The sequence below is a fragment of the Ranitomeya variabilis genome, chromosome 3 (genome assembly GCF_051348905.1).
Source record: "Ranitomeya variabilis isolate aRanVar5 chromosome 3, aRanVar5.hap1, whole genome shotgun sequence".
In the NCBI taxonomy this organism is placed as follows: Eukaryota; Metazoa; Chordata; class Amphibia; order Anura; family Dendrobatidae; genus Ranitomeya; species Ranitomeya variabilis.
The window spans coordinates 575757434-575901612 of NC_135234.1; the positions used below are offsets into that span (position 1 = coordinate 575757434).

General features: G+C 44.9%; 2 protein-coding genes across 4 annotated transcripts; one reads left to right on the top strand and one right to left on the bottom strand.

Moving 5' to 3' along the window:
* Positions 1-1756: 1756 nt before the first annotated feature.
* BORA (BORA aurora kinase A activator) lies at positions 1757-64583 on the bottom strand. 3 transcript variants are annotated; one of them, XR_013223968.1, is made up of 13 exons: positions 64142-64583; positions 62691-62877; positions 45144-45250; positions 35437-35482; positions 35240-35321; positions 19069-19134; positions 18445-18501; positions 15163-15392; positions 14026-14179; positions 12329-12903; positions 9620-9747; positions 5035-5194; positions 1757-4946 (listed from the first exon to the last, which is right to left on the bottom strand). XR_013223968.1 is itself a non-coding variant. In XM_077297255.1 (13 exons), the coding sequence occupies exons 2-13, from the start codon at positions 62835-62837 to the stop codon at positions 4894-4896; spliced, it is 1809 nt and encodes a 602-aa protein (XP_077153370.1). In that variant the 5' UTR covers positions 62838-62877; positions 64252-64581; the 3' UTR covers positions 1757-4893. The 3 variants fall into 3 exon arrangements, 2 of the variants coding, with proteins under 2 accessions (XP_077153370.1, XP_077153369.1); XM_077297255.1 differs by having other exon boundaries at positions 9620-9751; positions 64252-64581; XM_077297254.1 differs by having other exon boundaries at positions 9620-9751; positions 64142-64580.
* Positions 64584-64587: 4 nt separating this feature from the next.
* Positions 64588-73497, top strand: MZT1 (mitotic spindle organizing protein 1). Its single transcript, XM_077297256.1, has 3 exons — positions 64588-64636; positions 67890-68035; positions 73223-73497. Exons 1-3 carry the CDS (start codon positions 64588-64590, stop codon positions 73244-73246), a joined length of 219 nt encoding a protein of 72 aa, XP_077153371.1. The 3' UTR covers positions 73247-73497.
* The last annotated feature ends 70682 nt before the right edge of the window (positions 73498-144179 follow it).

A 144179-nucleotide genomic window follows, 5' to 3' on the forward strand; every position in this document is an offset into this window, starting at 1 on the left:
AAGTTTGATAAAATCACTATTTTACCAGCAGGAGTATATCACTAGCGGATTAATAAACCTGCTCATATGCAGTGCTCAGTATTCATGAGCTCCCTGTAACCCCATCTCAGACAATTGGTAGATCTGCGGCAGATTTTTTTTTAATCGAAATTGCAGCAAGTAGCCCAGTAAGTGATATTGCTAGTATCATGCAACTCTCAGATGGAAGAACAAAAACCTGATTCCCTTTAAAAGTATAATGAACATTTTCTTAGTGCTTAAAAACCAAAATATTACAGCTTACTCATTACCAAAACTCTGCTGATGTCCCATTAGTAGCACCAATTCTCTCTCCAGTTAAAAGGGTATTCCCATCTCCAAGATCCTATTCCCAATTTGTAGTCGGCGCAATAATATTAGCAAATATCTCCAATTAGAAATTGATAAGCCATGTTGCTTACCCTACGTGCGGGCATTGTAGCAGCTTAGGAGTCCATGGTTACGACCATTCATCTAGTGAAAGTTGTTAGTGGTCGTAGCCATGGATACCTAAGCTACTGCAATGCCCTGCACATGGGATAAGCAACATAGCTTATCAGAAGAACTATACTACATTTCTTATTGGAGGTATTTGCTATTATTACTACACCTACGCCATATTGGGATAGGATTTTGTAGATGAAAATACCTCTTTAATGTCATAGACACTAAAAGCCATCTGCTGAACGATCATTAGGCCCAACGCTCGAAATACCGGTATATAAAAAGACTTGACCGAATGCTACTTAGATCTCAGAGAGCTGCTGCCATCTGCTGCTAGTTAGATTCCCCGTCCCCGTAAACATGGTCTATTGGATGACACTGCTGATTTTAGTCCAATTTACATGGGGTCCTTTAGACACAGGAAACTTCTCCCTGTGTTAGGGGGACTGGTTGGCATTCTTCACTAGCAAGAGTCAGGGTCAGTTTACATGGAGCGACCAGCAGCAGATATGACCACCAATCATTTAAATACCATAGACTGGCATTATTATCAGCAGTGCGAATTTTGTTTGCCCAGGGCGATACACCACTGAGAATGATTTTTTTTTTGGTTCTGCACCAATGATCATTTCACCTGAGGAACGAGCATTTTGCTTGTTCAGTGGGCAGGCAGCAGCCTGTTTACCTGGCAAGATAATCTTACACTGTAAATAGCTCTTTAGCTTCTTTCGAACACTGCCAATTCCAAAACTCGTGGGGCTGGGTCAGCTTGTGAAACAAGTCACTATCCCCTGGCTCCCCCTTTACACAACCTGTACAGTTTCGTTGAAACCCCAAATAGCCCCAATGACATAATATTACATCATGAGACTTACAGGGGGTTGTAGATTCAAGTCCAGTGCCGGCGATAAAGGCGCCTAGTCTGTCGGACCCTGCAGCCAATCAGTGGCCACCTCACTCACTTCCTTTAGACAGAACGGATAATTGGAGGAAGTTAGACAGCAGCAGCAACTCACTTCTTCTGGAAAAGCGTTTCGTCTGAAGGAAGCGAGAGTGATCCAGCCGCCGAGTGGTTGTAGGCCTTGCTGGAAATGCACAAATCGTAAATATAGACTTATTTTACATGGAGAAAAATGGTGACTGAGCAGGGCTTGTCCAAGTAGTACGCGGAAAATTGCAAAACTGCACGCAATTAAAACTATCAGACAATCTCCATTTATAAAGAAGAGTGAGAACACAAAATGTAAAAATATACATCTAGGAATAAAAAGCAGCAATAAAGAAAAGTAACAACTGACAATAAAAATAACATTTATTATTGATAACCAGACATGGTTTACAGTGATGCCTAAAACAATATGTACAAAGTTAAGACAAAAACCCCCACCCTTGAAGGAAGCAGCAAGATAAATTTATACAATGATTTTTCTATAAAATTTCAGAACATGTAAATTCATTTTCTGGGACATTAACTGGAAAAAAAAAATAAGATGAAAAATATAGAAGGTTGAATAATATGTCACTGGTGAACCAAAAAATACAAAAACACCCGTAGAAAAAAAGGAATGGGCATGAGAATTGTCGTTGTCCCAGAAAACGCCTTGCGTATAAAACAATCAATGATCACTGATCTCACTTTGCACACAATAGTCCAGCAGCATTTACACCCACAATTTTACTTGTTTGGGCAGCAATACATAATGTACAGTTCTTTCAAGTATCTTTATTACACTGCAGATGTGTGTGAACCTCTGTCCGACCACAATATAGGAGGCTGTCGCGTTCAGGCCAGGAGACCCGCGGACAGTCCGCGCTCGGTCACAGTTTCACGAACGTCTGAAGGAGCCCTTAGTCTTAGACCCAGAATCAGGAACATTTCCAACAGCCAGTAAGCACAGCATTACAATTTGTATAAAATGTGGTCAGAAATGACGTCCCATTAGAAGTCCTGATATGGGATTAAAAACATTACACATTTTCCGTGTTCAAGACATGGTGGATTTAAAACGGGATCACTAGATGCCCAGTGAGTAGTGACTCCTCAGATGCTACACTTTACCTCCTTGGCACTAAAGGGTGAACCAAGACCAGACATCAATATTGAAAGGGTTGCATGTTATTTTCCTAAATGCGTCAACTGACACCAAAGTGCCAGTGATCTTCCCAGCAGCCCCCACACCTCAGCTTCCACTATTCCATAGTAGAGTGCCAAGAACCGTTCTAATTCATCAGGTTTAATGGGTTTTTTGCCAATAATCGACTGAAATCAATACTGTGTTACTCCAGTGCCAATACCTGTTGATCACTGATGATCTGTTTAGTTTCCTGCAGTGCAATCAGTGGCCCCAGAGCGAAGCCAACATGTGCAGCACCAGGCCACCGAGATGACGTATGACCGGCCATTGGCACAGGAGATAACGCGTCAGAAAAGCACAGCATCGCTACTGCAGTGTCTGCGGACTGCACTCCTGAGTGGAGGTCACTTATTACCATTCCTACTGGTTCCAGTGATGGTCTACAATGGACTGCACTCGTGAGTGGAGGTTACTTATTACCATTCCTACTGGTTCCAGTGATGGTCTACAATGGACTGCACTCGTGAGTGGAGGTCACTTATTACCATTCCTACTGGTTCCAGTGATGGTCTACAATGGACCAGTACATGAATTGGAAAATGTGCAAACTAGTGATCGCTGGTCAGTCTAGTACTACAGAGAGCAGCTCTATAAGGAAGGCCATCCTCTGTCCCAGCACCTATATGTATGCAGCCAACATATGCTGGAGAAACGCCATCCTACGGCCAGGATCTTTTACAGCACATAGATCTGCAGTCAGCAGATTTCACAATCCAATCTGCATACATTATTACATTGATCTTAGACCTGATGAAACTGGTGTACTTCCATTCTGACATGGACTTTCAATAGCTGTATAGTACATTTGCAAACTTTTCCTGGCTTCCATTTAAATGAGCATTTTAGAAATGCAGCTCTAGCTTTCAGGATTACATCGCCATTATACGTGGATTTTTACAGTACAAGTCATTCGGTCGATGTAATGTATGCATGTAGTACGGTGAAATCTGGTGACAGATTCCCTTTAAAAGGAATAAGTCATTTATTCTTCATTAATCTGCCCTAATAATCTATGTAATGATGTGCGAGTGTATTAACAATACTTATTCTTCCCAGTCCTCTTTGATTTCCAGTGCCACTCTGGTCCTCTTTTGGCCCATAGAACCTGAAATCAGACCCTCCATGTCACACAGGGGTTTGGGTGTGGACTGAAGTCACCTTCTTAATCTATGTAGTCTTGTTTTGACACTCAGAGTAACCTTGGGAAAGTGGTAAAACTGCACATAGTCATTGTGCGAGCCTGGAAAGCTGCAGAGCGGTCATGGTAAGCTGAGAAGGGAGTGATCGGAAAGTACGCCAATACACTTACACATCATTACATGGATCAGGAGGGATTGGGAAATACACATTTGGATGAGACTTCATTAAAATGGTTGGCTATGCATTAAATTGTCACTTTGTGGGAGGTCACAGTGTGTCCATTTACATTACAAGCAGTGGGCATTGAATCTAGACATGGCTCTCAGTATACACAGAAGGAATGAGCAAGGGTTAATTTCCACAGAAGCTGCACATCAGTTTTTAATAACAGGTAACAGTATGTCAGCCTGATGGGTATTTCTAATGAACCACAAAGCTAAGTACATGCAATTATGGGCATGGTTTACAGGGGGGTACACATCAATCATTCTGAAATGTGCCGACTGAGCAATTCCTGCCCCATGCCGCCTACTAGGTGGCAGGAGAAAGTAGCGTCTAGTGGTCTTTAGGTATAACTGTAAATGCTGGCACTAGAACAAGCCCACGTACAATACTGTAAACTAGTGGCTGGGGTGCACACAGGAACCCTGCAATGCAGCATTAAAGTATAACTAACACTATAGCAATGTATTCTGCATGACGGAGGCTGTATAAAAGGTGCTGATCGGTGGGGGGCAGGGTTTTGAGACCCTCACCGATCAGTCTAAAGTCAACAACAAAGTCAGCAGCCTCATAAATCTATGGGTCCACAGACAGCGGAGAATGAATGTACTGACACAGTGACTATTGAGCCCATAGACTGCGCTGTGTGTCGCTCCTGCAGGAGATGTGGCCATCACAATGGTATTTTGTCTGATCGGGGAGGACTCAGCACCCGGACCCATCCATTAGCAGTGCCTGTCATATTAATACTTTCATATAGTGTCACCTAAACTTTAACCGCATTACCCAACTCTAGGGCTTTAACCAATAAAAGCAGAAATAAAAGGAGGCATTGCTTTAATAAATAGGGCATTAAGTTAGTGGTTACAAACCACCTCTTCACATTTAGGAGGTTAAATGGTCGCAGAATCCGGAACATAAACCACTGGAATTGCTAATGTGATAGAGACTTCTCATCCATGGTCTGCTGTGGACTCTGGAGATGTCCTAAAGACCAAGCAAGAAGAAACAACAACAATGAGTGGGATTGTACTTGTGCATCACTCCATGTCATGCTGTTGTAGTCTAGACATACCATTCCTATTTAACCTGTTATATTGCCGGTCACTGCTAAGCTTCCAAGTCCCAGAGTGAAGCGCAGGATGCGTTTTGTGAGTTTTATGAAAAGGACGCTCACGTTCTGGAGACTCTGGTTCTAGCAGCCTATGTCCTTTAACATCCAATGCCAAAAAGTCCTTTGAAAAAAAAAAATAATATAATAAACAGAAAGTTCCAGAACTCTAATCAAAGAGCATTATGCAGTATATAATGACTAACAGAGCTAGGTAGCAAAGAATCTCAATTTACACATCATGCCTGTGAATGACAGCTTGGAGAGAAAGCTAAATCATTTTTCACTGTTCAGGAGGCTGACTCGCTAAGCTCCTGCTAAGCAGCTCATTCTCCAGTGGTTCTCAGCCTGGACGGTCGCATCTGGGCACAATCCAGGTTGAAAACTATTTATCCCCTAGACATGGATTAAGGCGTGGGACAGAGACAGGTGAGGGACATTGTTGCTTTTATATTTTTGTTTTATTACAGGAGATGAGGGCTTCGGTGGCATTAGGTGAATATAATGGTGTTTGTTATCTACAATATAATTGTCTAAGGGTCACTTCCGTCTTTCTGTCTGTCCTTCTGTCTGTCTGTCACGGAAATCCCAAGTCGCTGATTGGTTGCGGCAAAACAGCCACGACCAATCAGCGACGGGCACAGCCCGGGGGCAAAATGGCCACTCCTTACACCCCGCAGTCAGTGCCCGCTTCATACTCCCCTCCAGTCAGCGCTCACACAGGGTTAATGGCAGCGTTAACGGACCGCGTTATGCCGCGGTGTAACGCACTCCGTTAACGCTGCTATTAACCCTGTGTGACCAACTTTTTACTATTGCCTATACAGCATCAATAGTAAAAAGATCTAATGTTAAAATAATTTAAAAAAAATAAAAAAATAGTTATATACTCACCCTCTGTCGGCCCCCCGATCCAGCCGAGGCCTTTCCCGCTCCTTGAGGCGCTCCGGTGACCGCTCCATGCATTGAGATCCCGCGAGAGGATGACGTAGCGGTCTCGCGAGACCGCTACGTCATCATCTCGCGAGACCGCAATGCACTCTTGGGAACGGAGCGTGTGAGGAGCATCGGTAAACGCTTCGCCTGGATCCGGGGGCCAACGGAAGGTGGGTATATAACAAATTTTTATTTTAATTATTTTTTTTTTTAACAGGGATGTGATGCCCACATTGCTATATACTACGTGGGCTGTGCTATACACTACGTGGCCTGTGCTATACACTACGTGGCCTGTGCTATACACTACGTGGCCTGTGCTATACACTACGTGGCCTGTGCTATACACTACGTGGCCTGTGCTATACACTACGTGGCCTGTGCTATACACTACGTGGCCTGTGCTATAACTACGTGGCCTGTGTTATACACTGCGTGTGCTAGCTGTTATATACTACATGGCTGAGTTATATACTATGTGGGCTGTTATACACTCCGTGGGCTGTTATACCCTCCATAGGCTGTGCTATATACTCCGTGGCTGTGCTATATACTATGTGGCTGGCCGCGAACAATCAGCGACAGGCGCAGTCCGGCCGCGAATTGGCGTGGGATTTGAACCACGCTTCGCTAATTGGTCGTGGTTGGCCGAATCCTGTGTATTCAATGTATTATTCTAAAATCTTCATAAATAAACTACATACATATTCTAGAATACTCGATCCGTTAGAATCGGGGTACCATCTAGTTTTACATAAAAATGGAAAAGTGTGTTTTGTTTTATTTCTAATAAAGGACTTTATACTTGCTGTATCTTTATTTACCATATAACTATAATCTACAAGACACCTCTCCATTACTAAAATGTGGGCTTGATGTCACCAGACAATACAAATATGAACCCCACTTGCCACCGCTACAGGGCAAGTGGGAAGAGCCTGGCCAAGTGCCAGAATTGTCACATCTTTAAAAAAAAAAAAAAAAAAAAAGCATGGGGGACCACTCTATTCTTGATAACCAGCCTTGCTAAAGCAGACAGCTGAGGGTTGCAGACCCCAGCTGTGGGTTTTGCCTGGCTGGTTATCAAACATACAGGGGAACCGGCACTGGATTTTTAATGTATTTATTGCGCAGGTGGCGAGTGTACTCCCATCAGCAGCTCCTGCTGTCTGTTATTAGCGGCAGCAGGTGTAGGCTGATGGGAGTAAATCCCATCAGCTGTTGCCTGCTGTCATTTTCACTTGAATATAACTCATCATTCTCCCTTGCTCACGCTGATCACTGGCAGAACAGGGGAAAATGATGAGAGCAGTCGTCAGCATCTGGGAACAGCGCTTACTGTACCGCTGCTTCTCAGGCGCCAGGACGTGTCCCACAAATGGCATCCCCCCTAGTATGTCATCTGCGTGTGGGACGTTTTATGGCCCGTGCTGCCGGTAAAAAACGGACATGTCTAGATGTGGGACATGGTCTGTGTGAACACAGACACGTGCACAGCAACGTAGATTTCAATGTGCCTACGTGTGCACGAGTCTCCGGTACATGTGAAAACTGTCATCACACGTACTGGAGACACGGACATGTGAAAGAGGCCTAAGAGTGATCGATACCCTTCAAAAGGGGGTGTCCTATCAATAATGGTTAAAAATGCTTGTTCAAACAACTTTGTAATTATAGCCTTAGTAGAAATCCTCTAAGTTCGAGGACAGAAGGATTTATAATTTTATAGTTTAATGCTCGTTGTCTAGATTAAATGACGACTGTTTCAGTGTAGCAGAAATGGTCAAGCATACACAATGCTTACAACCTCTTTTTTAGTAGAGCTTGTAAACACTGATCTATTATGGCCGCATCACTGTAGCACATGTTCTTGTCAACTCTAGTGGACCAGTGGCATAACCATGTTGCTGGTCTGAAGTGTAAGTCTTCAGCAGCAATACATTCCTGGCAAATAGGAAGTTGGGTGGAAGGGGAGTGGTGGACTGTCAAAGATAACATTTTGTCTTTTCATAAAAAAAAAAAAAAAAAATTAATTTGACTCTGCCTTAAAAAAAGCATCAAGTCTTCTATGTACACTAACCACAGATCTGTGGATGTAGGCTGGTGCACATCGGTTCTGTCTCTTCAGGTCATCACAGACTGAATCCAGTGCTCTCTGAGGCCAGATCATCAGTTCCGGAACTTTTTTTTTTTTTTCTTCTTTACAGTGAAGATAGTTCTTAATGGTAATGGCTGTTTATTTATGGTTATGTTGAAGAATACTCGTACATTTGGAGCCAGTCATACAAATCCTTGATGGTATTATGTGATTAAAGTATCTGCATGTATCTCTCAGCATTGAGGACACCAGTAACCACATTTCCAAAAATACATGCTGAAATACAGCCCTAAACAAGCAAGGACCCTCCACCATGCTTCATTGTTACCTGTAGATACAGATTTTGGTTTCACTTTCCAGTCCTTTGGCAAATTGCCTTCTGTTACAGCCAAATATTTCACATTTTGATTCAGTCTAGAGCACCTGCTGCCATTGTTCTGCACCTCAGTTCCTATATTTTCATATACCATTTTCATAGTTTAGTTGCTTGGCCTTGTTTCTATGACATAGGTATGACTACTTGGCCTCAATTCTCCCATGACACCAATTCTAGACACTTTGTGAAGAATAGATGAGTGTTGCTGGGACTCCCCATTTGCTGTCAGTTCTAAGCTGATGGCTGTACTAGACATCTTCCAATTTTGAAAGAAAGCAAACATGATGTGTCAACTGCAATGTCCTTGGCTGACCATTGTATCTACGCAAATTGCCTCTTCTGAGAAAAAGAGGACTTAACTCTATAGCGCCACCTGTTGGAAGTAGCGATCCTACAAGTCACAATCAACCCTCTAACGAGTCGTGCAATATGACTTAGGATAAAAGCCAAATCAGTATCTCATTGTATCTACGGCGCTGTCCGTTTGTTGGTGCCCACAAAGCTGAGCTATACAGGTAGATACTTATCCATCAAGCAATACCATCAGGGAGGCATTTGATTGGCTCCAAATTTATTCAGCAGCAGAACAAAGAACCCAATCATACAATGTCATTAAGAACCATCTTTAGTGTAAAGAAGAACAAGGAGTCCTAAGAGGGATGTTATGGTCCCCCACAGAGCCCAGATCTCAACATTGTCTGTATTATATGAAGACAGAAGGATTTGCAGAAGCCTACATCCACAGAAGATCTGTGGTTGGTTCTCCAAGATGTTTGGAACAACCTCCCTGCCGAGTTCCTTCAAAAACAGTATTCAAGTATTTCTGGATGAATTGATGCTTTAATATTGTTTTGAAGGCAAAGGTTGTTCACGCCAAATAGATTTCTCCTCTGTCCATCACTTTATTGTTATCAATTACCAAAATTCAAAACTATTAATACTTCTATTTTTGCAAAAGTTTTAGGTAGGAGAAAAAAAATGCTGCAAAGTACTGTAGATGTCTTACTCCATTTACGTTCACTAGATCTGTGTAAAATGCTTGTTGTCAACAGTTCAGTTGTGGTCTGCAAGGATAGACTCAAAAGTCCTGCTGGTGCCCACCTAATGAACGCAATGACTTTAAATATTGACATGCCTACCTTTGTTTTCAGAAGCCGTGACCCATTCTGATTTTCATATACCTGTGTATCAATTTCTTTGTAGACTCCATCTGTGCTAATACCATCCATGATACTGGATCCACATGTCTGTGTTGTGTAACCACTGTCTACCTTTATGTTAACACATAAAAGAGTAGTAAGAATACAGGTTAAAAATCAATATACATTGCTTCTCACAGTAAATCACAGATCTGCCTAACTACACAGTGACATCTCACTACCGAGGATTCTCAGAGCGGATGATGAACTGGTTTCCTATATCCTTAATGAAATATATCTGGACTTTGCACCACTACTCATCTAATAACACCAAAGAACAAGCAGCGGGTGTTATGGGAAAGTGTCGGCATCCAAATATGCACCATCAATATCCATAGTCTAACCAAAACCTGAGACAAAATGAACATACTTATTTACTTTCAGAAGGGTGTGAGTAAAAGCTATTTAAGTATACTGTGGAATGCAAAAGTTTGGGCACCGCTGATCAAAATGACTGTTATTGTAAAACAGTTAAGCAAGTTGAAGATGAAACGATCTCTAAAAGGCCCCAAGTTAAAAATGACATTTCCTTTATATTTTAGCCCCCCCAACCACCAAAAAAGGTCTTTTACATTTTAAAAATGACAAAACGGAAAATGTTCCCATAAAAAAGTTTGGGCACCTTACATTAGTACCAAGTAGCAACCCCTTTTGAAATGATCACAGCTTGTACATGCCTTTTGTAGCCAGACAAGAGTGTTTTAATTCTTGTTTGAGGGATTTTCATTCATTCAGCCTTGTAAAATTCTTCCAGTTCTGTGAGATTCCTGGGTCATCTTGCATGCACTGCTATTTTGAGGTTTAGCCACAGATTTTCAATCATGTTCAGCTCAGGGGACTGTGAGGGCCATTGCAAAACTTTCAGCTTGTGTGTTTTGAGGTAGTCTATTGTGGATTTTGACATGTATTTAGGATCATTATCCATTTGTAGAAGCCAACCTCTTTTCACCTTCAGCTTTTTTTTACAGATGGTGTTATGTTTGCATCAAGAATTTGTTGAAATTTCATTGAATTCATTCTTCCCCGCTACCCGTGAAATGTTCCCCGTGCCATTGGCTGCAACACAACCCCAAAGCATGTTTGATCCACCCCAATGATGAATGATTGGTGAGATTCTTTACCTGTAATTGTGCCTTTTTTTTTTTTTTTATATACACATACCTTTGATCATTGTGGCAAAAAAGAGTTCTATTTTAACCTCATCGGTCCACAGGACTTGTTTCCAAAATGCATCTGGCTTGCTTGGATGTTCTTTTGCATACTTCTCTCCTGCATCTTCGTCATAAAATTCAGAGTCACGTTTTGTCCTAATGACTCTTCCATGAAGGCCATATTTGTGCAGGTGTCTCTGAACAGGAGAACAGTCTACCACAACTCCAGAGTCTGCTACATCTTTCTGAAGGTCTTTTGCAGTTAAGCGGGTGTTATGATTTACTTCTCTAGCAATCCTAGGAGCAGCTCTCACTGAAATTTAGCTTAGTCTTGCAGACATTATCTTGACCTCCACTGTTCCGGTTAACTGCCATTTCTTATTTACATTTAGAAATAAGGAAAGATCAACTTGAAAACTCTTTGCCATCTTCTTATAGCCTTCTCCTGCTTTGTGGCCCTCCACCATTTTCATATTGCTAGGCAGCTGCTTAGAAGACCCAATGGCTGCTCTGTTTTTGGCACAAGGTTAGAGGAGGCTGGGTTTTTATATAGCTGGGAAATTTGCATCACCAGACCTTTACTAAAGATTACAGTGAACAAGCCATAACCCCAACAGGCTAATTAAGGTCTGAAACCTTGGTCAATGTTATCTGAGCACACAAATCTTTAAGGGTGACCAAAATTTGCATTGGCCCATTTTCCTTTTTGTAATTTTTAAAATGTAAAAGATGACAATATTTTTTGCTGTTGCCTAAAATACAAAGGAAATGTGTCATCTTCCCTTTAGGCCTTTTAGAGATCACATTATTTTCAACTTGCTTAACTGTTCACAACAGTAATTTTGACCAGGGGTGCCCAAAATTACATGCCACTGTAGCTTCCCATTTGCTGTATGTCCATGTTTGGGACCTGCTCGGCCCTTATTCACATTGGCGTCATGGTAAGGTTTTAAGATTAGAGGTTAGCACCATCCTGACTTGAGCACACCTTAACGCTGGTGGGATGGCCTGACTTTTTTTTTTCTTCTTCATCAAAATCCGTGTTTATGAAATACCCTGTAACTTACATGCTCTTTTGCTTTTCTTCACAGCAGGGTATATGCTCATTTTGTCTGTCTTATGTTTTGACCGTTCCATGGCCAGTGTGAACATACTCCTATTTTGCGTGCATACCAACTTATACTCCAGTTCATTTATTCCCATTTAGTTCCATAGTCTAACAAACTTGAACTGTGGAACAAAAAGTTGCATCTGACCAAAGTCCTCAAGCACTAATAAAATATATATACGATGATTACCCATTGGCAGCTTAATTTTTTTTTTGCATTGAGATATAAAAGGTACGGTTTGCGATTAAAGAAGAAAAAAAAATTGTTTTAACGCAAAGCCAGAAGCGGCGACATTCTATGCTGATCGGGGCAAGAATTGTATTACAGAGAACCCCAGGCAGGGTCGTTAGACATATTAGCAGACATGTCCTGTGCATGGAGATCATTACCTGAATGCTGCTGTTGTCACAAGGGATCACACTACTCTCGGCTAAAGGAGACATGCACATGTGAGACATCTCTACACTAAACGTGTTCCCAGTCATGAAACTGGTCACTGGAGTGTTATCATTCCCAGCGGCGTCCTTAACCCAAATCTGATCGTCTTCACTCTCCGCAGGATCCCCCATTTCCACCGTATCATTGTCCTTCAGTTCATGGGAAGCTTGCTCTGTCGCCTGCTGTGTGCATGGCTTAGGAGAGATGCCATCTGCGGGGTGCGTGATGTGAGCGTCCGGAGAGAACGTGTCCATGTTATGGAGCTGTAACACAATACTGCCTCCCGGTAAGGACAGGCTTGCAGGGGGAGAGTTCTCCTTCTCCTCGTCTAAACGTTCAATGGTGAGGGGGATCTGAAAGAGAGAAGTCCGATACTGCGCGCTGTCCCTGCAGGACGTCGCTTTAACCTGAAACACATTCTTGATGGGAGAGCAGCCTTCAATTAAAGGACTTGCCGCGCACGAGTTACCCATGGACTGGGAAGCAGAGAGAGTCTCTGGTGAAGGGAAAGACAGCTTCTTCTGTTCTGCAAGTACAGATTTACAGGTTATTGGCCAGTGCCCAGGAAAGAACACCCACAGGACAAAATATGCTGAGACAGTCATTTTCTGCTGCGCTGAATGAGCATGTTATTACTGGAGTGTAAAACGACAGGTTTTAGGTCTTTAAAAGGGAATTGGTTACCAGGTTTTTGCTACACCATCTAAATCAACATTACGAAGGGACAGAGACCTTGATTTCAGTGATGTATCATTTACTGAGCTGCTTATTTCATAAAATCAGCTTTCTCAGCTGCAGATCTAGCGGTTTTCTGAATGCTGAGCCCTGTACAACCCCTACCACACCACTGACTGGCTGCTTTTTTTCTGTATATTATGTATAGGCACAAAGCTGTACACCAGTAGTTGGGTGGGGGTTACAGAGATTATCTCCTGCTGATAAAACCAGGATTTTATAAAAACCTACAGCAAGCAGCTCTGTAAGTGACACATCACTGGATTTAGGGTCCCTTTCTCTATATCATACTGTTCTCATTAGGCAGCACAAAACTGGTGATAAATTTCAATTATTTGTGTTAAAGTAGCAGCATTAAGCTTTTAAAAAATCTGCAGAGGTAAAATAGTCCAGGGCTACAAAGATGAAGTGTAAGATGTGTCATTTTATTCACATGAAGCACATTTGCCGCATAAAAGGTCTACAACTGCTCCACTCATGTGGGTGGTTTGTAGGAACCCATACACAGGCTGCAGAAACATCTCCACTTTGAGCTCCAGAAATGTCTGCAATCCACCTGCAGCATGCAGATATACCCAGTTGTAAGAGTATACACAGCTGGTTTTTGCATGGGCGACGATTCGGAAACTTCCACGTATCAGGGTTTTAGGATGAAAACGTTCACCAGGAATTGTGAGCACTTTACATGGGAAATCTTTTTGGACATTCATTACAATCCACAGGACAGTGGATAAGTGTCTGATCACTGGAGGGAACAGTATCGCCCATGAAACTAAAGACTACTTTAACATGGCCAAGTTCTTCAGCAGGAAGTAAAACATTCACTACATACTGTATTACACTGACACATTTAGAAAACGCTAAGTTATTGAAAGCGTTCTGAGCCAAACATTTATTGCACAGCAGAGCTCACCTGCCATTGGGGTCTTTCCCAGAACAGAGGATATGGGGGAGAACGCTGGTGACATCTCTCGCTCAGGCGATTTTTCAAAGAACGTAGGACTTGCTATACTCCCCAGGCTGTATGCTCTTCGGCCCCCCTGGATTGGGCTTGAAGAAAACTGACCCTTTTATGAAGTAGAGAAAATCTGAGTGCACTGAACTGGTTTACAACAATTAGAAGTATCACAATTTCTGTTCTATTAATGCCCAGTCTGAGAAAAGCGCAGCCCAGTTATCACCAAATCCTGAGGACAAGTTATTACCAAGTCTTGACCCTGAAAAAACAAGTCTCGAACTCAAGCAGCTGATCTAGTAATATTCCAAATAAATTTCAGCCATTTCCGCCCTAGCCAGGGTTCACCTTCCTGATCAGGGCAGACATTAAAACTCAGACATGTGTCACTTAGTGGTAAGAACTCTGGAAAGCTTCTTCTAATCCTAGCGATTCTCGGACTGGATTTCATGACACATTGTTCTTTATCGTAGTGATAAATTTAGGTCAATATAACGTGGGTTTTTTTTTTTTTTTATAATAAAGGCTAAAGAAACATTTTAGTGATTTACAAAAAGGTTCATAAAAGAAAAAAGGACCCCACTATAATGAGGCAGAAGGAGTCACTTTGGACTATGTCTGTCCTCACTTCCAACAAAGTCCAGTCTTTAGGCATGCATGTAACTGGCCGACCACACCTTTGTGCATGCCTAATAAGACAGGACAGATATTAGAGTCCTATGTGGCTATAGCTGCTGCCTCATTATAGTGACTGGTTCTGTCGGAGGTTCATCAGATCCAGCCGACAGTGACTAGAGGGTCAGCCAGGAATGATGCTCGCACTATCGTTTGCTGGACCCAGTATGTCCATTGACAGGAAAGGGTCAGAAGCTTCATTGCTCTATACAGGACGTTGTGCCCACATACAAAGCAATACATTGAGGCTTGCTCTCCTCACTTCAGATGCCATCTGAGTTCATGTGTAACCAAAAGACATCACAAGCCAGGATGTCCAGCCTATCAAAAACAAAACAACACAGCAAGAGGCCTTCTAACAGTGACTAATATTAGAGTGATACAAAATCTTAAGATTTATGAATTTTAAAAGATCAATACCGAACCAGGTGTCTGCATGGGACTTCTACAGCGGACAGGAGACAGATCGATCGAGCAGAGAACACCCAGAGAGGCTGGAGGGGCTTCATATGACCCTGGTGCAGGCGAGCTTGGTGATGAACACACCGATCGGTTGCACTGTCCATCCAAAAATAATTTTCTCCGAAGTGATGAGGAGCTTAAGTTTTCCTGGGACTGATCTGCATTTTCTTCTGACCGAAAATATTCACCTTTAACAAAGTTAAAACAGTTGATCCAAAATAAAGCATTACACCATTAACTCATGTACACAATCCCCAAAACAAACAAACAAACAAAATACCATGGCGAGAGTTTAACATGCAACGAACGGCCGACTAGCTGAGAAAAATTATGTATAGTAATAAAATAAACTAGGGCCCAAGAGCGTCCTATAAGCTGCTGGCAGATTTACCGGCCATCGCACAGGACCAGTAGATGAGGAAACACGAGGAGAAATATAGATGATGCTGCCGCGCTAATATATTCGCAGACAGTAAAGGGCAATTACAAATATGGAGAATACACAAATGAGTTAAAGGGTTTGTCGGGTTCAAATCCATAAGTCTGGTTTATGACCACAAACCACATCAATGGAGAGCTTAAGGCTATGTGCACACGCTGCGGATCTGCAGCTGTTTTCCATGCGTTGTACAGTACCATGTAAACGTATGAAAAACAAAATCCGCAGTGCACATGCTGCAGAAAAAAAACGTGCGGAAATGAAGCAGTGTTTTTGCCGCAGCATGTCAATTCTTTGTGCGGATTCCGCAGCAGTGTACACCTGCTCCATAATAGGAATCGGCAGGAGTAAAACCGCAGGTGGAATCTGCACAAAAACCGCATTAAAACCGTTGTAAATCCGCAGTGCGGTTTACCTGCAAATTTTTAAAAAATAGTGCGGAAAAATCCGCACACCAATCCGCAACGTGTGCACATAACCTAACGTTCATGTGATCATAAATCAGCTGAGAGTAGCTGTGTAGAAGAGTTACAAACTATCAGCATGGGCTCATTGACAGATTCTTTATTCATTCTGCAATCTGCAAAAGAAAAAGGCAACAAAGATGCTATAGAAGGTAAAAGGTGAAAAATTCTTATTGAAACCCAAAATACCTGGATTTCAGTAAAAAAAAAAAAAAAAAAAAAATAGCCGGTGGTGTCGATATTCCTTAACCCCTTTACCCCCGAAGGTGGTCTGCAGCTTAATGACTGGGCCAATTTCTACAATTCTGACCACTGTCACTTTATGAGGTTATAACTCTGGAATGCTTCAACGGATCCCACTGATTCTCAGATTATTTTTTTCATGACTTATTGTGCTTCATGATGGTGGTAAAATGTATTCGGTATGACTTGCGATTATTTGTGGAAAAAAAACGGAAGCTTGGCGAAAATTTTGAAAATTTTGCAATTTTCTAACTATGAATTTTCATGCCCTTAAATCACAGAGATATGTCACACAAAATACTTAATAAGTAACATTTCCCACATGTCTACTTTACATCAGCACAATTTTGGAACCACAATTTTTGTTTTGTTAGGACATTATAAAGGTTAAAAGTTGACCAGCGATTTTTGATTTTTCCAATAATTTTTTTTTTTTTTTTTTTTTTTTTAAGGGACCACATCACATTTGAAGTCCCTTTGAGGGGTGTATATGTTAGAAGATACCCAAAAGTAACACTATTCTAAAAACTGCACCCCTCAATGTGCTCAAACCACATTCAAAAAGGTTATTAAAGCTCCATAGGAATTTAAAAAAATAAAATAAAAAAAAAACAACATTTTACTTTGTTCCACAAAAAATTGACTTCAGAACCATTTTTTTTTTTATTTTGACAAGGGTAATAGGAAAAATTGCTCAACAAATTTGGGGGTCCATTTTTTTCTCCTGAGTACGCAGATACCCCATATGAGGGAGAAAACCACTGTTTGGGCGCACGGCAGAGATCGGAAGGGAAGGAGCGCCATTTGACTTTTTGAATGCAAAATTTGATGTAACAATTGGCTGATTCCATGTCGCGTTTGCAGAGCCTCTGATGGGTGTAAACAGTGAAAATCCCCCACAAGTGACACCATTTTGGAAACTAGACCCCTTAAGGGGACTGATCTAGATGTGTGGTGAGCACATTGGACCCTCAGGTGCTTCACAGAAGTTTATAACGTTGAGTCTTTAAAAGAAAAATAAATAAAACTTTTACCCACGAATATGTTTTGAGCACGTAAGGGTAAGGCTACTTTCACACTAGCGTCGGGAACAACCCGTCGCTGCGCGTCGGGCCGACGTTCCCGACGCTAGTGTGTTCTCCGCCGCACAACGGGGGCAGCGGATGCATATTTTCCACGCATCCGCTGCCCCATTGTGAGGTGCGGGGATGTGCGGGGAGGTGGGGGCGGAGTTCCGACTGCGCATGCGCAGTCGGAAAAAGCGGACCGTCGGGAGCAAAAAACGTTACATGTAGCGTTTTGTTTTCCCGACGGACCGCTACCATACGCCCAAACGCCGCCAAACGCATTCACCGTTTGGAAATGCGTCGCAAATGCGTCGCAAATGCGTCGCTAATGTTACTCTATGACGAAACAACGTATCCAGCAAAAACTTTTGCTGGATGCGGCGTTTCGCAAAAACGACGCATTTGCGACGTATTGCAGTTAACGCTAGTGTGAAAGTAGCCTAACAGGAGAAGTTGCAGCATACAATTTGTTGTGCAATTTCTCCTGAGTACGCCAATACCCATTATGAGGGAGAAAACTGTTTGTGTGCACGGCTGGGCGAAGAAGGGAAGGAGCGCCATTTGACTTTTTCAATGTTAAATTTCCTGGAATCATTAGCGGACGCCATGTCCCATTTCGGGAGCCCCTATTGTGCCTAAGCAGTGGAAACCCCTCCACAGGTGACAATTTTGGAAACGACCCGGGGTTTCCGATCCAAAGGCAGAGGGGCTGTCAGCCCTCTGCCGGAATGCAGCAATCAGGTTCGATCGCAGCATTTTGGGGATTAAAGTGCTAGAAGCCGTGCGTGGATGATCCTGGTACTTAGTGCCAGCATCAGCTGACACCTGCGCGGTGATCGCCCATACACCACCCGTGTGCCATCGCATGGACGTAACAATCTGTCCGTGGTCAAATAGGCCTAGGGGACATGGATGGATTATTACGTCTGATGTCAGAAAGGGGTTAAATTAAAGCCCATGCTTTAAACCCATTTTTAAAAACCTTAAAAGCCTCTTTAAGAAAACAATTTATTTACGATTTACCTACCTAATACTTTTTCAATATTGAAGTTGACCGGTAATGATAACTGTGTTTGACAAGCAACTGCATAAAAATACAAAAAACGAGATGGAGTAACAATATATAAAATGTGGTATGTTGTAAACAAATACTTACAAAAAGCACTGCTATGATCCACGAACGCCAACTACAGGCTGGCTTTCACAGGACAATCGTAATGACAAGCACGGGGGTCTCAGCCTGTCATGGCAACCCATCGACACCCTGCAATCACGTCTCACGGGGGTCTCAGCCTGTCATGGCAACCCATCGACACCCTGCAATCACGTCTCACGGGGGTCTCAGCCTATCATGGCAACCCATCGACACCCTGCAATCATGTCTCACGGGGGTGCTGATGGGAGTGTGGAATGACGAGCCCACTTCTGACGTGAGTGTTAAATGGCGATGTTAAAGGCACATGATGGCTGATTAAATCAGCATCATGTGCAGGGAAAGTGCATGCTTAATGTGCGAGTCTGTGTCAAAGGCAGGGTCATGGTTTTTGACAACAAACGTCATGAAGTGGTTAATATAGGATTATCGTGAGAAAAAAAAAAAAAAAACCACGACAAGACGTTTACATAAAACACATTTCTGAATCTGATTTACCTGTACTTTTACCAACATTGGCAGCTTGCTCTCTTGCAAGAGGCGATTCGTTATTAGGATCAACACCTACAAAAATAAATCATTCCAAACATTACAATTAGCTGATAGGAGAGGAAGCAAATATAGTCCGCAATCATACACTTAGGGTACATTTCCACTGGCGAGAGACAAATCGGTCCGTAATCTGGACCGAAAAAACGGATGTAACGTATGCGATTGTCATGCGAGTGTCATGCGAGTGCAATGCGATTTTTAATCGCATCATCCGTATGACATCCGTATTACTGTCCGATTTTTACGCACCAGTGTCCTTTGAAAAGCCGGCAATTCAGCGCCGTGTACAGTAAAATCACACTGACAGGTTAGAATAGAGTAGATATATGCACATAGAATGTGTATATATACATATATACATGTCAGTGAGACACCTATATATGTATATTTATATTTAATGCAGCGCTAGATAGCATAAAAGCCGCTAATTCAATTGCCGGCTTTTCATTACTCCTGCCTAAACCCGACAGGATATGAGACATGGTTTACATACAGTAAACCATCTCATATCCCCCTTTTTTTTTGCATATTCCACACTACTAATGTTAGTAGTGTGTATGTGCAAAATTTCAGCGCTGTAGCTGCTCAAATAAAGGGTTAAATGGCGGAAAAAATTGGCGTGGGCTCCCGCGCAATTTTCTCCGCCAGAGTGGTAAAGCCAGTGACTGAGGGCAGATATTAATAGCCAGGAGAGGGTCCATGGTTATTGGCCCCCCGTGGCTAAAAACATCTGCCCCCAGCCACCCCAGAAAAGGCACATCTGGAAGATGCGCCAATTCTGGCACTTGGCCACTCTCTTCCCACTCCCTGTAGCGGTGGGATATGGGGTAATGAAGGGTTAATGCCACCTTGCTATTGTAAGGTGACATTAAGCCGGATTAATAATGGAGAGGCGTCAATTATGACACCTATCCATTATTAATCCAATTGTCTGAAAGGGTTAAAAAACACACACACACACACACACGATTAAAAAGTATTTTAATGAAAGAAACAAACAGGTTGTTTTAATAATTTATTGCTCTCTCAATCCATCAGCAACACCCTCGCTTGGCAAAATAATAAACACACAAGATACATACCTTCTGATGTCCGATCACGTCCCACGCGGTAATCCATCTGAAGGGGTTAACTAATATTACAGGCACGAGCTGCGATAAACCACTCGCTCATGCCTGTAATCCCCGGGTGCTGAAAGGAAAGCTGGATCTGTACTTACATTGAGTCGCGGTGATGCGCCCCTGCTGGATTTTCTCATGAACTGCAGCCTGGGAACTTTTTCCCACGCTCCAGGTCATATGAGGACATCCACCAGGGGGCGCATCACCGCGACTGAAGGAAATGTAGGTCAATGACCTACATTTCCTTCATTCTCCGGGGAATTACAAGCACGAGCACAGCTGCCTTTGCAGGGCTCCTGCTTGTAAATTATTTTAACCCCTTCAGATGGATTACTTCGTGGGACGTGACGGTTCAACAGAGGGTATGTATTTTGTGCGTTTATTATTTTGCCAAGCGAGGGCCTGCAAATGGATTGAGAGAGCAATAAATTATTAAAACAACCGCTGTGTTTATTTCATTAAAATACTTTTAAATCGTGTGTGTGTGTTTTTTAACCCTTTCAAACAATTGGATTAATAATGGATAGGTGTCATAATTGACGCCTCTCCATTATTAATCTGGCTTAATGTCACCTTACAATAGCAAGGTGGCATTAACCCTTCATTACCCCATAGCCCACCGCTACAGGGAGTGGGAAGAGAGTGGCCAAGTGCCAGAATAGGCGCATCTTCCAGATGTGCCTTTTCTGGGGTGGCTGGGGGCAGATGTTTTTAGCCACGGGGGGGCCAATAACCATGGACCCTCTCTAGGCTATTAATATCTGCCCCCAGTCACTGGCTTTACCACTCTGGCGGAGAAAATTGCGCGGGAGCCCACGCCAATTTTTTCCGCCATTTAACCCTTTATTTCAGCAGCTACAGCGCTGAAATTTTGCACATACACACTACTAACATTAGTAGTGTGGAATATCCAAAAAAAAGGGGATATGAGATGGTTTACTGTATGTAAACCATGTCTCATATCATGTCGGGTTTGTGAAGGAGAAGGAAAAAGCCGGCAATTGAATTAGCGGCTTTTAAGCTATCTAGCGCTGCATTAAATATAAATATACATATATAGGTGTCTCACTGACATATATATGTATATATACACATTCTATGTGTATATATCTAGTCTATTCTAACCTGTCAGTGTGATTTAACTGTACACCGCGCTAAATTGCCGGCTTTTCAAAGGACACCGGTGCGTAAAAATCGGACAGAACTCGAATGGTGCGAGTGCTGTGCGATTTTTTTCTCGCACCCATTGACTTGCATTGGCGAGTCTCGTCCGAGACTTGCAGCAAATCGCAGCAGGCTGCGATTTTTTTCTCAGTCCGATTTCGGCTGAGAAAAAAAGCGCAAATGAAAAGACACCTATTGAATAACATTGGTCCGAGTGCAATCCGATTTTTTATCGGATTGCACTCGTCCGTTTTCCTCGCCAGTGGAAATGAGCCCTTAAAGGGAATTTGTCAGCAGGTTTTGCTCCCTCATCTGAGAGCAGCCTGGTGTAGGCAAAGAAGCTGAAACCAACCATGTACCAGTCAGTCCATAGACAGTGAGCTGCTTATCACAGGAGGGGGCAATGTTAATCTCTTAGGCTATGTGCACACGTCAGGATTTCTTGCAGAAATTCCCTGAACAAAACCAGACATTTTCTGCAAGAAATCCGCATCCGTTTTTTTTGCGGATTTTTTGCATTTTTTTCCGAAGATTTCCCAATGCAATAATATAGTGGGAAATCCGCAAAATTAATGAACATGCTGCGTTTTTTTACCACGATGCGTTTTGTTCGTGGAAGAAAAACGTCAACATATGCACAAAAATTGCGGAATGCATAAATGGTGGGATGCATGTGTATGCATTTTTTAAGGGTTTTTATTGCATTTTTATAGCGAAAAACCCAAAAAATCCTGAACGTGTGCATACAGCCTTAGTGATACATACTTCACAGTCAGTAAACAGCAGCACTGTGACATCCCTGAATTCTGTGTTTCAGCCTCTATCTTCTGCTGTCTTCAGATTACATAGCAAAAACCTGCTGACAGATTCCCTTTAACAGAGGCAAACCAAGTTATACAAAAAACCCTGATGAAAATAAAACAAAGTTAACATTACATAATCATAATACATAAAATTACTTGAAGTAGGTGACTGACAATATTTGTCCAAACAGATTATTTTTTTTTTTTTCATTTAAAAGGAGTTTTCCAGTCTAAACAAGTTTGTGTAGTGCGGTTTAGCTCCAGCGATTAAGTGATCTGCACAGCTGTGGGAATGGAACAACTAGCTGCACAATCACTTCCTTCAGTAGAACATTGCACATGACGACTGTACATCACATACCGGAGGTCACGTAACAACCACTCAGACTGGCAACAGAGCAGGAAACTGACAGGGAGCATAACATATACGGTCAGGATTCGGCAGTCTGGGAGACGCACTACACAAACGTATGTTATACTAAAGGAATACACAGTGCCTTGCAAAAGTATTCGGCCCCCTGGAACTCTTCAACCTTTTCCCACATATCATGCTTTAAACATAAAGATACCAAATGTACATTTTTGGTGAAGAATCAACAAGTGGAACAATTGTGAAGTTGAATGAAATTTATTGGTCATTTTACATTTTTTTGGAAATTCAAAAACTGAAAAGTGGGGCGTGCAATATTATTCGGCCCCTTTACTTTCAGTGCAGCAAACTCACTCCAGAAGTTCATTGTGGATCTCTGAATGATCCAATGTTGTCCTAAATGCCTAATGATGATAAATATAATCCACCTGTGTGTAGTCAAGTCTCCGTATAAATGCACCTGCTCAGTGATAGTCTCAGAGTTCTGTTTGAAGCACAGAGAGCATCATGAAGACCAAGGAACACAACAGGCAGGTCCGTGATACTGTTGTGGAGAAGTTTAAAGCCGGATTTGGATACAAAATGATTTCCAAAACTTTAAACATCCCAAGGAGCACTGTGCAAGTGATCATATTGAAATGGAAGGAGTATCATACCACTGCAAATCTACCAAGACCTGGCCATCCCTCTAAACTTTCATCTCAAACAAGGAGAAGATCAGAGATGCAGCCAAGAGGCCCATGATCACTCTGGATGAACTGCAGAGATCTAAAGCCGAGGTGGGAAAGTCTGTCCATAGGACATCAATCAGTCGTACACTGCACAAATCTGGCCTTTATGGAAGAGTGGCAAGAAGAAAGCCATTTCTCAAAGATATCCATAAAAAAATGTCATTTAAAGTGTGCAACAAGCCACCTGGGAGACACACCAAACATGTGGAAGGAGGTGCTCTCGTCAGATGAAACCAAAATCAAACTTTTTGGCAACGATGCCAAACGATATGTTTGGCGTAAAAGCAACACAGCTCCTCACCCTGAACACACCATCCCCACTGTCAAACATGGTGGTGGCAGCATCATGGTTTGGGCCTGCTTTTCTTCAGCAGGGACAGGGAAGATGGTTAAAATTGATGGAAGATGGATGGAGCCAAATACAGGACCATTCTTGAAGAAAACCTGTTGGAGTCTGCAAAAGACCTGAGACTGGGACGGAGATTTGTCTTCCAACAAGACAATGAACCCCAACACAAAGAAAAATCTACAATGGAATGGTTCACAAATAAATGTATCCAGGTGTTAGAATGGCCAAGTCAAAGTCCTGACCTCAATCCAATTGAGAATCTGTGGAAAGAGCTGAAAACTGCTGTTCACAAACGATCTCCATCAAACCTCCCTGAGCTCGAGCTGTTTGCCGAGGAAGAATGGGCAAGAATTTCAGTCTCTCGGTGTACAAAACTGATAGAGACATACCCCAAGTGACTTGCAGCTGTAATCGCAGCAAAAGGTGGCGCAATAAAGTATTAAGTTAAAGGGGACGAATAATATTGCACGCCCCACTTTTCAGTTTTTGAATTTCCACAAAAATTTAAAATAACCAATAAATGTTCAACTTCACAATTGTCTTCCACTTGTTGTTGATTCTTCAGCAAAAATTTACATTTAGTATCTTTATGTTTGAAGCATGATATGTGGGAAAACGTTGTAAAGTTCCAGGGAGCCGAATACTTTCGCAAGGCACTGTACAACCTCAAAGACCCAGAAAAAAAAATTAAAAAGGTCCAGTGAAAAGAAGTTCTTTCTATGGATGATAACTTTGGATAAGAGCTTATCTGAATAACCATAGCGCTTCCCGAATAGCTGCCACTGGAATCCGGATGCCTGGATCGCTCCTGATAATCTGCTGTTCCCAGCTGCATGTGTCGTGGCTGTGTGACAGTCACAACAAACAGGCTCTCCATACATACGTTGTGATTATCACACAGCCACGACACATGCAGCTGCGAACAGCTGATTATCGGGAGCGCTCCAGGTACCCGATGCAGCTATTCGGGAAGCGCTATAGCTATTCAGATATGCACTTATCCGAAGCTATTTGATCATTCCTAGTTATTACCTATCCAGAAGATAGGTGACAATCTACCGACTGGTGGGATTAGGACCCCCCACCCTCCTTCTAGTGATTGGGGCTTACAGTTGGGAATGCCGCTATTTAGCACCTATCCTGTGAATAGACGATAAGAGGATGCTTAGTAGTCTCCATAAAATCTCTCTGTAGCCTTCACTGGAGGACACAGGAAGACATGGGAAATCTGCATCCACATGGAAGGTGACACAAAGAATACATCTTAAAGGGGTTGGCCGGTTTACAATGACAAGTCTGCAATCACTGTGTGCACTGCAAGGATTTGCCAGTGTGCGTGCTGGGAATGGCAATCAAGTATACAGTAAGCATATTCGTGGTCAGAACCAGTCTAGTGGGCGCAGCCTCACAATACATACTTGACCGCCAGGAACGGCGCAGACACTGGCAAATCCTCGCAGCACACACAGTGAGTGCGGACTTGTCCTTTAAGACAAAAGTTAGATGCTCCCCAACAGAATACACCTGGTCTTCTGACACCCAGCTGTCAGTGAAAAAGCAGTAGAAAAGTGTTGTGTCCCACAATGAAGGTTATGAGAAAGTTTTTATGGTGACTACCAAAATTCCTCTTTTCGCAGAGGCTCCATTAGGGGACACAGGAAATAAGTGAGGTCTTAAAACAGTCTCTGTTTTGACAAAACTAATATTTCAGAAGATGGCTCACAGAAAAAAGGACACAAACTCAAAAAACATCACAGAAAAAGAAATGGCGTTGCTACCAACACTAAGTCTGATTACAAATGGAGTAGCAGGATGTAGTACACCGCTTGCGAGGCCCTACACCAAGTAGGAGGACCCTTGACGTGGGATGCGAGCATGCGGATTTTGGCCAAAAAATATGCAATGTAATATATTTTCTACATTATTTTTCACCTTTTTATTGCACATTTTTCTATTTTTTATGAAGGATACAGCTAGGCCCGTTATTGTTGGTAGGGGGTACTGGGGTGTCTGTTCTTGTGGGGGTGCACTTATATGGTGCTGGGCAACTTGCCTGATCTAATAGTATGGGCGTCATCAATAGGCTGTAAGCCAAATACTGTGCATCACACATACCTGTGTGACTGGCACCATATGCAGGCCTCATCTGTGTGCGTTTTTAATATTTGGTAGCCACCCCCTCCATGAATTGATAGGATTGCGAGTGGCTCTTTTCATCTGTATTTTGCACCTGTGCTGCCACCACCTTTATTGTGGTGATCTACTGCATCCTGCTATTGCATTTGTAATCTGACCTGGAGGTGGCAAGCACCTTTTTTCTGTAATATTGCAGAATAGCAGTCCCTCAGGTTACCACTGATGCTCGCAGTAGCCTTTTGCCACGACTTGTGTTAACCGACGCAAAGGCAAGAGCTTTGCAAATATGTGAACAGCATAGAGATGTACTGCCAGGAGACTTCTACCACTTGGGTGGAGTGAGCCATACCCTGGCTTAGCCCGATCTTCTGCAAAGGCATACCAGGAGGACAAACAAGGCATCCAAATATCTGAATGGAGCCATGGGAGACTGTAGAGCTGCACAGAACGGACCACATGAAATAGTGTAAGAACCTCTTAGGGTACTGTCACACAGTGCAATTTTGATCGCTACGACTGTACGATCCGTGACGTTCCAGCGATATCGTTACGATATCGCAGTGTCTGACACGCAGCAGCGATCAGGGACCCTGCTGAGAATCGTACGTCGTAGCACATCGTTTGAAACTTTCTTTCGTCGCTGGATCTCCCGCTGTCATCGCTGGATCGTTGTGTGTGACAGCGATCCAGCGATGCGTTCGCTGGTAACCAGGGTAAACATCGGGTTACTAAGCGCAGGGCCGCGCTTAGTAACCCGATGTTTACCGTGGTTACCAGCGTAAAAGTAAAAAAAAAAAAACCGTACATACTCACCATCTGATGTCTGTCAGGTCCCTTGCAGTCTGCTTCCCTCTCTGACTGAGTGCAGCCATACAGTGAGAGCAGAGCGCAGCGGTGACGTCACCGCTGTGATCTGCTCTCACTTTCCGGCCGGCGCTCACAGTCAGAGCGGGAAGCAGACTGCAAGCAGGGTGGATTGATTTAAATCACGCCGATTTAAATCATGATTTAAATCACAATTTAAATCAAAAGATTTTTTTCTATTTAAATCGGATCGATTTAAATCATGATTTTAATCATGATTTAAATCACTGATTTAAATCAAAAGGTGTTTTTTTTAATATAAATCACGATTAAAATGAGAAGTGAGAGCAGTGCGCATGTGCGCCCATAGTTACACGGACGAAACTAGGGGCAACGATCTAACGCCAGGGTGAGGGGGGGACCCCAAAGTAAGTAAAAATCTTTTTTGTTCTACTATATGGCAATAGGTAGGTGTTTAAAAGCAGCATGTCTTAATTGTATAAACTATTAATAGCCTCCACATTTTGTTCATACTGCCCCTTTAATTCCACACTTCTAGCTTGGTTTCACTTTTGGTTTAGTTTCTTTTTCCATTCAGTTGACATGCCCAAACTTGTTGGATAGTCAGCAGTACTTGGCTGTAGTAACAATCAAACTTCATAAGTGATCTGTGTGAGCCATGGCAGGTCGTAAGAGAGACCCTATTTGGGTTCATTTTGTTGAGATGCCAGCAGCAGATCTTGGAAAGAAAGGTGCAAGAGCAAAGTGCAAATACTGTCAAAAGGATATCCAAGGACTTGTTTGCCGTTTGAAATCACATTATGAAAACTGCAACCAGAAGGGAAATGAAGATGTTGATAGTGAAGTGTTTCTTTGGTCATCTTCATCACCGCACTTCTCATGATGTTGCCTCATTCACGCCACCAGGCCTTGCATCTCTTTGTTGCATCGTTTGCATTTTGCACGCATGCCTGCCTTACCGATAGGCGAAGGAGCTTCATTAAAATATTCCCAAACTGGGTCTCCTTTACGGCCTGCTGCCATTATAAGGAAAGAATGTAATAAACCTCAGATCGTACACACAAACAGATCCAGACTTGTCTGTCTGTGGCTATGCTGCAGTATTGTGCTCAAAGTTTCACTTTCATTTTTTTGTCTGCTTGCCCTTCCTCCTCAAAACACTTAGATTCACATTCTTCTTGTGTTGTGCAGATCTATTCCACTCCAAACAATCAGAAACATATTGTCTAACTTCTTGGACTTGGCACTGAAGGGGTTGATTCTGTATTCATAGGTTTGTAGAACAATAGGATTAAGGTCTTTTTCTCAACTCTGTTCATGTTGTAACATTTTTGCCATGAAGAAGAGGCTGGGACCTCTGCGGAGTCAAATTCAGTTTTGAGAACTGCGTAAGTAAAGCGAGCGTCTGTGATAATATAGGAGAGAAACTGCCCACTAATCCTACAGAAACCTCTGGAAGAGCATGGCATTGTGAATGTTACACATATACAGCCTTTATTCTACTGAGTTAAACAACTCAGCTTTATCTCATGATGGAAGAACCTTTGGATGGTAAAATATTTTCCTCAAAAAGCAGTTTATTGAAAAAAATCCGATTTAAATCAAAAAAATCCGATTTAAATCAAAAAAATCCGATTTTTTTGATTTTTTTTTAAAAAACATTGATTTTTATCCACCCTGACTGCAAGGGACCTGACAGACATCAGATGGCGAGTATGTACGGTTTGTTTTTTTTTACTTTTACGCTGGTAACCACGGTAAACATCGGGTTACTAAGCGCGGCCCTGCGCTTAGTAACCCGATGTTTACCCTGGTTACCCGGGGACTTCGGCATCGCTCCAGCGCCGTGATTGCAAAGTGTGACCGCAGTCTACGACGCTGGAGCGATACTCATACGACGCTGCGACGTCACGGATCGTGCCGTCGTAGCGACGAAAATTGCACGGTGTGACAGTACCCTTAACGAAAAGAGAGGATAAGCGCCTGAGATACAAGGTGGCCCGACCCCAGGATGCATGAGATTGTCAATAACAGTATCTGATAAGAAATGACTAAAGGACTCTTACTGGCTGTAGAAGCCTAAAAGAGTGTGACGCACCAGCATCTCTCACTGCAAGGTACAAAAAGACTAGCTGAGTAAGGCAGTCACCTCTGCTTCTCCAAGGGAAAAGTTCCCTGCTAAAAGTAGGAATCACAACCAAAATGGTTCCATCCTCCAAAATGGAGCCCAAGAAAGCTGGAGCAAGGCTACCTGGAATACTAAGGGTATGTGCACACGTTGCGGATTTGGCTGCGGATCCGCAGCAGTTTTCCATGCGTTGTACAGTACCATGTAAACCTATGGAAAACCAAATCTGCAGTGCACATGCTGCGGAAAATTCCACGCGGGAACGCAGTGGTTTATTTTCCACAGCAGGTCAATTCATTGTGCGGATTCTGCAGCGCTTTACACCTATTCTATAATAGGAATCAGCAGGTGTAAAAACGCAGGCGAAATCTGCACAAAATCCACAGGTAAAACTCATTCTACAGAATACGCGGTGAACAATCTACAACGGAATCCGCAACGTGTGCACATACCCTAAGGCTATGTGCACACGTAGAATGGTCCACTGCGGATTTTTCTGCAGCGGATTTGATAAATCCGCAGGGCAAAAACACTGCGTTTTCCCTGCGGATTTCCCGCGGTTTTTATGCAGATTCCACTGCGGTTTACACCTGCGGTTTTCTATTATGGAGCAGGTGTAAAACCGCTGCGATTCCGCACAAAGTATTGACATGCTGAGGAATGTACCCCGCAGCGTTTCCGCGCATTTTTTCCGCAGCATGTGCATTGTGGATTGCGTTTCCCATAGGTTTACATTGTACTGTACAACACATGGGAAACTGCTGCGGAACGCAGCAAAATCCACAGCGTGTGCACATAGCCTTAAAGTTTATGCCAAGCTGAGCCGTCTCTTCCAGAGGATAAAAATCCGGTTGGAAGTTAGACAAGTGCACCAAAAGTGCTGCAATTTCACCAAACTAATAGGTTTCGTAGGTCTGACTCATTCAAGGAAGAAAGGTCTCAGTAAGCTGTACTTTTTCAACAAGGACGAATTTAGAGAACAGTCTGGTCAGAATGCGCAAAACGACCTACAAAGGGTTCTGGTCTGACTCGTCCAGGACAGTGGTCAGGGTACCGACTAGATTGTGTGCGTCGTTAGTGCTAATAAAAGCCTCACTTGTTGTATTGACTCACTATGAAGGAACACCTGCCCTGGGAGGTGGTCACAGTTCCACCAAAATCGATTACAAGTCACCTCCTGCTGAGGAGTCTCAGCTCCATGGTAGGATACACTCAAGGGAGAGATCAGAGTAGTCTGGTCCGTTAGCATCAGAAACTACCTGGTTTATATTCGCAATAGGCCCTGCTGAGGGAGAGGGAGAGGGAGAGAGAGACAGAGACAGAGAGAGAGAGACCAAAATACAGTCAGGTTCATTTGGTGATAAACCTGGCTGGAAAGTCTCTGCTTGTAGATCGGAAATACCCTGGTAAGAGGACTGTGAACCGTGTGGTTTGCTTGTGTGATATGACCCAACAGAGAAGACACTGCTTAAAAGGAAACTGTCAACAGGATTGTGCACAGTAACCGTCTGTATCAGGTCAGCACCGTTATACTGATGAAATCCGGCTTGTGGTTGTTGTTTATTCTTTTATTTTCAGTTAATGAGATTCTCATGCTCTGGGGATGGGGGGGGTTTATGTGGCGCTCTAATTATATATTCACCAGTATGGCTTCTGATAGGTCACTGATCCCTCACTGACCCGTAGGTTTATATCATGAATATTATATAACTTGGGGGGGGGGGAAAGAAACCTTCTGCAGGCAGGCGCCAGCACTGCAGCATGATCACATATGTCATGTTTATAATTAATTTCTTTGCTGTTCTCCAGATATTCCTAAAAAAAAAAAAAAAGTTTGAAAATGGCTATGCCTGTGCAGTAGTAGCTATCAGTGATCCCATAGCTGCTACAGGCACAGGCGCCGTTTTCAAACTTTTTTTTTTTTTAAACAACTTTTTTTTTTAGGAATATAGAACAGCAAAGAAATTATAGACATTACATTTGAGGAGGAAAGATTTTCTTTTTCTCTAACAAGATGGCACAGCGGGCGCCTGCGCAATAAGAGCTATTAGATCACCAAGAGCTGCTACTGCACACACATGGCCGCGCCATTTTCAAACAGATTTTTTTTTTTTTTTTTTTTAAAGGGAACCTGTCACCCCCCCCCCCCCCCAAGCATTTGAAACTAAAAGAGCCACCTTGTGCAGCAGTAATGCTGCATTCTGACAAGGTGGCTCTTTTAGTCATTGGTGCTGTAACTGCAGAAATAATCCGTTTTGTAATTTGTCCCAAATACCTTTCTTCAGTCCCGGAGGCAGGCCTTTCCCCCCCTGCTGCAGACGCCACACAGCCGTCACTCAAATCTTCTTGGCGCCGCCTCCTCACCGCTGTTTTGAAATGATGCGGCGCCTGCGCTCTTATCCCCTGCCTGGTGCAGGCGCAGTGAGCGCTGGCCGTCTGTCCTCATATGCAGTCCAGCTGACTGTGCCTGCGCGGCCGCCCTGCCTGTGAATCCCAGCCCCGCAATGTGAATAAATCAGAAGTCACTGCAGGGCTGGGAATCACAAGCAGGGCGGCCGTGCAGGCGCAGTCAGCTGGGCTGCATGTGAGGAAACACGGGCAGCGCTCACTGCGCCTGCACCAGGCAGGGGATAAGAACGCAGGCGCCGGCTATTTTCAAAACAGCGGTGAAGAGGCGGCGCCCGGCGCCAAGATGATACGAGCGACAGCTGTGTGGCGTCTGCAGCAGGGGGGGAAAGGCCTGCCTCCAGGACTGAAGAGAAAGGTATTTGGGACAAATTACAAAACGGATTATTTCTGCAGTTACAGCACCAATGACTAAAAGAGCCACCTTGTCAGAATGCAGCATTACTGCTGCACAAGGTGGCTCTTTTAGTTTCAAACGCCTGGGGGGGGGTGACAGGTTCCCTTTAAAGAATCAGGAGAACAGCACAGAAATTAATTAGAAACACATTACATAGTTGGAGCGCCCCCACGTTAAGGGCAATGGGGTACTCGGTACTAGGTCTATCTCTCTCTCAATTCAGGGGATGTCACGGTGGCTGACTCGGTCCGTGGTCCTTTTGAGGGGCGTCCAATTAAAGGTGTAAAGTTTGTCTGGTGTTCGTGACGCCACCTGTGGTATTCGGTCAGGGTGACCGACGCTGCTAGGGGTCCGCTGGGGTGATGGAGTGGCAGCTAGATGGTATACCTTCCCACAGGTGAAGTATGTCCCCAGGGCTTCCCAGAAGTGTAGGTGGTGATGGTGGACGTTGTAAGGCGCAATGAATAACGAGGACACAAAGGTTGCAGTCTCTTTACCTTTTACTGAAGACTTCAGCGTCCACAGTCCAGAGTTCCGTTCACAGGGCAGGCAGAATCCGGCCGGTCCGAAGGCACATCCAGAGTCCCCTTATCCAGGTGGAAATCAGTAGCCTTCCTACTAGCGCCTGTGTGTTGTAGTCCCTCCCTGCTGAGCACCACAGGATAGTCCTCACAACTTTCGTGGATGTTTCTGATGTTCTCTCTCTCTGTCCCCCAGATGGTATGGCTAGGACAACCCGTATGACTGGGATAGCCTGGGGCTTGTTTATAGGGACCCTAGAGACGCCCCGACCCCCACAATTTGCCACCGTGTCTTCTTAGGTATTAAGGTCGGGCAGCCAACTTGGAATTGACTGTCCTGCCGGTCTCTGAAGTAATGCATAGAGTCAATTACTCCCTTGGTGTTCCGGCCACCGGCTACGCGCCTCGGAAGGAGGCTGACGATCTTGGGGCAGAACTCCTCCCGGTATTATCTCCTTGTGCTGTGACTTCGTTTCTCACTCTCCACAATACAATTCCTTTCTTGTCCTTTCTTAGGATGCTGCCGCACGTGGGGCAGGCGCAGCTCCGTGTCTTTCTGTCTCGCTAGGCCTCTGTCAGGATCCCACCCCTGACAGGGACCCTCTGTCTGCAGCTCAGATGTTCCTCCTTTCCCCTTGTCTGCCTGACAGGTGCTCCTGGGTCAAACCCAGGCAGCTTCTGACTCACTTCCTATCCAACCCACCAGTTTTACCCGTATGTGAGGAGTGCCCTAATAGATAGAAGCAAGGCTCCCCCCTGGTGGACTGGAGTGTGAAGTGTAGTGTGTGATTTGTTATACCTGGCAAGGTGAACTCCTTTAGTACCATCAGACGTAATATCACTCCCCCTGGCGGAAGAGCGACATTACTGCAACGACCAGGACTCTGGGGCGCTGCATATGCAATCATGCTGCAGCGCAAGCGCCACCGCTGGCCCCTGCCTGCAAAAGGGCAAGACATATAATATTCATTATATAAACTAGGGGGCAGGTCTGTGAGGGATCAGTAACCTGTCTGCATTATGAATACCTAATCAAGGTACCACATGAAGACACTCACAGGCCACCCTGGAGTATGAGCATATCATTAACTCAAAACTGAAAATAAAGATTAAACAACAACCACAAGACGGATTTCATCAACCAAGGATTTTTTTTATATGTATAACGACGCCGACCTGACCGTGTCTGTAGGTTACTGTGCACAATCCTGCTAACAGGTTCCCTTTAAAGGTTGAACCTCACTCTGATTCCAAGTACAGTCAGATTTGCTTGCCAAGTTATGTTCTACTGAGAGACCTCTGCTTAATAGTTCGACCCCACTGGGAGAGTACACCGAGTGTTCTGTCAAATTGAGGAAGGAACTTAAAAAGGTCCAACCCCTTAGTGACGGAGCCAATTTGCAGCTTAATGACTGGGCCAATTTTTACAATTCTGACCACGGTCACTTTATGAGGTAATAACTCTGGAACGCTTTAACGGATCCTGCTGATTCGGAGATTGTTTTTTCGTGACATATACTTCATGTTAGTGGTAAAATTTCTTCAATATGACTTGCGTTTATTTATGAAAAATAATAAACACAGAAATGGCGAAAATTTGTAAAATTTAGCAATTTTCAAACTTTGAATTTTTATGCCATTAAATCAGAGAGATGTCACAAAAAATTCTTAATAAATTACATTTCCCATATATCAGCACAATTTTGGAAACAAATTTTTTTTTTTTGTTAGGAAGTTATAAGGCTCTGTGCACACGATTATTTGGGTGCAGAATTTTCCGCATCTCCTGGTAGAAAACGCAGGTTAAGATTTGATGCGGTTTTTATGTGGATTTTGTGCGTTTTTGCTGCGGATTTCATGCGTTTTTTACCCCTGCGGATTTCTATAATGGAAGGGTGCAGAAACGCCGCAGAGCCGCACAAAAGAAGTGACATGCTACTTCTTTTAATCAGCTGCATTTTCCATGTGGAATTTTCCGCACCATTAGCACAGCATTTTTTTTCCTATTGATTTATAATGTATGGTAAATCACTTTGCGGATGTGCAGCGTTTCTGCGCGGAAAAAAACGCTGTGGACCCGCAGTAAATCCACAGCCTAAGGCTATGTGCACACGTAGGGAGGGTTCTCTGCCGGTTCTTCCGCAGCGGATTTGATAAATCTGCAGGGCAAAACCGCTGCGGTTATCCCTGCAGATTTATCGCGGTTTGTTTTGTGGTTTCCGCTGCGGATTTACTCCTACTATTGATGCTGCATATGCAGCAATATGCAGCATCAATAGTAATGTTAAAAATAATTAAAAAATGGTTATACTCACCCTCTGATGTCCCGATCTCCTCGGCGCTGCACACGGTGGTCCGATTCCAAAGATGCTGTGCCGAGAAGGACCTTCGTGACGTCACGGTCATGTGACAGCGACGTCACCGCAGGTCCTGCTCGCACAGCAACCCTGCGACCGGACGGCCGCGTGCAGCGCTGAGAGGTGAGCATATCATTATTTTCTATTTTTTTTTTTTTTTTTTTTATACACAAATATGGTTCCCAGGGCTCTCCTCCACCCCGGGTACCATCTGCACATGATCCGCTTACTTCCCGCATCGTGGGCACAGCCCCATGCGGGAAGTAAGCGGATCAATGCTTTCCTATGTGTGCAGAATTGCCGCGATTCCGCACAAAGAAGTGACATGCTGCGGAATGTAAACCGCTGCGTTTCTGCGCGGTTTTTCCCGCAGCATCTGCACAGCGGATTGCAGTTTCCATAGGTTTACATTGAACTGTAAACGCAAGGGAAACTTCTGCAGCATCAAAATCGCAACGTGTGCACATAGCCTAAGAGTTAAAAGTTGAGAAAATAAAGAAGTTAGTTTCTGCCGGGGAAAAAAAATAAATAAACAAAAATAAATAAAAAAAAATGGACACAGGCCTGCGTTTCAGACTTGTTTTTGCCTGCCTCCCACATGACACTAAGCTAAACTTAATAGCTGGGTATTGGAGGAGAGGACATACATACATTATATATATATTTTCTTAGGTGTCAGCAGACCTCCCATGGTTTCACACGTCTCCCAATAACGTCCAAGGAAGGTCCTTTGTGCACAAACCCCTTGTAGCAATTCCACGGCTTGTAAAGCAGAGCACCATAATCCACATCACTTATAAGAAACTTACATTTGGTTGAATGAAATTGAGCAGCTTGCTTCCCTTCATGTTGTGTCCACGGTGATGGAACAATTGTCCTTTTTGTAAAAAACTAAATCCATAAAACAAAATGGTCAGTAGCAGCAATATCACCGGTGTAACACTCCTGCTCCCATGTTCTGTATGCAGATCACTGGATGTTGGGCATCTGAATGCACATTACTTACTTCTTCTATGGCCTTTTGTCTTCTATCTTCTATCTCTTTATCCAACCTAAGTAAGAAATAAAAGGGGCCATGAAGTCAGAATAGTATGTGTACCACAGGCTTCTCAAATTCTGTAAGGCGAACCACAGCAGGATACAAGTTTTAAAAATCGTACAAATATTTTCTCCTGCCTTTATGATAGGAATGTACCATGTTTCTATAAGGCTACCGATTCCTGACCCTGTGCCCATCTAGCATGTCAGACTGTCACCAAGGTCGGGTCCAAACAGGCTTATGAAAAATAATACACCTTTTAGTCCGGACAAAAAATAAATAAATTCATCCATGTCTGCTTTTGACATCTGTTTTACACATCAACCATTTAAAAGAAAAAAAAAAAACAAAACAAATCTAGAAACTAGACAAAGCAGCTCATCTCCGCTGCCCCATTATTTTACATTAGTCTGTAATGGCTTTTCACAAGGGAGCACATGGATCAAAAACGTGGCCTATATGTGAAATTCCTGCCCCTGTAAATGTGGCCACTGCAGACCTCCGTGTGTAGGGATCGGGACACAGACAGCGAGATGCCCATTCACAGCACAAGATGCACACTATATGGACAGACGCTTTAGGACACAATTGGTGCATTCACATTTTTCTTTCAGTCCCATTGCCACAGGAGTATAAAATCCAGCCCCTGCCAGGCAGACGGCCTCTGCTAACACTGGTCATATAGCGCTCACTGAGCGGACTACTAGGATGCCACCACTGTAACACGTAGGTTAATGACATGTCATTCCTGTGAAATAGTCCACAATCAACTGCGAGTGGTAGTATTGAAAAGTGGAAGAGTTTAGGAACCAAAGCAAGGAAGCAAAGTGGACGACCACGTAAGGTTAGTGTGTGGTCACAGATCGCAGAGTCACATAGTTCACAGAAGTTGCCAACGCTCTGCTGGCTCAATTACTAAACTAAGAAGAACCCAAGCAGTCATAGATCCAAAAAAACGTCAACAACTTTATTAAATATATATAAAAAATTGTATACAGCCAAAACGGATATGTGGGGCTAAAAGATGGCATGAGATGTAGCCAGCATCAATGGTTGCCCAAGGTGGGGTGTCCCCCTGGATACAAGGTGTACAAATGTTTAAACACTCAGTAAATAGATATGTATTGCCATGTGGCAAGAGTACAAAACAAGTCATTCATATGCCATAATCAAAATCACATAATACCTTGTGATGGAACAGACTCCAGGAGTCACCCGCCCACCCCGACGCGTGTTCCGGTAATAGTACCTTCCTCAAGGGGCTTCATCTCATGCCATCTTTTAGCCCCATATATCCATTTTGTCTGTATACAATTTTTTATATATATTTAATAAAGGTTTTGAATTTTTTTGGATCTATGACTGCTTGGGTTCTTAGTTTAATTATGCGGTTTGTAGTTGTCCTAATCATATCCATGTATGGTGGTGGGCTAATATAACTAATATAGTGGAATTGGAGATTTTCTGTTCCCACCACCTATAATGTTCATCAGAATATGGTTACATGGCTCAATTACTGCACAGCTCCAAACATCCTCTTAGAACATTTTACCGTATTTTTCGGATTATGACACTTTTTCCCACCCAAAACTTGGGGGGGGGGAATGGGGGTGCGTCTTATAATGTGGATATACCCTACCAGGATCGATGCTGCAGGCCGCAGGCTGGGATGAGGGGGTGTTCGGCAGTGATGTGGGTTGGGGGGGGGGGGGGGGGGGTCTGCTGGCATTTTGTAAAAGGCCAGAGCCCCCGCAGTTCCATGGTTTCCTGTGCGGTGGACTCCGGGAAAATGTCACCAAGATCTCACTGGACACCCCAGCAGCACCACCAGACATCGGACCACCCTCTCATCCCAGCCTGCAGCATCACCCCACTCCTGTCGCCTCCAGCAGCGACCCTGGTACCCCACTTCACCGCAGCCACCACCCCCGGTAAGCAATAAGACTCATGGATTATAAGAAGCACCACCATTTTCTAAAAAAAATTCCTATTTTTCTCCTCAAAATTTGGGGGTGCGTCTTTTAATCCGAAAAATACAGTATTTTTCTTTTCAGTCAGCCTTACAGCCAGTGTTATGGGACTGTGGACAGGACTGTATGGGTGGCACAGTTTTTTGGAAGGTCAATTCAGCTGTAACTGTTAATTGGATTGATGTAAAAAAAAAAAAAAAATACAACTTGTGGGCACTATACAAGCCATTAGTAAGGAGAGCCTGTGGGGAAGGTCGGCCACAATACAGTTTTGTGGTAATGACTAGAGCTGAGTAATAGAATTCACTGGACCCGAGGCCATGTCTGGTAGCTGCAGCAGCTGGACCCAGAACACTGCAAACTTCTTAGAAACTGCAGGCATCTTGGGTGTCTCTTCTAATTAGGTTGCCCCTGAGACATCATGACAAATCCTTGCAACATGATGTTGTGCATTATCATGCTGCAACATGAGATAATGATCTTGGATGAATGTCACAACAATGGGCCTCAGGATCTAGTCACGGTATCTCTGTGTATTCAAAATGGCATCAATAAAACGCACCTGTGTTCATTGTCCATAATAAACGCCTGCCCATACCACAACCCCACCACCACCACGGGTCACTCAATTCGCAACACTGAAATCAGCCAACTGTTCATCCCCCCACACCATACACGCAGTCTGCCAGCTGCCCTGTACAGCCATTCATCCGTGAAGAGAACACCTCTCCAATGTACCAGACATCATAGAATGTGAGCATTTGCACACTCAGATTAGTTTCAATGACGAACTGCAGTCAGGTAGAGACCCCGATGAGGATGACAAACCTGCAGATGAAGCTTCCCTGAGATGGTTTCTAACATATTTGGTTATGTAAACTAATTGTTGCAGCGGCTCTCTGGGTGGATGGTCTCAGACGATCTTGGAGGTGAAGATGCTGGATGTTGAGGTCCTGGGCTGGTGTGGTTACCCATTGTCTGTGCTTGTGAGTCCGGATGGATGTACTGCCAAATTCTCTGAAATGCCTTCGAACATGGCTTATGAGAAATGAACATTCAATTTACGGGCAATAGCTTTGGTGGACATTCCACCAAAGGCAAATGCACACTCCCTCAAAACTTGCGACATCTGTGGCATTCTGCTGTGTGATAAAACTGCACATTTTAGAGTGGTCTTTTATTGTGGCCAGGCTAAAGGTACCTTCACACTGAACAACTTAACAACGATATCGCTAGCGATCCGTGACGTTGCAGCGTCCTGGATAGCGATATCGTTGTTTGACACGCAGCAGCGATCAGGATCCTGCTGTGACATCGTTGGTCGGAGCTAGAAGGCCAGCACCTTATTTCGTCGCTGGATCACCCGCTGACATCGCTGAGTCGGCGTGTGTGACGCTGATTCAGTGATGTCTTTACTGGTAACCAGGGTAAACATTGGGTTACTAAGCGCAGGGCCGCGCTTAGTAACCTGATATTTACCCTGGTTACCATTGTAAATGTAAAAAAAAAAAAAAAACACTACATACTTACATTCCGGTGTCTGTCGGGTCCCCTGGCGTCCGCTTTCCTGCACTGTGTCAGCGCCGGCCGGCCGTAAAGCAGGGGCACAGCGGTGACGTCACCGCTCTGCTTTAGGGCCGGCGCTTACACGGTGCAGGGAAGCAGAACGCCGGTGGACGCGACAGACACCGGAATGTAAGTATGTAGTGTTTGGTTTTTTTTACATTTACACTGGTAACCGGGGTAAACATCGGGTTACTAAGCGCGGCCCTGCGCTTAGTAACCCGATGTTTACCCTGGTTACCCAGGGACTTCGGCATCGTTGGTCGCTGGAGAGCGGTCTGTGTGACAGCTCTCCAGCGACCACACAATGACGAAACAGCGACGCTGCAGCGATCGGCATCGTTGTCTATATCGCTGCAGCGTCGCTTAGTGTGACGGTACCTTTAGACACACCTGTGCAAAATCAGGTGTCTGATCAGCATCTTGATATGCCACAAATGTGAGGTGGATGGATTATCTCGGCAAAGGACAAGTGCTCACTAACCCAGATTTCAGCAAAGTTGTGAAGAATATTTGAGAGAAAAAGGGCATAGAAAAAGTCTTGGATATTTGAGATAAGCTCTTGAAAGGTGGGAGCAATAACAAAAGTGTTGTGTTTATGTTTTTGTTCAGTGTATATTCACAGTTTAAATCACTCTTATTTCCCCCATGAATATGGAAATTCCAATGGTAGAAGAGTGAGATTCTATAAGGTGCTGTCAGCTGGTATTATCAGAATGTGTAGAGCTTGATTCTTTTCTCAAATTGTCTTCTTTGTTAGTTGCAAAAAGTAAGACAAAAACATCCAATGAAATATAAGGTATTACAAGTTCTAAAACTAAGGTGCTTTTGACTTTGAGCCAAAGTTTTCATCAGTAAATAGCTTTATACCTGATAAAGACTTTAGTTCAAAGTAGAAAACGCATTCATTTTAGCAATTTTCATACCTTATATTTTAATGGATGCAGTAGTTTTTCTTTATGCAAATAAGCCAATTTGAGAAAAGACTGAAGCTCCAGCCATTCTGATAATATCAGCTGACAGCGCCTGATAGAACCTCATATTTCTACTTTTGGAATTCATCTGCTATACGCACGGTACACCTTTCCATGGAAATTCAGATAAAGAAGCAAGCAGCAGCCAACTAATACAGAATTGTGTTATGCTTTTTTGCACAGCTAACAAGATAACCACAGAAATATACATCATTCTCTTTTAACCCATCAGGCTTTCAGTAGGCAGCGCCTCACCTATCCTTATCCTTTTTATATTGCATATTGCATTGTCACTCTGAATATCTGCCCTAAGCAGCAAATGAGCAGTCACACCGGTGATGCATTGACATTACCAAGGATTTATGACGTTCTTCAGGATATGATCTTTTGCCATGTAGGAATATGGAGCATACAGGTGGTTAAGGTAAATACTTTCAGGTAATAATAGTCTGGAGTTGTCAGTTTCTGACTGATCGTATTTTTAAAAAGGGTAAAACTATTGCTTATCCTGATCATACATGCTTAATCATGACACAAGTGGCCTCTCATAAAATTAGGAGTGGACCATCAAAGGACATGGCTTACGTAAAAGGACGGGGCACAATTTTAATTTAGGCACTCTGTATTAATTTCCAATCCTAGATCAGTCTCCTATCTTAATTTCAGACCCTAACGTAGGCCTCTATATTACCATCAAACTTCAGATGCCTTTATTATTTTCAGATCCCAGACCAGTAATATATAATCCAAGATCATACCTCCCAAATATATATAGACCTATCAATACTGATATCAGACCTTCGTTATATCCTTTTTTTTTTTTTAAATCAGATACATTTTTATTTAACCAAATTCAAGGTACAAGGCAATAAAACAAAAATCGCAATGAGAACAACATTAACAATGGTCATTAGTTTCAGAACTTCCCTTCCTCCTCCCCATCCCCCCATTACATACACGAGCAGCGAATAATGCATGGTATAACCTAAGTTCAGGGCCATCTCTCCACCCAAGGTGTCCATAGTGTCTCAAACGTTCTTATACTTTTTCTCTTAACATAATGTTTTTTCCATATTCACAATAGAGTCAGACGGTCTGAGAAATTCCCTCAACGTTGGCGGATCTTCATTTATCCAGTATCTGGCGATTATTTTCCGCGCAATATATAATAATCTAGCTATTGCCACCTTATATTTATTATGTACCCAGCCCTCCTCCACACATCCCAGTGTACACACCACAGGATCCCTCTCAATCCTACAACCATACGCTCCTCCTATGGCATTAAGCACCGCTGTCCAATATGGGTTCAGATTTGGACACTGCCATAACATATGAAGAATTCCAGCCCCCTCCACCGGCACCGAGGACACTCAGAGGTCTGTCTCAGACCCGCCCTATACAGCCGATCAGGAGTCCTATATACTCTATGGAGTACATATATCTGCGAGAGTCTGCCCGGCTCACTCAGCAATAATCGGGGTATACCATAACATACCTCCCAACCTTTGTAGATGGGAAAGAGGGACAAAGTTTGCGTCGCGCAACGCGGCAAATTTTAGGCCACGCCTCTGACCACACCCATTCATAATTAGTCACACCCATATCCACGTCCCAACCACACCCATTTAGCACTGCTGATCACTCTGTTTTATATACAATAATTATAAACAAAAAAAATAAGGCCACACAGTGCTCCATACGGTATAATGACCCCACATGATGCTCCATACGGTATAATGGCCACACAGTGCTCCATAGTGTATAATGGCCACACATGATGCTCCATAGTGTATAATGGCCACACATGATGCTCCATAGTGTATAATGGCTGCACATGATGCTCAATACTGTATAATGGCCACACATGATGCTCCATAGTGTATAATGGCCACACATGATGCTCAATGTATAATGGTCACACAGTGCTCCATACTGTGTAATGATCCCACATGATGTTCAATACTGCATAATGGCCACACATGATGCTCCATACTGTATAATGACCACACATGATGCTCCATCTATCTATCTATATATATATATATAATTGTCTAAGGGTTTTTCCGTCTGTCTGTCTGTCCAGTTTATTCATTCGCTGATTGGTCGAGGCCGCCTGGGTCTCGACCAATCAGCAACGGGCACAGTATTGCCGTAGAAATCCCGCGTCTCTGATTGGTCGAGGCCGCCAGGCCTCGACCAATCAGCGACGGGCACAGCATGGCGACGATGATGTCATAATGGAAATCCCGCGTCTCTGATTGGTCGAGGCTGCCAGGCCTCGACCAATCAGCGACGGGCACAGTATCGACGTAGATGTCATAATGGTTGCCATGGCGACGATGATGTCAAAAAGGTTGCCTCGACCAATCAGCGACGGGCACAGTCGGAATCATCATTGTCCATATACTACGGGGACATGCATATTCTAGAATACCCGATGCGTTAGAATCAGGCCACAATCTAGTACTGTATAATGGCCATTGGCCTGCACATGATGCTTCATACTGTATAACGACCACACGATGCTCAATACTGTATAATGGCCACACAGTTCTCCATACTGTACAATGATCCCACATGATCCCCCTCACTCCTGTATGCATGGCTCATCTCCCTCCCATCCCATATACATGGCTCATATCCCCCCCCCTCCTGTATGCATGGCTCATATTTCCCCTCCTGTATGCATGGCTCATATTCCCCCCCCTGAATGCATGGCTCATATTCCCCCCCCCCCCCCGAATGCATGGCTCATATTCCCCTCCCCCCCTGTATGCATGGCTCATATTCCCCTCCCCCCCTGTATGCATGGCTCATATTCCCCTCCCCCCCTGTATGCATGGCTCATATTCCCCTCCCCCCGTATGCATGGCTCATTCCCCTCCCCCTGTATGCATGGCTCATATTCCCCCCCCCCTGTATGCATGGCTCATATTTCTCCCCCCCCCCTGTATGCATGGCTTATATTCCCCCCCCCCCTGTATGCATGGCTCATATTTCCCCCCCCCCCCCTGTATGCATGGCTCATATTCCCCCACGAATGCATGGCTCATATTCCCCCCCCCTGAATGCAAGGCTCATATTCCCCCCCTGTATGCATGGCTCATATTCCCCCCTGGATGCATGGCTTATCTCTCCACCCCCCCGCTCCTGCTCCCATCTAGCATGGCGCGCCGGCTTATGTCCTCCTTCATCCCCCCGTCCCTCATACTCACCTGTCTCACATCGCGCAGCCGCGCCGACATCCCCCTCGCTCTGTCCCGACTCCCGGCGCAGCGCCTTCTTCCTGCGTGAGCGGTCACGTGATACCGCTCATTAAGGTCATGAATATGCGCATATTCATGACCTTAATGAGCGATACCACGTGACCGCTCACGCAGGACGAGCTGTGTACGCCGAGACCAGGCATCGCTGGAGCAAGGTGAGGTATCGTCTTCAAGCAGGGAGGGCCGGCGGGGGGCGGGATCAGAGCGTTCCGTGCTGGACAGCGGGGCGAAGCAACAAAACCGGGACAGTCCCGCACAATGAGGGACGGTTGGGAGCTATGCCATAATTATCACTTCCCATTTATCTTTCTCTATCCTACCCAATTCCTCCTCCCATTTCCCCTGTGCTCTAATAGGACAATTATTTATAAAAGTATGCATTAGATCCTTATAAATGCCCGACACTACCCTTTTGTTCCCCCCTCTGCGCAGACATAATCAATATATCCTTGTGACTCTCCATATTCATCGTCTTGTTCTGCGTAACATAAGCATGCCAAAACTGCCCATATTAAAATCTGCAGACCTCCAGTAGCCCATAATCCCCCTGCAACTTTCCTAAGGGCCCCAGTCCCTGCGCGTCCTGCACCTAAACCATGTACTGTATTCCCAGTCTCATCCAATTTTTAAATTCTCCCATTTTAACAAATTCCGGTAGAGTCTCGTTTTGCCATATCGGGGAAAAAATTGTCAAATGCTCAAAACCCCTAATCTTTTTAATTGCCTCCCAGACTATGTATCAGCGCTAAAGTAGGATACACCAAACCCATCTTCCTGACACTTCCAGCCTCCAACCCCTGAACCAAGGGATCCCTCCCCAGCACCCGGACCAAGACCCTTTGCATTAAACCAGCCCCAGACACATCCCTCCACTCCCTCATCTGTTGGCCCTGAGCAGCTAAAAAATAAATCCAAGGGTTCGGAAGCGCCAGACCTTCGTTATATTCATTACACAGCCTGCAATGACCCTACTGCCTCCTCACCAATACTGAAGCTACCGCCTCACCAACACCGGAGTTGCTGCAACCCCCCAACCTACTGTCTCCATCCCCACCATCCTGTAGAAGGTAAGCCCGCAAGGGCAGGGTCGTCACCCCTCTGTATCAGGCTGTAATTGCTAGTTTGCTTACTGTAAGTGATATCTGTAATTTGTATGTAACCCCTTCTCATGTACAGCACCATGGTATCAATGGTGCTATATAAATAATAATAATAAATAATAATAAAGGTTGAGGAGCCTACTAACCAAAAAGAACAGCTACGATGCCGGCAGGTAGAGGGAAATTTGCAGTGTTCTGGATACGGCTGCTGCCAGGTACATTTTACTCAACTCTAGTTACTGTATGAGCAGTGGAGATTTTAGAGGTTATTGGTCTGGTGTAATAGATGTTCCTCATGCCTAAACTGCTGCCAACTCCCACCGAGGGCACTGGCTTGATGGGTACGATATACACAATTAAGGTGAATATAAGTGGGCATATTCTCATCTCAGTAAGTGATGTTATGTCGCTATGATATACCATGGCCTAACTCCTTAACCACATATGATGGAAACATACGTCATATGTCGTGTCCCTGCCTTTGATGCAGGCTCTCAAGCCGAGCCCACATATTTGGTATCGGTGCACTCATAAAAGTCTGAGCTATCAAAATATACAATAAATTAATCCAATCGGTAAATGGCGTCACAAAAAAGAAAAGCAAAATGCTAGAATTAGGGTTTTTTTGGCAGCCGCAACATTGCAAAAAAAAAGGCAATCAAAACATCGTATCTACCCCAAAATGGTATCTGGAAAGTGACACGTACAAATGTCCTATAATCTGCCAATGAGCATTTCTATGTTGTTACATTTCCTTAGAACTTTTATTTTTAAGGTAGAAAGAATAAAGGAACTTACTTGGCATGGCTTAAATACAAAGCTTGCCGATGAATGTCCTCAGGGTCAATGTCAACAGGGTTTATTGCAGCAAGCTGATCGATTGACCACCTGAACTGACGCGGAGTCTAGAAATAAAACAAATATACGATTCAATGAGTTGTAACGCTGAATTCCCCACCAAGAAAACCTCTCTCTATAATCTTGTAGGGCACTTAGACATTTATCAGACCTCCTCTCTGATGTCAGCAGCTTGGGCAGTCTTTTCTCATTAAAGGAGATCCTACAGGAATATATTTCAAGTGAGGAAATACTTGCCCTTAAAGAGATTTTCCCGTGAACAAAGTACATTTTAAATCAATAAGTTAAAGTTTAAAGCATAAGTGCATATACGGTGACACAGCAGCTGCTCGGTTTTGTCCCTGTTTGTTTTATCACAGTAGCGAGTATTTCTGCATTGTCATCAGCCCTCGGAGCTCATCATAAATCAAGTCAGTGACACAAGAGCTCATATGTTACTGACTTGATTTATGATGAGCTCACGTGACTGGTGACACATCAGAAACACTCACTCCTGTGATAAAACAAATAGGCAGTGAACCGTTTCCTCACACAAACAAGTACTTGAGAGTCCCTGCCATGTTACCAGTATATGCACTTATGCTTCCTTCCTTGACCATGATTTGTGTATGAATGACCATAAGCTGCAGATGCTCTGCATGGTCAGACATAGCAAATAAGACCGTACACAGTAGGGGCACATTTATAAGACTATACTGTATCAGCACAGGAATATATATTTTTTAAACACATCCAATTGTGGAATCTAATATATAATTGCCTGGAATACTACTTCCTGCAATTTGTGCCAACTTCCGTGGCTTTGTCCGGAGCTAATGTCCGGAGCTAAGTGACGTCACCAGTGTCCTACACCCAGGCAGAGCACAGGGGCCCCAGGCAGAGCACAGTGGGCCCAGGCAGAGCACAGTGGGCCCAGGCAGAGCACAGGGGCCCCAGGCAGAGCACAGGGGCCCCAGGCAGCATATGGGGCCCCAGGCAGAGCACAGGGGCCCCAAGCAGCATATGGGGCCCCAGGCAGAGCACAGGGGCCCCAGGCAGCATATGGGGCCCCAGGCAGAGCACAGGGGCCCCAGGCAGCATATGGGGCCCCAGGCAGAGCACAGTGGCCCCAGGCAGAGCACACACCAAATCGGAGGCCGAGGGGCCCCGCCCACCAAATCGGAGGCCGAGGGACCCCGCCCACCAAATCGGAGGCCGAGGGACCCCGCCCACCAAATCGGAGGCCGAGGGACCCCGCCCACCAAATCGGAGGCCGAGGGGCCCCGCCCACCAAATCGGAGGCCGAGGGTCCCCGCCCACCAAATCGGAGGCCGAGGGTCCCCGCCCACCACATCGGAGGCCGAGCGGCCCCGCCCACCACATCGGAGGCCGAGGGTCCTGGCCCCGCCCACCACATCGGAGGCCGAGGGTCCCCGCCCACCACATCGGAGGCCGAGGGTCCCCGCCCACCACATCGGAGGCCGAGGGTCCCCGCCCACCACATCGGAGGCCGAGGGTCCCCGCCCACCACATCGGAGGCCGAGGGTCCCCGCCCACCACATCGGAGGCCGAGGGTCCCCGCCCACCACATCGGAGGCCGAGGGTCCCCGCCCACCACATCGGAGGCCGAGGGTCCCCGCCCACCACATCGGAGGCCGATGGTCCCCGCCCACCAAATCGGAGGCCGAGGGTCCCCGCCCACCAAATCGGAGGCCGAGGGTCCCCGCCCACCAAATCGGAGGCCGAGGGTCCCCGCCCACCAAATCGGAGGCCGAGAGTCCCCGCCCACCAAATCGGAGGCCGAGGGGCCCCGCCAACCAAATCGGAGGCTGAGGGGCTTCGCCAACCAAATCGGAGGCCGAGGAGCCCCGCCCACCAAATCGAAGGCCGAGCGGCCCCGCCCACCAAATCGAAGGCCGAGCGGCCCCGCCCACCAAATCGGAGGCCGAGGGTCCCCGCCCACCAAATCGGAGGCCGGTCCCCGCCCACCAAATCGGAGGCCGGTCCCCGCCCACCAAATCAGAGGCCGAGAGTCCCCACCCACCAAATCGGAGGATGAGGGGCCCCACCAACCAAATCGGAGGCCGAGGAGCCCCGCCCACCAAAAGTAAGTGCGGCCCCAAAAGTAAGTGCGCCCCCGGGTGCAAAAGTAAGTGCGCCCCCGGGTGCAAAAGTAAGTGCGCCCCCGGGTGCAAAAGTAAGTGCGCCCCCGGGTGCAAAAGTAAGTGCGCCCCCGGGTGCAAAAGTAAGTGCGCCCCCGGGTGCAAAAGTAAGTGCGCCCCCGGGTGCAAAAGTAAGTGCGCCCCCGGGTGCGAAAGTAAGCGCGCCCCCGGCCCCGTGTGCAAAAGTAAGCGCGCCCCCCAGTCCCGTGTGTGAAAAGTGCTGCTGTAAAGCTGGTAGCGCTGTTCAAGCACCATGTATTTCCTTCAGGAAATGCCCATCTAATATATAATTGCCTAGAATACTACTTCCTGCAATTTGTGCCAGCTTCCGTGGCTTTGTCCGGAGCTAATGTCCGGAGCTAATGTCCGGAGCTAATGTCCGGAGCTAATGTCCGGAGCTAAGTGACGTCACCAGTGTCCTACACCCAGGCAGAGCACAGGGGCCCCAGGCAGCATATGGGGCCCCAGGCAGAGCACAGTGGCCCCAGGCAGAGCACAGGGGCCCCAGGCAGCATATGGGGCCCCAGGCAGAGCACAGGGGCCCCAGGCAGCCTATGGGGCCCCAGGCAGAGCACAGGGGCCCCAGGCAGCCTATGGGGCCCCAGGCAGAGCACAGGGGCCCCAGGCAGCATATGGGGCCCCAGGCAGAGCACAGGGGCCCCAGGCAGCATATGGGGCCCCAGGCAGAGCACAGGGGCCCCAGGCAGAGCACAGGGGCCCCAGGCAGAGCACAGGGGCCCCAGGCAGAGCACAGGGGCCCCAGGCAGCATATGGGGCCCCAGGCAGAGCACAGTGGTCCCAGGCAGTTTATGGGGTCCCAGGCAGAGCACAGTGGCCCCAGGCAGAACATGGGGCCCCAGGCAGAGCACAGTGGCCCCAGGCAGAGCACAGGGGCCCCAGGCAGAGCACAGGGGCCCCAGGCAGAGCACAGGGGCCCCAGGCAGCATATGGGGCCCCAGGCAGAGCACAGTGGCCCCAGGCAGAGCACAGTGGTCCCAGGCAGAGCACAGGGGCCCCAGGCAGCATATGGGGCCCCAGGCAGCATATGGGGCCCCAGGCAGAGCACAGGGGCCCCAGGCAGAGCACAGGGGCCCCAGGCAGCATATGGGGCCCCAGGCAGAGCACAGGGGCCCCAGGCAGAGCACAGGGGCCCCAGGCAGAGCACAGGGGCCCCAGGCAGAGCACAGGGGTCCCAGGCAGAGCACAGGGGTCCCAGGCAGAGCACAGGGGTCCCAGGCAGAGCACAGGGGCCCCAGGCAGAGCACAGGGGCCCCAGGCAGAGCACAGGGGCCCCAGGCAGAGCACAGGGGCCCCAGGCAGAGCACAGGGGCCCCAGGCAGAGCACAGGGGCCCCAGGCAGAGCACAGGGGCCCCAGGCAGAGCACAGGGGCCCCAGGCAGAGCACAGGGGCCCCATGCAGCATATGGGGCCCCAGGCAGAGCACAGCGATATTTTGGACCACTGTGCGGTGTTTCAGACCCCCTGTGTGATGTCTGGGGCCCTGTTCTTAAGTATATTAAAGATTAAAGTAATGTATATTAAAGTATATTATAGATCAAATTTGACACGTTTATGAGCACCATTGAGTGATATACTCAAGAATGACATAATTTTTCAACATTTTATGGTTTCAAACTGTAAACACTCAAGAGTTTTTTTTACTTCAACCAGAAAACCTTAACGGTTCATAAAAAACTTGACTGTTCAGGATATGATAAAAGTCATAGTATTCTGAATCTTTAACTTATAAAGATACCTTTACATGGGGTGATTATTGGTTCCAGAGAGGCTTTCGGCCGATAATCGTACACATGGCTGGTGACAGGACAATACAATATAAACGTTCAAAGGTAAACACTGATAACATTAAAATCTAATATATAATTGCCTAGAATACTACTTCCGGCAATTTGTGCCAACTTCCGTGGCTTTGTCCGGAGATAATGTCCGGAGATAAGTGACGTCACCAGCGTCCTACACCCGCTCAGGGTGGACAAAGATATATGCCTTCGTGGTGCGCGGCACTTTTCTGATTGGTTGCCGCCTGCCGCGAGCGACCAATCAGAAATGTGCCGTACTGTCAAGAATTGTCAAGAGCTGGTGAGTGCAGCCATTTTTTGTTCTTTCTTACTATTATTTATTAATTGTATTATTCTTACATTTGAATAAATAAAGTATATATGGATTCTAGACTCCCGATTCTTTAGAATCGGGCTGCCATCTAGTTTATTATAATTGCCCAATCTATTGGTTAAAATGTACTCTGTTGGTGGGACAAGCCATTTACATAAGTATTCTTACAATTGAAAGTCATCCTTGTAGGACCTCAAGCAATATAATAGAGCTCTGCTCTATTCTTTAACTCTGGGAATGCCACATAAAATGGAGTACAGTGCTCAGAATTCACATCCGCTCAGTTCAAAAGGGTCTTTGCTGAGCTCTGCTCTAGGAATCGCTGGGGGTGCCAGCAGTCGGACCCACAGCAATCAGTAAGAGGATACAGATAGAGTATAACTTACATTTGTAGTAATAGCCCCCTTAGGGTATAAACAAACAACTTCAAGAAAACGCCGGTTGTGAATTTCCTGAAAAGTCTTTGCTGGCATCTGTTCTGTCCATTTTGATAGTAGTTTAGTCTAGTATGGAGAAAGGCTCCATAGAGAAAGCTCAAACGTAGCTGTTCTTGCTAAATAAAGGATTGTTAAGTACCTTTTCCACTATCTTAGATGTGTTGCCTCCTTTTTATATCTTTCATAGGAAGCTGTCGGTTTCCTTGGGGGAGAATTGCATTTATTTAGGCAGTGATGCAGTTTTGCCTGGATATATACATATTTTTTTATTAAATAATCTAAGTGTAAAAAAATAAAAAATAACAAAATAAGTGTTTGCCCCCTTCCTGATTTCCTATTCTTTTGCAGGTTTGCCCACTTAAATGTTTCAGATCACCAGACAAGTGAAAATATTAGACAAAGATGAGACAAGTAAACAAAGTGCAGTGTTTAAAGGGAACCTGTCACCCCCAAAATGGAAGGTGAGCTAAGCCCATCAGCATCAGGGGCTTATCTACAGCATTCTGGAATGCTGTAGATAAGCCCCCGATGTCACCTGAAGGTAAGAAAAAGAGGTTAATTATACTCACCCAGGGGCGGTCCCGGTGCAGTCCGGTCCGATGGCGTCGCGGTCCGGGGCCTCCTATCTTCATCAGATGACGTCCTCTTGTCTTCACTCTGCGGCTCCGGCTCAGGCATACTTTGTCTACCCTATTGAGGGCAGAGCAAAGTACTGCAGTGCGCAGGCGGTGGGCCTCTTTGACCTTTCCCGGCGCCTGCGCACTGCAGTACTTTGCTCTGCCCTCAACAGGGTAGACAAAGTACACCTGCGCCGGAGCCGCGGCAGGAAGAAAAGAGGATGACATCGCATGAAGATGGGAGGCGCTAGACCCAGACCGGAGCCCATCGGACTGAACCGGGACCGCCCCTGGGTGAGTATAATATAACCTCTTTCTCTCATCTTTTAGGATACATCGGGGGCTTATCTACAGCATTCCAGAATGCTGTAGATAAGCCCCTGATGCCGGTAGGCTTAGCTCACCTTCCATTTTGGGGGTGACAGGTTCCCTTTAAATGAAGGTCCTTTATTATTAAGAAAGAAATCCAAACCTACTGGGGTCTGTGTGACAAAGAGATAGACCCTCCACCCCCTTAAAACAAATTAACTGTGGTCTTTGGGAAGAAGTGTTGAAATTCCCTAGCCACACCCAGGTCTGATTACTGACACACCTGTTCTCAATCACTTAAATAGGACCTGCTTGACAAAGTGAAGTAGACCAAAAGTTTCTCATCATGCTGCGATCCAAAGAAATACTGGATCAAATGAGATACAAAGTGATTGAGATCTATCAGTCTGGAAAAGGTTATAAAACCATTTCTAAAACTTTGGGACTCCAGTGAATCACAGTGAGAGCCATTATCCACAAATGGTAACAACATGGAACAGTGGAGAACCTTCCTAGGAGTGGCCGGCCTACCAAAGTTACCCCAAGAGAGCAGTGACGACTCATCCAAGAGGTCACAAAAGACCCCTCAACAATATTCAAAGAACTGCATGCCTCACTTGCCTCTGTTAAAGTCAGTGTTCATCACCACCATAGGAAATAGACTAGGCGCAAAAATGGCCTGATTGGCAGAGCTCTAAGGCAAAAACCACTGCTAAGCAATAAGAACATAAGGGCTCCTCTCAGTTTTGCCAGAAAACATCTTGATGATCCAAGACTTTTGAAAGAATACTCTTTGGAATGATGAGACAAAAGTTGAACTTTTTGGAAGGTGTATGTCCAATTACATCTGGCATAGAAGTAAGTAACACAGCATCTCAGAAAAGGAACATCATACCAATAGTAAAATATGATGGTGGTAGTATATTGGTGTGGGGCTGTTTTGTAGCTTCAGTACCTGGAAAACTTGCTGTGGTAGATGGAACCCTGAATTCTGCCGTCTATGAAAAAATCCTGAAGTAGAATGTCCGGCCACCTGTTTGTGACCTCAAGCTGAAGCACACTTGGGTAGATATGAGTGAATTTGATCAGGTCAGGGCTTATTTGGCAAGCGGTATGTGTCACGGCTGTGTGACAGTCACGACAAACAGGCTCTACATGCATGTGTTGCTACTATAACACAGCCGCGACACATGCAGCTAAAAGCCAAAGCTATCCAGGAAGCAGGGTTCCCTCTGCAGCTTATTCGCTCATCTCTACACTTGGGTTATGCACCAGGACAATGATACAAAACACATCAGCAAGTTCACCTCTGAATGGTTTAAAGGGAATCAGTCACCAAAAAATTGGCCTATAAGCTAAGGCCACCGGCATCAGGGGCTTATCTACAGCATTCTGTAATGCTGTAGATAAGCCCCCGATGTAACCTGAAAGATAAGAAAAACAGGTTATATTATACTCACCCAGGGGCGGTCCCGGTTCAGTCCGATGGGCTCCGGTCCGGGTCCAGCGCCTCCCATCTTCATGCGATGTCATCCTCTTTTCTTCCTGCCGCGGCTCCGGCTCCGGCGTACTTTGTCTACCCTGTTGAGGGCTGAGTAAAGTACTGCAGTGCGCAGGCGCCGGGAAAGGTCAAAGAGGCCCAGCGCCTGCACACTGCAGTACTTTGCTCTGCCCTCAATAGGGTAGACAAAGTATGCCTGAGCCGGAGCCGCAGAGTGAAGACAAGAGGACGTCATCTGATGAAGATAGGAGGCCCCGGACCGCGACGCCATCGGACCGGACTGCACCGGGACCGCCCCTGGGTGAGTATAATTAACCTCTTTATCTTACCTTTCAGGTGACATCGGGGGCTTATCTACAACATTACAGAATGCTGTAGATAAGCCCCTGATGCCTGTGGCTTTAGCTTATAGGCCAGTTTTGGGGTGACAGATTCCCTTTAACCCCTTAAGCCCCGATGGTGGTTTGCACGTTAATGACAGGGCCAATTTTTAAAATTCTGACCACTGTCTCTTTATGAGGCTATAACTCTGGAACGCTTCAACGGATCTTGGCGATTCTGACATTGTTTTCTCGTGACATATTGTACTTCATGATAGTGGTAAAATTCATTCGATATAACTTGCGTTTATTTGTGGAAAAAAATGGAAATTTGGCGAAAATTTAGAAAATTTCGCAATTTTCCAACTTTGAATTTTTATGCCCTTAAATCAGAGATACGTCACGCAAAATACTTAATAAGTAACATTTCCCACATGTCTACTTTACATCAGAACAATTTTGGAACCAAAATTTTTTTTTTGTTAGGGAGTTATAAGCGTTAAAAGTTGACCAGCAATTTCTCATTTTTACAACACCATTTTTTTTTTTTTAGGGACCACATCTCATTTGAAGTCATTTTGAGGGGTCAATATGATAGAAAACACCCAAGTGTGACACCATTCTAAAAACTGCACCCCTCAAGGTGCTCAAAACCACATTCAAGAAGTTTATTAAGGCTAGGTTCACATTGCGTTAATGTGTGCACGCTAACGGACAGCGTTGCACGGCGAAAATGTCGCAATTAACGCCGTGCAACGGGTCCGTAGCGCACCCATTGACAGCAATGTGAAGTTTCCCTGTAGCGCATCGCTGGCGCGTGCCTTTTTCGGCTCGCGCTAGCGATGTGCCGTTCTTCTGTGGCGCGCCTCGGACGCTGCTTGCAGCGTCCGCGGCGCGCCCGAGGTCCGTTCCCCGCTCTCGCAGATCGGGGATCTGCGAGAGCGGGGACGTTAACGCGACCCCTAAAAAAACATTGCGTTAGGGCAATCCGTTTAGCGCTAGCGGATTGCGCTAACGCAATGTGAACCTAGCCTAACCCTTCAGGTGTTTCACAGGAATTTTTGGAATGTTTAAATAAAAATGAACATTTAACTTTTTTTCACACAAAATTTATTTCAGCTCCAATTTGTTTTATTTTACCAAGGGTAACAGGAGAAAATGGACCCGAACAGTTGTTGTACAATTTGTTCTGAGTATGCTGATACCCCATATGTGGGGGTAAACCACTGTTTTGGCGCACGGCAGAGCTCGGAAGGGAAGGAGCGCCTTTTGACTTTTCAATGCAAAATTGACTGGAATTGAGATGGGACACCATGTCGCGTTTGGAGAGCCCCTGATGTGCGTAAACATTGAAACCCCCCACACGTGACACCATTTTGGAAAGTACACCCTTTAAGGAACTTATCTAGATGTGTGGTGAGCACTTTGACCCACCAAGTGCTTCACAGAAGTTTATAATGCAGAGCCGTAAAAATAAAAAATCAGATTTTTTCACAAAAATTATCTTTTCGCCCCCAATTTTTTATTTTCCCAAGGGTAAGAGAAGAAATTGGACCCCAAAAATTGTTGTGCAATTTGTCCTGAGTACGCTGATACCCCATATGTGGGGGTAAACGACTGTTTGGGCGCATGGCAGAGCTCGGAAGGGAAGGAGCGCCGTTTGACTTTTCAATGCAAAATTGACTGGAATTGAGATGGGACACCATGTCGCGTTTGGAGAGCCCCTGATGTGCCTAAACATTAAAACCCCCAAGTGACACCATTTTGGAAAGTAGACCCCCTAAACAACTTATCTAGATGTGCTTTGAGAGCTTTGAACCCCCAAGTGTTTCACTACAGTTTATAACGCAGAGCCGTGAAAATAAAATTTTTTTTTTTTTTCTTCTTCACAAAAATGATTTATTAGCCCACAGTTTTGTATTTTCCTAAGGGTAACAGGAGAAATTGGACTCCAAAAGTTGTTTTCCAATTTGTCCTGAGTACGCTGATACCCCGTATGTGGGAGGGAACCACTGTTTGGGCACATGGCAGAGCTCGGAAGGGAAGGAGCGCCATTTGGAATGCAGACTTAGATGGATTGGTCTGCAGGCGTCACGTTGCATTTGCTGAGCCCCTAATGTACCTAAACCTGAAAAAAAAACCACAAGTGACCCCATATTGGAAACTAGACCTCCCAATGAACTTATCTAGATATGTTGTGAGAACTTTGAAACCCCAAGCGTTTCACTACAGTTTACAACGCAGAGCCGTGAAAATAAAAAAATATTTTTTTCCCCCCCACAAAAATTATTTTCAGCCCCCCAAATTTTTATTTTCCCAAGGATAACAAGAGAACTTGGACACCAAAAGTTGTTGTCCAATTTGTCCCGAGTACGCTGATACCCCATATGTTGGGGTACACCCCTGTTTGGGCGCACGGGAGAGCTCGGAAGGGAAGGAGCACTTTTACTTTTTCAACGCAGAATTGGCTGGAACTGAGATCGGACGCCATGTCGCGTTTGGAGAGCCCCTGATGTGCCTAAACAGTGGAAACCCCCCAATTGTAACTGAGACCCTAATCCAAACACACTCCTAACCCTAATCCCAATGGTAACCTTAACCACACCCCTAACCCTAATCCCATCTGTAAATGTAATCCAAACCCTAACTTTAGCTCCAACCCTAGCCCTAATGGGAAAATAGAAATAAATACATTTTTTTAATTTTATTATTTTTCCCTAACTAAGGGGGTGATGAAGGGGGGTTTGATTTACTTTTATAGCGTTTTTTTATCTCGGATTTTTATGATTGGCAGCTGTCACACACTAAAAGACGCTTTTTATAGCAAAAAAGTTTTTGCGTCTCCACATTTTGAGACCTATAATTTTTCCATATTTTGGTCCACAGAGTCATGTGAGGTCTTGTTTTTTTGCGGGACGAGTTGACATTTTTATTGGTAACATTTTCGGGCACATGACATTTTTTGATCGCTTTTTATTCTGATTTTTGTGAGGCAGAATGACCAAAAACCAGCTATTCATGAATCTCTTTTGGGGGAGGCGTTTATACCGTTCCATGTTTGGTAAAATTGATAAAGCAGTTTTATTCGTCGGGTCAGTACGATTACAGCGATATCTCATTTATATCATTTTTTTTATGTTTTGGCGCTTTTATACGATAAAAGCTATTTTCTAGAAAAAAAAATAATTATTTTGGCATCGTTTTATTCTGAGGACTATAACTTTATTTTTTTGCTTGGGGGGGGGGCGCAATACAGATCGCTGATCTGACAGTTTGCACAGCACTCTGTCAGATCAGCGATCTGACTGACAGCGCTGCAGGCTTACCGGCGCCTGCACTGGACCCGGAAGTAATCCCTGCAGGACCCGGATGCAGCCCCGCGGCCATTTTGGATCTGGGGCCTGCAGGGATAGGAGGTAAGAGACGCTCGGAGCAACGCGATCACATCGCGTTGCTCCGGGGGTCTCAGGGAAGCACGCAGGGAGCCCCCTCCCTGCGCGATGCTTCCCTATACCGCTGGAACACTGCGATCATGTTTGATCGCAGTGTGCCGGGGGTTAATGTGCCGGTGGCGGTCCGTGACCGCTCCTGGCACATAGTGCCGGATGTCAGCTGCGATAGTCAGCTAACACCCGGCCGCGATCGGCCGCGCTCCCCCTGTGAGCGCGGCCGATCGCATATGACGTACTATCCCGTCACTGGGAATTAAGTCCCAGGTCACCTCGACGGGATAGTACGTCATATGGGATTAAGGGGTTAAGAAAAAGATTAAGCCTTTGGAGTGGCCTAGTCAAAGTCCTAACCTTAATCCAATTGAGATGCTCTGACATGACCTTAGAAAGGCGGTTCATGCTCGGAAACCCTCCAATGTGGCTGAATTCTGCAAAGATGAGTGGGATAAATTTCCTCCCGAGCAATGTAAAAGACTCATTGCCAGTTATCGCAAATGCTTGATTGCAGTTCTGGCTGTCAAGGGTGGCTCAACCAGTTATTAGGTTGGGGGGGGGGGGGGGGGGGCAATCATTTTTTCACACAGGGCCCTGTAGGTTTGGATCTATTTTTCCCTTAATAAAGACCTTCATTTAAAAACTGCATTTTGTGTTTACTTGTTATCTTTGTCTAATATTTAAAATTTGTTTGGTGATCTAAAACATTTAAAAGGGGTATTCCCATATCCAAGAACCTATTCCAATAAATAGTAGGTATAACAGTATTAGCAAATACCTCCAACTAGAAATGTAGTATAGTGTTTCTGATTCACCATGTCCCTTTCCTCATGTACAGGCATTGAAGAACTTAGATATCCATGGTTACAACCGCTCGCAACTAGGTAACTGTCACTATATGAGTGGTCGTAACCATGGATACCTAAGGTCTTGCAATGCCTGCACATAAGGAAAGAGACATAGCGAATCAGAATTACTATATTACATTTCTAATTGGAGATATTTGCTATTATTATTATTACACCTACTACATATTGGGATAGAATCTTGGAGATGGGAATACCCCTTTAAGTGTGACAAACATGCAAAAGAATAGGGAATCAGGAAGGGGCAAACACCGCTACCTATATATGTAAACCGGCCGCCACCTATGAACATCTGTATATAGGTGGTGGTTAACAAGAGGAAGTAGATAAAATGGTCAGGCCCTTTCTTCTAGCCTCTTCACAGCATTCAAAGCCTGAACCCGAAGTGTGGACTGTACCTAATTTGGTTCATGAGAAGTGAGAGTGCTATGAACATCAGTGACAGCTGAGTGGTCTCGCTGACATGTCGGACCGCCGGATGTCTCCAAGAGACTTGCTGTATGCCTGCGCGCCGATAGTTTGTGTGGTGCTTGCATTTCAGTCCTGCCCAATTCATTCTTAATTCGTTAACAATATATATACTGTTTAGAGGAGCGTGCTCTCATTGTGACAAACTTAATGGAAAACAATCCTTAAAGAGGTTCCAGTGAGTTTATTTTCCAAATATTCTTATAAGCATTTTGAAACTTTTACAATGCATTTTCATTAGATTACAATATTTTTCATAGATGAGGGAAGTATGGGAGGGAAGGGGAAGGGAGGGATGGGGAAAGGAAACAGGAAGAGGAAAGATAAAATAGGTATGTATGTGACCATTTTAGAGACAGATGTCAATTACTTAATGTCCATACCTAAAAGAAAAAGCAGACAAACAAACATGTACACGTAAATTTAGCCAAAATGACGGTAGGTTACTATCAGAATCTAAAGTATCTGAAGAAATATCAGAGGCTTACGGTACGCTATATATGAACGTTATGCTAAAGTATGTAGGTCTGCCTTGCCTGGGGTCACCCTTAAGTGATCCCAGACTTTACTACTGGGAGAATATTAAAAATCTAGCATTAATGGGTTAAAAGTTCGGCTCAATCAAGAGAATGCTATAGAAGTGGAAATAAATTCTAGCTGCCCTAACCTATGGTTATAAAATATTAAGTAAGCTTTTTCGTACATTTCTTCGGTTAGGTGAACGTACCGGCTTTGTGTGGAAGAAACTTCAGGAGAGGCCTTTGATATTCTTAATCCAGTGCATTCAAGAAAGTCATTTTCTTCCTCTTGAGAAGAAATATAAAAGAAGTCAATCGCATATTTGACTTGGAGAGTCGAGGATCTAGTCCAGATGTAGGGAATCCCAGCCCGCCGGAGCTCAAGTGTGAACCGGGAGAGAGCTTTCCTTTTTTTTTTTAGTGTGTCTTTTGATAAGTCTTTAAAGAAGACCAAACCGCTGTATGGGGATGCAAGGAATTTTGAGTCACTTCATAATCCGAAGAGTGCGTTTTTTATCCAGTTTGGGCAGAATGAAACGATAACATCCCTGGCTATATTCTGTGGTACGGAGGGCGGTCTACGTACCCTGAAAGCTTTTTTGATCAGACAGTTCTCACCTATATTAGGGAAAAAATGAGTAACCATTGAAAAGATGTATGCTTTTAGTTGATGAGTCTGAACTGACTCAGGGATCCCCTTGATTTTTACGTTGTTCTTTCTCCTGAAATCTTCATAGTCAAGTAAGCTGGTTCTGAGATAAGCTATATCCTTTTTAATCTTGTCTAGTGATTCAGAAATTGATGGTAGAATTTGAACAGCACTAATATCGAGGTCTTTTTTAAAGGCAATTGTTGAATCAGGATCAGAAGTGGAATCAACAGACTCCGGAAGAGGTTGAGTGAGTGACATTGACCATTTTTGATAAAAAGTCTCTAAAAAGTTTTTTTTAATAAAGGCTTCTGAAGCTATCGTATTGTTAATTTCCTTTTGTTCCGAGAATTGTGTCTCAAGACTTATCAGAAAATCATTTTCGTCTTCTCCAAAGACATGCTTTCCCAAGTGTTTAACGGAGGTTAAAAGGGCTGTAAGTATGTTAACCATGAACCCCACTGTAGGGTGGTTATTGAATGCAGGGATATTGTCAATCAATGGTAGATTAGAAGATGATGACCATCCTTGGTTAAGCTTTCCGATTGGTTTAGAATTTACGTGTATGGCCGCCATCTTTGTGGAAGAATAAGTGGATAGGGATGAATCAAAAAGTTCACTTTCCCCAGATTCAGACAAGTCTGCGTCTTCAAAGAATTCTTCTGAATGTATGCTTTCCAGACTATTTAATGAGGCAAGAGAACCGTCTGAACAGTCCATCGGGACTTCATTATCACTATCACCAACAGGGGTGTTTCGGTTGCTGTTTTCATGGAACAAATTCATCTGCTCCAAGAGAGCCCTGAGCTCCTGCTTTTGAATGTCTAAGTTTTAAACTGAAGCTTTCAGATTAAAGGGACTCTGTCACCTGAATTAGGGGCGGGGTTTTCGGGTGTTTGATTCACCCTTTCCTTACCCGCTGGCTGCAATATTGGATTGAAGTTCATTCTCTGTCCTCCGTAGTACATGCCTGCACAAGGCAATATTGCCTTACGCAGGCGTGTACTATGGAGGACTGAGAATTAACTTCAATTCCATATTGCAGCCAGCGGGTAAGGAAAGGGTGAATCAAACACCCGAAAACCCCGCCCCTATGGCTAAAGATTGTTCCCTCCAAATTCAGGTGACAGTGTCCCTTTAATCTTTAGTGTGACTCGGAGGACTATTCAAATTTATCCCTCCAAGTCCCTCATCTTTGTACTCTCTGGTTGCATGAAGAGGGGGGACTATGTTAAAGTTACATTGTGAAGCTTGTATGACAGGGTTGGGAGAGACAGGTGGAGAGGCTCCCTTATTCACCAGATCATATTCAATATATAAATAAATATATAAATCAGGAGTAGGTAAAATGCAGACAGATTGTTCCTGGTGTACTGGTCCTTTAAATACCGCTTTTCCCCTGGCTTCCCCAGTGTTAGAATGGTTAATGTGGAAATGCTTATCACAATCAGAAGCAATATGGGGGATCACATTGGAGAGCACAGGATTGCTTACCAGTATTGAAGGCTGCTTGTTCTGCTTGGCTGCTTCACTGGTTAGCAGTGTTTTTTGTCCTCCTTCACTCTTCTCTGTTGTCCCTTGAGGTCTGTTCTCAGCCTGCTGTAAATGGATTCTCCCAGGCAGGTACTACATAGCAAAGGAGCTCTCCTGCCCTGCCTCTGTCTCCTCCTGCAGGGCTGAGGACTGTTTGGCTGCGTTGATGTATTGCAGAGACTTTTGTCCTCCTTCACTTTTAATAGTGATCATATGTGCTCCTTCCTTATTTTGAGGTGTATGGAGCTTCCCAGGCTGATGCTGCTTCAGCGGTGAGCTTTCCTACACCTCCGCTGTATCTCTTTGTACCCGGCTCCCCTCCTCCACATGCGGTCTTGGCACAAAGACCTGTGCTTCGTACCTCAGTCCTCTGTGCTCCGGTCCGGCTGGGGATGATGCGTCGGGCTTCAGCTTCGGTTTTACCGCCGGATCCTCCTTGGTTTCTCCTCGTCCTCTCCAGGCGCCGGAAATTGCCGCCACCTTTATGGTCCTCGCTGTGACACCGCCGACTGCTCCAGGGGCTTTACGACTAGGCTCATTGCTGGGGTAAATCACATGTACCGGCTGAATTTTTGCAGGGACAAGCTTCGTTGGAAGTTGGCAATGTGCCAGCCATCGGGGTGCAGGCCTGGTCCGACTTCCTCCATGAGCTGCTAGGCCTCCACTGTGTCTCGTGGCTCTCCCCCGTCCCAAAGGGGTATTTTTCCACTCAGGATCAGTTTTTTTGTTCTGGTAAGCCAGTCCAGGCATGTTTTAGCCGCTTTAGGGGTCAATATTTCCACTTTGGTATGCTTTAAAATGCTTTTTTTGATGGGAAATGCAGGAGCTCCTAAAAAGTAGAACCACTTCCGTCCCTCTGCAAGCCACGCCCCCAGTGAGTTTCTAAATAAGTCTGGAGGTCGAAATCAGCCATCCACAGCGCGTATTTTGTTATTGGTGAATAAGCTGGAACGCACAGGAACATTACTGGATATGCATGATGGAGGACGTCCAAAAACGTCTGAGAAAACATTTCAAGACGTAAAACAGCGACTTCTGGCATCTCCACGTAAATCGTTGCCCAAGCTTTCCCAGGAGACAGGCTTGTCGTATTCCACATGACAGACTAATTTCCTAGAGACTGTGGCCACCAAGATTAATAACGAAAGAGAAAATCCAGCTCACCATAGTCGATATCCCTGGAGGCTCAGAGCACGGAAACGCTGTGTCAAAGCGTGGAGAGAGCAAAATTGAAAAAAGGATCCAGCTCAACGAGGTAGTGAAAAACAATGTCTTGGTACTTTATTCACTTTATTCCTCTATTTTGATATGAAGTGAATAAAGTACCAAGACATTGTTTTTCACTACCTCGTTGAGCTGGATCCTTTTTTCAATTTGGCCACCAAGATTGCCTGATTTAACAATGTCGGGTTTTTTCCTTTGGGGCCACCTGAAAGGTCAAATGGATCTGTTGCTGACCGTCACACACAGGAATCCAGCGACGGATCCCGTTTTTCCCCTCTGAGCATGCCAGTCAGTCTCTCTCTCCTCCCCGGACATTTAATTCCCGGAATTTGTGGACAACGCATCCGTCATTACACTGGATGCGTCACACACGGTTTTCCCTATTTTCGTGACTTCCGTCGATACGTCATTTTGCTGCACAATGACGTACAGCACAAAATGCAAGTGTGAAAGGGGAGGGGGAAGGAGAGACATATCCTTCCGAGCATGCTCAGAGGGGAAAAACGTAATACGTCGCTGGATTCCTGTGTGTGACGATCAGCGTCCATAGGCTTCCATTATAGCCGACGACGGGCAGTGCAGGATGCGTCGCTGATCGATTTCCCGATGTGCAGAAAAACGTTCCTATAAACGTTTTCCCCGCACGACGGACCGCTATTTTCCGACGGATCCAGTGCACGACGGATGAAACGGATGGCCATCCGTCGCTAATACTATGGGAAAATGCAGGAGCCTGCATTCTCAAAAATCGACGGATTGTGACGGAAGCTGAAAAACGCAAGTGTGAAAGTGCCTTATCTTGCGGAGACTGAGCGTAGATTTCACCCGTACAATGTGTTGGGCGCGGTGATTCCGCACTGTTCTGTGATCACATGTGGAATCACCTGCGTTCAAAAGCCGGCAGCGCTATGGACGGAGCGGACATGTGCTGCATCCGAAGCGCTGCCTAAGGGCTCATTTCCACATGCGAGGCACACATCCGTATCTCGCATGTGGAAACCAAGCTGTGGAGCCGGCACTCCAGAGCGGAGCGTGCGGCTCCATGTGTTCCTATGTGGCCGCACGCTCCGCTCCCAAGTGCCGGCACCAGAGCTTGGTTTCTACATGCGAGACACGGACGTGTTTCTCGCAAATGGAAACAAGCCCTTATACTGAATGTGTGGACATACCCTTAGCCCCATCTACTCTGAAGAGGTCATACACCCGCACTCCTGCCGGATACAGGCAGTGCGCTACCTACAGCAGTGTACCCGATGTGTGCCGGGCTCGGCCCCAGGAGCCCACTCCCCACACGATGGGCCCTATTCCTGCCGCACATCACTTACCGCAGAAGACTTCCTCGGCTTGAACACTGTCGGGCTGGACACAAAGGGCTCATGTAGGCTGCAGTAGTCGTTCGGACTCTCAAAGGGATTCAGGATTTGGACGCGACCTGGAGTCTCTGGGGTTAACTGAGCGTGCACATCACCCATTGCAAGGAAAAACAATGGTATGAAGAACAATAATGGAAACCTACAAGAAAAAACAGAGCAGTGTGACCACACGTGGTAGAGCAGCACATAGACAGCGGAGTTCTTAGGTGCCACCTCACTAGGCGCCCGCCCCGGGTCCCCCCTCATTACAGGCGCCCGCCCCAGAAGCCCCTCGTTACAGGCGCCCGCCCCGGACCCCCCTCATTGCAGGCGCCCGCCCCGGACCCCCCCTCCTCATTACAGGCGCCCGCCCCGGACACCCCCCCCCCCTCATTACAGGCGCCTGCCCCGGACACCCCCCCCCCCTCATTACAGGCGCCTGCCCCGGACCCCCTCATTACAGGCACCCGCCCCAGGTCCCCCCTCATTACAGGCGCCCGCCCCGGGTCCCCCCTCATTACAGGCGCCCGCCCCGGGTCCCCCCTCATTACAGGCGCCCGCCCCAGACGCCCCTCATTACAGGCGCCCGCCCCGGACCCCCCTCATTGCAGGCGCCCGCCCCGGACCCCCCCTCCTCATTACAGGCGCCCGCCCCGGACACCCCCCCCCTCATTACAGGCGCCCGCCCCGGACACCCCCCCCCTCATTACAGGCGCCCGCCCCGGACACCCCCCCCCTCATTACAGGCGCCCGCCCCGGACCCCCCTCATTACAGGCGCCCGCCCCGGACCCCCCTCATTACAGGCGCCCGCCCCGGACCCCCCTCATTACAGGCGCCCGCCCCGGACCCCCCTCATTACAGGCGCCCGCCCCGGACCCCCCTCATTACAGGCGCCCGCCCCGGACCCCCCTCATTACAGGCGCCCGCCCCGGACACCCCCCCCCCTCATTACAGGCGCCCGCCCCGGACACCCCCCCCCCTCATTACAGGCGCCCGCCCCGGACACCCCCCCCCCTCATTACAGGCGCCCGCCCCGGACCCACCTCATTACAGGCGCCCGCCCCGGGTCCCCCCTCATTACAGGCGCCCGCCCCGGACCCCCCCCTCATTACAGGCACCTGCCCCGGACCCCCCTCATTACAGGCGCCTGCCCCGGGCCCCCCCTCATTACAGGCGCCCGCCCCGGACGCCCCTCATTACAAGTGCCAACTCCTACATTTTCTGAGAACAATCAGGTTATTAGAAATGCTAGAATTGCCATACAAATTCGTGCTAGGGAACTACAAGTCTCAGCACCACTGGTAGGACCAGCACGCTTACATCCATGGGTTTAGCTTCCCCCACACAGGGACTTCATACCCCTGGACGCTCTGCACAGTCTCATAGGACTAAACACCGTCCGGTAACACCGCACATAACGCACCGTCTTGGCGGAGACCTCCAGCGCCGTTTCCTCGTCCCTCCCGCTCCTGACCCCGCCGTGTCCACACCGCTGTTGCACACAACTCCGGCTCAAATTCTTTACAACACTACCTTTCCTACAGCCAATCAAAATCCCGGAGGTGAAGTATCGCCCAATCACAGCGCGCAGAAGAGGTGGAGTCATCAAGGTAACTGGGTTGACCAGTGAGCTGAGTTCCGCCGAACAAATTCGAAAATAACCCCGCCCCCTGTCGCCATAGGAACTCTACAGCTGAGAACGGTTCTTCCTTCCGGGGAAGTTCTCTGAGAAAATGACAGGGGTAGAGTCGTAACTCCGCCCCTTGTGGGCGGTCCCTGAGCCGTAGCTAGTTCACGTTCTACTGGTCAACCCCAACGTCTGTCCGTGACATCAGTGACTGCTGCACTTCCGGCTGCTGAGCGGCAGCAATGGCGAGCGCTCCTGTCAGTGTCAGCGCTATGAGGGAGACCATGGACGGTGGGTGGCGCCTTATGTGATATGTGTCTTCTATTTAGGACTCTCCCTCCAATTCCGGGACCTAGGACCGTCTGCAGCCGGTATGCGGTCCTGGCAGCCATAAGAGAAGGACGCTGCTCTCCATGTAATGTTGGCATAGACGGATCCTTCACAGAGCACATTGTCGCTGCCCATAAGTCTGGTACATACATTCAGGTCCAACATGGCGCACAGCACGTTGTAACTAGTGATAGTGAATGGTACAGGGGGAGGACGTGTGAGGGGGCGCAGGGGGAGGACGTGTGAGGGGGCGCAGGGGGAGGACGTGTGAGGGGGGCGCAGGGGGAGGACGTGTGAGGGGGGCGCAGGGGGAGGATGTGTGAGGGGGCGCAGGAGCCGCAGGAGGAGGACGTGTGAGGGGGCGCAGGAGCCGCAGGGGGAGGACGTGTGAGGGGGCGCAGGGGGAGGATGTGTGAGGGGGCGCAGGGGGAGGACGTGTGAGGGGGGCGCAGGGGGAGGACGTGTGAGGGGGGCGCAGGGGGAGGATGTGTGAGGGGGCGCAGGAGCCGCAGGAGGAGGACGTGTGAGGGGGCGCAGGAGCGGCAGGGGGAGGACGTGTGAGGGGGCGCAGGGGGAGGACGTGTGAGGGGGCGCAGGGGGAGGATGTGTGAGGGGGCGCAGGAGCGGCAGGGGGAGGACGTGTGAGGGGGCGCAGGGGGAGGATGTGTGAGGGGGCGCAGGAGCGGCAGGGGGAGGACGTGTGAGGGGGGCGCAGGAGCCGCAGGGGGAGGACGTGTGAGGGGGCCGCAGGGGGAGGACGTGTGAGGGGGCGCAGGAGCCGCAGGGGGAGGACGTGTGAGGGGGGCGCAGGAGCCGCAGGGGGAGGACGTGTGAGGGGGGCGCAGGGGGAGGATGTGTGAGGGGGCGCAGGAGCCGCAGGAGGAGGACGTGTGAGGGGGCGCAGGAGCGGCAGGGGGAGGACGTGTGAGGGGGCGCAGGAGGAGGACGTGTGAGGGGGCGCAGGGGGAGGACGTGTGAGGGGGCGCAGGGGGAGGATGTGTGAGGGGGCGCAGGAGCGGCAGGGGGAGGACGTGTGAGGGGGCGCAGGGGGAGGATGTGTGAGGGGGCGCAGGAGCCGCAGGGGGAGGACGTGTGAGGGGGCCGCAGGGGGAGGACGTGTGAGGGGGCGCAGGAGCCGCAGGGGGAGGACGTGTGAGGGGGGCGCAGGAGCCGCAGGGGGAGGACGTGTGAGGGGGCCGCAGGGGGAGGACGTGTGAGGGGGAAGCAGGAGCCGCAGGGGGAGGACGTGTGAGGGGGCGCGGCAGGGGGAGGACGTGTGAGGGGGAAGCAGAAGCCGCAGGGGGAGGACGTGTGAGGGGGAAGCAGGAGCCGCAGGGGGAGGACGTGTGAGGGGGCGCGGCAGGGGGAGGACGTGTGAGTGGGAAGCAGGAGCCGCAGGGGGAGGACGTGTGAGGGGGAAGCAGGAGCCGCAGGGGGAGGACGTGTGAGGGGGAAGCAGGAGCCGCAGGGGGAGGACGTGTGAGGGGGAAGCAGGAGCCGCAGGGGGAGGACGTGTGAGGGGGCGCAGGTGCGGCAGGGGGAAGACGTGTGAGGGGGGCGCAGGAGCGGCAGGGGGAGGACGTGTGAGGGGGCGCAGGAGCCGCAGGGGAAGGACGTGTGAGGGGGGCGCAGGAGCCTCAGGGGAAGGACGTGTGAGGGGGCGCAGGGGGAGGACGTGTGAGGGGGGGTGCAGGAGCCTCGGGAAGGACGTGTGAGGGGGGCGCAGGAGCCGCAGGGGGAGGACGTGTGAGGGAGCGCAGGGGGAGGACGTGTGAGGGGGTGCAGGGGGAAGACGTGTGAGGGTGCAGGGGGAAGACGTGTGAGGGGGTGCAGGAGTCGCAGGGGGAAGACGTGTGAGGGGGGATCAGGAGGTGCAGAGGGAGGATGTGTGAAGGGGGTGCAGGAGCCGCAGGGGGAGGATGTGGGAGGGTGCTCAGGAGCCGCAGGATAAGAGGCAGCTCGTCTATAAATTCCACTTGCTGAATAATAATTTTATTTGACTTCATCCAATTTGATCTGCTCTGGACTATCGTGTGTGGTCATGTTGAGTAGCCCCGTACTTCCACATTGCTGCCGGTGGCACGGGCACATTTACTAATGGGTGAGTGCAAGCATGCTTTGGACATCCTGAAGATGCTCCAAGTTTATCTCAGCTGTGCTCTGTATCATGGCTTTGGGGCGTCCTGCTAGGAGTCAGACACCGTCCTGATTTTTGGTTGGACTATTTTATGCCAAAAACCTAATTGTCACTCCCATCATCAAGCAACAATTTTTGGAATGGATTTCCCTGGGTTGAAGTATTGATGAATGGGATAAGTCATCAACATGACACCGGTCGTCTGAAACCCAGCACCACCGCAGATCTGCTGAAATCTGCTTCGGCTATAACTTAGGCTAGGTTTACATTTGCGGTTAAGTCCGCAGCGTATCATCCGCAAACGCATGCAAAAACACATAACGCAGTGGTTTTTATCCGCATCAGTTTACGCATGACTGCAAAAAACGCTGCGTTTGCATGCGTATTTACATGCGTTTGCGCTTTTTATGTGCATGTGTTCGATATTTCCAAGATGGCGTATCTCAATGGGCATGTCAATCAGTTCCTGGACATGTCTGTGCATATGCCTATGCATATTTGGCGGAAATTTGCTGCCTTAAAAACTGCAACATGGTGCGTTAGCCGCGAAAAGACACATGCGTAAGCAAATGCGGGTGAACGCATGCAAACTCTGTCTACAATGTTAAAGATAGGAAATCAAGACGTATGTGTCAGAAACGCTGTGGACACAACCACAAATGTGAAACCGGCCTAAATGACATGGCCAGGACTCAGCCGGCAGATTCCTTAGTGGCCTCTGCCGGTACTGCACCCAAACTCCCTTTGAAGTGATTGCCAGATAACGTGCAGTGCTCGGCAGCGGCCACTAGGCAATGTGTATGACTTGGTTCCAATGCGAGTGTCGGACCCCAATCTCACATTGATGACATAGTCTATGGATATGTCATAAAGACTTCAGCCGTGGACAACCCCATTAGTGCAAATGATGTCAGAAAACAGGTGTACCAAGCTTATTAAAGGGGTGATGTGGGTCTTGTGCTGGTGTCAGTCCACCGAGTAATTCAGAAGGCTAGTAGGAGTGCATTCCCTGCCACAAGCACAATGTGTGTCCTCCCATACCTTATCACTAATATGACTGTATATATGTTTTCACAGTGCTGCTAGAGATATCAAGACTGCTGAACACCGGTGTGGACATGGAGACTTTGTCGATTTGTGTAAGGCTATGTGAGCAAGGAATCAATCCAGAGGCTTTGTCATCTGTGATCAAAGAGCTGCGCAGAGCATCGGAAGGGTTAAAGGCAAGTGAGCGCTTGTAAAATCCTGAACTCTAAATGGCAGAAAACCAGCAAATGTATAACTGAGGAGGCAATCTAGCCCCGCTCATTTCTGTATCAGGAGGTGATCGGGTCCAGTGATAACGAGTGTGCAGATATCTGCCATCTTGTGAGCGGGCTGCAGGTATTGTGCACCTGTCCTGCTCTCTTAGAATCAGACTCTGTCTGTATGCCCACAGATAACTGCACGTATGATGTCACCATAAGAGAATAGGTTTCTCAAGAATCCGGCTAATAATTGTATGTGAAACTGCATGGCCGGGAAAGACCAGATCATGTGCAGCGGTACAGCAATATGCTGCAAAGCAGAGAAACCTACAGATGAACCAATATATTCAATTGTAGTCGACTTTTACAAAGTTCTTCATTCACTTAAATGCCGTTTTATTTATTTTTTTCATAATTCACCTTCACGCAGACTTCACTATTTTTGTGCACCATACAGGGTCATTGAAATGTTCGAAAGAAACAAAAAAAACTTATACTGATCTTTCCTCTGGTGCTACCTGCCCTGCCACTTATCCGGGCTTTGTCTCATCTTCAGTTTGGCTTCGGTGAAATCCCTGGGCCTTGGTCGCTAGGTCGAGGCTTTTGGGTTTGCCAGTTCCTTGAGTTACTGATGGATGAGTCACAGACAGCGCCGACTCTAATAATGCTGATCCTACACTGTTCCTCCTTGATGTCTTTGCAGTCTCTTACACTCTGCCTGCTGTGCCCGGACTTTTCTCCCACATTTTACTCCTGTCAATCTAGGATCTGTTCTGAAGCAGTAATGCTTCTGTTAGCAGATCCTAATGACAGGAGACAAATCACAGCGCAGGGCTCCATGAATATGGCAGTAGAACACTCCCACTGCTGTGAATTGGGCAGCCCATAGAGGCGTGCCCACTTCACTGCTAATGCTGCTGCAATGTTAGGCTACTTTCACACATCCGTCGGTACGAGGCCGTCGCAAACCGTCGGCCCGATGTACCAACGGACGTTGTACTAATTTTAGCACAACGTGGACAGCGGATGCAGTTTTACAACGCATCCGCTGCCCATTGTGATGAGGGGGCGGAGTTTCGGCCGCGCATGTGCGGTCGAAAATGGCGGACACGTCGCACAAAAAAAGTTACATTGAACTTTTTTTGTGCGTCGCGTCCGCCAAAATAGACGGATCCGTCGCACGACGGATGCGACGTGTGCCCATTCGTCGTGATCCGTCGCTAATACAAGTCTATGGGCAAAAAACGCATCCTGCAAGCACATATGCAGGATCCGTTTTTTGCCCATAACGACGGTTTGCGATGGAGGACAAAAGACGAAAGTGTGAAAGTAGCCTTAGAGATAGGGTCAGCGCTGGTCTGTTATCTCCTATGACCATGGGGTGCCATATTATGACACTGACAGTGTCCTGCTACTGCTGTGAAACCAAGAAGTCAGCCTCCAGTGCATTCTTTAAACTCCTATAACACACAAAATATATTTCAAATGCAATCAAATCTTTGTTATAACAGCATGTTATGCTACATTACATTGATTTATTAATTATCTACAAACGTGGTAGCTTCCCTTTAGGCTATGTGCAGATGTTGCGGATTTTGCTGCGGATCTGCAGCTGCGGGTCCGCAGCAGTTTTCCATGAGTTTACAGTACCGTGTATACCTATGGAAAATAGAAACCGCTATGCCCATGTTGCGGAAAAAAACGCGTGGAAACGCTGCAGTTTACATTCCGCAGCATGTCAATTCTTTGTGCAGATTCCACAGCGGTTTACACCTGCTCCTCTATAGGATTCCGCATGTGGAATCCGCGGTAAATCTGCATTTAAAACGCAGTGCCTTTTACTTGCGGATTTCTCAAATCCGTTGCGGAAAAATCCGCAGACCTCAAGAATATATGTGCACATAGCCTTAAGTGCGCTCTCCCCACTACAGTAATGCCAAACGTGGCCACTTACTGTTATAGGCACAGTGGGGGGGGCTCAGAAGGAAGAATTCACTGGATTTTATTTGAGGGGGCGTGAGCCGTCACTTTTTCAGAGTCTTTGTTCTACCAGTGACGTGGGAACTCCCTATACTTCTAGTGACAGATAACAGACCTGAGTGGGGGATGGGTTTGTGCAGGATAAAATAAGGTTTTTATTGGTAACATTTTGTAGTACATTATATTTTTTTTTCGATTGTTTCCAGTCTAAGGCTGGGATCAAGTTCTTGTGTTCTACACTGAAAACTTGTGTCTGGGTTTTCTTGTAAATCCCACAAAAATGCGTTTCAGACCAAATCCCCGACATAACCACCCACTGTAATGAGGCTGATGGAGACACTTCGTACTTCATTTGGCTTCTGCTCCGGTGGTATCCATCTTTTTAGACGTTCTCAGATCTGTGGTTGTTCACACTTGTCCTCTAAAAAAAGCCTAAAATGAGGAGACACCGCTGGAACACACACCTGTCCAATGTGACTGCATCTGTCTCATAAGTGAGTGGTTCCATCCAGTGTTTTGTATGAATCACGGTTTTGGGGAATTTACAAAGAAACCCAGACGAAAGCACTCAGCTGAGAACGCAGGATAAATATGAGCCGAGCCTTATTCCCATTTTTGGGAGGTAGAATGAACAAATAGACAGCAATACAAGAATACGGTAGTTCTTATTTTCATTTTTACGTGGTTAACTATGCGGTATAAGTGAGTAGTGTTGAGCATTCCGATACCGCAAGTATCGGGTATCGGCCGATACTTGCGGGTATCGGAATTCCGATACCGAGATCCGATACTTTTGTGGTATCGGGTATCGGTATCGAAACAACATTAATGTGTAAAATAAAGAATTAAAATAAAAAATATTGCTATACTCACCTCTCCGACGCAGCCTGGACCTCACCGAGGGAACCGGCAGCGTTCTTTGCTTAAAATGCGCGCGTTTACTTCCTTCCGTGACGTCACGGCTTGTGATTGGTCGCGTGCCGCCCATGTGGCCGCGACGCGACCAATCACAGCAAGCCGTGACGTAATTTTCAGGTCCTCAATGCCTAATTCTAGGCATTCAGGACCTGAAAATTACGTCACGGCTTGCTGTGATTGGTCGCGTCGCGGTCACATGGGCGGCACGCAACCAATCACAAGCCGTGACGTAATTTTAAAATGCGTGCGTTTCCTGCCTCCCGTGATGTCACGGCTTGTGATTGCTCGCGTCGCCCATGTGACCGCGACGCGACCAATCACAAGCCAGAACGTAATTTTAAAATCCTGAATGCCTAGAATTAGGCATTGAGGACCTGAAAATTACGTCACGGCTTGCTGTGATTGGTCGCGTCGCGGCCACATGGGCGGCACGCGACCAATCAGAAGCCGTGACGTCACGGAAGGAAGTAAACGCGCGCATTTTAAGCAAAGAACGCTGCCGGTTCCCTCGGTGAAGTCCAGGCTGCGTCGGAGAGGTGAGTATAGCAATATTTTTTATTTTAATTCTTTATTTTACACATTGATATGGATCCCAGGGCCTGAAGGAGAGTTTCCTCTTCTTCAGACCCTGGGAACCATCAGGGATACCGTCCGATACTTGAGTCCCATTGACTTGTATTGGTATCGGGTATCGGTATCGGATTAGATCCGATACTTTGCCGGTATCGGCCGATACTTTCCGATACCGATACTTTCAAGTATCGGACGGTATCGCTCAACACTAGTGATGAGGCGAATGTATTCTTCGGTGTTTTTTTTTTTTAATTTTACTTTATGGTGCTCGCTGTACAGAATACATAATGTTTTATAAATTGGGTAGTTAAAGACACAGCAATACGAATTATGTGTACTTTCTTTTTGTTTATCTTTGTTGTATCACAACAGCTGCGTTTAGTGGCAAAACGTCTTTTCATGATTTTGTGCTCTTTTTTTTTTTTTTTTTTTTTTCCCCCCCCCCCCCCCCCCCACTTTTTCACCAAGTCCCACTGTCGGACATGTATAATTTTTCACTCTGATCGTTGGTCTTATGCATTGTGTGCTGGAGACCTGTCAGTGAGTCACAGGCGGAGCCTGTAACCCAGCTTATAGCTGGATCTCGCAGCCAACTGTACCCTGGAGTCATCAGACGACCTCCGGATATCATGGCAACAATGGCTATTGTGGGTGTGGGTCTTTTAACCCCCTTTTAGCCACTTAGTTACCGCTGCCGCGATTGACAGGTATTTATCCCGGCACCGGAGAATCCTGATAGCGCTCGCTGTGCCCTTTGAGGTCTCGCAAGCCTGCGGTCACATACTGTAGTCTTTATTGCCAAACTTGGATAACCCCTTTTTAAAGGAGTTGTCCACTATCAGGAAAACCCCTTCTTGATCAAAATGTTTTGTGCCAATAAAATAATAAAGCTTATACTCGCCTACTGTGGCGGCTCCGTTCCCGCGGGGTTGGCACTCGCAGTCCCGGGGCTCGTGTGATGTTGTTGTGACGCATTGCCCAATCAGCGCTGGCATCAGTGTCCCCGCCTAAGGACAAATCAAACATGAAGAGGGAATCCGGGCTGATCTATGACCTCCTCTTCTTGCGCGACAGTTATCAGGGACAGTGACGTCAGCGCTGATAGCGTGCAGGCATGGCGTGTCGCAACAACAGCACTCCGACATTATGGGAACAGCGCTGGCACGAGAGGTAAGTATAAGCTTTATTTATGGGGGCCAAGGGAGGGGTGTGAAAAAAGTTGTCCAAGTATTGGACAACTTCTTTAAACCAAATGTTAACTATATACTACTAATAAAAATGTCAAAACATGACCCGGCTGTCAAATAAAAAATAAAATTTTCCTGGGAGTCATAACTTATTAAAGAATGTTTTTACAGTGTTAAAGTAGGAAATAATAATAATAAAAAGTGTTGTCATACATGTGGAGGTCTGTGTGAGGAAAGGCTTTACTTTCATTTGACCTGTGCGCTCGGTGGTATGATCTTAGGCACTTGCTGGCAGTGACGATGCCGCCCACACACAGATCCGGCCAATCTTCACAGTAGTCTCCTTTAAATGACAGTACAATGGTTAAATATTGAATGTAAGTCTGGATAACTTTACAACCCCTTTAAATGTAAATATCAGTGTATCTGGTGTATTTTTGCATTGCTGCAATGTTAATAGAAATTACTGATCATTGTTATTTTTATTCTTTTGTACTTCAATCAGGCATCAGAAAATGCTCCAAGTTAACCGTTGGGGAAAGACACATTTCTGGATGAATGACTCTACCAGAAGAGTATTCTCTCTGTCCTCCTGTGTGCAGCTGTGTTGACACCTATATCTGTCGTCTGTTCACCATTATGTCTTGGACTTTCTCATCTTGCACATTTTGTATGTTAATTTTAATTGTGGAAGCCGATGTATTTAAACCTTTTGCTAGCAGATATTTAGAATAAAGGATAGTTCGGATTCAGGCTGGTTCAGACCTGATAGTTGCTTCATGTTTTGTTTTGTTTTTTTCCTCCAGTACAAATGTATGTAAAAGACAATTTATTAAAACTGTATCGTTAACAGAAAATGCCGCAGTTTGCAAAAAAATAAGAACTACTTGAGTCAACTCCCACTCTGCAGATTTTGTTTCAGAAATCTCTTCTACAGAACATAGTTACCATTCATCCTAATGGGACAGTTACCGAACTTTCCACAACAAAATCTGCATTGTGGAAATTCACACTTACGGTAAGTTCACACAGGGCGTTTTTGCTGCTTTTTTTCTGCAGCAAAACCTGATCTTCATGGCAGGAAAGAAGCTGTGCCAAAAATGCAGGTTTAGGTGTGTTTTTTGGTGGTTTTTTTTCCCTCTTTGTCTATGCTAATGTCCTTGAATTTTCAGCAGCAAAAACACAGCAAACACCTGCGTTTTTGCTCCGTTGTTTCAACCCATTCAAGTCAATAGGTGAAAAACGCTGGAAAAAGGCAGCAAAAACACTGAAAGAAGTGACATGCTTTATGTCCAAAAAACGCAGCAAAGCACAAAATACTGATCACAGAAAAAAACAATGTGTGTGTGCATGAGATTTCTGAAATCTCATAGGCTTTGCTGGTACTGTAAAAAGCAGCTGAAAATTAGCATAAGAAACGCCCTGTGTGAACTTAGGGTACTGTCACACTCTGCAACTTTCCAACGATCACGACCAGCGATACGACCTGGCCGTGATCGTTGGAAAGTCGTTGTGTGGTCGCTGGAGAGCTGTCACACAGACCGCTCTCCAGCGACCAACGATGCCGAAGACCCCGGGTAACCAGGGTAAACATCGGGTTACTAAGCGCAGGGCCGCGCTTAGTAACCCGATGTTTACCCTGGTTACCATCGTAAAAGTAAAAAAAAACAAACAGTACATACTCACATTCCGGTGTCCGTCAGGTCCCTTGCCGTCTGCTTCCCGCTCTGACTGAGTGCCGCCGTAAAGTGAAAGCAGATCACAGCGGTGATCTTCAAAAATGGTCCTTTATTTGGCTCCATCCATCTTCCCATCAATTTTAACCATCTTCCCTGTCCCTGCTGAAAAAAAGCAGGCCCAAACCATGATGCTGCCACCACCATGTTTGACAGTGGGGATGGTGTGTTCAGGGTGATGAGCTGTGTTGCGTTTACGCCACACATATCGTTTGGCATTGTTGCCAAAAAGTTAGATTTTGGTTTCATCTGACCAGAGCACCTTCTTCCACATGTTTGGTGTGTCTCCCAGGTGGCTTGTTGCAAACTTTAAATTACACTTTTTATGGATATCTTTGAGAAATGGCTTTCTTCTTGCCACTCTTCCATAAAGGCCAGATTTGTGCAGTCTACGACTGATTGTTGTCCTATGGACAGACTGTCCTACCTCAGCTGTAGATCTCTGCAGATCATGAGCCTCTTGGCTGCATCTCTGATCTTCTCCTTGTTTGAGATGAAAGTTTAGAGGGATGGCCGGGTCTTGGTAGATTTGCAGTGGTATGATACTCCTTCCATTTCAATATGATCGCTTGCATTGTGTTCCTTGAGATATTTAAAGTTTTGGAAATCATTTTGCATCCAAATCCGGCTTTAAACTTCTCCACAACAGTATCACGGACCTGCCTGTTGTGTTCCTTGGTCTTCATGATGCTCTCTGTGCTTCAAACAGAACCCTGAGACTATCACAGAGCAGGTGCATTTTTACGGAGACTTGATTACACACAGGTGGATTACATTTATCATCATTAGGCATTTAGGACAACATTGTGGATTTCTGAATGATCCAATGAACTTCTGGAGTGAGTTTGCTGCACTGAAAGTAAAGGGGCCAAATAATATTGCACGCCCCACTTATCAGTTTTTGAATTTCCACAAAAATTTTAAATAACCAATAAATTTTGTTCAACTTCACAGTTGTGTTCACTTGTTGATTCTTCACCAAAAATGTACATTTGGTATCTTTGTTTGAAGCATATGTGGGAAAAGGTTGAAAAGTTCCCGGGAGCCAAATACTTTCGCAAGGCACGGTATTTATCTTTAATAAAGTACCATTATCTTAGTAGAGAAGGACTGCACAATTAAGCTACCGTAATTAGTTCCATTGCTTTGCCTTTCTAATGTGGCACAATTCTTATTTTTATCAGGATCATAAAATCGTTCTACGTCCGGGCCCCACGACACAGTGTATTCTCATGCATAGGAGCAGGCACTGCACAAATCTTTAGTAGCTGCGGAACTCACGGTGCTGGCAGAGCAGCAGGTTCTCCAGACCGATGACTTGTCTGTATTTCCTCAGGACCTTTTATTAGGCTAGTTAAACACTAGCGTTTGGCAGGGCTGCGTACTTCCTCTGTGAAGCCCCGCTCACTGCCGCACCTCTTCCTTCAGCTCCGCCTACGTCTGCATGCGTACTGCGTACCCTATCTTTAACATTGGGTACGCAGGCCATACGGATGATGCTGCGCTGACCTGCGTCAAACACAACATGTGGGATTTTGTTGTGGTCAACGCAGCTTCAAAACAACACATGCGGAGGCATCCACATACATCCGCATGGCCTGCGTACCCAATGTTAAAGATAGGGTTCGCAGGACACATGCAGACGTAGGCGGAGCTGAAGGAAGAGGCGCAGCGGGGCTTCAGAGGAAGTACGCAGCCCTGCCGAACGCTAGTGTGAAACTAGCCTTAGTTTTCGTCCCTGCTGGTTCTCCTCCTGACTTTGGCTTACAATCACACAATACTGACACTTGAATAAAGCTGAGTGCAGGCAGCCACCGAAATGATCAGGCCAGTCACGCCTGCAAGGTTCACATGTGACTGGGTTTTTGTGTTCCACAGTCTGGTGCCGGAGCGGCCGGCTGTTTCATTTATTATTCTCATCTAGAGAAGACCAGAGAATTTTGATGTTGTGAAAATGGCCCTTAGGCCAACGTTGGTCAGTGTGCGGTCTGGTGCGCATGCAGACAGCAGACTGCCTGAAGATGAGTATGGCAGATGGTGGAGATGCTGTGACCCCCTGCGTGCAGTATGTCGTGGGTCCATGCAGCCTTTGGAGAACGTTCTCTGGTGGTGGATGGATATTGGGCAGAAGGACTGAGATGGCGCTGCACAAGGTGTAGTATGCTATCTGATAGTCCAGGATTGTTCTGTTATGGTACGTGGCCTTTACCCCCAAGGGTGGTTTGCACGTTAATGACCGGGCCAATTTTTACAATTCTGACCACTGTCCTTTTGAGGTTATAACTCTGGAACGCCTCAACGGATCCCGGTGATTTTGACATTTGTTTTCTCGTGACATATTGTACTTCATGATAGTGATAAATTTTCTTTGATATGACTTGCGTTTATTTGTGAAAAAAACGGAAATTTGGAGAATATTTTGAAAATTTCACAATTTTCCAACTTTGAATTTTCATGCCCTTAAATCACAGAGATATGTTACGCAAAATACTTGATAAGTAACATTTCCCACATGTCTACTTTACATCGGCACAATTTTGGAACCAAAATTTTTTTTTTGTTAGAGAGCTATAAGGGTTAAAAGTTGACCAGCGATTTCTCATGTGTACAACACCATTTTTTTTAGGGTCCACATCACATTTAAAGTCACTTTGAGGGGTCTGTATGATAGAAAATACCCAAAATTGACACCATTCTGAAAACTGCACCCCTCAAGGTGCTCAAACCACATTTAAGAAGTTTATTAACCCTTCAGGTGTTTCACAGGAATTTTTGGAATGTTAAAAATAAATCAACATTTAACTTTTTTTTACAAAAAAATTACAACAGATCCAATTTGTTTTATTTTACCAAGGGTAACAGGAGAAGTTGGACCCCAAAAGTTGTTGAACAATTTGTCTACAGTGCGCCAATACCCCATATGTGGGGGAAAACCACTGTTTGGGCGCATGGCAGAGTTCGGAAGGGAAGGAGCGCCATTTGACTTTTTCAACGCGGAATTGGCTGGAATTGAGATCGGACGCCATGTCGCGTTTGGAGAGCCCCTGATGTTCCTAAACAGTGGAACCCCCCCCCCACAAGTGACATTATTTTGGAACCTAGACCACCTAAGGAACCTATGTAGATATGTGGTGTGCCTTTGAACCCTCAATTGTTTCACTTAAGTTTATAATATAGAGCCGTGAAAATTAAAAAATCCTTTTTTTTTCCACAAAAATGATTTTTTTAGCCCCCAGTTTTGTATTTTCCCAAGGTTAACAGGAGAAATTGGACCCCAAAAGTTGTTGTCCAATTTGTCCTGAGTACGCTGATATCCTATTTGTGGGGGAGAACCACTGTCTGCGGGCGTCACGTTGCATTTTCAAAGCCCCTGATGTGCATAAACAGTGGAAACCCCCCCCAATTCTAACTCCAACCCTAACCCCAAAACACCCCAACCCTAATTACAACCCCAACACACCCCTGATCCCAACCATAACCCTAACCACTCCCCTAATCCTAATCACAACCATAACCCTATCCACATTCCTAACCCTGACACACCCTGAACCATAAACGTAATCCAAACTTTTGCCCCAACCCTAACCCTATGGGAAAATGGAAATAAATGCATTTCTTATTTTATTATTTTTCTCTAACTAAGGCGGTGATAAAGGGGGGTTTGATTTACTATTTATAGCGGGTTTTTATGTTTGGCAGCTGTAAAACACTACAAGACGCTTTTTATTTCAAAAAATAGTTTTTTGCGTCACCACATTTTGTGAGCTATAATTTTTCCATATTTTGGTCCAGAGTCATGTGAGGTCTTGTTTTTTGCGGAACGAGTTGATTTTTTTATTGGTACCACGTTCGGACACATGACATTTTTTGATCGCTTTTTATTCAGATTTTTGTTAGGCACAATGAACAAAAACCAGCAATTCATGAATTTCTTTTGGGGAAGGGGGGGTGTTTATACCATTCCGTGTTTGGTAAAATCGATAAAGCAGTTTTATTCTTTGGGTTAGTATGATTACAGCGATACCTCATATCATTTTTTTATGTTTTGGCGCTTTTATACAATTAAAAACTATTTTATATAAAAAATAATAATTTTTGCATCGCTTTATTCTGAGGGCTATAACTTTTTTTTCTGATGATGATGTATGGCGGCTCATTTTTGCAGGACAAGATGACGTTTTCAGCCGTACCATGGTTATTTATATCCGTCTTTTTTGATCGCGTGTTATTCCACTTTTTGTTCGGCGGTGTGATGATAAAGCGTTGTTTTTTGCTTTTTTTTTTTTTTTTTTTTTTTTTTTTTTTTTACGATGTTCACTGAAGAGGTTAACTAGTGGGACAGTGTTATAAGTCGGGTCGTTACGGACGCAGCAATACTAAATATGTGTACTTTAATTTTTTTTTTATTTACATTAATGTATTTATTGGAGCAATATTTATTTATTTTTTCTTTATTTAGGAATTTTTAAAAAATATTTTTACAGTGTAATTTTTTTTTTACTTTGTTACATTGTCCCAGGGTGGGATATCACTATGTAGTGTCAGATCGCTGACCTGACACTTTGCACAGCACTGTGTCAGATCTGACAGGCAGTGTTAGAGGCTTGCCGGCGCCTCCTCTCAGCAGGCGCTCGCAAGCCACCTCCTGCAGGACTCGGAAGGACCTCCGCGGCCATCTTGAATCCTGGGCCTGCAGGAAGGAGAATGGAGGAGACTCTCGGAACAACGCGATCACTTCGCGTTGTTCTGAGGGTCTCAGGGAAGCACGCAGGGAGCCCTGTGCGATGCTTCCCTCTGCCACCGGAACGCTGCGATAATGTTTGATCGCAGTGTTCCGGGGGTTAATGTGCCAGGAGCTGACAGCTGACATAGGCAATCAGCCGCGCTCCCCCCCTGAGCGCTGCTGATCGCCTATGACGTACTATCCTGTCCATCGGAATTAAGTCCCAGGTCACATGGACGGGATAGTCCAATGGCAGAAAGGGGTTAAAGGGAACCTGTCACCCCCCAGTTTGTAAGTAAAAGAGCCACCTGCAGCACTAAGACTATGTGCACACGTTGCGGATTGGTGTTGTTTTTGCAAAATCCGCAGGTAAACCACACTGCGGATTACCTGCGGTTTTTGTGCGGATTCCACCTTCGGTTTTACACCTGCGGATTCCTATTGAGGAGCAGGTGTAAACCGCTGCGGAATCCACACAAAGAATTGACATGCTGCGGAAAAACACCGGTGTGCTTCCGCGCTTTTTTTTCCGCAGCATGTGCACTGTGGATTTTGTTTTCCATAGGTTTATATGGTACTGTACAATGCATGGAAAACAGCTGCAGATCCGCAGCGTCAAATCTGCTGCTGATCCACAGCAAAATCTGCAATGTGTGCACACAGCCTAAGGCCTCTTTCACATTTACGTCAGTACGGGGCCGTCGCAAACCGTCGGCCCGACGTACCGACGGACGTTGTGCAAAATTGTGCACAACGTGGGCAGCGGATGCAGTTTTACGACGCATCCGCTGCCCATTCTGAAGAGGGGGCGGAGTTCCCTTGAACGTTTTTTCATCACCTGCGCTGTGTTCTCATTTTTCGTGCATGTGCCGTGCGGACTGCCCTGGAACTCACATCAGCTGATGTACTGATATCGCGCCTGAGTGTAGCGGAAGCCCGAGATCCCGCCCCACAGTGTGTTATGATTTATTCACTCTGCAGGGCTGGGAATCTGGCGCTGTGCTCAGGCGCGAGCTACTTACTTCATTTGATGTGAGTTCCAGGGCAGCCCGCACAGCACATGCCCGAAAAATGAGAGCACAGCGCAGGCAGCGGTGATGTGAATACAAACAGAGGAGGCGGTGCCCGGTGCACTGAGGGGATGATTGGCGGCTGAGTCCGGGGGAAAAAATGTAGCCCTTGGACTCAACACAGGTATGGCGCGCAATCTATAAAAGTGAATATTTCCGCGTTATTAGGGAGCAAAAACATAAGAGCCACCTTCCCAGAATGCGGCCTTAGTGCCACAGAAGGTGGCTCTTTTACTTAAAAACGCCCTGGGGGGGGCGACAGGTTCCCTTTAACTGTTTGTTCCATAAACCATACTTCAGGTCACTTGTCACCTGCTCAGGCTCTCAGTTTGGGGGATACTTGGGGTGACTGTGCAGTTTGTGGTACACAAATGAGGTTTTGTACCATGCATATACTGCTTCCTGTGTGATGTCAGAGACAACTATGGAAAAAGGTGCCCATGACCTGGCCGTCTCGTGTACATGTCAAGGATGTGCTGCGCTAGGCACGGTTAGCAGAGTAAAACCATGGAACGTGTTTTGGAGCTCCTCCGTACTCCGGGCCGTGGTCATCTGTCCGGCTCTTTTGTGCACTTAGTATCCAGTGATTTGGACTATGTCCCACGCATGGGGGGGGGGGGGCAGCAGCCCTTAGATGGAGGGGACACAGCGGCCATACCAAATGTAATTATCTAAACATGGATAATGCCAATCTGAAATTCACCACCTCTAAGGCCTCTTTCACACTAGCGTCGGTACGGAGCCGTTGTTCCTGCGTCGGCCCGACGTACCGACGTATACTGTGACAAAAATGCCCGACTTGGGCAGCGGAAACAGTCTTAAGATGCTTCCGCTGCCCCATTGCAAGGTACGGGGAGGAGGGGGCAGAGTTTCGGCCGCACATGCGCGGTCGAAAATGGCGGTCCCGACGCACAAAAAAACATTACATGTAACTTTTTTTGTGGCGGCGGTGCGCCAAAACACGACGCAACCATCGCACGTCGCAATGTGTCGCTAATAAGTCTATGGAGAAAAAACGCATCCTGCGGGCAACTTTGCAGGATGCGTTTTTTATCCACAACGACGCATTGCGACGTGCAGTGCACGACGCCAGTGTGAAAGTAGCCTTAGGCTGCCGCCACACTATCAGTATTTGGTCAGTATTTTACATCAGTATTTGTAAGCCAAAACCAGGAGTGGGTGATAAATGCAGAAGTGGTGCATATGTTTCTATTATACTTTTCCTCTGATTGTTCCACTCCTGGTTTTGGCTTACAAATACTGATGTAAAATACTGACCAAATACTGCTAGTGTGACGGCGGCCTGACTCTGATAAAACTATACAAATTCCTAGACCTTGAATTGCCAGGAGATGTGGAATTGTGAATTGTTCACACATCTATGTTGAGAAAAGTGGTCAGTTGTAACTCCCGGCTGCGGGCAGATGGCTGCCACCCCGATTACACAAGAGCCCCTGTATGGGGAATTACTGAGAGCAAAACAGATCTGTTCAGGGGGAAATAATTTTGAAAAGGAAAGTGAAATAATTAAAAATAGATTGGCTGTGTGCACACGTAGCAGATTTTTCGCAGTTTTTCGCTATAAAACCGCGAAAAAAACGCTCACATTAAGCATCCCATTTAATAGAATGCAATCTGCACTTTTTGTGCACATGCTGCGTTGTTTTCCTGAGCAGAATCGCATTCCAGAAAAAAACGCAGCATGTTCATTAAGGCTAAGTGCACACGTCGCAGAATTGCCGCGGAAATTTCCGCGGCAGTTCTGCAACTCCTGCCGCTGGTATATCGCATGCGGAATTGGCATGCATATTCCTGCTGAAAACTAGCGTTTTGCAAGCATAATTAGCTTGCAGAATGCTAGCGTTTTCCAAGCGATCTGTAGCATCACTTGGAAAACTGATTGACAGGTTGGTCACACTTGTCAAACATAGTGTTTGACAAGTGTGACCAACTTTTTACTATTGATGCTGCCTATGCAGCATCAATAGTAAAAGATGTAATGTTAAAAATAATTTTAAAAAATGGTTATTCTCACCTTCCGCAAACAGCCGATCTCCTCAGCTGTATGCTACAGATCGCTTGGAAAACGCTAGCATTCTGCAAGCTAATTTTGCTTGCAAAACGCTAGTTTTTAGCGGGAAAACGCATGCCAATTCCGCATACGATATACCCGCGGCAGGAGTTGCAGAATTGCCGCGGAAATTCTGCAACGTGTGCACTTAGCTTAAGAGACAGGATATAAGAACAGTGAAATTAATTTTTCATAAAAAAGTTAAATATATAAATAGAGAAAATAAATTAGAACAGAAAAAAAAGACTGAGCGTTTAATAGCTATTAGTGATGAGAGAACGTGCTCAGACAAGGAGTTATCCGAACATGCTCATGTGCTGACTGTCTTCGGTGTGCTCAAATAATTTGTTCGCACGGCTGCATGTCTCCCAGCTGATCACCAGCCACAACACAAGCAGGGATTGCCGCGGGGACTTGAACATATTATTCGAGCACGCCGAAGACACTCGGTTAGCACCTGAGCATGCTCAGATAACACCTTACCCCAGCACGTTCGCTCATCACTAATATCTACTTTTAGTACACCTTACAATTCTGATTTTAAGTATATTAAAAAAATATTTTCTTAATACATTCCTATTCTTTATCAGGATGAAAAATGGCACGTTGGAAAAATGATATAGAGTAGTTGCCGAAAGAGGGAAATCCCTGGGAAATATGCTTTTCGATACCTTATACATAGGAGAAACTAAAACGGGTCGTGGCTAGCCCAGAAAGGGTTTAATTGCGGTAAAAACTTTAATCTATGTCCATATAGAGGAAAGATAATATTCATAATGCTGCCTAATAATAGAGCATATTATAGGTTCATGAATTGTGACCCCCATCATTTGGTGTACTGTGTAGGATGCGCTATATGCAAGTTACAGGATATCAGGAGCGCTACCAGAAAAATGATGGGGGTTTCCGAGCATATTTATAATACGAATTCTGGAGTGACTAAACATTTTTTACATGTACATAGAGGCAATATGGATGGACTTACAGCTCTGGCAAAAATTAAGAGACCACTGCAAAATGTTCACTTTGTCTGATTTTTCTCTTTAGAGGTATATTTTTGAGTAAAATGTAAATTGTTCTTTTAGTCTATAAACTTCTGACAACATGTCCGAATTTCCAAGCAATAAATTCTGTATTTTGTTTCTGACAAAGAAAAATGGTCAAAATAAATAAACAAAACAGTGCTTGCAGACCTCAAATAATGCACAGAAAACAAGTTCATAATCATTTAGAAGCAGCAATACTAATGTTGTAACTCAGGAAGAGTTCAGAAATCAATATTTTGTGGAATAACCATGATTTTTAATCACAGCTTTCATGTGTCTTGGCATGCTTTCCACCAGTCTTTCATACTGCTCCTGGCTCAAAAATGTAAGCAGTTCTTCTTTATTTGATGGCTTGTGACTATCCACATCCTCTTGATTACATTCCAGAGGTTTTCAATGGGGTTCAGGTCTGGAGATTGGGCTGCTCATGACAGGGTTTTGATGCAGTGGTCTCTTAATTTTTGCCAGAGCTGTATATGTTATGGTGTCAGACGAGTAGCCCAGAAAGAGGTGGGTGTTCTTAAAGGAAATGTTCTGGATCGGCAAAATGAATACTAAACAACCTAATGGCTTAAATGTTCACAATGACACAATGTATTTATATTGATGATATAATAATGTTGTAGTATACCTTTTATAGGTATGTTACTATTCTTGGTCCGCACTATTTGTTCCTTGTCATTCTCTTGGGCGAAAATGCCGACTTTCTGCTGAAAGACAATAAAAAGACACCTTTCTACCAAAGATTTTAACTTCTGGCTGCACTAATTACCACTGATTGCCACTTTCTGTGCCACAAACAAGATACCAGGAAGGGCTAGGGATGAGCAGACCAGTGGATGGCCAAGTTTATCGGGTTTGACCGAACTTCAGTCCAAAGTTCAGTTTGAGTACAGAACTCTACCCTAACTTGAACACGATCCCAATGGAAGTCAATGGGTACCCGAACTTTGAAGCTGTAAAATGGTCTTAGTAAGGGCTAGGGGGCTGCCAAAGGTGCTCTCTCTTGCAGTTCGGATTTGCTCATCTCTACTAGAGATACAAGACTTAGAGACCCATATTCTAAACAGACTCCTCTATATTGGGTCTTGTCCTATATTGAGACCACTCCGAACCATTATTCTGAGTATTCCAATATTGTATGAGATGGAAGGCTATGACGTGTCTATTTTACATGTTGGCCACTTGACTGTCCAAAATTACAACAACTTGGTAAAGTTCTAGCTGACTATTTCTTTTCACTAACAGAAAATGCTACCATTACCCATATGCTACAGTTGTGCTCAAAAGTTTACAAAACCCGGCATAATTTTTGCTTTCTTGGTCTTTTTTTCAGAGAATACGAATGAAAACACCAAAACTTTTTCTCCACTCATGGTTAGTGGTTGGGTGAAGCCATTTATTATCAAACTACTGTGTTTTCTCTTTTTAAATCATAATGACAACCCAAAATATCCAAATGACCCTGATCAAAAGTTAACATATCCTGGTGATTTTGGCCTGATAACATGCACATAAGTTGACACAAATGGGTTTGAATGGCTACTAAAGGTAACAACATCCTCACCTGTGACCGCTGAGTGAGTTTCTGGAATCCAGACAGACTCTTGCATCTTTTCTCTTCGCCACAACAGCACCCACATGAGAGAGGGGATCCGCCCCTTAGGAACAGGAAACCCTATGGAGAGAATAAAAGGGGCGGTCCCCCTCGCTCCCACAGTTGGTTTCCTGTTCCTAAGGGAACCCATGGAGAAGAGGATACCTAGCCTGGACGCTGCCTGCGCGGTTTACCTGAGAGGACGGCAGGGGCTCCAGTGCTGGAAGCAGCGTTGGGGGTCCTGGGATCAGCTTCCCCCCTCTGCTGGCAGGCACCGTGAGGCCAGGGTCGGGGAGTCGCCTGGCTCACGGGAGAGGAGGATGCATCAGCGGGCCTGCGGCGGGTAAGAACGCTCTGGGGGCGCGACACCACTCTCGGCGGTACGCGCGAGCGTGCAGCCTGCAATTTACTCCCCCGGAGGTGAAGTGAAAGCCTCCGGGGTGAGAGAAGGGGAGAGATGATGCCGGGCAATGCGCAGGTAATCCAAGATGGCCGCGACCCGTAAGTGGTGATGACTTCCGGGTTCAACAGGAAGAAGATGGCGGCCCCCAGCATTAAAGGACGCTGGCGCTGATCCCCCGGCGTCCAAGCATGGCAGCTTCACCTCAGGACTCAGCGGTGCCTTCAATAGAAGACACAGCGAATATACCTCGCAGCTGTACAAACAGCGGGCGCAGATCCTCCACAAAGAGCGCTAAGGAGAAGAGATCTGACCAATCCTCATCCCAGCCTGTGCCTTCATCTCTTCCTCTTCGGCCGGTACCTGATTCATCTGCTTCACTGGGGTGAGTGTGTATCCCACCCTATTAAGCTGATTATTGCCCCCTCTTTTCTCTATACACCATAGGCAAAGATAGGCAAAGAGATCCGAAAAAACGAAGCACAAACAATGTGCCTTATGTGCCCAGCCCCTCCCGGATAATTATGCAAAGAAAATGTGTTATGTTTGCATAGAAAACACCTTACGTGAGGAAGCCTCTGTAAGATCTGATGACATCAGACAGATGATCAGGGACGAGTTACGAGCCTTCCATAGTTCAGAAAGTATTCCTGAAACTAAAAGCAGGAAGTATAATTCTCCAAGGTCAGAGCCTTCTACTGATAAGGAAGATACGGATATCTCCCTAGAATATACTTCCTCGGAAGGGAAGCAAGATACGTGCTTTCCAACAGAGAGTATAGATAATCTTGTCAGATCTGTTTGTAACACCATGGGTATTAAAGACAGTAAAGACCCTAAGACACCACAGGATATAATGTTCGCTGGATTGTCAGAAAAGAAAAGACCTACCTTTCCCGTAATAACACCAATCAAAGATTTAGTTAAAAAAGAATGGGAGAGTCAGGGGCAGAAGGGGTTACCATCTTCATCAAAAAGGCGTTATCCCTTTAAAGATGAGGACATGTCTATGTGGGCCAAAGCCCCGAAGGTAGACGCAGCAGTGGCTTCCACGTCCAAGAAATCCTTACTTCCTGTGGAAGATTCTGGTTCCTTTCAAGACCCATTAGATTGTAAGGCCGACTCTCTGTTAAAACGAGCATGGGAATCATGTACTGGGGCATTCAGACCGGCTATATCGGCTACATGTACGGCAAGGTCCATGTTAGTCTGGCTTAATGACCTGGAGGAGGGTCTAAAAGGGGGCCTATCCAGAGAAAAATTGATCTCTTCTTTACCCCTAATCAGAGGCGCTACGGCATTTTTAGCGGACTCATCAGCTGACTCTATCAGGTTGGCCGCCAAATCAGCAGGCCTAACTAACGCGGCTCGTCGGGCCCTGTGGCTAAAGGGCTGGAAAGGAGACGCCCAAACAAAAACTAAATTATGTGGCCTTCCATGCCAGGGTGAGTACCTTTTTGGTACAAAGTTAGATGAGTTCCTAACCAAGGCGGGTGAAAGGAAAAAGGGATTCCCTAATAACTATTTTCCATCCTATAGGAGAGCATTCCGGAAGCCCATCTTTAATAAGAGAAGGGATTTTAAAAACCAAGACCGCTGGGCCAATAAAGATAACAAACAAAGAGGCTCTTTTTTTGGAAAACGTCCATTTAAAATGGAAGACAAACCGCATTAGTACAGATCTGCCAGTAGGTGGCAGATTGTCTTTTTTCGCCACACAATGGCGTGCAGTAACATCCAACTCTTGGGCAACTAGCCTCATAACTTCAGGCTTAAAATTAAAATTTGCCCGAGTCCCTCCGAACTCATTCCTATTGACTTCTTTAAAGTCGCAATCTCAACAACAATTTTTGGAACAGGAAATAATTAATCTCCTATCCAAAAATGTATTAGTAGAAGTCCCATTTCATCAGAGAGGAAAAGGGTTTTACTCCCCTTTATTTTTGATCCCAAAGCCTGATGGATCATATAGGACTATAATAAATCTTAAAAAATTGAATATCTTTCTGGAAAACCAAACCTTCAAGATGGAGTTGATCAGGTCCACAGTAAAACTTCTGTTCCCTGGGTGCTTTATGGCAGTCCTTGACCTAAAAGATGCATACTACCATCTACCAATTTATATTGAACACCAGCAGTATCTGCGTGTAGCAATCATGATCAATGGGCAAATATGTCATTTTCAATACACAGCGATTCCCTTCGGACTGTCAATAGCTCCCAGAGTCTTTACTAAATTAATGTCGGAAGTGATGTCATTTTTAAGATTAAGAGATACCCTCATAGTTCCATATTTAGATGACTTTCTGGTGGTAGGAAACTCCCCTTCACAATGTGAACAGCGCCTATCTAATGCGATATCATCCCTACAGGAAATGGGATGGTTGATTAACTGGGAAAAATCCAGATTATCTCCAACAACCCGTCAAACATTCCTGGGTCTTATCCTAGACTCTGAATGTCAGAGATGTTTCCTTCCAGAATCCAAACAGTCAATAATAAAATAGAAAGTACAGTCGGTGATTAATAACCCTGTAATCTCCCTTAGAGAAGGTATGTCCCTTTTAGGTTCCTTTACATCATGCATTCCGGCGGTTCCATGGGCTCAATTCCACACTAGGCAGTTACAGTACACAATTTTACAGGAGGAAGGAAAATTACAAGGCCATTTAAGTAGTCGTTTATACCTCCCATTAAATGTAATAGAGTCCCTCTACTGGTGGTTAGAGCCGGACCATCTGGTCGGTGGAGTCCCTTGGGTGATTAGACCTTCAAGAATAATTTTTACTGACGCCAGTCCTACTGGTTGGGGAGCACATCTGGAGGACCAGATAGTTCAAGGCCAATGGTCTATTAGTGAGTCGAACGATTCATCTAATGAAAGGGAACTAAAAGCAGTTTATCATGCCATATGAAAATTCCTTCCGCAGTTACACGGAACCCACACAAGGATACTTTCAGACAACATGACATCTGTTGCGTATATAAACCATCAAGGAGGAACAAGATCAGGAGCTCTCATGTCTATACCAGACGACATCCTATCTATGGCCGAGATACATCTCCTGTCTTTGTCAGCACTGCATGTCAGAGGAGTGGACAACTCAAAGGCAGATTTCCTCAGCCGTCACACTCTCCATCAAGGAGAGTGGGTACTCAGTCGGCGTATCTTCATGAGGATAGCCAAGAAGTGGGGCACTCCCGACATAGACCTTTTTGCAACAAGAAACAACAGACAGGTCAAAAAGTTCGCTTCATTGCTCCTGTCCGACAACCTCGATATCCTAGATGCTCTCCAAGTTCCATGGACATTCCGGCAAGCTTACGCCTTTCCTCCATTAATACTCCTTCTGACTGTAATCAGGAAGATAAGAGAAGACAAAGCAAACATAATTCTAATAGCGCCATTCTGGCCCAAGAGACCATGGTTTTCCTGCCTCAGAGCCATGTCTGTCTCGGATCCATGGATCCTTCCAGAGACTCAGGACCTTCTCTCTCAGGGTCCCTTCAACCACCCTCATTTGAAGGGCCTACGATTGACAGCTTGGTGTTTGAAAGGCAACTATTAAAACTAAGGGGGTTTTCAGAGAGATTGATTGATACCCTTCTACTCAGTAGAAAGAGGTCTACAACAACCATATATGTAAGAATATGGAAAAAAATTCTAACTTTCTACCCAGCAGCTCTATCAAGAGAAATTCCTATTTCTGCTATTTTAGAATTTCTCCAGAAATGACGTGATTTAGGCTTATCGGTCAGTACACTAAAAGTGCAGGTTTCTGCTCTAGGAGCCCTGTATAGTCACAATAATGCAGGAGACAGATGGGTAGCACGGTTCATCTCAGTATGCCAAAGGGCAGAACCAATCCAGATTCCCCACATACCACCATGGGATCTTAATCTAGTTCTAGGGGCCCTAACAGGGGAACCATTCGAGCCAATACACTCGGCCCACATAAAATATGTTTCTCATAAAACAGCTTTTCTTGTTGCTTTAGTATCAGCCAGAAGAGTAGGCGATATTCAGGCATTATCGGTAGATCCTGCTTTTCTGTCAATATTCCAGGATAGGATTGTTTTAAAAACAGACCCTTCTTACTTACCTAAAGTAGGGACCAAATTCCACAGATCCCAAGAAATCTTCCTTCCTTCCTTCTATAGTAACCCCACAAATCAGGAAGAGGAAAGATACCATACATTAGATGTATGAAGGGCCGTAATAGCTTGCCTAGACAGAACTAGCCCCTGGAGGAAGAGCAGGGCTCTTTTTGTTTCCTTCCAGGGCCATAAGAAAGGTTCTAGTGTCACGAAGAACACGCTTTCTCCATGGATTCGGGACGCAATTTGCCTGGCCTATTCAGCAAAAGGGGAGAACCCGCCTGAGACTGTAAAGGCACACACTCTACCCGGGCGATGTCTTCATCCTGGGCTGAGAGAGCGGAGGTTCCAATAGAACTGATATGTAAGGCCGCAACCTGGTCTTCTCCTACTACTTTCTATACTCACTATAGATTGGATTTGTCTTCCTCATCTGACTTGTCTTTCGGTAGATCAGTTCTTAACACGGTGATCCCTCCCAAATGACTATCTCTGTAAGTCTCTCATGTGGGTGCTGTCGTGGCGAAGAGAAAACACCGGGTTACTTACCGGTAATACTCTTTTATAGAGCCACGACAGCACCCCTTCACTTCCCTCCCTAATAAGTTATTTTGCCTAAGACCACTGATAAGGGTGAATGGTTCTTGTAGTTAGCTATACTTATGTTAACTAAAGATAAACAATGATATTGGATTGCCTACTAATACTGGTGGGTGGTTCCTCTCATTCTCTGTAACCCAACTGTGGGAGCGAGGGGGACCGCCCCTTTTATTCTCTCCATAGGGTTTCCTGTTCCTAAGGGGCGGATCCCTCTCTCTTGTGGGTGCTGTCGTGGCTCTATAAAAGAGTATTACCGGTAAGTAATCCGGTGTTTCATCCAGCCATTGGCGTTTCTGGATTGTGAGTCAAGGTGAAAGCAAAAGAATTGTCAACGGATCTATGGGAAAAGGTAGTTGAACTGTAAAAACAGGAAAGGGATACAAAAAATATCCAAGGAATTGATAATGCCAGTTAGCAGTGTTCAAACTGTGATTAACAAATGGAAAATCAGGGGATCTGTTAAAATAAAAACCACGGTCAGGTAGACCAACAAAAATGTCGTCCACAACTGCCAGGAATATTTTTCAGGATGCAAAGAAAAACCCACAAATAACATCAGCTGAAATACTGGACTCTCTGAAAACTAGTGGTGTGGCTGTTTCAAGATGCACAATAAGGAGCCACTTGAAGAAAAATTGGCTGCATGGTCGAGTAACCAGAAGAAAGCCATTACTGCGCCAATGCCACAAAGTATCTCGCCTACAATATGCAAAACAGCACAGAGACGAGCCTCAAAACTTATTGAACAAGGTAATTTGGAGTGATGAGACCAAAATTGAACTTCTTGGCCACAACCAAAAACGTTACATTTAGAGAGAGATCAACAAGGCCTATGATGAAAGGAACACCATTCCTACTGTAAAGCACGGAGGTGGATCATGATGTGTTGAGGATGTGTGAGCTACAAAGGCACAGGAAACTTAGTCAAAGTCGAAGGAAAGATGAATGCAGCACGTTATCAGCAAATACTTGAGGCAGATTTGCACTGGAACTGCGATGGATGTTCCAACATGACAATGATCCAAAACACAAGGCCAAGTCGACCTGTCATTGGCTACAGCAGAGCAAAGTGAAGGTTGTGAAGTGGCCATCTCAGTCTCCTGACCTCAATACCATTGTGCCACTCTGGGGAGATCTCAAGCGCGCAGTTCATGTTAGACAGCCCAGGTATTTACAGGAACTGCAGGCTTTCTGCCAAGAAGTGTGGGCAGCTTTACCATCTGAGAAAATAAAGAACCACAACTACCACAAAAGACTTCAAGCTGTCATTGATGTTAGAGGGGGCAATACACGGTATTAAGAAATAGGGTATGTGAACTTTTGATCTGGGTCATTTGGATGTTTGAGAAAACACAGCAGTTTGACAATAAATGGCTTCACCCAACCACTAACCATGAGTGGAGAAAAAGTTTTGATGTCATCATTCATATTCTCTGAAAAAAGGCCAAGAAAGCAAAAATTCTGCTGTTGGAATGTAAACTTTTGAGCATAACTGTATGTGAACATATGTTGGTGCTAACATCTTAATTATTAAAGGGGATGTATGGTCGAAAATCTTAAGTCAGCAGTCACTTTGTGTCCAAGATCGGCGGTGATGTACGTGATATACATACTCCCTGCCAGAATTTGACTAGTGGGTGCGGCCTCGCTTCCATACACTTGTATGAGGCAAGGCCATGCCCACTAGACGAGCTCTGTGAGGGAGCGACTGGACAACCCCTTTAAAGTCAGGTTTGTCATTCAGCCCCATTGTTTTAGGAGAATAAAATCCAGCCCCTAGCCATGTAGTCTGCCTCTACTGACACTTGTAAAAGAATGGGTTGTCCTAAAGAGCTTGCGGAGCATGATTGTAATAAATCAGTTCTTCACTCCAAATCTTTTTACTGATCCGCTGTGATGGATATTATTGAAAACTGGAAGGAACCAAGCAACTTAGCCACAAAGTATCAGATGATGTAAGGTTACAGATCGGGGACCCGAATGATGAGGCTCATGCATAAACACTGCACTGGGAGTTTTATGACATGTGCTTCCATGGCTAAGCAATTGCAAGCAAGCCTTACATCACCAAGCACAATACCACGCATCAGATGGAGTAGTGTAAATCACATCACAACTGAACTCTGGAGCAATGGAAGTGTGTTCTGTGGAGTGATAAATCACACTTTTGTATCTGCCACTCTGATGGACGAATCTAGCTTGGCAAATTTCAGGAGAACATTACCTGCCTGAGTGCATTCTACCACATGTAATGTTTAGTGGAGGAGGGATAATAGTATGGGGTTCATTTTGGGGGTAGACTTAGACCCCTTAGTTCCAGTGAAGGGTAACCTTAATCTTCTATCATACCAAGATGATTTGGAGATTACCCCATTTCATATACTATATACTGTATGTAGACAAACTATAAATGCGTGGTATAACCGCAATTAACACACAGTCCACTAGATGGCAGACAAATACTGCTGATATTCTATTATTACAGCCCTATTATGGAGTCAATTGTGATATATATGTATGTAAATCTAAAATGTAAATTTAATTAAGCCTCAGTGACCCCTTGCAAAATTACTTAGAGAAGAAACAACAACTGATTATTGGAGTTAAAAGGCAATAAAAGTTCTGCACGATGGTCAATATTTGTCATTATTAAATTGTCTTTATCTATTGTCTCTTCATATTTCAGGAGCTATTCATGTATAAGTGCAAGAGAAAAACTTCAAATCAGCAAAGACCTGCTATATAACACTTCAGGGTCACGTAAGTTTATTTAGGGAAGCAAGAGATTTTTTGCATTTTATTCCTGCAGCAATTCAGCATTAAGGAAGAAGAATATTCCTTGAATGGGGGTCACGCTGAAAATGGAGCTCAATAATATACTTTCCAATACACGTACTTTTAGGCTGTGTGCACACGTTGCGGATTTGCCTTAGAAACTTCTGCTGCAGATTTTCCCTCTCTTGCCAGAAAACGCAGGCATGGTTTTTTAATGCGTTTTTTCCATGCGGATTTGTATGCTTTTTTGAAAGCTAAATAAAGATCTATTATTGACAAAAAAAAAAAAGATTTGTGATGTCATTTCTTGTCCAACCTCCTCTTTTACATTTGTCCAACCCACACTTCATTACACACAGATAGACAGACAGACAGACAGACAGATAGAAGGAATGAGATAGATAGATAGATAGACAGATAGATAGATAGATAGATAGATAGATAGATAGATAGATAGATAGATAGATAGATAGATAGATATGAGATAGAAGGAATGAGGCCGGCGTCACACTAGAGAGTTTTACGGACATAGGAGAGGCGCAAAAACTACGTATTGCACACGGACCAATGATTCTCTATGGGGCAGCTCCTATCTGCCGTATATTTCGCAGCCGCATTTTACGGGCGTAGAAAATCGCAGCATGCTACGTTTGTCTGCGTATTGCGCAAAAATTCCACAAATGAAAGTCTGGCCAACGGATTACATACAGAACACTGTTTTGGGTACATTTCTGTGAATTGCGCCTGTAAAAAACAGACTGTATTTTCCTACACCAAGTGTGACTTCGACCGGAGAGATAGATAGATGTCATATGCTGTATGTTCTGTCATGTGTTGTATGTACTGTCATATGTTATATGTTGTATGTTCTGTCATATGTTGTATGTTCTGTTGTATGTTCATGTTTTTTTTTTGTTTGTTTGTTTTTTTTACATTCAACACATTAGCTGGATGATGGGACTACTACTGTCCCATCATTGACTAATGTGTCAATCACTGTCACTGTAGCAGGCATAGCCCGATGGGACTTGTAGTCCCATCGGACGATGCCTGCATGCGCACACACCCCCAATGACCCCCCCACAGCGCGTCACAGACCCCCGACAGCCCAGCACAGACCCCCCCCACAGCCCACCGCAGACCCCCAACAAGCCCGCCACAGACCCCCATCAGCCCCTCACAGACCCCCGATAGCCCGCCGCAGACCCCCGACAGCCTGGCGCAGACCCCCGACAGCCCGGCGCAGACCCCCGACAGCCACGCACAGACCCCCATCAGCCCACCACAGACCCCCGACAGCCCACCGCAGACCCCCGACAGCCCGGTGCAGCCCCCCAGCAGCCCCGCACAGATGCCCAACAGCCCCGCGATCCATGCAGACCCTCGCAATCCCCGCAGACACACACAAACACCCGCACACAGACACGCACATCTTTCCCGCACACACACAGTCTCCGCCCACACACTCTTCCTCCCTCCCGATCTGCAGCGTTTCTCACAGCAAAACGGCAGATCTTTTTTAAATCTGCGGTTTTGCTGCGGATGTGCCCGACTCAATGCAAGTCAATGGGTGCAGAAACCCTGCAGATCCGCACAAATAAATGACATGCTCCTTCTTTTAACCCGCAGGGTTTTCAGGGCGGAGTTTTCCTCACCATTAGCACAGCATTTTTTTTCCATTGATTTACATTGTACTGTACATCACAGTGCGGATCTGCAGCGCTTCTGCGCGGAAAAATCCGCTGCGGTTCCGCAGCAAATCCGCATCATGTGCACATAACCTTAGAATGATTTATGCCTGGTCCACATTAGGTCTATATATACCTAATTCACAAACCCACCCACGTGCCATCATCCTGCAGACTTTCTGTAGATACAGGTGCATCTGACAAAATTAAGAATATCATCAAAAAGTTAATTTATTTCTGTTCTTCAATACAAAAAGTGAAATTCATATATTATATAGAGTCATTACAAGCAGAGTGATGTATTTCAAGTGTTTATTTCTGTTAATGTTGATGATTATGGATTACAGCCAATGAAAACCCAAACGTCATTATCTCAGTAAATTAGAATACTTTATAACAACATAGTTTGCACAAAAAAATACCTTATAGGAAAAACTAACAACTTTATTATAAAATCCATAAACCTTTAGAGTAAGCCTATTGGCGAATGGTACAAAGCCACATAAAATACGTGCCTAAAAAAAGTCCCAAGATCCAAGTTCATTAGCTCCAGAGAAATTAAGATTGAAGCGATTTAATGCATGGAGTCCGCCAAGCTAGTTCAATTTAAAACAGCTGTATAGGTTAGAAGATAAAGGTTACCTCTAAAAAACAGATGCTGGAGTCCGTGCTGAGTCCACACTGTAGAGTTTCTCACGATGAAGCGTAGCAGCCAAAGAAAAAAGAATGCTGGCCGGAGCGCGGTCCCGGCCGGTGACACACTCTCCCTGAACCTGCTCCCCGCTGGCGTACGAGCGTGCAGAAGCCCGTGCTTGAGGTCCGCGGCAAGGAAGATGACCGACAGGACCTTGCGTGACGTAGGCGGTCACGTGACCGGCAGGGGTACAAGGCGTGATGAGGACCAATTCCAACGCGTTTCGGAGAACACATTCTCCTTCGTCATGGATGTTCCAAGAAGTACATCTGTTCTTTTTATCCCTGTTTGCAGCAAATACCTGTATACAGGATTACTCTGCACCAACCCATTTTTCTTCTATCTAATATATAAAGCTGAATGTGTGTGTGTGTGTATGTATGTATGTATGTATGTATGTCCGGGATTGGCATCTGAACCGTAGCAGCTACAGCCACAAAATTTTGCACAGTCACACGTCTGGACCCCGAGAGCGTCATAGGCTATGTTGTGAGGTGAAATTTTAACCCCGCGCTTTCCAATTCACCAAACAATTTTGCCCCTATCTACATAATGGGGAAAAAGTGAAAGGAAAAGTGTTGGAGGCGTCGCAGCTACAGGCACAAAATTTTGCACAGTCACACGTCTGGACCCTGAGAGCGTCAAAGCTATATTGTGAGGTGAAATTTTAACCCCGCGCTTTCCAAGTCACCAAACAATTTTGCCCCTATCTACATAATGGGGAAAAAATGAAAGGAAAAGTGTTGGAGGCAAATTAACAGCTGCCAGATGTGAACAAGGGGGACTTAAGGAATGACAGCGATGGCACCAAAGAGTATATACTGTACAGTTGCTAAGGTGGGGCCCCAACATGGGATAATCACACCACCACGGGGATATGAACACACACACAAAATGCGCCACACACTACCACGTGCTCGAACACATATACCACCCTCAGTGCACATTTCACCACACATACACCAACCTCGCCACATAAAAGTAGAAACACAAAAGTCGCCGCTCAAAACTCGCCACGCGCAAAACTCTCCACATGCAAAACTCGCCACACGTGCAAAACTCGCCACACGCAAAACTTGCACACGCAGAAAAATTGCCACACGCAGAAAAATTGCCACATGCACAAAAGTTGCAACACATGCAAAAGTTGCCTCACACAAAACTTGCACATACTCAAAAGGCACCACACATAAAACTCGCCACGCGCAAAACTCGCCATGCGCAAAACTTGCTGCACACAACTTGCTACACTAACCTGTCACATGCAACTCGACACACAAAAAGTTGCTACACGCATGTCGCCACACAAAACTCATCTCACAAAAGTCCCTACATGCATGTCGCCACACGCAACTCAACACACACAACTTGACACACGAAACTCGCCCTAAAACACACACAAGTCTGGTATCCTTCAAAAATAAAAATCTGATTAATAAGCAGACAAACTACAAGAGCAACAAATGTACCATATAGGAATCCGGCAGCTGTCAGTCACATGACCAGTCTATTATGTGTATGTGTGAGCTAATATATACTGCCAGGGGGTGGGCTTACTGTTGGCTGGGGATTTATCAGGCTGCCATTTTAGCTTACAAATACTGAGGTAAAAATACTGACCAAATAACGTGTGAACGAGGGCTAATACAGGAGGAGATGGCATACAGCTATATACTATATACAGGAGATGACACACAGGTATATACTATTTACAGGGGAGATGACACACAGGTATATACTATATACAGGAGGAGATGACACACAGATATATACTATATACAGGAGAGATGACACACAGGTATATACTATATAGAGGAGGAGATGACATACAGGTACATACTACATACAGGAGGAGATGACATACAGGTATATACTATATACAGGAGGAGATGACACACAGGTATATACTATATACAGGAGCAGATTACCTACAGGTATATAGTATATACAGGAGGAGATGACACAGGTATATGCTATGTATAGGAGGAGATGACATACAGGTATATACTATATACAGGAGATGACACACAGATATATACTATATATAGGTGAGATGACACACAGGTATATACTATATACAGGAGATTACATACAGGTATATCTAATATATAAAGCTGAATGTGTGTATGTATGTATGTGTGTATGTCCGGGATTGGCATCTGTACCGTCGCAGCTACAGCCACAAAATTTTGCACAGTCACACGTCTGGACCCCGAGAGCGTCATAGGCTATGTTGTGAGGTGAAATTTTAACCCCGCGCGTTCCAATTCACCAAACAATTTTGCTCCTATCTACATAATGGGGAAAAAGTGAAGGGAAAAGTGTTGGAGGAAAATTGACAGCTGCCAGATGTGAACAATGAGGACTTAAAGAATGAGAGCGATGGCGACAAAGAGTATATACCGTACAGTTGCTAAGGTGGGGCCCCGACATGGGATACTCACCACACACGGGGATATGAACACAAACACAAAATGCGCCACACACTACCACGTGCTTGAACACATATACCACCCTCAGCACACATTTCACCACACACACACACCAACCTCGCCACATAAAAGTCGAAACACAAAAGTCACCACTCAAAACTCGCTACATGCAAAACTCGCCATATGCAAAACTAGGCTCACGCAAAACTCGCCACACGTGCAAAACTCACCTCATGGAAAACTCACCTCATGCAAAACTTGCACACACAGAAAAATTGCCACATGTACAAAAGTTGCACCACATGCAAAAGTTGCCTCACACAAAACTTGCACATACTTAAAATGCACCACACATAAAACTCGCCACGCGCAAAACTCGCCATGCACAAATCTTGCTGCACACAACTTGCTACACTAACCTGTCACATGCAACTCAACACACAAAATGTTGCTACACGCATGTCGCCACACAAAACTCATCTCACAAAAGTCGCTACATGCATGTCGCCACACGCAACTCAACACACACAACTTGACACATAAAACTCGCCCTAAAACACACACAAGTCTGGTATTGTCCTTCAAAAATAAAAATCTGATTAATAAGCAAACTACAAGAGCAACAAATGTACCATATAGGAAATACGGCAGCTGTCAGTCACATGACCTGTCTATTATGTGTATGTGTGAGCTAATATATACTGCCAGGGGGGAGGGCTTCCTGTTGGCTGGGGATTTATCAGGCTGCCAATAGCAACCAATCACAGCTCAGCTTCTATTTTGCTACAGTTAATTAACCTGAGCTCTGATTGGTTAATATAGGCAACAAAGACATTCTCAGTATAACAAAGCTAATATATGTTGTGAAATGCTTCTATTTGCTTAGTTTTTGCCTTTTAATAATTACATTTCTATCTATTTGTTTTGTGGTTTTTGTGTGCAGAATAAATTTTTGTTAACACATTCTATTTTGCTAACAGCAGTCATTAACCCGGGCGAAGCCGGGTAGTACAGCTAGTTACTTTATAAAAACAGCTTGAAAAAATGATTCTAAAATCCGAAATGTTGGCCTACTGAAATGCATGTTCAGTAAATGCACTAAATACTTGGTTGGGGCTCCTTTTGCATCAATTACTGCATCAATGTGGCGTGGCATGGAGGCGATCAGCCTGTGGCACTGCTGAGGGGTTATGGAAGCTCAGGTTGCTTGGATAGCAACCTTCAGCTCATCTGCATTGTGGGTTCTGGTGTCTCTTATCTTCCTCTTGACTATACCCCATAGATTCTTTATGGGGTTAAGGTCAGGCGTGTTTGCTGGCCAATCAAGCACAGTGATACTGTTGTTTTTAAACCAGGTATTGGTACTTTTGGCAGTGTGGACAGGTGCCAAGTCCTGCTGGAGAATGAAATTTCCATCTCCAAAAAGCTTGTCGGCAGAGGGAAGTACAAAGTGCTCTAAAATTTCTTGGTAGACGGCTGTGCTGACTTTGGTCTTGAAAAACACAATGGACCTACACCAGCAGATGACATGGCTCCCGAAACCATCACTGATTGTGGAAACTTCACACTAGACCTCAAGCAGCTTGGATTGTGGCCTCTCCACTCTTCCTCCAGACTCTGGGACCTTGATTTCCAAGGTCTAGTGTGAAGTTTTCACAATCAATGATGGTTTCAGGAGGCATGTCACCTGCTGGTCTAGGTACACTGTGTTTTATCCAGACCAAAGTCAGCGCAGCCGTCTACCAGGAAATTTTAGAGCACTTCATATGTGTCCAGAAATACAATAATTAGATATGAATATTAATATTAAAGAAATACATTCCCAAATGCATCATAGAAATAGAATAATGAAAATTACTATACTGATATAAGAAATAATAAGGCTAACATCCTTTATATTCTGACGCTCATTCTCCCATTTCCAAGACTTCTCTCATGCTGCTTCAGTTCTCTGGAATGCTCTACCCCAGACAATCCGGGTAGTTCTCAGTCTCCACAGTTTCAAGCGTGTTCTAAAAACACATTTCTTTCGACTGGCTTATAATCTCATCTCGCTAGTACTGTTCCCCATTTCCTTTTCCTAAATTTTTCTTCAGATATCTGGTCCCTTGTATCACCTGTTTCCACACCCTCCATGCACTCAGCACTTTGCATCTCTATTTTTACAGATAATGGTCCATGACTGGTTCATCTAGCTTTACTTGAATGCCCCTACTTATTATATTTATGGCTGGACCATTCACTACAAGCACTTTTTTTAACTTCTGTGTCCCCTTATATTCCCTGGGTCCACCTTCTTCCCCTTTTTTGAAGATAGGAACAACATTTGCTCTCCTCCAGTCTTCTGGGACTTTTCCTGTTCTCCAAGAATTTTCAAAGATTATGGAGAGTGGTTCACAAATTTCTTATGCTATCTCCTTCAGTACTCTGGGGTGTAATTCATCTGGACCCAGAGACTTTAATTAATTTTGTTAGATAAGTGTTTCCTCACTATCTTTCTGTTTATAGATATCCTGGATTCTTCTATTCCCTTAATAGGACAGATGCAAGATAGGAATTTAACAGTTCGGCCTTCTCAACATCCTTTCTTACCATTTCATCATTTTCATCCTGTAAAAATCCTATTTCATCTTTGACTTTTCTTTTACTTTTGACATATTCCCAAAATACTTTTTTATTGCTTTTGATGTCTCTTGCAAGCCTTAATTCATTGTCAGCTTTAGCTAATCTGATTTGTGCCCTGCAGGTTTTTTGGTGATGCACAGTGTTAGCTTTGTGGCAAGTATACCTTTTGGAAATATGGCCAAAAAGTTAATTCTTGGCATCACTAGGCCATAACACGTTTTCACACATGCAAAACATATCCAGGCTAGATTGTTTTCCTTTTGTAAGAAAAGGTTTCTGCCTTGCCACCTTGCCTCACAGGCCATATATCTGAAGAATGCAAAAAATTGTTGTTAAATGTAGTACAACACCAGTACTTGTTAGAAATCCTTGCAGCTCCTTTAATGTTGCTGAAGGGGACCAATTTTCTTCTTGTCTTTTCATCAATTTTTTGAGGAACATCTAGTTCTAGGTAATGTTACAATTTTAGCAAATATGAGCCACTTCCCGATCACCGTCTTCATTTTCACAGTGTTATATGACATTTATATAATGCCATTTTTTTGTTCCCTTCTCTTGACTGCTAACTTTCAACAATGAGATCCCTTTGCTGTGTTGTAAGCTGTTTCCGGACCATGGCTTTTGCTGTAAAATGCAACTAAGAAAATGTCAGGAAAAGTGTACTAGAACAGCTAAACTTGATCTGGGGCTGAACATGAACCCCTTTAAATGATGGCAGCTGTGTACTGACTACTATTTAACATGAGCTTAAATGTGACTGGCTAATTCTGAACACAACCACATCCCAAAGTATAAAATGCAGTTCACATATATGTTATTTTAGTTTTGTTACTTTTATTTTCCTCCTCAACATGATTTCAGTTCATTTCTCAATGACTATGTACAGATAATGGGTGACATTAAAGGGGTAAAAAGTTCTGAAATGATTTTTCTTGGTATGATTTTTTTTTACATGACAAAAACCTGGCATGTAAAAATATCAACTGTACATTTATATGTATTTATCTATACATATCTATATATGTACACCCATATACTGTATATATATATATATATATATATATGTAAGAGTCATGTCGGTCTGGTAGTTGGGGGCAGGTATATCTCGCCTAGATATCTGTCCTATGTGAGTTAGGCTGCTCTGTGTCTTCAGCATACTCATGGGTTAATAAGTGCAGGTTTAAAAGATGACCAGCTGGAGGAATCAGGCGTCAGCCTGGGGCACACAGAATGCCTGTCTGTGTGAGACAAACGTAAGTGAGAGCTATGCTCATGATCTATGTAATGTTAGCTGGGTGGGAGAAGCTCCCCCAGTTGTTAGTTAGGAACGTATCTGTATAGTTAGCGCCGGACAGGCAAGGATTTCTTTTTATGATTTGTTTTCTGTATTTGCTTTCACTTTAATAAATCTGACCTGAGGTCAGTCTACTTGGAAACCTGCTGTCGCCTCAGAGTTTAATGCACAAACCACGTGACCTTTGACCCCAGCAAAGGCGATCCCGGAGTGTTTTGTTACATTGTGGTGGAGAATGCGGGCACTCCGTGGCACAGGCGACAGTATGGAAGACGTGGTGAAAGCCCTAGTACAGTCCACTGCCGTACAGCAGCAGGCCACTGCCGCACAGCATGAAGCTAACCGCTTGATGGCCGCACAGCTAAAGGAGTTGGTGGACGTGACGACTGCAGACCGCCAGCTTCTCCAACAGGTGGCGCAGCGCTTGGTGAGCATGCCTGAGGCTAACCCGGAAGCAGAGTCCAGGAGAATCCATGTGAGTCGGTACTGGCAAAAGCTGACCGCAGAAGATGACGTCGAGGCGTACCTGACAACGTTTGAGCGGACAGCGTTGAGAGAGAAGTGGCCGAAGGAACGATGGGCCGATCTAATTGCTCCGTTTCTCTCCGGTGAGGCCCAAAAAGCTTACCATGACTTGGACCCGGAAGTCGCTCAGGACTTTGAGAGGCTGAAAGCTGAGGTCCTGGCCCGGCTGGGTGTGACGACGGCTGTCCGTGCACAGAGGGTACATCAGTGGACCTATCAGCCAGATAAACCGCCGCGATCGCAGATGTTCGACCTGATCTACTTGATAAAGAAATGGCTGCAACCCGAGGTACTGACAACTCCGGAGATAATCCAGCGGATCGTTCTGGACAAGTACCTGAGAGTACTACCACCGGCGCTGAAAAAGTGGGTGAGCCAAGGAAATCCCGCGACAGCGGATCAATTGGTGGACTTGGTGGAGCGTTATTCCGTGGCGGAAGGACTTCCTGATGATACCGCTACTACCCGAACTGTACCTCCTCCTCGTGGAACCGGTAAGACTGTTCCAGGGACTGCGCCAAAAACTGTGGGGGAGGAACACGGGACTGCTCGCACCCCGAGATCAAGGGTGTCGGACTCTGGTTTCAATAGGGGGCCTGTTAGGTGTTTCCGTTGCCATGAGAAGGGCCATGTTTCTGCGAACTGTCCTGTTACCACTGAACCCATGCAGTGCGACGTTACGGACTCTAAGAAACGCATGTCTTTGGTTACACGGCTAGTAAGTGTGAATGCGGGTCAAAATGATACAGCGAAACACCTGTGTGAATTGTCTGTAGATGGGAAAAATGTTGTGGCATTGCTAGACTCTGGAAGTGTGGTGACTCTGGTGAAAGCCAGTCTGGTGGCACTTCCATCTGGTCCGTCTGATAAATTTTCTGTAACGTGTGTGCATGGTGACACCTGCTCATATCCTACAGCGGTCATATGTATCTCCACTCCCTATGGGTCTGTGCAACACAAAGTGGGACTCATTCCCGCATTGTTACATGATATAATCCTGGGCAGGGATTTTCCTCATTTCTGGCAGTTGTGGGAGAATCAGTTGCTCCTTCACGGTAGCTGTAACCGTGAATCTTCTCCCATGCTATCTGGAGGTCCCGAGCTCCTGGAGGAGACCCCACAGGAAGATGCAGCTGGGGAGATTAGTGAATCTAACCTTCAGTACCCCTTCTCAGTTATGGCGGGGGAAACTGAGGAAACTGAGGAAACTCAGCGAGAGGCGGGGGCAGGTAGCCATCCAGCCCCCTGCCTGCCAGATTTGGAAGTCCAGGTGGATGACTTTCACAGCGAGCAAATGAAAGATCCTACTCTGGCTCCGGCTAGAAAAAACGTAAAAATAATAGATGGGGTACCCGTAGAACCTGACACCAGGCTAGCATACCCGTACATGGTACTTGAAAATGATTTGCTCTACCAGGTAGAGAAAAAAGGGGAGGACACTGTGCAACGGTTAGTGGTACCCAAACCTTATCGGCGGAAGGTACTGGACCTGGCCCACGGACATATAATGGGGGGACATCTGGGGGTGCAGAAAACCACAGAAAGGATATCCCATTGCTTTGTGTGGCCCGGCTTACATAGTGATGTGCGTAACTATTGTGAGACCTGTCCAGAGTGCCAGATCTCCGCGCCTAAACCTCTGTTCCGTAGCCCTTTGGTACCTCTCCCTGTCATTGGAGTCCCATTTGAGAGAATTGGGATGGATTTGGTTGGGCCCCTTCCCCGGTACGCACGGGGGCACCAACATATTCTCGTTATCGTGGACTATGCCACTCGCTACCCGGAAGCCATCCCTTTACGAAACACGGCTACCAAAACGATTGCTAAAGAGTTGGTACAAGTGTTTAGTCGGGTGGGAATTCCTAAACAGATACTCACCGACCAGGGGACTCCCTTTATGTCAAGGGTGATGAAGGAGCTCTGTAGGCTCCTACAAATAGACCCATTGCGTACATCTGTCTATCACCCTCAAACCGATGGGTTGGTTGAGCGGTTCAATAAAACCTTAAAACAAATGCTACGGAAGGCGATAGACAAAGACGGGAAGAACTGGGATTACTTGTTACCCTATTTGCTGTTTGCCATTAGGGAAGTTCCCCAGTCTTCCACCGGATTCTCGCCTTTTGAACTATTGTACGCACATCGTCCCCGTGGTCTGTTGGACGTCGCAAAAGAAACCTGGGAAGGTCAAGTCACTCCCTTTAAAACGGTGATCGACCATGTAACACAAATGCAAGACCGTATTGCCGCGGTCATGCCCATTGTTAGGGACCATATGTTACAGGCCCAGGGAGCCCAGAGGCAAAGTTATGATAGAGGTGCTAAGGTCCGTACATTTGCGCCCGGGGATAGGGTGTTGATCCTAATCCCTACGGTGGATAGTAAATTTCTGGCGAAATGGCAGGGCCCCTTTGAGGTCATGGAGAGGGTTGGTGAAGTGAACTATAAAGTATACCAGCCTGGTAAAAGAAAGCCAGAACAGATTTACCATGTGAATCTGATAAAACCCTGGAAAGACCGCTCTGCCCTAGCCGTGGATATACCCCGCCCGGTTTGCGCACCTACCGTACCGGAGGTGCAGATTGCCGAGACTCTCTCGGAACGACAAAAATCTGAGGTGAAGCAGTTTTTGTTACAGAACCGACAGTTTTTCTCGGAAAAACCTGGCCAGACTAAGCTGGTGAAACATGAGATCGTCACAGAACCCGGGGTCACAGTCCATGTGAAGCCTTACCGGATTCCGGAAGCCCGCCGTGAAGCCGTCTCCCGGGAAGTGAGGGCAATGTTGGACTTAGGAGTCATTGAGGAGTCGCACAGCGCTTGGTCCAGTCCAATCGTGTTGATACCCAAGCCGGATGGCTCCATAAGATTTTGTAATGACTTTAGGAAACTGAATGCGGCTTCTAAATTTGATGCGTATCCTATGCCCCGGGTCGATGAGTTGATCGACCGGCTTGGTAAAGCCCGATACCTTACGACCCTGGATCTAACAAAGGGGTACTGGCAGATCCCTCTGGCCGAGGCGGCCAGAGAAAAGACGGCATTTGCTACACCAGAAGGTCTGTTCCAGTATATCTACATGCCATTTGGACTTCACGGAGCACCAGCAACGTTCCAGAGACTGATGGATCGAGTCTTGAGGCCCCACAGGCAGTACGCTTCTGCCTACCTCGATGACATCGTAATTTACAGCAAGGACTGGGGGACGCACCTCCAGAAAGTACAGGCGGTGATTGATGACCTGCGAGAAGCAGGCTTAACTGCGAACCCCAAGAAATGTCACATCGGGCTTGAAGAAGCCCGATATTTGGGCTACGTGATAGGCAGAGGAGTGATTAAGCCCCAGATCGACAAAATACAAGCTATTCAGAGCTGGCCGCAGCCAGTGAACAAGAAACAAGTTCAAGCGTTCCTGGGCATTGCCGGCTATTATCGCCGGTTCATACCCAACTTTGCAGCCATTGCCACCCCCTTGTCGGATCTTACCAAAGGGAAGGATTCCGTCATGGTAAAGTGGACTTCCGCGGCCGAAGAGGCCTTCCACAGCCTAAAACGGGCTTTGTGCTCTCAGCCCGTACTAGTGACTCCCGATTTCAGCAACGAGTTTGTGGTGCAAACTGATGCCTCTGATACTGGTATCGGAGCTGTACTTTCCCAGGTGAAGGACGGAGTGGAACACCCGGTCCTCTACCTCAGTCGGAAATTAAATGTACATGAGCAGAGGTATGCCGTGGTTGAAAAAGAGTGTCTAGCCATTAAATGGGCTCTCGACTCTCTCAAGTATTACCTGGCAGGTAGGAAGTTTAAGTTGGTCACGGACCATGCCCCTCTCAAGTGGATGCACCTCCACAAGGACCGTAATAGTAGGGTAACTCGCTGGTTCCTTGCCCTGCAGGCTTACTCTTTCACAGTAGAGCATCGCCCAGGGGCGCAGATGGGAAACGCCGATGCCCTATCCCGAGTGCACTGTTTCGGGGGTGTCCTTGCTCGACCGGAGTGGTCTGAGCAGGAGGGGGGGATATGTAAGAGTCATGTCGGTCTGGTAGTTGGGGGCAGGTATATCTCGCCTAGATATCTGTCCTATGTGAGTTAGGCTGCTCTGTGTCTTCAGCATACTCATGGGTTAATAAGTGCAGGTTTAAAAGATGACCAGCTGGAGGAATCAGGCGTCAGCCTGGGGCACACAGAATGCCTGTCTGTGTGAGACAAACGTGAGTGAGAGCTATGCTCATGATCTATGTAATGTTAGCTGGGTGGGAGAAGCTCCCCCAGTTGTTAGTTAGGAACGTATCTGTATAGTTAGCGCCGGACAGGCAAGGATTTCTTTTTATGATTTGTTTTCTGTATTTGCTTTCACTTTAATAAATCTGACCTGAGGTCAGTCTACTTGGAAACCTGCTGTCGCCTCAGAGTTTAATGCACAAACCACGTGACCTTTGACCCCAGCAAAGGCGATCCCGGAGTGTTTTGTTACAATATATATATATATATTTGTATCTAATGTGAATAGGCATGTAAATATGCAGTTGTATATGCATATGGGGTCTAGTTGAAAGGAGAACGAACAGACACGAGTCCTGCACGGGGACCCTGCACAGTAAGTGTCCACCTCTGTCTCTTCATTAATTATTGCATATATTATCCAAGTAAGCGTGAGTAATTATTACAATTAATGCAATATATTATTGATAATACAATACTATTACTTCTGATTCTGTTATATATCAGTATAAACTTTTCACAATAACTTCTATATATACTTTACATAACAATGCTGCCTCTTTTCTCTGCCAGTCACAGATGTTTTACTGATAACTTGGCAAATCCTATAAACCAGGAATATACTTTTTATCATACAATATGTCAACTAGAGAAATGTTCTTTCTCTCTGAGAGATAATATGATTTCCCCTTTAACCAAAATCAAATTTGTTAGCTAAATATCACTATAATCTACAATGTACCAAATATCTCATCCAACGTTGGCCTGAAATATTGGCTTGAGTTCTAATTTTCTTTTATTAACAGTAAAAATCAAATCTTCTGATGATTAAAAATGACCATAATCTGATTAACCACAAGTTTTAAAAGCTCTTCAAAAAGTAAAAGTGCTTTGCTCGTGCATATCGGTTTTTAATTAGCTAATTAATTTTCTTTTGGTTGTATTACAATATTTGAAACATTTTTAATGTCCTTAGTGGAAAACACACCACTTTTGATAAGCATTGAGGTATGACCTAGTATACAGACTTGCAGAGCATTGCATCGGATACCAAAATTAAATTATTTGCAACATTAATCAATCTTTGCAGCCGGCAGGATGAATTGATTTATGTATTTGAGGCTGTACTTAAATAGGAATTTTCTGAAGATTCAACCAATAATTGAGACTTTTCTTTCTTCTTCAAACAGGACAGGAAAATAATAATAGTAAATATTGATATTAGTATATTGGCTGCAAAGTTTCATTCCATATAATACAACTTCCTATCTTTTCCATATTTGTTAGTTATGTGAATGTTAATTCCAAAGTCAAAAACAAAAAGGGTCACGTATCTCTAAACACATGGTGCAAACCCTAAACTCAGAGCCATAGTTTAACCCCTTCACCCCGAAGCCTGTTTTCAACTTCCTGATCAGGCCATTTTTTTTCAATTCTGATAACTGTCCTTTTATGAGGTCAGGTCATAACTCTGAAACGCTTCAACGGATCCTGGTGATTCTAAACTTGTTTTCTTGTGAAATATTGTACTTCATGATAGTGATAAAAAATTTTTGATATGACTTGCATTTATCTGTGAAAAAAATGGAAATTTGGTGAAAATTTTGAACATTTCGCAATTTTCAAACTTTTAGTTTTTATGCCCTTAAATCAGAGAGATATGTCAAACAAAATAGTTAATAAATAACATTTCCCACATGTCTACTTTACATCAGCACAATTTTGGGAACCTAATTTTTTTTTGTTAGGAAGTTCTAAGGGTTAAAAGTTGACCAGCGATTTCTCACTTTTGCAACAAAATTTGCAAAACCATTTTTTTTAAGCACCACCTCACACTTGAAGTGACTTTGACATAAAATGCCCAAAAGTGACACCATTCTACAAACTGCACCCCTCAGGGTACTCAAAACCATATTCAAGAAGTTTATTAACCCTTTGGGTATGTGCACACGTTGCGGATTCCATTGCGGACTTTTCCGCGCGGATTCTGCAGAATCCGCAGGTAAAATGCCCTGCGTTTTACCTGCCCATTCAAGCAGATTTGTGCATTTTTATGCGGATTTTGCATGCGTTTTTACACCTGCGGATTCCAATTATGGAACAGGTGTAAAACGCTGCAGAATCCGCACAAAGAATTGACACTCTGAGGAAAATAAACCGCTGCGTTTCCGCAGCATGTGCACTGCGGATTTGGTTTTCCATATGTTTACATGGTACTGTACACTGCATGGAAAACTGCTGCAGATCCGCAGGGCCAAATCCACTGCGGATCCGCAGCCAAATCCGCAACGTGTGCACAAAGCCTTCAGGTGCTTCACAGGAATTTTGGAAATGTTTACAAAAAATGAACATTTAACTTTTTTCACCCAAAAATTAATTCAGATCCAATTTGTTCTATTTTACTAAGGGCAACAGGAGAAATTGGACCCCAAAAGTTGTTGTAGAATTTGTCCTGAGTATGCTGATACCCCATATATGCAGTTAAATCACTGTTTGGGCGCATGGCAGAGCTCGGAAGGGAAGGAGCATCGTTTGACTTTTCAATGCAAAATTGGCTGTAGTTGAGATCGGACGCCATGTTGCAATTGGAAAGCCCTTGATGTGCCTAAACAGTGGAAACCCCCCACAAGTGACAACATTTTAAAAACTAGACCCCTAAGGAACTTATCTAGATGTGTGGTGAGCACCTTGAACCCAAAAGTGCTTCACAGAAGTTTTATAATTTAGAGCCGTAAAAAGAAAAAATCATATATTTTTTCACAAAAATGATCTTTTCGCCCCCAATTTTTAATTTTCCCAAGGGTAACAGAAGAAATTGGACCCCAAAAGTTGTTGTGCAATTTGTCCTGAGTATGCTGATACCCCATATGTGGGTGTAAACCACTGTGTGGGTGCATGGCAGAGCTCAGAAGGGAAGGAGCGCCATTTGACTTTTCAGTGCAAAATTGGCTGGAATTGAGATCAGATGACATGTCACATTTGGAGAGCCCCTGATGTGCCTAAACAGTGGAAACCCCCCAATTCTAGCTCCAACCCTAATCCCAACACACCCCTAACCCTAATCCCAACCATAACCCTAACCACACCCCTAACCCCAGCACACCCCTAACCCTAATCCTAACCCTAACCACAAACCTAACCCCAACACACGCCTAACCCTAATCCCAACCCTAACCACAAACCTAACCCTAACACACTCCTAACCCTAATACCAACCTTAACCCTAATTCCAACCCAAACCCTAAGGCTGTGTTTCCACGGTCAGTAAGCGCTCCAGGTTTGATACTGCGTACCCACAGCATGTCTATTTACAATGTGCAGTCGCTCCATTCCCGGAGCGTAAATGTCCCATAAACTATCATTAGATGAGGTAAAACCACATCTAATGATTAGTCACATGCATAATAACTGCAAAAACGCAGCTTACTATGCATGTCTACTAATTTAAATAAGGTCTTACCTGTCACACTGCCGGAAGTCCGCATCCACTGCAGTTCTCGTGAAAACTTAGCTTACCACAAGAACTGCTGTGCACATGATGTGTTATCTCAGGTCACGCTAGGCTAGTTCTCATGGTCAGCTGACTGCGAGAACTAAAGTGTAGGTGATCGCCGGAGATCTCCAGTAGTCATCTGCAAGCTCTGCTGTTGTTAGAATCTGTTTAGTTTGTGACTATCCACCATTTTCTTGTGGTGTTCTGGCTGCTGGTCTTTTTCCTCTGGTGCTGGGTTGGTATTGCGTGAGGTGTCTGTATCACTCTTTACTAACCAGCACCTGCCTCCCAGTCCTTGCTGGACAACAGTGTTAATTTGCTTGAGTTCTAGCTTGATGCTTTGCTTTGTCTTCCGTGTGTATAATTTGTGCAGTTCCGGGACCTCTGGTTCTGCTAGTCTAGTTTTTGTTTTCAGTTGGTTTCTGCAACCTTCTCTTAGGAGGTGACCCGTTTTTGTACCCAGTCCTTATATCTTTCAGGGATCCCCTTCTCCCTATCTATAGGTCTTTGCTTGAGATTAACCTAGGATTGCCGGTGGGTCTATTCGCTAGGAATGGGTCGCCCACTTCATTGTAGGGTATCAGCCTAGTCATAGTGCAGGGTCAGTTTTCCCCCTTCTACCCTGATCCTGTGTTGCAGTTCCGTAACAGCTATGTCTGGATGTCAGGCATCCAGATGTAGCAGAGCTGGACTCGTCGTGGGACACTCGTTATTAAGGACTGCATCGGACCAGGGAGTATTTGTGTTTGTTTATTATTTTTCTTTATTTTCAGGAGATCGAGGGCTTCGCTTGGATTACCAGTATAATAAATATGGGAAAAATGTGTGGTGTTTTATTTAATTAAAATACTTTATTCTGAATGTGTGTGTGTTTGTTTAACCCTTTACAAATATTAGGATTAGTAATGGATAGGTGTCTTATTGACGCCTCTCCATTACTAAACCGGCTTAATGTCGTCTTACAAAGGGGACATTAACCCTTTATTACCCCATATTCCACCACTACAGGGCAGTGGGAAGAGAGAGGCTAAGCACCGGGATCGGTGCATCTTACAGATGCGCCATTTCTGGGGCAGCTGTGTGCTGGTGTTTGTAGCTGGGGGGCAGCCAATATCCATGGCCCCTTCCTAGGCTATGAATATCAGCCCGCAGCTGTCTGCATAGCCTTTAATGGCTAACTGCGCAGTGTTTAGAGAAGCTGAATATGGTGTTTTCTAGCATCCTCCATGTGCTAATGAGAAAACCTAACTAGGTGTAAAGTAAGTCCTATTTTGCACTGTATAATTAGACTTAAATTTTTTTTAGCTCTATACAGTTATATGAAAAAGTTGGGGCACCCCTATTAATCTTAAACTTAATGTTTTATAAAAATAGTTTTTTTGCAACAGCTATTTCAGTTTCATATATCTAATAACTGTTGGACACAGTAATGTTTCTGCCTTGAAATGAGGTTTATTGTACTAACAGAATATCTGCATTCAAACAAAATTTGACAGGTACATAAGTATGGGCACCCTTATCATTTTCTTGTTTTAAATACTCCTACCTACTTTTTACTGACTTACTAAAGCACTTTTTTTAGTTTTGTAACCTCATTGAGCTTTGAACTTCATAGCCAGGTGTATGCAATTATGAGAAAAGCTACTTAAAGTGGCCACTTGCAAGTTGTTCTCCTGTTTGAATCTCCTCTGAAGAGTGGCATCATGGGCTCCTCAAAACAACTGTCAAATGATCTGAAAACAAAGATTATTCAACATAGTTGTTCAGGGGAACGATACAAAAAGCTGTCTCAGAGATTTAACCTGTCAATTTCCACTGTGAGGAACATAGGAAATGGAAGAACACAGGTACAGTTCTTGTTAAGGCCAGACGTGGCAGGCCAAGAAAAACATCAGAAAGGCAGAGAAGAAGAATGGTGAGATCAGTCAAGGACAATCCTCAGACCACCTCCAGAGAGCTGCAGCATCAACTTGCTGCAGATGGTGTCACTGTGCATCGGTCAACTATACAACGCACTTTGCACAAGGAGAAGCTGTATGGGAGAGTAATGCGAAAGAAGCCATTTCTGCAAGCACGCCACAAACAGAGTCGGCTGAGGTATGCAAAAGCACATTTGGAGAAGCCAATTTCTTTTTGGAAGAAGGTCCTGTGGACTGATGAACCCAAGATTGAGTTGTTTGATCATACAAAAAGGCATTATGTATGGCGGCAAAAAAACACAGCATTCCAAGAAAAACACTTGCCACCCACAGTAAAATTTGGTGGAGGTTCCATCATGCTTTGGGGCTGTGTGGCCAATGCCGGCACCGGGAATCTTGTTAAAGTTGAGGGACGCATGGATTCCTCTCAGTATCAGCAGATTCTTGACAATAATGTTCATGAATCAGTGACAAAGTTGAAGTTACGCAGGGGATGGATCTTTCAGCAAGACAATGATCCAAAACACCGCTCCAAATCTACTCAGGCATTCATGCAGAGGAACAATTACACTGTTCTGGAATGGCCATCCCAGTCCCCAGACCTGAATATCATTGAACATCTGTGGGATCATTTGAAGAGGGCTGTCCATGCTCGGCGACCATCAAACTTAACTGAACTGGAATTGTTTTGTAAAGAGGAATGGTCAAAAATACCTTCATCCAGGATCCAGGAACTCATTAAAAGCTACAGGAAGCGACTAGAGGCTGTTATTTTTGCAAAAGGAGGATCTACTAAATATTAATGTCACTTTTCTGGTGAGGTGCCCATACTTATGCACCTGTCAAATTTTGTTTGAATGCAGATTGCACATTTTCTGTTAGTACAATAAACCTCATTTCAAGGCAGAAACATTACTGTGTCCAACAGTTATTAGATATATGAAACTGAAATAGCTGTTGCAAAAAAAACAATTTTTATGAAACATTAAGCTTAAGATTAATAAGGGTGCCCAAACTTTTTCATATAACTGAATCTGATATATGAATCTGTTGTGAACTCTATTTTTGGGCTCCCTCTAGTGGTCACAAGCGGTACTGTGTAGTGTTGTCTTTCTGCAGGTTGCAGCATCAGCTGGTTCGTTATCCTTGGTTGGTTTCTTATTTAGCTCACCTGGATACTCAGTTCCTTGCCTGCTATCAATGTATTCAGTGCTCTTCAGATTCCTTGTGTCTACCTTGCTCCCAGTCTCTCCAAGACAAGCTAAGTTTTTGTTTGATCATTTTTTGATTATCAGTGTTCATTATGTTTTTAGTCCAGCTCGCTAAAATGTGATTTCCTTGCTTGCTGGTTGCTCTAGGGGACTGAGTTTCTCCCCCCACACCGTGAGTTGGTGTGGGGGTTCTTGAAATCTCAGTGTGGATATTTTGTAAGGGTTTTTTACTGACCGCATAGATTCCCTTTTCTATTTTCTGCTATCTAGTATTAGTGGGCCTCATTTGCTGAATCTGCTTTCACCCCTGTGTATGTGCCTTCCTCTTACCTCACCGTTATTATCTGTTGGGGGCATCTATATCTTTGGGGATTATTTCTCTGGAGGCAAGAGAGGTCTTTCTTTCTCTCTAGGGGTAGTTAGTTCCTCAGGCTGGCTCGAGACGTCTAGGATTTTTAGGCACGTTCACCGGCTACTTCTAGTGTGTTTGGATAGGTTCAGATTTGCGGTCAGTCCAGTTTGCCACCTCCCTAGAGCTTGTCCTACGTTTGTTACTTAGCTGGAGTAATTTGTGATCCTCAACCACTAAGGATCATAACAGTATAGCAGGCCAAAAAGTGTTTAATGCATCGCAGAAGTGGGATAAAAAGAAGACCTGAGTACATTTTTTTTTTCCTCCCGCTTTTCCTTTGCTGCAGTCTGTTTAGCTTCTTTCATCCCCTTGAACTCTGGGTGGTTTTGAGCTCAGCTGCAGACATGAATGTTCAGACTCTGACTTCTAGTGTGGATCATCTTACTGCACGGGTGCAAAGTATTCAGGATTTTGTTATTCGTAGCCCTATGTCAGAACCAAAGATACCCATTCCTGAGTTGTTTTCTGGAGATAGATCTAGGTTTCAAAATGTTAAGAATAATTGTAAGTTATTTCTATCTCTGAGACCTCATTCCTCTGGTGATTCCGCTCAGCAAGTTAAAATTGTTATCTCCTTGTTGCGTGGCGACCCTCAAGATTGGGCTTTCTCTCTGGCGCCAGGAGATCCTGCTTTGCTTAATGTAGATGCATTTTTTCTGGCTCTTGGACTGCTTTATGAGGAGCCTAATCTTGAGAATCAGGCAGAAAAAGCGTTGCTGGCTATCTCTCAAGGTCAGGATGAAGCAGAGTTGTACTGTCAAAAATTTCGGAAATGGTCGGTGCTTACTCAATAGAATGAGTGTGCCCTGGCTGCAAATTTCAGAGAAGGTCTTTCTGAGGCCATTAAGAATGTTATGGTGGGGTTTCCCACCCCTACAAGTCTGAGTGATTCTATGGCTTTAGCCATTCAGGTTGATCGGCGTTTGCGGGAGTGCAAATCTGCTCATCCTTTGGCGGTATTTTCTGGACAGAGACCTGAGTCTATGCAATGTGACCGAACTCTGACCAGAATTGAGCGACAAAGTCATAGACGTCAAAATGGGTTGTGCTTTTACTGTGGTGATTCTACTCATGTTATCTCAGCATGCTCTAAACGCTTACAAAAAATCGCTAAACCTGTCACCATTGGTACTGTACAGCCTAAATTTATTTTGTCTGTTACTTTGATTTGTTCTTTGTCGTCCTACCCGGTTATGGCTTTTGTGGATTCGGGTGCTGCCCTGAATCTGATGGATTTGTCGTTTGCCAGGCGCTGTGGTTTTGTCCTGGAGCCTTTGGAATTTCCTATTCCTCTGAGGGGAATTGATGCTACGCCATTGGCTGAGAATAAGCCTCAGTATTGGACGCAAATGACCATGTGCATGACTCCCGTACATCAGGAGGTGATTCGCTTTCTCGTTCTGCATAATTTGCATGATGTTGTCGTTTTGGGTCTGCCATGGCTGCAAGCTCATAATCCAGTTTTAGATTGGAAAGCTATGTCTGTGTCAAGTTGGGGTTGTCAGGGAATTCATGGCGATACTCCGTTGGTGTCTATTGCTTCTTCCACTCCTTCTGAGGTCCCTGAGTTTTTGTCTGACTACCAGGATGTATTTGATGAGCCCAGGTCCAGTGCCCTGCCCCCTCATAGGGATTGTGACTGTGCTATAAATTTAATTCCTGGTAGTAAATTCCCTAAGGGACGACTTTTTAATTTGTCTATACCAGAGCATGCCGCGATGCGGAGTTATATAAAGGAGTCTTTGGAGAAGGGACATATTCGCCCATCCTCTTCCCCTCTTGGTGCAGGATTTTTTTTTGTGGCCAAGAAGGACGGTTCTTTGAGACCTTGTATAGATTATCATCTTCTGAATAAAATTACAGTCAAATTTCAGTATCCTTTGCCACTATTGTCTGATTTGTTTGCTCGGATTAAGGGTGCCAGTTGGTTCACCAAGATAGATCTCCGTGGTGCGTATAACCTTGTGCGCATTAAGCAGGGAGATGAATGGAAAACAGCATTTAATACGCCCGAAGGCCATTTTGAGTACTTAGTGATGCCTTTTGGACTCTCTAATGCTCCTTCCGTGTTTCAGTCCTTCATGCATGACATCTTCCGAGAATATCTGGATAAATTTATGATTGTTTATTTGGATGACATTTTGGTCTTTTCTGATGATTAGGAGTCCCATGTGAAGCAGGTCAGGATGGTGTTTCAGGTCCTGCGTGCTAATGCTTTATTTGTGAAGGGCTCAAAATGCCTCTTCGGAGTACAGAAGGTCTCCTTTTTGGGTTTTATTTTTTCTCCTTCTACTGTGGAGATGGACCCAGTCAAGGTCCAGGCTATTCATGACTGGACTCAGCCCACATCTGTTAAGAGTCTTCAGAAGTTCTTGGGTTTTGCTAATTTTTACCATCGTTTCATCGCTAATTTTTCTAGCGTGGTTAAACCTTTGACGGATTTGACCAAGAAGGGTTCTGATGTGACTAATTGGTCTCCTGCGGCCGTGGAGGCCTTTCGGGAGCTGAAGCACCGGTTTTCTTCAGCTCCAGTCTTATGTCAGCCAGATGTCTCTCTTCCCTTCCAGGTCGAGGTTGATGCTTCAGAGATTGGAGCAGGGGCTGTCTTGTCGCAGAGAAGCTCTGATGGCTCTGTGATGAAGCCATGTGCTTTCTTTTCAAGAAAGTTTTCGACTGCCGAGCGGAATTATGATGTTGGTAATCGGGAGTTGTTGGCTATGAAGTGGGCATTTGAGGAGTGGCGACATTGGCTCGAAGAAGCTAAACATCGTGTGGTGGTCTTGACTGATCACAAAAATCTGATTTACCTTGAATCTGTCAAGCGCCTGAATCCTAGACAGGCTCGTTGGTCGTTGTTTTTCTCCCGTTTCAACTTCGTGGTCTCATACCTGCCTGGTCCGAAGAACGTGAAAGCTGATGCACTTTCTAGGAGTTTTGTGCCTGACTCTCTGGGAGTTACTGAGCCGGCTGGTATTCTCAGAGGGGGAGTGATTTTGTCTGCCATTTCCCCAGATTTGCGACGAGTGCTGCAGAAATTTCAGGTGGATAGACCTGACCGTTGTCCACCAGAGAGACTGTCCCGGAGAGATGGACCAGCAGAGTTATTTCCGAGGTTCATTCTTCGGTGTTGGCGGGTCATCCTGGGATTTTTGGTACCAGAGATTTGGTGGCTAGGTCCTTCTGGTGGCCTTCCTTGTCGCGGGATGTGCGTTCCTTTGTGCAGTCTTGTGGGATTTGTGCTCGGGCTAAGCCTTGCTGTTCTCGTGCCAGCGGTTTGCTTTTGCCTTTGCCTGTTCCGAAAAGGCCTTGGACGCACATTTCCATGGATTTTATTTCGGATCTTCCAGTATCTCAGAAAATGTCTGTCATCTGGGTGGTGTGTGATCGTTTTTCCAAGATGGTCCATTTGGTGCCCTTGCCTAAGTTGCCTTCTTCCTCCGATTTGGTTCCTCTATTTTTTCAGAATGTGGTTCGCTTGCACGGCATTCCTGAAAATATTGTGTCTGATAGAGGATCCCAGTTTGTGTCCAGGTTTTGGCGGACTTTTTGTGCTAAGATGGGCATTGATTTGTCTTTTTCGTCGGCCTTCCATCCTCAGACTAATGGCCAAACCGAGCGAACTAATCAGACGTTGGAAACTTATTTGAGATGTTTTGTTTCTGCTGATCAGGATGATTGGGTGACTTTTTTGCCTTTGGCCGAGTTTGCCCTTAATAATCGGGCTAGTTCTGCTACTTTGGTTTCACCTTTTTTCTGCAATTCTGGTTTCCATCCTCGTTTTTCCTCGGGTCAGGTTGAGTCTTCTGACTGTCCTGGGGTGGATTCTGTGGTGGATAGGTTGCAGCAGATTTGGAACCATGTGGTGGACAATTTGAGGTTGTCACAGGAGAAGGCTCAGCGCTTTGCCAGCCGCGGCCGCGGTGTGGGTCCCCGACTTCGTGTTGGGGATTTGGTGTGGCTGTCTTCTCGGTATGTTCCTATGAAGGTCTCCTCTCCTAAATTCAAGCCTCGCTTCATCGGTCCTTATAAGATCTTGGAAATCCTTAACCCGGTGTCTTTTCGTTTGGATCTCCCAGCATCATTTGCCATTCATAATGTGTTCCATAGGTCTTTGTTGCGGAGGTATGTGGTACCTGTGGTTCCTTCTGTTGAGCCTCCTGCTCCGGTGCTGGTCGAGGGCGAATTGGAGTACGTGGTGGAGAAGATTTTGGATTCTCGTATCTCTAGACGGAGGCTTCAGTATTTGGTTAAGTGGAAGGGCTATGGTCAGGAGGATAATTCCTGGGTTGTCGCCTCTGATGTTCATGCGGCTGATTTGGTTCGTGCCTTCCACGCGGCTCATCCTGATCGCCCTGGGGGTCTTGATGAGGGTTCGGTGACCCCTCCTCAAGGGGGGGGTACTGTTGTGAACTCTATTTTTGGGCTCCCTCTAGTGGTCACAAGCGGTACTGTGTAGTGTTGTCTTTCTGCAGGTTGCAGCATCAGCTGGTTCGTTATCCTTGGTTGGTTTCTTATTTAGCTCACCTGGATACTCAGTTCCTTGCCTGCTATCAATGTATTCAGTGCTCTTCAGATTCCTTGTGTCTACCTTGCTCCCAGTCTCTCCAAGACAAGCTAAGTTTTTGTTTGATCATTTTTTGATTATCAGTGTTCATTATGTTTTTAGTCCAGCTCGCTAAAATGTGATTTCCTCACTTGCTGGTTGCTCTAGGGGACTGAGTTTCTCCCCCCACACCGTGAGTTGGTGTGGGGGTTCTTGAAATCTCAGTGTGGATATTTTGTAAGGGTTTTTTACTGACCGCATAGATTCCCTTTTCTATTTTCTGCTATCTAGTATTAGTGGGCCTTATTTGCTGAATCTGCTTTCACGTGTAACATATAAATCCCCTTTAAAAATATAATTTTTATTAATTAAATAGTTAAAAATACCGCTTCCCAGTGAGAACGGAAAAATTTATAATAATATAAAGGGATATATATAGGTGCACCTACCCTATTAGATATCCCTGCACTGGCCTGCTGCCCCTACCTATCAGTGGAGGTTGGCACCCTGATAGTGTATTTGGCGCCCCCACTCCGCGACGGCTACCCCTGCTGGCCCTAAAAATTACCTTGCCAACTACAGGGGAGAAAACAATAAGCAAATTAAAGAGATGAAGGAAGAGCAGGCAGGCGGAACTATGGTGCACACTATATAGATATAACCCAACTCCCTACTTATGGTCTCCTCAAGGACAAAGTGCTAGAGGCATATAGCAAAAATAGCTAGTCAATGTTGTGTACAATTGTCCTTGTATATACTAACAAAAAATACACTTCTATGTATCAATAATGAGACCTTTAGTAGGAAGGGGAACACAGATACAAATGACTTGGTTCAGTCCAGATGCAGGACTAAGCATAACTACACTGTCTGGTAAGGAAAGCATATGATTCCCAACATTGCAAATAGAGTACATATAGCCAGCCGGCAATATATAGGTAGTGTTTGTTAATAAACCATGTAGTAGCGCTGCATATAGAGTCACATACAGGTACCAATAACCAGTATACAGTGTTTATGTTTATGCAGTATGCTAGACCAAAAAAATATTCAAATACTAGCATAGACAGCCAGTGAAAGAGATATTCTCCCTTAAGGAGACACTTAGCTGTAGGTATAACGCCCCGACGCGTTTCCCCGTCATACGGTTCCTCAGGGGGCAGACACAGATAGAATAAACCGAAAGTCAGCGATGCAGGTGCCCTGATGTCGGATAAAGGTGGAAATCTTGTCATTCTTGACCATCCTAAATATCTGCAAATGTGTGGTTTGCTCCTCAATGACCGTCACACCTATGAAATTCTATCAGGGGATCCTACAAAAAACTATTCTAATGAATTGATGGCTCTCTTGGATAAGGCTCTGGCCAGTAGGCTAATATCCAAAAATGAATTTTCCTTTCTTGCTCCCACCTCACCAACTGTACCTACTTTCTATGCCCTCCCGAAGGTGCATAAGGGTCTTGACCCATTAAGAGGCCGCCCAATTGTGGCAGGGATCGATTCAATATCTCAAAACATTGGTATATATATAGACCAGATCCTGAGGCCTTTTGTGTTATCACTTCCCTCATATGTGAGGGACACGCTGCACCTTTTGGGGATGCTGGAGGATGTCGTTGTGGAACCTCAGATGATCCTAGCTTCCATTGATGTGGAAGCGCTGTACAGCAGCATCCCCCATGATATCGGTATGAGGGCAGTTGACCACTATTTGAGAACACGAGCCATTGAATGTGCCGAACATAACAATTTTGTTAAACAGCTTCTTTTGTTTACTCTTACCCGGAATTTCTTTATATTTAATGGTAAGTACTTCCACCAGCTCAGGGGCACAGCGATGGGGAGCCCTTGTGCCCCCACGTACGCTAATCTGTTCCTGGGCTGGTGGGAGGAAACCTTTATTTTTCCGGAGGAGGATAGGTGGTGGCAGCCCCACATCGGCCTCTGGGCCAGATACATCGACGATATATTCGTGCTTTGGTCTGGCCCAGGGGCTGACTTTGAGAGGTTTGTGAGAGAGATCAATATCAACCAAATCGGAATGAGATTTACATCTGAATTCCAGGAACATACTATTGCCTTCCTGGACCTCACAATCTCAAAAAACAGCGATGGGGGTTTAAGTACTAGCACCTATCGTAAACCGACTGCCACAAACAGTCTCCTGCAATGGCAAAGCCATCACCCCACCCCCCTCAAGCGAGGTATACCGAAGGGGCAGTTCCTGCGCATCCGCAGGAACTGCTCCGAGGTGGACACATTTAAGTATCAGGCTGGGGAATTACACCGGAGATTTAGGGAGAGGGGTTATCCCTCGGAGGTACTCACTAAATCCTACAAGGAGGCACTTGAGAGTGACAGGTCAACTTTACTAAGAACTCGGGAGAGACTGGGAGGCACTCCTGATCTGGTTAGATTGATAGGGACTTTTGATAACCAGTCCGATAAAATATACCAGATCATTAGAAGACATTGGGGTGTACTCCAAGCTGACCCTAACCTAAAGGAGTTTATATCCCCGGCACCTAGCATCACCTACAGAAGGGGGAGATCTATTGGGGATCGGCTAGTACATAGTTTGTACCTAAAGCCACAGACATCAGGTACGTGGCTTGAGAGGAGACCATTGGGTTTCTTCAGATGCGGGAGCTGTTCTAAATGCCAGTATGTCAGGCAGACTAAACAATTCATGAGTGCGGCCAATGGTAGATGTTTTGACATCAGAGAGTTTGGCAATTGTAAATCCACAGGGGTAATATATAAGATCACTTGCCCCTGTCCCCTTGACTACATTGGCAAAACTAAAAGAGAACTAAGGACGAGATTTGGGGAGCATCTTGGAGATATCAGGCACAATAGGGATACCCCGGTTGCCCGCCATATGAATAGAGTACATGGGGGTGCCTTGGAGGGGATTACTCTATGCATGATTGATCTGTTGAAACCTAAGATACGAGGAGGTGATTTTGATCAAGCCCTCCTCAAACGAGAAACAGAGTGGATTTTTCGTATGCAATCCATGGCGCCGGGAGGATTGAATGAATCCCTTACTTATACGTGCTTTCTCTAATATAATAGATTTATTTGTTTCTAATATATACTTATTTACTGTGTTTTTTCAAACTGTCTTGCCCAGCATTGGTCCACTAAGGTACTTGATTTTGGACCGCCTTGCCATTTCTCCACGGACTCTATGTGGAGGTCGACTGTGACCGATATTGATTATTATATTTTCACTCCCTATTATCTTTACTGCACAGACATCTTTGTCATCATATCAAAACTGCATCTCTATTACTTGTTACAGTACTTGTTATTTCATTTTTTAGCACTGATCCTCCTGGTGATGGATGACGCGCTTACTGCTATATTACTTTTATGTAAACATCTTTATGCCGCTTTAACTATCCCACTATCATCAGGCGCCTGCGCTGGTCGTTTCCAACACATCAAACATGGCGGCGCCGATTGTGAGCGGTGCTCTAGTGTTTGTACTCCATTTACATGGAGCGCACTGGCGCCGCCTCCTAGGCATTTGGACTGTGCGCATGCGCAGTTCAGCGCTCCTGTATCGTTGATGGCGGCACCCATCATACACCATGCGGCTTGGAATCTATTGGTGGTGTGGATGTACTGTGCGGTATGTAAATCTATTTTTTGGTTGCGCTATCTGTTTACTTAGGCTAAGGGGTGGGAGCCCTGGGCTGATATGGATATCGGTATCTCTTCTACACATGTTGTGCTGTGCTATACCCGGTCTGTCTGGAAATATGCGGAGGGGAGGGGCTTAGGGCGCCCTGCCGATTTGTTAGCAGGTTTGCACTCTACTACATAAGTCCCATCCCCGGGGATCTAAACAGGTCTGTCCCGACATCAGGGCACCTGCATCGCTGACTTTCGGTTTATTCTATCTGTGTCTGCCCCCTGAGGAACCGTATGACGGGGAAACGCGTCGGGGCGTTATACCTACAGCTAAGTGTCTCCTTAAGGGAGAATATCTCTTTCACTGGCTGTCTATGCTAGTATTTGAATATTTTTTTGGTCTAGCATACTGCATAAACATAAACACTGTATACTGGTTATTGGTACCTGTATGTGACTCTATATGCAGCGCTACTACATGGTTTATTAACAAACACTACCTATATATTGCCGGCTGGCTATATGTACTCTATTTGCAATGTTGGGAATCATATGCTTTCCTTACCAGACAGTGTAGTTATGCTTAGTCCTGCATCTGGACTGAACCAAGTCATTTGTATCTGTGTTCCCCTTCCTACTAAAGGTCTCATTATTGATACATAGAAGTGTATTTTTTGTTAGTATATACAAGGACAATTGTACACAACATTGACTAGCTATTTTTGCTATATGCCTCTAGCACTTTGTCCTTGAGGAGACCATAAGTAGGGAGTTGGGTTATATCTATATAGTGTGCACCATAGTTCCGCCTGCCTGCTCTTCCTTCATCTCTTTAATTTGCTTATTGTTTTCTCCCCTGTAGTTGGCAAGGTAATTTTTAGGGCCAGCAGGGGTAGCCGTCGCGGAGTGGGGGCGCCAAATACACTATCAGGGTGCCAACCTCCACTGATAGGTAGGGGCAGCAGGCCAGTGCAGGGATATCTAATAGGGTAGGTGCACCTATATATATCCCTTTATATTATTATAAATTTTTCCGTTCTCACTGGGAAGCGGTATTTTTAACTATTTAATTAATAAAAATTATATTTTTAAAGGGGATTTATATGTTACACGTTTTGATTTCCCTTATATGTATTTTTCCTTTATGATTATACTGAATCTGCTTTCACCCCTGTGTATGTGCCTTCCTCTTACCTCACCGTTATTATCTGTTGGGGGCTTCTATATCTTTGGGGATTATTTCTCTGGAGGCAAGAGAGGTCTTTCTTTCTCTCTAGGGGTAGTTAGTTCCTCAGGCTGGCTCGAGACGTCTAGGATTTTTAGGCACGTTCACCGGCTACTTCTAGTGTGTTTGGATAGGTTCAGATTTGCGGTCAGTCCAGTTTGCCACCTCCCTAGAGCTTGTCCTACGTTTGTTACTTAGCTGGAGTAATTTGTGATCCTCAACCACTAAGGATCATAACATGAATCACTTTATTGCACGAGTCACTTTATACGAAAAGATTTTTGCACTGATGTTATTGCACTTGGACATAATTATCTTGGAATATGTATTGTAACACGTTTTGGATGAAATGTAACTTAATAATAATATAATAATAATTTTATTTATATAGCGCCAACATATTCCACAGCGCTTTACAAATTATAGAGGGGACTTGTACAGACAATAGACATTACAGCATAAAAGAAATCACAGTTCCAGATACCAAGAGGAATGAGGGCCCTGCTCGTAAGTTTACAATCTATAACTTAATAAGTATTGTTAAGACCTATGTATATAAACCTACCCATATGTGTTAATCACTGCTTGAAACGTTGCCACAGCATGTGGGTTTGAAATAAAACCACATTTTTTCACCTTTAAGCTATGGAGTGCTGCCTGCATTATTTCCTGTGTCTGGATTGAGGCAAGTCTTGGATATTTTGTCTGGGAGGCGTGCATCCACCTGCTGTTACAATTTTCTGTGTTGATAGGTAGATAGATATATCTATAGATCTATCTATCTATCTATCTATCTATCTATCTATCTATCTATCTATCTATTATCTAGCTGTCTATCTATTATCTATCTCTAGATATATCTATCTACCTATCTATCTATTATCTATCTATCTATAGATAGAACTATATGATGCAGTTTGCAGCTTGCACGTGTTCACATTGGGAGTGCTGATTGTTTTTTTTCCCTCTGTTTATATGATGTGGCAGCATCTAGACTTATCTTGCACTCCTCCCATTGACCTTTCAGGTGGCGGTAATCAACTCTACCTGCCCATAAGTTGTAGGTTTAGCCCAGAGTGACATGTTTTATCCAGAGTTGTAGGCTGGTGGCCCAAGAGTGGCATCTATGGTAGAGTAGGACCCATCAGGGGGAGATCACCTTGCCGTGGTTGATGGGCACACATGAATTGGCCAGTTTATGCGCTAAGAATCTCCATTTCATCTTTAACTGTAAGTTTATGGAAAAAAAAATTTTTAAAACATTTTTATGAAAAAATATTTTTGAGAAATGTATATTTGTCTGTGTTTTCACATGGCCGATTCATGTACATGTGCTGCTGTATTCTTTTCTTTTTTATCTATAGATATATCTATCTATCTATAGATATGTCTAGAATTTAAAAAAAAATAAAGTAAAGCAGCACTCCAAAAAACTGTTTATTTAGTATTCCAAGGATATGTGGTACAGTCTGTCATTCTTTCATACACAGACCAGGTTTGTGTTACATTGATAAGTGGTGTCCTAGCGTATCCCCTTTCTGTAACACACTCGGCACCTCTTTTGTAACTTTCCTTTTTTTGTGCTTTGAGGGACCTCCCCGGGGACATGTTAACGTGGTACGATATGAGCACCTTCAGTTCCAGACGTACTGGGACCTGCTCCTTCCTGACCTCCAAAGATTAGGGCCTTGATCACTACCTCCTAAAACTGAAGGTATGACATACCGGTCTGGCCGGCACATTGTGATAGCAGAAAAACATTGTATTTTCCATCAGTATGATGTGCACAGTCAGCTTCTTGTACCACACCTTGGCCTTTCTCAGGGCACTGTACGGCTGGAGGACTTGATCAGATTTCAACTTCCCCTATGTTCTTGTTGTACCCCAGTACACAGTACACTCGTACAGTGCTGGGGGTGCTGCATCACCATGTATGGTGATCAAGAAAGGACATTCCTCTTGTCCTTGTACTTGACCACAATCATGTGGTTGCTACATTGGGCTCTGCTTTCACCTTTTCTGAGCAGTTGCCCAATTAGCGTCTTAGGGAGGCCTTTCTGATTTTGGCAGACAGTAACGCAGGCTGTGGTAGCTTGTGCAGAGAGGGACTTGAAGGGTGGGATGCTGGTATAAAAGTTATCTACATAGAGGTGATATTAAACAACGTTAAACATCTTGCACCAGAAATTGGCATAAAATTGACACAATAAGTTGCAAAAATATGGTGGCTTCTGATGTTTTATATGACAGCTCTACCAATCTTTTTTAAATAGGGCAGAGTTTAGAGTAAAGAGGGAGAAATCAATTGGGACCAACAAATTCATCATAAATTATGTCACAAAAATGGTGTAAATTGCAAGGCAGAAATGTACTGCCCCTGGAGTAATTTTCTTGCAATGGCACATAACATCTTAGAGATGTGCCAAATTCATTAAAATGTGCATGTCTCTTAATGAATTTGCAATATTTTACTCCAGAGGTCTTTTCATCAAGGGGTTAATGTGTTGAATACTTAGTTGAATGTTGATTCACTTTGATAGGCACTTGTGAAAAGTTATTGCCCTGTAGGGCAGTTACAGTGGCATATAAAAGTTTGGGCACCCCTGGTCAAAATTATTGTAGTGAAGCAAGTTGAAGACTAAAGTATCTAAAAAAGGGCTAAAGTTAAATATGACATATTTCATTTGTATTTTAGGCAAAAAAATATTGTCATCTTTTCCATTTTAAAAATTACAAAAGGAAAATGTGCCATTGCAAAAGTTTGGATACCCTTGGAAATTTGTGTGCTCAGATAACTTTGACCAAGGTTTTAGACCTTAATTAAGCTATTAGGGTTATGGTTTGTTCACGTTTGTTGCATCTGGAAGTACCAGTTGATGCCAGCTTTATAAAAACCCAGCCTCCTCGAACCTTGTGCAAAAAAATAGCAGTCATGATTTCTTCTAAACAGCTGCATAACACTCTGAAAATGAAAATGGTGGAGATCCACAAGGCATGAGAAGGCTATAAGATGGCAAAGCTTTTTCAAGATGCCCTTTCCTCAGTTCATAATGTAATAAAGAAATGGCAGTTCACAGGAACAATGGAGGTCAAGATAAGGTCTGGAAGACCAAGCAAAATTTCAGTGAGAACCCCCCGCTTGTCTACAAAAGACCTTCAGAACGATCTAGCAGATTCTGGAGTTGTTAGAGACACCTACACAATTATGGCCTTCATGGAAGAGCCATGAAAAGAAAACCTCCCCTGCATCCTCACCATAAAATTTAGTGTCAGCAGTACATCTAAACAAGTCTGATACATTTAGGAAACAAGTCCTCTGGGCTGATGAGGTTAAAATAGAACTCTTTGGTGACAATTATCTAAGGTATGTGCAGAGAAAAAAGGGCACAGAATATCAAGAAAAGAACATGTCACCAACCATTAAGCATGGGGGTGGATAAATTATACTTTGGGGTTGTGTTGCAGGCAATGGCATGTGTAACATTTCATGGGTAGAGGGAAGAATGGATTCAATTAAATTTCAACAAATTCTTGCTGCAAACATAACACCATCTGTAAAAAAGCTGAAGTTGAAAAAAGGATGGCTTCTACAAATGGATAATGATTTTAAACACATCAAAATCCATAATAGACTATGCAAAAGGCACAAGCTGAAGGTTTTCCAATGGCCCTAACAGTCCACTGATCTGACCATCATTGAAAATCTGTGGCTAGACCTCAAAATAGCAGTGCATGCAAGACAACCCAGGAATCTCATAGAACTAGAAGAATGGATGAAAATCCCTCGATCATGAATTGAAACACTCTGGTCTGGCTACTAAAAGCATTTACACGCTGTGATACTTTCAAAAGGGGGTGCTACTAGGTACTAACTATGCAGCGTGCCCAAACTTTTGAATTGGACCATTTTCCTTTTTGTAATTTTTTTATGCAAAAGATGACAATTTTTTTTTCCCCTAAAATACAAATGAAATGTGTCATCTTTAACTTTAGCCATTTTAGAGATCATTTAGTCTTCTACTTGCTTAACTGTTCACAATAACAGTAATTTTGACCAGGGGTGTACAAACTTTTACATAACGCTGTAACTTGTTGCCTTCTGGGTTTTTTATTTTGCCTGTAAATTGACTCCTCTTCTTTGTCCATATCCGCCATGTGTACCTGATGGCTATACTTGGCATACAATCTATGTGAATATGTCCATATAACAGCCCTTTTGAATGGCTAATCTCCAATAGTATAGGAATTAAGAGATAGACAGCTACAAAATGTGAATAATTGTGTAATTTAAAAAAAAAAGGAAGAGGGGAGAATTTATCATTGGAATGCACAGTGGGTGTGTTAACGTAATTGGACTACTTCTAAGTGCATTGACACACCCCCAGTACACTTCCAACCTGATTTGCATATGTCTTCTACTCTAGAGCTCTCATGACTGGCACAGCGGAGCTGTACACAATGTATCCTTTTTGTTGGGGGCCGAGCGCCTACACAAGCCATACAAGTACTATCACATGTAAAAACGTACGGACAGATTCCCTTCAATTCAATATCAATATATTTATTCAGGTAGCCGAATAGACATATCTCTCAACTCTTATATCATTAGAAGAGCTGGGATTTCAGGCCATGCTGCTCATCTTCTTAAGCACAGCAATCTGTCCGAGAGATGTCATAGTTTGCAGATGAAATGCTATATCATTATTTTGAGCTAGAGTAAGTAAAGCTTCAGTTTGTGCTTTGGGGGCAAAGTTGCCAAAATTCATTAAACTGGTGCTTTACATTAGCAATTCCCATTGGAACTGAAGGCACATTTCACAATCAGATGATTTAGAGATCCCATTTGGGATCTTGATTCAGGATATACTCCTCAGATTTATCTTTGGTAGTGATAATTATATAACATAGATATCTGACGGTCTGATATATTTGGGCCCAGAAGATGTTCTAGGCTAAAGTCCAAAGTACAGGATTTTATGGCTCTCGAGAACTGAAGAAGTTTGTCACAGCTCATGTCAAGTCATAGTTTTAAAGGTACGGTCACACTTGTTTTTGGCCACAGTGGTATTTTACATCAGAAGCCACATGTAATATTATAGTTATCAAATTATGAAGCAAAAGCATCAAGTAATTAAAGCTAGATAATGGGTCATTCTTTTCATCTAATTTAATTCTGATTGTAGGTGTATTTTTTTGTACATAATTATGAGAGCAGCCATCTTGTCTGAGCTGCTTTTAACTCCATTGAGAAATTGTGTATACTTTAAATGAGCTACATGGACATTAGGAAACAAGAGTCTGGGTGATATTCATTGACTTTACATTGTAATGCTGTCTGTGATGATAATGAGATAACTGATCTCTACAGGACAGTAGGTATCAGCGTTTTGCACAGCTTAATGGCTATGGACACCTTTGACTAGAAAAAGAGTGATTTTTACATTTGCTAGTGGTTACCTTTAGTTAGGAACTTGAGCTTTCATAATCATCTGTATCCACTCTCTGAGAATATAGATGCTTTCTCCCCATCCACAGTGTGGAGATCTGTGTACAACTCCTTCCTGCTGCTATCAGTAAGGGCTCATTCAGATGAGCATGAGCCCTTAGGCTATGTGCCCACGTAGTGTTTTCGCCGTGTTTTTCCACAGTGGAAACGCTTGAAAATGCTAACAAAATGCATCCCATTAATTTTAATTGCAATCTGCAATTGCCGTGCCCATGCTGCGTATTTTCCCGCAGCGGAATTGCATCACGGTAAAATACGCAGCATGTTCATTTATTTGCTGAATCGTGGCGATTCCTCTTCCATAGACTTGTATTGGAACACTTGAAATCTGCAAATATTAAAAATGTTTGCCAATTTCAAGCGCATTTGCTACGGTTTTGTAAATCAAAACCACAGCAAATAGGAAGTAACATCATGGGCATCCCATCATGCCATCCCATGAGCATCCCATAATCCAGGAAGATGAGAATCCCAGTTCGTTCCCGTCTTCCTGGATGATGGCTGCTAACATGGACTAGTATGATCGCATGGCGCTGGATGTCCCTTTCATGATCAGTGTGGTAATTGTCTGTGTGTGTCTATGTGTGTATGTGTGTGTGTGTTTTGTTTGCAGTGTATGTGTGTAATTAGACATAGGCTGATGAAACTACTACTCCCATCGGCCTATGTCTGTTCCCCTTTAGTGGCAGCAGGATCTGCTAGATGGGAGCAGTATTTCAGATATCAAATGGACAGTACACAGATCAGAGCAAGTCAAAATCAGATGGATGGAATGCGGATGAAAAATTGCCTGTGTTTTCTAAATGAAAAATGAAGATTTTTACACAATCTTACCTGAACTAGGCTTAGCAAGGAGTAACGAGAAGGTGAAGGAGCTGTTGTCCATATGTCCTATAAGAAATTTACCATGGTCCATGCCAAACCTAGTTTGACCCTAAATTTTATAAACGATGCATGCTGGGGCCAGAAACCATGCAACGTTGTGCTACTGTTCATTCTATCAACTTTATATGTTGCTATCTGTGCTACCATGGTGACCAGACCACTTGAAGTTCAGCGTCATGGTTCAATTCCTGATTTGAAAAGCATCTCCCATAATATGTATTAGTGTTGAAAAAGTAACACTACAGCAGGATTTTAAGTTTACAATCTTGGACAGGGGCTTAATCCTGCGGAGGGCATTACCAGTAAGCTTAAAGCACCACTTCAGTGTTTTTATGTGGAGTGGTGCTTAAAATCCAAGTCCCCTGCCTGATTCTCACCTTCCAGCATTTTCATCAGTTTTTTCTGCTGCTCCAGTCCATCTACTGCAGTTTGTGATCTTCCAGCTGCTCCAGCGCTTCATGGAGCGAGCCGGAGGTCACTAATCAATGTAAGTCTATGAGAGTCTCATTCTGACCCCATACTGGCTCTCATAAACTTACATTGAGAGCTTTTGACATAGCTTCTGACTTCTGGGAAGTCAGACGCTGCGCTCACGAGATGATGCTGTAGGACCGGAGCATAACTGAAAAAGGTGAAGACACCAGAGGGTGAGTTTATGACCGGGGGAAGAGGACTTATGTTTAAAGCACCACCCCAGCAGTGAAGAAAAAAAAACACTGGAGTATTGCTTGGACAGCAGTCACGGCATCATAAATTCTCTTTTTAGCTAAAAGTTAGGATGATGGTTGTCATTAGTGTTGAGCATTCCGATACCGCAAGTATCGGGTATCGGCCGATACTTAGCGGTATCGGAATTCCGATACCGAGATCCGATACTTTTGTTGTATCGGGAATCGGTATCGGGATCGATATAATGTATAAAATAAAGAATTAAAATAAAAAATATTGCTATACTCACCTCTCCGACGCAGCCTACACCTTACCGAGGAAACCAGCAGCCTTGTTTGCTTAACCCCTTAGTGACAGAGCCAATTTGGTACTTAATGACCGAGCCAATTTTTACAATTCTGACCAGTGTCACTTTATGAGGTTATAACTCTGGAACGCTTTATCGGATCCCGCTGATTCTGAGATTGTTTTTTCGTGACATGTTGTACTTCAAGTTAGTGGTAACATTTCTTCGATATTACTTGCTATTTTTCTGAAAAAAATGGAAATATGGCGAAAATTTTTAAAATTTTGCAATTTTCAAACTTTGTATTTTTATGCCCTTAAATCAGAGAGATATGTCACAAAAAATAGTTAATAAATAACATTTCTCACATGTCTACTTTACATCAGCACAATTTTGGAAACAATTTTTTTTTTGTTAGGGAGTTATAAGGGTTAAAAGTTGACCAGCAATTTCTCATTTTTACAACACCATGTTTTTTTTAGGGACCACATCACCTTTGAAGTGATTTTGAGGGGTCTATATGATAGAAAATAACCAAGTGTGACACCATTCTAAAAACTGCACCCCTCAAGCTGCTCAAAACCACATTCAAGAAGTTTATTAACCCTTTACGTACTTCACAGGAACTAAAACAATGTGGAAGAAAAAAATGAACATTTAACTTTTTTTTGCAAACATTTTACTTCAGAACCATTTTTTTTAATTTTCACAAGTGTAAAAACAGAAATTTAACCACAAATTTTGTTGTGCAATTTTTCCTGAGTACGCCGATACCCCATATGTGGAGGTAAACCACTGTTTGGGCGCACCGCAGAGCTTGGAAGTGAAGGAGCACCGTTTGACTGTTTCAATGCAGAATTGGCTGGAATTGAGATCGGACGCCATGTCGCGTTTGGAGAGCCCCTAATGTGCCTAAACAGTGGAAACCCCCCACAAGTGACACCATTTTGGAAACTAGACCCCCCAAGGAACATATCTAGATGTGTGGTGAGCACTTTGAACCCCCAAGTGCTTCACAGAAGTTTATAACGTAGAGCCGTGAAAGTAAAAAATCGCATTTGTTTTCACAAAAATGATTTTTTCGCCCACAAATTCTTATTTTCACAAGGGTAACAGGAGAAATTAGACCACAAAAGTTGTTGTGCAATTTCTCCTGAGTACGTCGATACCCCATATGTGGAGGTAAACCACTGTTTGGGCGCACCGCAGAGCTTGGAAGTGAAGGAGCACCGTTTGACTTTTTCAATGCAGAATTGGCTGGAATTGAGATCGGATGCCATGTCGCGTTTGGAGAGTCCCTGATGTGCCTAAACAGTGGAAACCCCCCACAAGTGATACCATTTTGGAAACTAGACCCCTTAAGGAACTTATCTAGATGTGTGGTGAGCACTTTGAACCCCCAAGTGCTTCACAGAAGTTTATAACGTAGAGCCGTGAAAATAAAAAATCTCATTTTTTCTACAAAAATGATCTTTTTGCCCCCAAATTTTTATTTTCACAAGGGTAACAGGAGAAATTAGACCACAAAAGTTGTTGTGCAATTTCTCCTGAGTACGTCGATACCCCATATATGGGGGTAAACCACTGTTTGGGCGCACCGCAGAGCTTGGAAGAGAAGGAGTGTCATTTTACTTTTTCAATGTAGAATTGGCTGGAATTGAGATCGGACGCCATGTCACGTTTGGAGAGCCGCTGATGTGCCTAAACAGTAGAGACCCCCCACATATGACACCATTTTGGAAACTAGACCCCTTAAGGAACTTATCTAGATGTGTGGTGAGCACTTTAAACCCCCAGGTGCTTCACAGACGTTTATAACGTAGAGCCGTGAAAATAAAAAAATCGCATTTTTTCTACAAAAAAGATCTTTTTGCCTCCAAATTTTTATTTTACCAAGGGTAACAGGAGAAAATGGACCCCAGAAGCTGTTGTACAATTTGTCTTGAGTACGCCGACACCCCATATGTGGGGGTAAACCACTGTTTGGGCGCACGGCAGAGCTCGGAAGCAAAGGAGCGCCATTTGACTTTTCAATGCAAAATTGACTGGAATTGAGATCGGACGCCATGTCCCGTTTGGAGAGCCCCTGATGTGCCTAAACAGTAGAAACCCCCCAAAAGTGACCCCATTTTGGAAACTAGACCCCCCATGGAACTTATCTAGATGTGTAGTGAGAACTTTGAATGCCCAAGTGCATCACAGAAGTTTATAATGCAGAGTCGTGAAAATAAAAAATATATATTTTTTAACAATAAAGATTTTTTAGCCCCCAAGTTTTTATTTTCACAAGGGTAACAAGAGAAATTGGACCCCAAAAGTTGTTGTCCAATTTGTCCTGAGTATGCTGGTACCCCATATGTGGGGGTAAACCACTGTTTGGGCGCACGGCAGAGCTCGGAAGGGAAGGAGCGCCATTTTGGAATGCAGACTTTGATAGAATTGTCTGCGGGCGTTATGTTGCGTTTGCAGACCCCTAATGTACCTAAACAGTAGAAACCCCCACAAGTGACCAAATTTTGGAAACTAGACCCCCTAAGGAACTTATCTAGATATGTGGTGAGAACTTTGAAAGCTCAAGTGCTTCACAGAAGTTTATAATGCAGAGTAGTGAAAATAAAAAAATATTTTTTTTTCCAACAAAAAAGATTTTTAGCCCCCAAGTTTTTATTTTCACAAGGGTAACAGGAGAAATTGGACCCCAAAAGTTGTTGTCCAATTTATCCCGAGTACGCTGATGCCCCATATGTGGGGGTAAACCACTGTTTGGGCGCACGGCAGAGCTCAGAAGGGAGGGAGTACCATTTGACTTTTTTAGCGCAAAATTGGCTGTCGTGTTTGGAGACCCCCTGATGTACCTAAACAGTGGAAACCCCCCAATTGTAACTCCAACCCTAACCCCAACACACCCCTAACCCTAATCTCAACCCGATCCATAATCCTAATCACAACCCTAACGATAATCACAACCCTAACCCCAAAACAGCCCTAATCTCAACCCTAACCATAACCCTAATCAAAACCCTAAATCCAACACACCCCTAACCCTAATCCCAACCCTAATCCTAATCCCAACCCTAATCCCAAACGTAACACTAATCCCAACCCTAATCCAAACCCTAACCCTAATCCCAACTCTAACCCTAACTTTAGCCCCAACCCTAACTTTAGCCCCAACCCTAACCATAACTTTAGTCCCCGTCGTCACAAAAAAAGTTCAATGTAACCTTTTTTTTGTACGTCGCGTCCGCCATTTCCGCGCATGCGTGGCCGTAACTCTGCCCCCTCCTCCCCAGGACATAGACTGGGCAGCGGATGCGTTGAAAAACTGCATCCGCTGCCCACGTTGTGCACAATTTTCACAACGTGCGTCGGTACATCGGGCCGACGCATTGCGACCGCCCCGTACCGACGCAAGTGTGAAAGAAGCCTAAGGCTACTTTCACACTAGCGTCGTACTCGGCCCATCGCAGTGTGTCGGGCCGACGTACCGACGCTAGCGTTGTAAGCGCCGCACAACGGGTGCAGCGGATGCTGTTTTTTCAACGCATCCGCTGCCCCATTGTGAGGTGCGGGGAGGCGGGGGCGGAGTTCCGGCCACGCATGCGCGGTCGGAAATGGTGGACACGTCGCACAAAAAAGTTACATGTAGTTTTTTTTGTGTCGACGGTCCGCCAAAGCATGACGCATCCGTCGCACGACGGATGCGACATGTGGCAATCCGTCGCAATGCGTCGCTAATGCAAGCCAATGGAGAAAAAACGCATCCTGCAAGCACTTTTGCAGGATGCGTTTTTTCTCCAACGACGCATTGCGACGGAAGCCAAAAAACGCTAGTGTGAAAGTAGCCTAACCCTAACCCTAGCCCTAACCCTAACCCTAAATTTAGCCCCAACCCTAACCCTAACTCTAACCCTAACCCTAACTCTAACCCTAACTCTAACCCTAACTCTAACCCTAACTCTAACCCTAACTCTAACCCTAACTCTAACCCTAACCCTAATTTTAGCCCCAACTTGTCTTCTCCTGCCGGCCGGCAGATGGCAGCAGATGACGGGCGCACTGCGCATGCGCCCGCCATGATGAAAAAGCCGGCTGGCAGGAGAAGACAGAAGAGGACCCAGGGACCCCGGGTGAGTATGATAGGGTCCCCGAATCCCCCTATTTCTCTGTCCTCTGATGTGCGATCACATCAGAGGACAGAGAAATAACTGATCGCTTTTTTTTTTTTTTTTTTTGCGGTCGCCGGTAAACTGTTAATTACCGGCGATCGCAAAGCAGGGGTTGGTGCAAACCGACCCCGATCATGTTCTTTGGGGTCTCGGCTACCCCCGGCAGCCGAGACCCCAAAGATCTTCCGGGTGCCGGGCTTGTGATTCGTGGCGTGCCGCCCATGTGACGCGACGTGACCAATCACAAGCCGTGACGTAATTTTCAGGTCCTGAATGCCTAATTCTAGGCATTCAGGACCTGAAAATTACGTCACAGCTTGTTGTGATTGGTCGCGTCGCGGTCACATGGGCGGCACGCGACCAATCAGAAGCCGTGACATCACGGAAGGCAGTAAACGCGCGCATTTTAAGCAAACAAGGCTGCCGGTTTCCTCGGTAAGGTGTAGGCTGCGTCGGAGAGGTGAGTATAGCAATATTTTTTATTTTAATTCTTTATTTTACACATTAATATGGATCCCAGGGCCTGAAGGAGAGTTTCCTCTCCTTCAGACCCTGGGAACCATCAGGGATACCGTCCGATACTTGAGTCCCATTGACTTGTATTGGTATCGGGTATCGGTATCGGATTAGATCCGATACTTTGCCGGTATCGGCCGATACTTTCCGATACCGATAATTTCAAGTATCGGACGGTATCGCTCAACACTAGTTGTCATAGATGTAATGGTAAAATCTATAAAACCATCTCTTAAGAAGGGACGTGTCACCCTCATATTGAACATTGAAGCATGCCTTAGTTATAACTTATCAGAGAAAAGAGGGAAACACAAAAGCGCAAATAGTTTCTTATCAAACATTATACAGAGTTGCTCACCAAGAGAACTACTTACCTGGTGAGAGTGGAGGAAGGATATATATTAATGGCGGCTGCTGCAGATCCACAGGTCAGTGCAAGACCTGATGAAAAATACACTTAGGTAGGAAAAAAGCATCATCCCCGCGCTGCCGCAAGAAGAATTCCAAAAATTGTAGAGGTTTCAATGTGGTTTATTCTATGCGTTTCAGGGTTCAGGTGACCCCTTCATCAGGACATACCACAAATATTGTACAAGAGTCATAGGTGTCATGATTTCCCCAATGGCAGGGAAATCAAAAATAACGAACGGACTAGCTCTCGGGTGATGGGAACTAAAGTGACCGTGACCTGAACCTGACACAACACTGGAAGTAGCCGGGGAGTGTTTCCTACGATGCCCTAGACACCACGCGCCAGCCGGAGATCTAACTACCCCTATCAGAGGAATATACAGGCCTGCCTTACCTCCAGAGTTGAACCCCAAAAGGAGATAGCAGCCCCCCACAAATATTGACGGTGAGTCAAGAGGAAAAGACATACGTAGGATGAACAGCAGATTTAGCACAGTGAGGTCCGCTTTCTAGATAGCAGAAGTACAGGAAAGAGTTACTTCACGGTCAACTTCAAAACACTACTCAAAAACACCATCCTGAAATTACTTTAAAACTCCAGTGACAACTCATGCCACTGGAGTGGCAATTTCAGTCCACAAGAGCTTCCAGCTACAGAGAGTCACATTGCAGATAGCTGGACAAAAATAGCATAAACAAGAAACAAAATTCAACTTAGCTGAACAGGAGCTTGAGGCAGGAGAATGCAACAGAATGCTACTGATACATTGTTGGCCGGCATAGGACCAGCAGCCAAGCAGCCTTAAATAGGAAACTCCCCTAATGGGTGGCAACAGGTGATCAAGGATAGAAGAAGGCAAATAAGTGGCACTACCATAAAACACCACCGGGGGAGCCCACAAACAGAATTCACAACAGTACCCCCCCCTTAAGGAGGGGGCACCGAACCCTCACCAGAACCACCAGGGCGATCTGGATGAGCACCATGAAATGCACGAACCAAATCAGGAGCATGAACATCAGATGCTGTCACCCAAGAATTATCCTCCTGACCATAGCCTTTCCACTTAACCAGATACTGAAGTTTCCGTCTGGAAACACGGGAGTCCAAGATCTTTTCCACCACATACTCCAATTCACCCTCAACCAGCACAGGAGCAGGAGGATCAGCAGAAGGAACAACCGGCACCTCATACCTCCGCAATAATGACCGATGAAAAACATTATGAATAGTAAAAGATGCTGGGAGGTCCAAACGAAAGGACACAGGATTGAGAACCTCCAGAATCCTATAAGGGCTGATAAACCGAGGCATAAACTTAGGAGACGAGACCTTCATAGGAACAAATCGAGAAGACAACCAAACCAGGTCCCCAACACAAAGACGAGGACCGACACGCCGATGACGATTAGTGAACTGTTGAGTCTTCTCCTGGGACAACTTCAGATTGTCCACAACCTGTCCCCAAATCTGATGTATTCTATCAACCACAGCATCTACTCCAGGACAATCCGAAGACTCCAATTGACCGGACGAAAAGCGAGGGTGAAACCCTGAATTACAAAAAAATGGAGAAACCAAAGTGGCAGAACTAGCCCGATTGTTAAGGGCAAACTCTGCCAATGGCAAAAAAATCAAGCCAATCGTCCTGATCAGCGGACACAAAACACCTCAAGTAAGTCTCCAAGGTCTGATTAGTACGCTCAGTCTGGCCATTAGTCTGAGGATGGAATGCAGACGAAAAAGACAAGTCGATGCCCATCCTGGCACAGAACGCCCGCCAAAATCTAGACACAAACTGAGTGCCCCTGTCAGACACTATATTCTCAGGAATACCATGCAAACGCACCACATTCTGAAAAAATAGAGGGACCAGCTCAGAGGAGGAGGGCAATTTGGGCAAAGGTACCAAGTGAACCATCTTGGAAAAACGGTCACACACCACCCAGATGACGGACATCCTACGAGAAACAGGAAGGTCAGAAATAAAGTCCATAGAGATGTGCGTCCAAGGCCTCTTAGGAATAGGCAAGGGCAACAACAACCCGCTGGCCCGGGAACAGCAGGGCTTAGCCCGAGCACAAACATCACAAGACTGCACAAAAATACGCACATCTCGAGACAAGGAAGGCCACCAGAAGGACCTAGACACCAGATCCCTGGTGCCAAAAATTCCAGGATGACCTGCCAACGCGGAAGAGTGAACCTCCGAAATAACTCTACTGGTCCATTCATCAGGGACAAACAGTCTACCAGGCGGACAGCGATCAGGCCTATCCACCTGAAACTCCTGCAAAGAGCGCCGCAGGTCTGGGGAAACAGCTGACAATATCACCCCATCCTTCAGGATGCCAGTAGGTTCGGAATCACCAGGCGAGTCAGGCTCAAAACTCCTAGAGAGGGCATCTGCCCTCACATTCTTAGACCCAGGCAGATATGAAACCACAAAGTTAAATCGAGAGAAAAACAACGACCAGCGCGCCTGTCTAGGATTCAGACGCCTGGCTGACTCAAGATAAATTAGATTCTTGTGGTCAGTCAAGACCACCACCTGGTGTCTAGCACCCTCAAGCCAATGACACCACTCCTCAAATGCCCACTTCATGGCCAAGAGCTCCCGATTTCCAACATCATAATTTCGCTCAGCGGGCGAAAACTTTCGAGAGAAAAACGCACATGGTCTCATCACTGAGCAGTCAGGACCTTTCTGCGACAAAACTGCACCTGCTCCGATCTCGGAAGCATCTACTTCAACCTGGAACGGGAGCGACACATCAGGCTGGCGCAACACAGGAGCAGAAGAAAAGCGGCGCTTAAGCTCCCGAAAGGCCTCCACAGCCGCAGAGGACCAATTAGCAACATCAGCACCCTTCTTGGTCAAATCAGTCAAAGGTTTAGCAATGGCAGAAAAACCCGCTATGAATCGGCGATAGAAATTAGCAAATCCCAAGAATTTCTGAAGACTCTTTAGAGAAGTAGGTTGTATCCAATCACAAATAGCCTGAACCTTAACAGGGTCCATCTCCATAGATGAAGGGGAAAAAATATATCCCAGAAAGGAAATTCTCTGAACCCCAAAAATACACTTTGAGCCCTTCACAAAAAGAGAATTAGCTCGTAAAACCTGAAAAACTCTCCTGACCTGTTGAACATGAGATTCCCAGTCCTCCGAAAAAATCAAAATATCGTCCAAATACACAATCATAAATTTATCCAGATATTCACGGAAAATATCGTGCATAAAGGACTGAAAAACGGAAGGGGCATTCGCGAGACCGAAAGGCATTACCAAATACTCAAAATGGCCTTCAGGCGTATTAAATGCGGTCTTCCACTCATCCCCCTGCTTAATCCGCACCAAATTATACGCACCACGTAGATTGATCTTAGTGAACCATTTCGCCCCCTTTATGCGAGCAAACAGATCAGTCAGTAAAGGTAACGGATACTGGTATTTAACTGTAATCTTATTCAGAAGTCGATAGTCGATACAAGGTCTCAATGAACCATCCTTTTTGCCCACAAAGAAAAACCCTGCCCCTAGTGGAGACAAAGAGGGGCGAATATGACCCTTTTCCAAAGATTCTCTGATATACTCCCGCATAGCAGTATGTTCAGGTACAGACAAATTAAACAAGCGACCCTTAGGAAATTTACTACCGGGAATCAACTCAATAGCGCAGTCACACTCTCTGTGAGGAGGGAGAGAATCAATTTTAGGCTCCTGAAAGACATCATAAAAATCTGACAGAAATGCTGGGATCTCAGAAGGAGTAGATGAAGAAATGGGAACCAAAGGTGCATCCCCATGAATCCCCCGACATCCCCAGCTCAGCACAGACATTGATCTCCAGTCCAAGACTGGATTATGAATTTGTAACCATGGTAATCCAAGTACTAACACGTCATGTAGATTATATAACACAAGGAAACGAATAATCTCCTGATGGTCTGGGGTAAGATGCATAGTCACTTGTGTCCAATATTGTGGTTTATTGCTAGCCAAAGGTGTAGAATCAATACCCTTTAAGGGAATAGAAACCTCCAGAGGCTCTAAATCAAACCCACAACGCTTGGCAAAGGACCAATCCATGAGACTCAGAGCGGCGCCAGAATCCACATAAGCATCCACAGTAACAGATGATAAAGTACAAATCAATGTCACGGACAAAAGAAATTTAGACTGCAAGGTACCCATAGAAAAAGATTTATCAACCTTTTTATCAACCTTCTTTATGCGTTTAGAGCATGCTGATATAACATGAGCTGGATCTCCACAATAGAAGCACAACCCATTTTTGCGCCTGTAATTCTGTCGTTCGCCTCTAGACAAAACACTATCGCATTGCATATGCTCTGGTGCCTTTTCAGAGGTCACCGCCAAATGGTGCACAGGTTTTTGCTCAGAAGATACCGCCATATGGTGCACAGGTTTTTGCTCAGAAGACGCCGCCATATGGTGCACAGGCTTTTGCTCAGAAGATACCGCCATATGGTGCACAGATTTTTGCTCAGAAGATACCGCCATATGGTGCACAGCTTTGCGCTCCCGTAAACGCCGATCAATCTGGATAGCCCATTTCATGGCATCATTCAGACCTGTAGGCACAGGGAACCCCACCATGACATCCTTCACGGCATCAGAGAGACCTTCTCTGAAATTAGCTGCTAGTGCGCACTCATTCCATTTAGTAAGCACCGACCATTTACGAAATTTTTGGCAGTATATCTCAGCTTCATCTTGCCCTTGGGAAAGAGCTATCAAGGCTTTCTCAGCCAAAATCTCTAAATTAGGTTCTTCATAAAGCAACCCCAGAGCCAGAAAAAACGCATCTACATTTAATAACGCAGGATCCCCTGGCGACAATGCAAATGCCCAACTTTGTGGGTCACCCCGTAATAGAGAAATAACAATTTTAACCTGTTGTGCAGGATCACCAGCAGAGTGAGATCTCAGAGACAAAAACAATTTACAATTCTCTCTGAAATTCAAAAAACGGGATCTGTCTCCGGTAAAAAATTCAGGCATAGGGATCTTAGGTTCAGACATTGGAGCACGTATAACAAAATCTTGTAAGTTCTGGACCTTTGTAGCCAGGTTATTCAAACCTGCAACCAAACTCTGTGGATCCATGATTCAAACAGGTGTAACCAAAGCCATTCAGAGATTAAGAGGAGAGGAAAAAAAAAAGGCTGAAGACTGCAGTTTAAGCAAGGAGTACAAATGAGCACATTCCCAACACAGAAGGAAAAAAAAAAAAAAACCTTTTAATATCCTTTCCTGCTTTAGTGCATAGTTTTAACACATGAGGCCGGCCAAACTGTCATGATTTCCCCAATGGCAGGGAAATCAAAAATAACGAACGGACTAGCTCTCGGGTGATGGGAACTAAAGTGACCGTGACCTGAACCTGACACAACACTGGAAGTAGCCGGGGAGTGTTTCCTACGATGCCCTAGACACCACGCGCCAGCCAGAGATCTAACTACCCCTATCAGAGGAATATACAGGCCTGCCTTACCTCCAGAGTTGAACCCCAAAAGGAGATAGCAGCCCCCCACAAATATTGACGGTGAGTCAAGAGGAAAAGACATACGTAGGATGAACAGCAGATTTAGCACAGTGAGGTCCGCTTTCTAGATAGCAGAAGTACAGGAAAGAGTTACTTCACGGTCAACTTCAAAACACTACTCAAAAACACCATCCTGAAATTACTTTAAAACTCCAGTGACAACTCATGCCACTGGAGTGGCAATTTCAGTCCACGAGAGCTTCCAGCTACAGAGAGTCACATTGCAGATAGCTGGACAAAAATAGCATAAACAAGAAACAAAATTCAACTTAGCTGAACAGGAGCTTGAGGCAGGAGAATGCAACAGAATGCTAATGATACATTGTTGGCCGGCATAGGACCAGCAGCCAAGCAGCCTTAAATAGGAAACTCCCCTAATGGGTGGCAACAGGTGATCAAGGATAGAAGAAGGCAAATAAGTGGCACTACCATAAAACACCACCGGGGGAGCCCACAAACAGAATTCACAACACATAGGTATACAGGGTTTAAGTGCACGTCAGCATTTGGAAGTGATGCCCAATGGATCAGATGACACAAACAAAAATAAGGCTAAATGTGTAAGATATCAATTTGTATTTCTCTGATGATTTTTAATCTTTTCATGTGAACTTCCTGATGAGCCTGAACTTTGACACTGGGTGTCATCTAATCCATTGGGCGTCACTTCCAAATGCTGACGTGCACTTAAACCCTGTATACCTCTGACTCTTGTACCATATTTGTGGTATGTCCTGATGAAGGGGTCACCTGAACCCTGAAACGCGTAGAATAAACCACGTTGAAAATTCTACAATTTTTGGAATTCTTCTTGCGGCAGCATGGGGATGATCCGTTTTTCCAACCTAAGTGTATGTTAGTTATAACTTAGGAAAGGAACAAAAACTAGTACTCTAAGAACACTACATTACACACTCATTCTGCCGTGACCTCCTGCTGAGAAAAGGTAACTGAACTTGGTTATCTGCTGGAGAGGACCAACCCATCATACCTACTGATGATCCACATCTGGTGAAATGCGTAGAGGCCATTAAACAACTTACCATAAGTACCCACCTTGTGCTGTTATCATGATGTTTTTTATGTATCTTGTATAGGACCAATTATTTGGTTTAGGTCCCTTATTTTTCCTACAATGCTTGCAGGAATACTGCTACTGTGGGGATGCAAGTGTATTTATCTTGTGGAGTCCCAGGGTCAGTAGCCGTGGAGGGGAGGGTGCGATATCCACTGAAAAGTAGGGTGCCAACCTCCGCTGGCAGGTAGGATTTGATTAAGGAGGGGCTACTATCTAAGATATTATCGATTATCCGTATGCTATTCTATTGGTGTTGAGCAGTACACTTTTCCCTGTGCATCTCTCCGACAGTGGTTTGTCTATACCCTTTCCTGCCTAAGCACCCTGTTGTCCATGTTCCCTGCACTTAGAGGGCCTGTTGTCTGCCTGACTCTCCGGCACAGGGACATTTAGGGCATTCAGGGGAAGCCACCATGGAGTGGGTGTACCATCTCGTATATCTATCTAGGGTGCCAACCTCCGCCGATAGGCAGGTACTGAATTCAGGGATTCTATCGTAGAGTGGACTTAGAGAGCACGGTGATTGTGGTTTGTCTTTTGTCTTTTAATTAGATTTATTAAAAGATAAATTTTATCCATCATATTTAACAAAACTTTGGGGTTTTCCTGGTTAGTTCTTTCTGATTTGTAACTCCCATTAGCCAACGGTTTCAAATATTTTTTCTTGATTGTTTTTGCTACACTTTTAGGCCCAATTCATTATTTACCATTTTTAAGTAATTTTTTAGTTTTGTCTTTCTTTTTTTGTGCTGGCAGAATTTGATTCAAATTCATTGATATTACACAAAGTTTGATGAATTTATTCTACTTATTTCTTTATTTTACTCACTTATAATTAATTCCATTTAATTTTTTTGTTTTTTCCTTTTACTTTATTTGTGCGGTATGCGACTTAGATGTCACATGTCCCTTTTAATAAACTTGTTGCATGTTAGCCTTCAGCTACGTTAAAAAATATATTAATAATAATAAAAAAACATATTTTGATTAATACATCTTTTATTAACACATCTTGAAAATAAAAAAACACTCCCACAATGAAAAAAAACTGTGCAAAAGCAATAATGAATTTAGCAGAGAATTAAAAATGCCTGAAAAAAAAAAAACGATTTAGTCCAAAAAAGTTTTTCGTGTCTAATTTACCAATAATACGATTTTGGTCGTGAATTTTATTTTTGTCTACTGATAGTTCTGCCAATAATCTGTATAATATTTCTTCATCTGCATTTTATATGGCTGGGTCAGGGTCAGACACACCATTGGTAGAACCAGTGCAGCTGCACAGGAGTTTAAGGCTATGTGCACACGTATAATGGTCCACTGCGGATTTTTCCACAGCGGATTTGATAAATCTGCAGGGCAAAAACGCTGCGTTTTTTCTGCGAATTTCACTGCGGTTTTACAACTGCGGTTTTCTATAGGAGCAGCTGTAAAACCGCTGTGGAAAGAAGTGACATGCTGCGGAATGTAAACCGCTGCGTTTCCGCGCGTTTTTTCCGCAGCATGTGCACAGCGTTTTTGTTTCCCATAGGTTTAGATTGTAATGTAAACGCATGGGAAACTGCTGCGGACCCACAGCTGCGGAAACTCTGCGGATCCGCAGCGTTTTCCGCATCGTGTGCACATAGCCTAAGAGGTAATGGGACCCATATCAACTTCCAAAGCAGGTGGATTTCTGCATTATGATGAGCTACTGGACTGCAAAGCGGCTATGTACTATTCTTGTACAAGACTCTTTTCTGTCTGTGTCTGTCAGTGGGCTAATGATATTAATGATTGCTAATCCATATAACATAATTAAATGTAATAAAAACTTCTCATCAATGCGCTTGAAAAAAAAGGGTCTTTTTTCTAACAATTCTGATGAAAAAAAAGAACTTTTGAAATGTGCAAAAACTCAAAGATGCTTACCTGACTGTCTCTAAAAAAAAAAGCCACAGTTTTCTTAGGAACTATTCCCCTGGACTTCTATATCCCTATTTGCTTTTAGAGCCAGTAATGCATTGAAGTGCAATATGTTGCCAGTCCCACCAGTGTGAAAATGTTTAATTATGTATTCCTCCAAACACTTTCATATGTTAAGAGACCACCATAAACCTATTCATGAAAATAAAATGAATTCAGAACATTTGGCTGACTAATTCTTGCCATAGGTATATTTGACTGAACAGAAATTATATACACTCTTCAACACTGAAATTGCAACACCAAAAAGGAAAATTCTTGGAATTATGGAAATCTCAGAATTGATACACATGTTAATGAAATGCAAATGATGAAAAAATGGAAACATTTTTAAAACATCTTGATTTATTCAGTATAGAGT

Bases quoted from the DNA above. Each gene is read 5' to 3' on its own strand.
- BORA (XM_077297255.1), bottom strand. From the start codon at position 62,837: ATGGGTGATGTGCACGCTCAGTTAACCCCAGAGACTCCAGGTCGCGTC. The intron at 12,904-14,025 runs GTGAGCTCTGCT...CTGTACTTGCAG, and splicing joins GGGAAAGACCCCAATGGCAG to AACAGAAGAAGCTGTCTTTC. The intron at 5,195-9,619 runs GTAGGCATGTCA...TTTTTTTCAAAG, and splicing joins CACGGCTTCTGAAAACAAAG to GACTTTTTGGCATTGGATGT.
- MZT1 (XM_077297256.1), top strand. From the start codon at position 64,588: ATGGCGAGCGCTCCTGTCAGTGTCAGCGCTATGAGGGAGACCATGGAC. The intron at 64,637-67,889 runs GTGGGTGGCGCC...ATGTTTTCACAG, and splicing joins TATGAGGGAGACCATGGACG to TGCTGCTAGAGATATCAAGA. The intron at 68,036-73,222 runs GCAAGTGAGCGC...TACTTCAATCAG, and splicing joins GAGCATCGGAAGGGTTAAAG to GCATCAGAAAATGCTCCAAG.